The sequence below is a fragment of the Saccopteryx leptura genome, chromosome 1, assembly GCF_036850995.1.
Source record: "Saccopteryx leptura isolate mSacLep1 chromosome 1, mSacLep1_pri_phased_curated, whole genome shotgun sequence".
NCBI lineage: Eukaryota > Metazoa > Chordata > Mammalia > Chiroptera > Emballonuridae > Saccopteryx > Saccopteryx leptura.
Window position 1 is genome coordinate 333,185,433 of NC_089503.1, and position 144,179 is coordinate 333,329,611.

A 144,179-nucleotide genomic window follows, 5' to 3' on the forward strand; every position below is an offset into this window, starting at 1 on the left:
AGATTCCAATCTCTTGTTTTATTTTTCACTGGGTTGAGCTTTTATTTAATGGAATAAAATTATACATTTACATTTCAACACATTTAAACATGATAATCAATAAGATTACCTTAAATTAGAAGTTACTGAATAAAAAACACAAAATTCAAACCTAAAGGTTTGGGTTTTTTTATCAATATCAAATATTCAATAATAAAGGTTGTATATTCTTGTGGCATAACTATTTAAAAAGTTTTGTTCTATTCATGTTAATAACTGTAGTGTTTTAAAAGAATCACTTTTAGTACAAAATATAAACTAATGGAGATTTAATCTAATCTAACAAAATATATAGAATATAGAAAGGAAATATTTAAAATAAATGTAGCAATAATATGTTAAGTAATAAAAACACTACACACAAAGAAAGTGCTATTATTTACTGCAATTTTGCATGGAACTTTAGTCAGGTATACGTAAAAGACACCTTGTTTCACCTTAGCTTATCTTCTTCATATCAATCTTCTAAGGTTTAAAAAAAATCAAGTCATTTTGACATGTATTATTTAAAGTCTTTACTGATGTGCAAAAGAGAAAACTGAGAATTATTTTAAAGCAATAACTAAAATATATTGCACATCAGAAGACATGATAGCACTTGAATTCAGTCACCCTTTGAAGAGATGAGTTATTTCACAGATGGTTTCCATCCAGTAAGACTGTTCTGTTCATAGTGCTGCAGGTGGTAGAAGAGGACACAGAAACAGAGGTGAAAAGGTTAGAGCTATATAATTCTCTCAACAGTACATTCAGTACCATTAGATTAAGGTCTAAGCCTACATTATTTATCAGTACTGCCATCTAGAGAGACATGGAAAGTATCATTTTGATGAGTAGTGGGCTTAGTGTGTAATATCAGTTTACACAATTTAGCATACCAGTCCAAAGAAAATAGTTGTATTATTATTATTTTTTAATGGCCATTTATTTATTTATTTATTTATTTATATTTTTCTTAAGTTGGAAACGAGGAGGCAGTCAGACAGACTCCCGCATGCGCCTGACCCGGGATCCACCTGGCATGCCCACCAGGGGATGATGCTCTGCCCATCTGGGGCATCACTCTGCCGCAATCAGAGCCATTCTAGCGCCTGAGGCAGAGGCCACAGAGCCATCCTCAGCGCTCAGGCAAACTTTGCTCCAATGGAGCCTTGGTTGCAGGAGGGGAAGAGAGAGACAGAGAGGAAGGAGAGGGGGAAGGGTGGAGAAGCAGATGGGCGCCTCTCCTGTGTGCCCTGGCAGGGAATCAAACCCGGGACTCCTGCATGCCAGGCCGACGCTCTACCACTGAGCCAGCTGGCCAGGGAATAGTTGTATTATTCACTGTTAAAATAGAATAGCAAATAAAAGTGATATATGCAATTAATGTACTAATGCAATTAATAAATAACAATGATCTCTAACCTTTCATTTTATAAACAAAACTAATCTAATTAGTTTAATCATTAGGAATAAATTAAAATTAGAATTTAGATTAATCACAAGCAGATAACTAACCTCAAATCAATTTCAGTGACTGATAACAATGAAAATTTATTTCTTGATTAAACTAGATATAAAATGAGGTTTACAGGAGAGATTCCACTTATCAAAGTCATCTAAGAATCAGACAGAAGCAAATAACAATCGTGATTGTCAATAAAGGAGAAGAGAAAGTTTGAGAGCATTGCCTCAGCAAGTAAACTCTTCAGCTCAGAAATGACACACTCCGCACACCTCTTGTGATCATCATTTAACAGCAAATCAGGAACATGTCCATGCTTTACTTCATTGGGGTAGAAAAGTGCAATTGTTTTATGTACCTGGAGGGAGAATATAACCTGAAATATTAGTGATCAGTGTTAGTGAACAGTAACCATGTTACCACAGAGGGGAAAAAAATTCCCCAAGCCATGGCATTATAACCTTGTTTTTTGATATTTTACAATCTTTTCTTAAAGACATTTACAAATTTCTTCATAAAGATATTAACATTCTAGACCACACAGTCTGAATTTGAGAAAACAGTCAAATGGAGGGGAGAATGAATGACAAAATTTCAGAGAAAAGTTGCATGCAATGAGATTTGACATAAGATTTTAGAATCGTGCCATATAAACTTGTTGAAAGTGAAGGAAAAGAAACAGATTATGACATTGCCGTAACTAGACACCTCGACCAAATTATTAAGTGGATTAGGTTAAATTTTGGCTCATATTCTTGTCTTTCCTACTAAATGCCCTTGATGTAAAAGTTTTTGATTGTTTTGTTTTTTGTTTTTGTTTTTTCTTTTGTCAAAGAATGACAAAGTTAATTTTAAATATTTATAACTGTTTGGATCTGAAGTCTAAAAGTATCTATTACAAAAATTCTTGCTATGACCTTAGGACTCTATTCCCTTGTTTGATTAGGTTAGTTAAAAAAATTAAAAATTTTATCAAGAAATATGGATAAGCTTAAAAGAAAAATGTGTACAAAAACTATCAAAGAGGCTGTTAACCATACTGTCATTGACCTATCCTAGCAGAGTTGGCTTTTATTAAATGGCAGCTGTGCCTGATTACAAAATTATGGCTCCCCACAGGAATCATGAAGATCATTAAAAACCAAGTCATAAAATCCTCTGCTCCCTAAAGGCACATTGACAGAGAACACCTCCCATTTCTTGACTGTAGTTTAACTTTACCATAATAGCCATTGTACTTAAAGATTTTTTAAATTGTCACTTTATGCTTTACACACCTACTTCAAATTGTTAAATAATTATATTAAATTAGTATTTGAAAAATACAAATGACATGAATTATAAATATGGTATGATAGTTGGTCATTTTAAATAATTTTTACCATTTTTTAATAAACTTTTAATGGATTTAAAGTGTGTATCCATATATATTTATCTTCATAGTTTAAAAAGAGATTAGATAAGAAAAGACTATCTGTGAGAAAACAATTTATGGAAATGCATAGACTTATCAGATGTTGGAGATAGAAGAACTTGCAAATTACTTTCTTATTTCTAAACTTATGGATAGTGCTTTGCAATTTAAATATATTTGTTCCTTATCAGGGAAGATTCTTCACTTTTCCTTTTCTTATCTTAATCACTTCATCTGACTTATCTCCCAGAGAGTTGGTCTTTTCCAACTATGTACATTTCAGGTTAAGGTTGACAATTTAGCCAGTTACAAAAAGCCAATGTAATTAGTATAATGAACCAGAAAGTCCCTAGTGGCTGTCTTTTTCAATATCACTGCAGACTTTCCACAGGACACTTATTATTGTATAAGTTAAGATTTACAAGTTTTGGTTTCAATCTGTATTGCTAGAAAGAAGTGGGGGAAGCTCTCTGAAGCCTTTTATAACCACACTAAATCTACTCATGTGGGCTCCCTGCTCATGACCTAAGCACTTCCCAAAGGCCCCATATCCAAATGTTAACATGTAAATTTAGAAGAAGGCAACCTGTAGCAACTGGGAGACATAGAATCACTAAGGATGCATGCTAGAATGGCCCAGTGATTTTTTTCAGCTCATCATTTGGCCCTTAACATGTGTATTAGTATGCTGGGGCTGCTGTAACAAAATACCATTAACCTAAACCACAGAAATTTATTTCCTCACAGATATTGAACCTGGGAAGAAGTCCAAGATTAAGGTTACCACTGATTGAGTTTCTAGTGAGAGCTCTCTTTATGGCTTGTAGACAGCTGCCTTTTCGGTATGATCTAACATGGTCTTTCCTCTGTGCCTGCATTCAGAGAGACAGGGAGAGCTCTTGTCTCTCTCTTCTTATAAGGGTACTACTAATTCTATTAGATTAGGACCCTGTCCTTGTGATCTCATTTATATTCTAAAGGCACTACAGTATATCTAAATATAGTCACATTGACGATTATAGCTTCAACATATAATTTTTGGGAGAAAAATACACTTAGTCCATGATACATAGCAACTAGTTATGACTTTTTGGTAGTCTTTGCCTTCCAAAAAATATTAAATGTTTAAGAACATTTCCCCAATTTTTTTTAACCTGGGGAGGATCTATTGCATATTTGTGTATTTAATATTTACTTAAATTTATATTTTCAGCCTGTGTATAATGCTTTGGTATAATAAATTTTATGAAATTATTTTTTTATGTCAAGTAGTATATCTTTGTATTTATTCTATAGTTAAGATTAAGGGAGGACTCCATTGTGTTTGTGTTAGTTGGCTACTTGCTAAGTTTATTTTCATCATAAAACATTAATTATATTTCTTTTTACCTTCATTTTAAGATTTGAGATTGTATTATTTAATTTTTTTATTTAGAGCCTATACCCTTAATAATTTTAATATTAATTTCTAAACATTTCTAATCTTATGTTGACATACCTTTCTTAATTTACAGACATCTTGCTTCAACTGAGAATTCCATATATCGCAAAACTGTATTGCTTATAAGGCTAAGCAGATATTTGCTGATTTTCTTAAGTGTAATTATTATGGTTTAGTATAAGGAATGTCTGGGAAGTTGATAAAAGTTGATGCTATTTTATTCTTACTTGAATTAGTCATGTTTACATAGATAAATCTATTAATATCTTTGATCTTTAGCTTATTAGAAAAATAAACTAAATAAAATCAATAAACCATTTACTGCTAAAAGTTTTTAATGCTACAATTGTTCTTCAGATAATTTTTTTTAATTGTCTACTATAAATTGTAATGGAAAAGAACTTGACTTTGGGTGGTGAATACACCATATAATATACAGTTCATCTGTTATAGAATTGTATACTTGAGACCTATATAATTTTATTAATGAATGTCACCAAAAATTCAATCAAAATTTTAAAAATAAAGATAAGAAAAATGTTGTAATATTGAGCCATAAATTTAGTTGCCATGTATCATGGAGTGGAGACTAAAATAATTCACATATTGCTTTGATGTCTAATTTACTAAATAATTGTGAAGCATTAACACTTTCAAAAGAAAAAGATGCTGGAGATCTTCAAAAAGCCAGTAACATTTGACTATTAAATGTAAAATCATATACAAGTAACACCATAAGAGCATAAATTAGTGAATTAATTCTCATAGCATACTTGGTGTATAATAGTAAACATTTTGAAGTATATACTCTTTGCCAAGCACTGATATAGGTTCTTCTCATGTATTAATTGACTTAATTATGCAAGAAACATTCTGAGATTGGTCTGTACTTATTTCCATCATGGAGATGAGAAAATGAAGACAAAGGATGGTTATGTAACTTATCTTAGGTTATGAGCTATTACATGTCAAATCTAATTTTAATTCAAGAGCTCTCATGCTAAAGTTTATATGCTTAGCATTTAATTAAAACTGCTTTAAACATAAATAATAAAAACAAAAAATTATTTTGATTTTAGAATTCTTTAAGAAAATAAAAAAATGTGTGAACACTAATGTATAAATATGGTGATGTGATATCATTTGAAAGAGCAAGCGATTGAAAACAATCTAGATGAACTACACAATAAAAAATAGTTGAAAAGGAACATACATCCTTGAAATAAAGTACTATAAAAATATTAAATGTTGTATCATAATTAAATAGCTAAAGATATAAAGATAATGTTATAATTAGGTTTTAAGGTAAAATGGCATGTTACCTCACAGTAGGTACAGTGTAAACATAATTTTTTATGTTTCTACACTCAAATATTAACTGTGATAATCTTGAGAAGTGATATTTTTTCCATGTTGCTATAGTTTTGAAATTCTTAGAAAAGACAGTTATTCCTTGATATCAAGATAAAATGTTAATTGAAAATTTTTATAAAGGCAGCTAAAAATCTTCCCATTTCTGCAAGCCCTAAGAACCAGTAATGCTTATTTGTCCATAGTTATGACCTTCTCAATTAATTTTTAAACAGATAATAATTATTGGCAAGATACATTATAACCAAGTTAAAAAAATACTCTGTTTAGTGAAAACTAGGACCACCAAGAGATAAGAGCCACTTGTTTTCTGGTTTATCAATTCTTTAATGATGCTTACCCTATGAGATGAAGAGTTTTTCATATGGGTTTGGGGTACCTAATGTGACAGAATCATTCTGAAAAGAAGCAATGTGAAAAAATGCTTAAGGTGAATAAAGTTAAATATTATTGGTTTCATTTTATCCATATGAAAAAAAATGAAACTTTAGATTTGAGATTTATAAACTATTAATTTTAGTAATAAAGTGGATCAAAAATAGTTTTATGTATATCATTATGTTCAAAACCAGAAGTAAATAGTAAAAATGTTCTTGAAATATTAAGATATGTTACTCTAGCAACCTGTTACTATACCACATATGGGTTAGAAATGGTTTCTGGGGTAAAAACAAAAGTACAATTTTTTTTATCCATTTTAGTATCGCTGAGTTACAGATATTTTATAACGTTAGGATGCTAAAGAGAAAAGAAGGAAAAGCAGCTTGACTAGGCAGTGGCACAGTAAATAGAACATCATCAGCCTGTGATGTTGAGAATCCAGGTTCGAACTCCAAGGTCACAGGCAGGAGCACAGGCTCATCAGCTTGAACGTGGGGTTGCCAGCTTGAGAGTAGGATCATAGACACAATTCCATGGTCTCTGGCTTGAGCAAGGGGTCACTGGCTCAGCTGGAGCCTCCTCTTCCCCCTAATCAGGTACATATGAGAAAGCAATCAATGAACAACTAAGGTGCCGCAACAACAAGTTGATGCTTCTCATCTCTCTCCCTTCCTGTCCGTCCCTTTCTCTCTCAGTAGAAAAAAGAGAGAGAGAGAGAGAAAAGCATTTAACATTTTGTTGTAGTTCTGTAGTTCTACATAAAGTGTTTATTTAACTTAAATTTTTTTCCTATAAGTGCAATGGGGTAGTACCTTGCAAATAAATTATATTGAATGAAAGAATAAATAAGTTAAGCAGAGTGAAATATGAAATGCACTTTAAGTCTAATGAACAATTTACTTTTCCTCTTTATGTTTATTTATAATGAGGGGGAAGGGAACCATTAAAAAGAGTCAATTTCAAGCTCCCCATCACACCTTTACTATGACCAGGGTCTATTTAAATCTCAGTCTCTTCTGGAAATTGCCCACTTCACATAACATGTAATTCAATATTGTGACTTTTATATCTATGAATTTTTTACAATCCTTTAGATACACACTGTGAAAGAAATTATGGCCTTTCTATAGATAATTCAATAAACAGTCATGCACTTATACCTTTGACTACTTTTTGCAATCATTTGTTTACCACAAATTCCTTAAAAAAATGTTAGACCAAAGAGAATGTATGTTTATAAAAATATTTATGGTTGCACAAATTTAACTACAGTAAAAATGAATATTAGTTTCTATTACCTCATTCTGTAATTATCACTGGGAATCACACTTGCTTCTGTTTGCACTGAAAGACAGCAGTCTTCAAAAACCCTGATGTAAAATAGTTATGTTTATATACTCTTTTCATGTTAGAATGCAGGTGCAAAATATTGAGTTAATTATATTTTTAGAATATAGCACTCTTTCTTGGTCCATGCAGATTCCTTCTTTCCTTCTCTCTTTATCTCTCTCTCTCTCTCTCTCTCTCTCTCTCTCTCTTAATCAAATGAGTGGTAGGGAGGCAGAGAGACAGACTCCTGTATGTGCCTTGACCTGGATCCACCCAGCAACCCCCATCTGGGGCAGATGTTTTGCCCATCTGGGGCGCTGCTCCATTGCTCAGCAATCGAGCTATTCTAGGAGATGATATGAGACCAGGGAGTCATTCTTGTTGCCTGGGGCTGACTTACTCATTCAAGCCATGGCTGTGGGAGGAAAAGACATAGAGAGAAAAGAGCTAGGGGGAGGGGTAGAGAAGCAGATGGTTGCTTCTCCTGTGTGCCGTGACCAGAAATTGAACCCAGGACTTCTATACATAAGGCCCACACTCTACTATTGAGTCAACCAGCCAGAGCGTTATTTTTTTTATTAAATTTAAATTAAGCATTTGTTCTTTCTCTTCCCATTCTTTCATCCACTTTCCTAATTTGACACTCTCCTAATGTTTATTTTCTCTACTTTTTTGTACATGCTCTTTTAACATACATTCTATTTCTTTTCCACATAGTATTATGTTAGGGCCTATAAATATTTGTGCAGATTTTTATTATCTAGTCATGTAACTGCTATGCTTCATACTGAAATTCCACCTCCTTCTAGCCACAAAGATTTCTTGCATTGGAACCAAGGTCACATCTACAACCTGGCACTTCAAGTAATGTTTTGATGAATTATCTCCACATAGGCCCTGCTATGAAGTTTTATAGGAATTCCTAGGGCCATATTCCCAGGTGTAGATGTGCTGAGTCCTCAGCTGGGGTTGGTGGCAACGTCCATATTTCCACCAGTGGGTACATGAAGGCATCCAAATCCATAATTCCCACCAGTATAAACTGCCCTTCTCATAGATGTAGGAAGGCAGTACGGTGCACTGTTTCCTCTTATGACTAATCAAGAAAATAATAGTGAGCAAATGAGTTAATAAAAGGAAAATTCTTACCAAAGTACCTAACCTATAGATAAGTGCTCAGAAAATTATATATTACTACTAACATTTTCCTCTCATTGCTGTAAACAATTAAAATGATAAACTGAAAAACTTACAGCATAAATAACAAAATATAAAGCAAGTTTCCTCCCCTTCTTATTCTCAATGACAGTATTTCCTGTTGATCAAGGTTTAACATTCTGAATATTTCATATTACTTATATCCCATTTTAAATAGTTCATTAAGGTCTTTTCTGACATTGTTACCAGACTCAAATAAACTTTACATCTGCATTTTAAACACTGACTCTAATGCCACAGTCTCTTATTTAGACTAATCTTTCTTTCATTTCTTGACATTGAAAAAGGCTAAATTAATGTATTTGGAAAAATGCCCAACTGGATGGAGATTTAGAAATTGATCAATACTTCTGACAAAATTATTAAAATGTCTAAAGTCACCTTTTAAAATAGTAACTCTTATATTATTTTGCTCAAGACTATAGTTTACATAAATATTTAAGTTAATATTGAATTTTGATTGTGTTGCACTTAGTGGAATTGTTCTTCTATAAGTTTAAGTCTAGTATTATAAAAAATATAGAAAATGTTAACATGTTTATCTCATTTTTAAAACTTTGTTTTTCTACCTGTTTTTCATATTATTGCAAATCTCAAATTTTTAGTTTTCAGTTTATATTTCTCTATAAAGTATTAGACAGGAATAAATTTAGTGTAGCAACAAAATAAAAGGTGACAACTGAGGTCTGATTTGAATGATTATGAGAGATAGAGTTTGATGTTTTAAGTAAAATGCCCTTGTTAGAAACAATAGAAAAATTTTTAAATTTATTTATATTCTTTTATATTAATTCCCAGTCACCCACTTATTATTCTTTTTTTTTAAGTGAGATAGTAAGACAGTCTCTTACATGCACCCCAACTGTGATCCACCTGGCAACCCTCATCTGGGGCTGATGCTCACACCAACCAAGCTATCTTCACTGTCCGGGCTGATGTTTGGGCCAACCAGCCACTGGCAGCCTGATGGGAAGAAGCAGAGAATGGGGGGAGGGAGAGGACAAGGAAAAGATGGTCACCTCTCTTGTGTGCCCTGACTGGGATGTCCATATACCAAGCCGACACTCTACCCTCTGAGCCATTGACCAAGGCCCACCTATTATTCTTTTGTGGAATATTTTTACTGCATAAACAGGGCAGAGTGCATCCGATTTGGCCTGCCTCATCATGGAAAGGGAAAAGGAATAGGTTGCTGCTGCAGAATCTATCCAGTGGACAAATATCTACCCTCTTTGGGGCCAATTCTGTGATTTTTATAACCACAAGAAAAAATTTTCAGACACTAAGAAGAGATATTGGTCAGAGAATTAAACAGAAAAGTATTTCTCCCTATAAAATATAAATTTATATAAGGTTATTTTTTTAACTGGTTTTCTTTTTCCAGTTCTATTAGTTTGCAAGGTATTCATTCTATTTCTATTCTAGTTGTTTCCCCTAAAATATCAACTGGCATAGTAAAAGTTCCAGTTTCCTAATAATTACAGAACATCTAATTTAGATTTTATTTCTCTCTATTCTTTGGAGTTGATTTCCTCCCATCTGTTGTGTTTAAAATATCTGAAATTCGCCCTGGCCGTTTGGCTCAGTGGTAGAGCATCGGCCTGGCGTGCAGAAGTCCCGGTTTCGATTCCTGGCCAGGGCACACAGGAGAAGCACCCATCTGCTTCTCCACCCCTCCCCCTCTCCTGCCTCTCTGTCTTTCTCTTCCTCTCCCACAGCCAAGGCTCCATTGGAGCAAAGTTGGCCCGGGTAGTGAGGATGGCTCCATGGCCTCTGCCTCAGGTGCTAGAATGGCTCTGGTCACAACAGAGGAACACCCCAGATTGGCAGAGCATCGCCCCCTGGTGGGCATGCCAGGTGGATCATGGTCAGGCGCATGTGGGAGTCTGTCTGACTGCCTCCCCGTTTCCAACTTCAGAAAAATACAACAAAAAAAAAATCTGAAATTCAATTGCATATTCTCATTTAAAATGTTTTTGAAATCAATATTTATTTGATAAAATGTATTATTTAAAAAAAAAACCAAAATGTATTAATATCTTCTTTCCTTTAGTGATTTTCTTGAAAGATGATTTTAGTGCAGTAAATTTTCTGCATAGTTTTCTGTCTGAGCATTTTTTCCCTTCCACTTTTGAATGGTCTTTGACCAGGTTGAGAATTCTTGGTTCAGCACTTTAAAGATATCATTCCTTTATTTTTTCTTTTTTTTTTAATTTAACATTTTTATTTTTACTTTATTGAGTTGACATGGTTTCACATGTCCCACTCAATGTAACAGCATCTCCACACTGCAATGCCCCCCCCCCCCCCCGCCACGCCCCATGCAAAGCTCCTTTATCTTTCTACATTCAACATAGGTATTAAGTCTGTGGTCAGTGAGTCTTTTTTCTTTGAAGGTGACCTGCTTTACTTTTCTTGGACAGTGGTATCTTCAGAGATTTCTCTTTATATTTTTGCCTTGGAAATTTATTACACATCTATTCAATAGTGCTAAGGTTTTCTATTATTTTCTCAACTGTGACATTCATTTTCTCTCTTCCTCTCCCCATATTCCTATTAAAAATTTAAGGTGCTTTGACCCTTGTCTTCATCTATCTATTTTTCTCTTAAGCTTCCCATCTCTTCATCTTTTGTGCCAGCTATTTGGAAACATTGCTTCAGCCCAGTATGGAAGCTTAAAGTTCATTTTATATGTGAAACTGGCCGTGCATTAGCTTTCTGAAAATTTTTTCTGTTTTTCTCAGCATTTGGTGATAGGGAGAAACTGTCCTGTGTGCCAAATCAACAGTCTTAGATCCACAGTCACTATCTGATTTTTTATATCTTTCTGTTTCTATTGTCAAGATATAACTGGAGTGGAATACAGAAAATAGAAAAAAAATATGTAGTTTTATTGTCAAAATGCAACTTAGTGTGAATTTTGACTGATGTAACAACATTCAACAAATAACTGTCACCTACGATATGTTCTAGGCATTTAGAATATGTTACTGAAAAAACAAAAACAAAAAAAAAGGAAGTCCTGGGTCTCTTAATGGTAATCTAGTATCTTTTCTAGTATTTTTCTAGTACATTTTTTATGACAGGAAACTAGTTTAATAATATGAAAGCTTTTTAATAATGTTAATATAAAAACTACTCATTTTATACTGGAAAGCCACATGCAAAAGAATGAAACTCGACTACAGCCTGTCCCCGTGTACTAAAATTAATTCAAAATGGATCAAAGACCTAAATATAAGACCTGAAACAATAAAGTACATAGAAGAAGACATAGGTACTAAACTCATGGACCTGGGTTTTAAAGAACATTTTATGAACTTGACTCCAATGGCAAGAGAAGTGAAGGCAAAGATAAATGAATGGGACTACATCAGAATAAAAAGTTTTTGCTCAGCAAGAGAAACTGATATAAAAATAAACAGACAGCCAACTAAATGGGAAATGATATTTTCAAACAACAGCTCAGATAAGGGCCTAATTTCCAAAATTTACAAAGAACTCATAAAACTCAACAACAAACAAACAAACAATCCAATAAAAAAATGGGAAGAGGACATGAATAGACACTTCTCCCAGGAAGAGATACAAATGGCCAACAGATATATGAAAAAATGCTCAGCTTCATTAGTTATTAGGGAAATGCAAATCAAAACTACAATGAGATACCACCTCACCCCTGTTAGATTAGCTATGATCAACAAGACGGGTAATAGCAAATGTTGGAGAGGCTGTGGAGAAAAAGGAACCCTCATTCACTGTTGGTGGGACTGTAAAGTAGTACAACCATTATGGAGGAAAGTATGGTGGTTCCTCAAAAAACTGCAAATAGAACTACCTTATGACCCAGCAATCCCTCTACTGGGTATATACCCCAAAACCTCAGAAACATTGATACGTGAAGACACATGTAGCCCCATGTTCATTGCAGCACTGTTCACAGTGGCCAAGACATGGAAACAACCAAAAAGCCCTTCAATAGAAGACTGGATAAAGAAGATGTGGCACATATACACTATGGAATACTACTCAGCCATAAGAAACGATGACATCAGATCATTTACAGCAAAATGGTGGGATCTTGATAACATTATAAGGAGTGAAATAAGTAAATCAGAAAAAAACAAGAACTACATGATTCCATACATTGGTGGAACATAAAAATGAGACTAAGAGACATGGACAAGAGTGTGGTGGTTACCAGGGGTGGGGGGAGGGAGGACAGGGGGAGAGTTAGGGGGAGGGGGAGGGGCACAGAGAACTAGATAGAGGGTGGCGAAGGACAATCTGACTTTGGGCGAGGGGTATGCAACATAATTTAATGACAAAATAACCTAGACATGTTTTCTTTGAATATATGTACCCTGATTTATTAATGTCATCCCATTACCATTAATAAAAATTTATTTAAAAAAAAAAAAAAACTACTCATTTTATATATTTATTGGTTAGCAATGTGTACTGCATATATATGTCATTGTGCAATATTTTTAGGAGGCTACAAAGATCATCAAAGGAATATAAGAGGTCTCATAAAAATACTCAAAAATAGTACATCTTAAATCTGTAGTAAAAAATAGTGGAACATACTGTCAATTATGTGCACATTGATTTGGAAATTTTATTATAATAAAATTCTATGTTAAATCTTAGTTATACAATAATATGCTTAATAAACACATATTATAAATTTTATATGTATAATAAAGGATGTTGAATAAAATATGCTTTTAAAAATTGTTATTGGTATAATATGGCCCCAAACCTTAAAAGTTTCTCATGTTCTTGACTCTTTGATTTTAATAATCTTGCTAACAGTACTTTCAAAAATAACCATTGACTATTTTGAGAATTGTTCCAGGTTTATGACACCCACTACCAAGTCTCAAGATCTCTGTTGCCATGTACCCTTCTAATGGTGTCACCAAAACCCGGTCTTCCCAGTCCAGAGCCCATATGTTGACTTCTATCATCTGGAGTTTGCTGCTTGCATTCTCCAGGTCCACTGAAATGTATACCATGTCCTCTACATTCTTAGTGTCAGCATTCTGGTATCGTAAATTATTAACTATCTAAATGAGTTTATGTGATCAACTCATCTGTGCTGATAGGATAGGGTTACAAGAGCAACTACTGTGGAATACTAAAATAGAGCTTCCAGATAGAGTGTCTCCAACTTTCAGACTCTGTAGTTTAACAGTGAGAATTTCAGGGAATTAGTCAATCTTGCTGTTCTTCCAGTCAATGGAGAAGATATTTTTTAAACATAACAATTTGACATTGTATTTTTTATTATTGTTCTTTAATAACTATTTTCTTCAACATACTTTTCATGCTGCTCAGTTTTTATTTAGTACCTAATGAGACAAGTATTTATTACTTTGTCTAGTTTAAAATTAAAATTTGACAATAATTTACTAAGTATATTAAAATATATTTTCTGGTGAGACACGAAATGAAATGAAATTACTTACATCTATACCATAATATATGATATTAGTCAGGGTTCATTCAGAGAAATAGAAACACTAGGACATCTATCTTTCTATTCTTTCTATCTATCTTTCTATGTATCTATCTATCATCTCTCTATCTCTCTATGTATCTATCATCATCTATCTAAATTTGTTATTTGTAAGAGGTATTTGACCTCACAGAGTTGGAGGAACTGATTAAGCAAATCTGCTGTCTTGTCTGATGGTGGAGGTTGACCTCCCAGGGCAGGTAGAGAGAAGGGAAAACAGGTGAAATGTGGGAACAAGCAGGGAAAAGTTGGAGTCTATAAGAATGCTCTGAAGCCCATTAGGCCAGACTGGTCTCATTTTAATGTTTCCTGCCTCTGACCTTGATGGTTCTGGTGTCCTTTGGAAGGTCAGGCCATTTATCACTGAGCTGAGCACACACCCAGGTGTCAAAGATGCTAACGGGCAAGGTTGAGCAGTTGCAGGCCCAGCCACTGCCCAGGAAGTCAGTCAACAAAACAGCCATAAATGTAATCTACAAAATGACTGCTGCTTCCTTTCTTCTTCACAAATTTCTTACAAGAATCTTTCTCATGCTCCACCCTAATTGGAAATGTATCATAAAGGAAATCCTGGAAAAATTAAATCCACACTAATGCTAAATTCACACATAACAAAGTCACCACACATAGAATTCTTAATTGAATCATATTATGTTAGTTTTACTGCAATTTTCCAATATGTTCAGAAATACTTTAATCTGTGGTCATAAAATCAGGCTACATTACATATCTGAGGCTACTAAAGTAACACTCGCATAATCTGAAAGGTAAGCCAGCAGATGAGAGCAACCATCAAAATGGTTAATTTGAGTTAGTAATCAAATCAGTTCCATTTTTTTACTGAGTTCATTATCAGAATGAATGATTTAATCATGAATATAGGCAAGCTTAACAGAAATTTTAAAAATTTAGTTCTAATTTTAACTATATTATCCTCAGATAAATAATTAGCAGGTGGTTTAAAAATCAGGTTTTGAAGATAATTATTTTTTATAATTTAAGGAAGCACTCAAGGTAAGCACACTGTGAATTTTAACCTTTCACTATTCACAGAAGTAAATTGATTGTCATTTCTGATTGCAGTGCTTTATTTGGTCATTATTTATTGTGACATTTAAAAAATAATATTTGTCATCAGCACCCAAACAACCAGTCATATTTTTTAGAGTAAACTCAAGAAGATTATTTGGAAATAGATTATTTATTCCCATAATAAAATTAGATTTGCAATCCTATCAACCACCTAAGAAAGGTAGCTACCTAATTTAGTGGGACCTTCTTTATCTTAGACATTAAAATTACCCTTATAGTTAAAGACTAATTAAGAAAGAACTTTGGATTCTTATGTTTGATTTCAGAAGAAAATTATAGCAATATAAAGAGCATTGATAAAATAGTATATTTGAATTAAACACTAGAAATAGAAATGTATTAAAACTGTGGAGCTAGTTTTTCAAATGAAAGTCAGGCCTTGGCCAGTTGGCTCAGTAGAAGAGCGTCAGCCCGGCATGTGGATGTCCCAGGTTCGATTCCTAGTCAGAGCACACAGGAAAGGTGACCATCTGCTTTTTCGGCCCCTCCTCTCTCTGTCTCTTATTTCTCTTTCCCCATTCCTCAACCATGGCTCTACTGGTCCAAGAGAGTTGTCTTCGGGTGCTGAGGCTGGTTAGGTGACCTCCACATCAGACGCTAAAAAATGGCTTGGTTGCTGAGCAATGGAGCAATGCTGGAGATGGGAAGAGCATCAATCCTAGTGGGTTTGCTGGCAGGGTAGATCCCGTTGGAACACATGCGGGAGTCTGGGAGTCTGTCTCTGCCTCCCCTCCTCTAACTAAAAAAAAAAAAGTCAAAGGAAGTGAACAATGGGTGCAGTGCTTAAATATTATACATAGCCACTTCTCAGCTATTTTTCAGCTTGAAAATAATTCAAAGACATTAAAAACACAAAGGAAAAAGTAAAATTTATTAATAAGCTATCTAAATAATAAATATTGATTGATAAGTAGGTAGGTAAAAAGAGATTTAGACACATTGATAGGTGATAGATTGATAGGTAGATACATTTGAAGTGGATATTAATCTCCCAGCCTTCTAATTACATCCCTTAGAAGTAACAAAAATTAGAAGCTTATTATACTCCAGAATATTCTTTATCTACCTTTGCCTTTATGGCTGCATGCACAAATGTGTACATACATACCCTAATTAATTAATTAATTAATTAATTAATTAATTAATTAGAGGAGGGGATGCCAAGACACAGACTCCCGCATACGCTCTGACCAAAATCCACTAAGCCCACTAGGTGGTGATGTTCTGCTCATCTGGGGCCGTTGGTCTGTTGCAACCAGAGCCATTTTTTTAACACCTGAGGCAGAGGCCAGAAGCCATCCTCAGTGTTGGAGGCCAACTTGCTTGAACCAATCGAGCCATGGCTGGAGGAGAGGAAAAATTGGGGCAGATAGATTGTCGCTTCTCCTGTGTGCCCTGACCAGGAATCAAACCTGAGACATCCACATGCTGGGCTGATGCTCTACCACTTAGCCAACTGGCCAAGTCTCAATTTTTTTCAACTTAAATAGAGTAGGTTTTATAAAAGTTTTCTTTTTAATATGATGTAGACTTTTTTCCTCATCAGCACAGAAGAAATATTTATTTTTTTTCCTGATGCTTCTATAGTAGTGCATTACATGAGCACAGCATGATTCACTTAACCAGTCTCCTAATTTTAAATATTTAGGTTGTTTCCTTTCTGTTGTTTGTATTACAGTGTAATAATTCGAGCAGTGAATAATCTTGCACAAAAATATGTAAAATAATTGTTTAGTTACTACAGAATAGATTCAGCAAGTGGAATTGCTTCAACCCATGTTTCGCCTATTTTTAAAATCAAAATAGAGTTCTTATCTGCAATTTAAAGAAAACAACTCTGATCCAACATTTTCAACAGCCTGGAAAATAATCCATTTATTGAAATTTATAGTAACTTTTTTAATGCAATAAGCACTGGAACTGATAAGTGAAGTTAAACATCTTATGTTGCTTGCATGTTTAATGGCCAGTTGTATTTATTCTTTTATGAATTAGCTCTATACATGATTGACCTATTAAAAAGAAAACTTTGGCTTTTAATCTTTTCAGTAGTGATCTTTAAATACTCTACATATATTTGGCATTTTGGTCCTTTTTTGTATTTGCTTTAATGATTTTTGACTTTTGATATTAAGAAATAGAACACACATATATTATTATGAAATTTAACAAATAATTATGAGTCATATTTGCATCACATTGTTACTGAGATAAAAACAAAATGAAACAGGGAAACCATTGCTGAAGTTCCTATCCCCTCCCTTTCTGACAACATTCCTCTTTCATCCATAGGGCATACTATCTTGAACTTCTCATCGATTACCTTCATGTCAATTGCCCTTATTTTCTTTATGGTTTAGACCTATTTTTGCTTTCCAGGAGGTCATAGTTTTGTTTTCTTATTCCCTCACTCACACAACACACACATGCAAAGACTCTAAGCCTGTGGTTACTGCTGTTTTCTTTCTCTTCACTATCAACATCTCCCTGTACTTGAGAAACTCCAAGCATGCACTGATTTTTTTCATTTTAAATGAAACAAACTTTCTTTGGCTCCCCATTGTCTTCCAGGCCTTTTTTCACTTCTTCTCTTTTATGACAACTTTCTTTATGTAGTTTCTCATCTACTATTCATTTTACTTTTATTGTGGTAAAAGTGCATAAAAGATATCATCTTAAGCATTTTTTAAGTGTACAATATGGTGGCATTAAGTATGTTCACGTTTTTGTGTAACTATCATGACTAACCTTCTCCATAACTTTATTTTTGTACAATTTAAGTAATTGCTCCCCAACCTCCTTCCTTGTTAGCCCTTGGAAACCACCATTCTATGCTCTGTATCTATGAATTTGATAATTCTAGATAACTTATATAAGTAGAGTCATATATTATTTGTTTTTTTTTATGCCTGACTTATTTCAGTTACAATAACATCTTCAAGGTTTATGCATGTTAAAACATGAATTAAAATTTCATTCCTAATTACTACCCACTGATATTCCATTGTAAGTGTGTAAAATATTTTATTTATTCATTATCCATCAACAAATACTTGTGTTCCTTCTTTATTTTGACTGTTGTAAATAATGGTTCTATAACCATAAATGTACAAATATCTGTTTAAATTTTAGCTATGGATTTTTGTGGGTATATTTTTAAGAGTATAACTATTGAATCACATAGTAATTCTATGTAAAATTTTCTGAGGGACCAGCATACTGTTTTCCATAGTAACTATACCATTTTACAACAAAGTTCTGAGGTTTATATAAATATATTCTGTCTGATAATATAGCATATATAGTATTGGGATTGTAATATTTTGTGTAATGAAACCTTTTACAAAATCTATTTATGGCTCTGGGCTACCTATTATTTTACATAGTGTCAGTATTGTCATTTTTTCAACTATTATACTTTCATTGAGAAGACAGAAGATAAATTGTACAGAAACATTTCTGAAAAATATTTGCCTTCATATGTCATTGTTTATTTTAAGAAGAATGTTCTTAACAATGACATCAGAGAAATGGTGGCATGAGAGACACGCCTGATCTTTTCCCTTGAAAATTTAACAAATTGAACAATTATAATGCAGAGAAGGTACCCCAGCTGGGCTCACAGCTATATCTGAAAGATCCGTGAACTGAAGGGACTGAAGGTGGGATAGGTTGAAAAGGAAGTTGGAAGATAAAAGACATTCGTGGAGGACTCTGGAAAGGATAAAAACCAGAGGACTGAAATTTTCCCTTTTCTTGCTTAGCTGAGGGAGAGAGGCACATTTAGCATGGTTTTGTGGTTTTTTGTTTTTGGAGCCAAGAGAAGTGGAGAGACTGAGGTAAGAGGAGAAGGAGATGAATTAAAGTGGGAGCAACCAAGAGCAAGGACATGGTCCAAGATCCCATGGTCTGCCTGCATGTGGTTGCTGTCACTGGATGTACACACAGCCTGCAACACTCCCTCTATCTGTATCTGCCAGTGATTAGCCCATAAAGATTGGCCTGCATGGCATTGAGGTGTGCTTGATCTGTGTGCTTGGTGCTAACAAAGTTAGGGACACCCGGCTCTTGGGCATAATTGGCTCATGGCATGTCGTGCCTGCTTTGCATGCAGTCATATTTGAGTGCCTTCATTGGAATGAAAGGGTGCAGTCCTCCAGCCTCCTAGGTCTCACATAGCTCCCCTAGTGGTGTGATGAGTGGCAGTGGCGGATCCCCCAAAGCTGACTCTCTGGGGCCTTTCTCTCCTGTGAGAGCCAGAGCAGGCATGCATGCTATCCCCTGGTCTATTGGGAAGTGGAGACACCTGGAGACCTGCGACTGCCATTGCTACAGCTATAAAACTGCAAATCTGTAATGCAATACAGGAAGGTAAATGTGTAAAACCTTAACAAGCCCCACCCACCAATGCACTGAGGCCCTGCCTACCTCATTACAACTGCAATGCCTTAGCAGAGCTCTAATCAAGAATCTCACAGAGCCAAAACAAACAAAAAAGAAGAGTAACCTCTCAAAACTAAAAAAAAAAAATGTTTTTTCTTCTTTCTTTTTCCCATTTTAACTTCATTATCCTTAGTTGTTATATTATTTATTCTTATTTTTTGTGAGGATTTTATTTCTGATGTTTTTTCTCTTACTTTTTTCTTTCTTCCCTTTTATTCTTCTTTCTTTTTCTTTCTCTCACATGAACTTCATTTTTATTCAAATTATTCTATTTTATTCATATTTTTGTGATGTTTTTTATTTAAGATTTTATTTCTTTCTCTTTTTTATTTTTTTTCAGTTCTTGTTCTTTGTTCTTTGTTATTACTACTTACTATTTTTAGAATTTTATTTTTACTGTATTTTTTAATATTATTTTTTGGTTATCTCTTGTTGACATTATTAACAATACCAATTTCAAATGCATCAAAAAACAAGAAGTCAAATATCATGGGTACACAAAGCAGAAATGTAGCTCAGATAGATGATGAAAGATCTCTCGAAAAACGAATCTCAATTACATAAAAACCTTGGCATTAAATGACAGAGAATTCAAAATTGAAGTTCTAAAGATACTCAACAAGATACAAAAAAAAAAAAAAAAAAAAACACACACTAGCAGGCAACTTAGTGACCTCAAAAAACAAATTAAGGAACAAAAAGAGAACTTCATCAAGGAAATTGAAGCTATAAAAAAGAACTAAATAGAGATTTAAAAAAGACTCAGTACATAACCTGAAAAATGAGTAGCAAGCTTAGTTAAAAAACAGGTCAGATAGAAAAGAGAATCAGCAACATCAAAGACAGGCAGCTGAAGATACTACAGAAAGAAGAAGAGAGAGATTCACAAATTAAAAAAATAATGAGAGAGCCCTACAAGAATTGTCTTACTCCATCAGAAAGAGCAATATAAGAATAATGAGTATATTAGAAGAAGAAGAGTGGGAAAAGATAATGGAGAGCTTATTCAAACAGATAACTGAGAACTTCACAAGCCTGTGCAAAGAGAGCTTTGAATCCAAGAAGCAAACAGAACACCAAGTTACCTCAACCCAAACAGACCTACTCCAAGGTACATCATAATAAAATTATCACAAATCAATGACAAAGAAAGAATCCTCAAGGCAGCCAGGGAAAATAATATAACATATAAAGGAAGGCCCATTAGGTTATCATCAGATTTCTCAGCAGAAACTCTACAAGTCAGAAAAGAGTGGACCCAAACATTTAAAGTATTGAAAGAGAGTAATTATTAGCCAAGAATACTATATCCATTAAAGCTATTCTTTAAATATAAAGGAGACATATAAACATTTACAAACATAGAGAAACTGAGCAAATTTATCACCAGAAAATCCACACTACAGGATATAGTAAAGGGACTTATCAACCAAATACAAATAACAAAACAAAACAAAACTACAAGTAAAAGCTCCAACAATGTCACAATAAAAACAAGGATAATCTGTGACAACAATAGCATTAAAAAGGAAAGAACAGCGATCAGCAACAGCAAAGGAGGATGGAGTGCAGAAGCACTTATGAGATAATGTACTCTTATAAATATGATAATTTTTTACTAAACCTAATGGTAACCACACAAAAAATGCCATTACTAAAACACATAGCTTAAAGAAAAGAAGAAATAGTGCAAAGAAGTATGGAATGTTACCAAACAAAAACAAATGACAGAAAAACAAAAGAGAAGAATCAAAGAAGACATAAAACTATCAGAAAGCAATACATAAAATGGCTATAGAAAATTCTCAAATGTCAATAACTACACTAAATATATATGGATTGAAATCACCAATTAAGAGACACAGAGTAACAGATTAGATAAAAAGCAAAACCCAACTGTATGCTGCTTTCAAGAGACATCTAAGCTGCAAGGATAAAAGTAGATTAAAAATGAAAGGTTGGAAAATGATTCTACAAGCAAATAATATTCAAAGAAAAGCAACTATAGTTATACTTATATCTGACAATGCTGACCACAAGACAACAAAGGTAACCAGAGAAAAGATGGCCATTTCATATTGATAAAGGGGACATTGTATCAAGAAGACATCACACGTCTTAATATATATGCACCAAACCAGAAATCACATAAAGATATAAGACATCTACTAACTGATCTAAAAATAGAAACAGACAAAAACAAAATCAATACATCATTGACAGTTCTAGATCATTCATCCAAACAGAAAAGCAATATAGAAGTATTGGCCTTAAATGAAATACTAGAACAAATGGACATAATAGGTATCTACAAGACATTTTATCCCAGAACTTCAGAGTATTCATTTTTCTCTAGTATACATAGAACATTCCTGAGAATAGTCCATATTTTGAGTCACAAAACTAACATCAAGTTCAGAAATATTGAAATTATACCAAGCATATTCTCTGACAATAAAATATTGAAATTAGAATTCAACTGCAAAAAATAAGTAAAGAAACACATGAAAATGTGAAAATTAAACAGCATACTTCTAACAATTGACAGGGTCAAAGAAGAAATAAAAGTAGAAATCAAAAGATATATACAGACAAGCAAAAATGACAACATGATAAATCAAGATTTCTGTGATTCAAGAGAAGCAATAATAAGAAAAAAGTTTATATCATTACAAGCTTATTTCAAACAATCAAAAGAGAGCTTAAATAAACAACTTAACATCACATCTTAAAGAACTAGAGAAGGAAGAACAAAGTAACCCAAAACCAGCAGAAGAAAGAAAATAGTAAATATTAGAGCAGAAATAAATAAAATAGAAAACAGAAAAACTATATAAAAATTAATACAACAAAGAGCTGGTTCTTTGAAAGGATTAATAAAATCAACAAACTCCTGGCATGACTCACTAAGGAAAAAGAAAAAGAAAGGACCCATGTAAACAAACTCCAAAATGAAAGAAGAGCAATTACCACAGATATCAATGATATACAAAGGATCATTGTAGAATACTATGAAAAACTATATGCTACCAAATTCAACAATCTAGAAGAAATGGATAAATTCCCAGAACTATACAACCTACTTAGACTGAATCATGAAGAAGAGAAAAGTCTAAATAGACTCATAAGTAGGGAAGAAATAGAAACAACTATCAAAAACCTCCCCCAAAATAAGAGTCCAAGACCAAACAGCTGCATTAGTAAATTCTACCAAACATTCATAAATATTTAGTTTCTATTCTTCTCAAAGTATTCCAAAAAAATTGAAGAAGAAGCAATACTTCTGAACACATTTTATGAGGCCAACATAACCTTCATAGCAAAACCTAGAAAGGACTATACAAGAAAATAAATCTACAGACCTATATCTCTAATGAATACAGATGCAAAAATTATAAACAAAATACTAGCAAATTGAATACAACAACATATTAAAAAAAAATACATCACAATCAAGTGGGAGTCATCCTAGGAGCACAAGGATGGTTCAACATATGTAAATAAATTAAAATGGTATACCATATCAACAAAACAAAAAACAAAAATTATAATCCTATCAATAGGTGCAGAAACAGCATCCAATGACATACAACATCTTCTGATGTTTAAAATACTCAATAAAATGAGTATAGAAGAAAAACACCTCAACATAATAAAGGCAATATATGACAAACCGTCAGGTAATTTCATATTTAATAGTAAAAAACTGAAAGCTTTTCCTCTAATATCAGGAATAAGACAAGGCTACCCCTTCTCTCCACTCCTATTCAGTGTAGTGCTGAAAATTTTAGTTAGAGCAATCAAACATAAAAGAAAAAAACAAAAGGCACTCATATCAGAAAAGAAGAAGTAAAAGTTTCACTTTTTTTGCAGATGACATGATCTTGTAAATAGAAAAACCAAAGACTCCACAGAAAGACTATTAGAAATAATAAATCAATACAGTAAGGTCACAGGATACAAAATTAATATACAGAATTCTATTGCTTTCATATATGCCAACAATGAAACTTCAGAAAATGAACTAAAAAAATAATCCCTTTAACAGTTGCAACAACAACAAAAAATACCTAGAAATAAACATAACAAAGCATGAAAATGATTTGTATACTGAAAACTACAAAGCATTATTAAAGAAAATTTAAAAAGACACAATAAAATGAAAAAATACCTTATGTTCTTGAATAGGAAGAATAAATATAGTTAAAATGGCCATATTACCCAAAGCAATATACAAATTTAATGCAATTCTCATAAAAATTCCAGTCTTTTTTTTTTTAAAACGGAACAAAAAATCACCAGGTTTGTATGCAGCCATAAAAATACCCTGAATAGCCACACAATCTTGAAAAAAAAAAAAATGAAGCCAGAGGCATTATAATACCTGAATTCAAATTATACTACAGAGCCACGATAATCAAAACAGCATGGTATTGGCAGAAAAATAGACAAACAGACAAATGAAACAGATTTGAGAGCCCAAAAATATGAGCTAATCATCTTTGACAAAGAAACCAAAAACACACAATAAATAAAAGAGTGCCTACTCAATAAATGGTGTTGGGAAAATTTAAAAAGTTTATGTGAAAGAATGAAACTTCATTACCGATTGTTCTCTTGTACAAAAATTAATTCAAAATGGATCAAAGACTTAAATATAAGATCTGCAACAATAAATTACATAGAAGAAGGCCCTGGCCGGTTGGCTCAGCGGTAGAGCGTCGGCCTGGCGTGCGGGGGTCCCGGATTCGATTCCCGGCCAGGGCACATAGGAGAAGCGCCCATTTGCTTCTCCACCCCCCCACCCCCGCCCTCCTCCCTCTCTGCCTCTCTCTTCCCCTCCCGCAGCCAAGGCTACATTGGAGCAAAGGTGGCCCGGGCGCTGGGGATGGCTCCTTGGCCTCTGCCCCAGGTGCTAGAGTGGCTCTGGTAGCGGCAGAGTGACGCCCCAGAGGGGAAGAGCATCACCCCCTGGTGGGCAGAGTGTCGCCCCTGGTGGGCGTGCCAGGTGGATCCCAGTCGGGCGCATGCGAGGGTCTGTCTGACTGTCTCTCCCCGTTTCCAGCTTCAGAAAAAAGAAAAAAAAAATTACATAGAAGAAAACATAGGTACTAAACCAGGGGTAGGAAACCTATGGCTCGTGAGCCAGATGTGGCTCTTTTGATGGCTGTATCTGGCTCCCGACAAATCTTTAATAAAAAAAAAAAATAACGTTAAAAATATAAAACATGGCCTGACCTGTGGTGGCGCAGTGGATAAAGCGTCGACCTAGAAATGCTGAGGTCGCCGGTTCGAAACCCTGGGCTTGCCTGGTCAAGACACATATGGGAGTTGATGCTTCCAGCTCCTCCCCTCTTCTCTCTCTCTGTCTCTTTCTCCTCTTTCTCCCTCTTTATCTCTCTCTCTCCTTCTCTTTCTCCTCTCTAAAAATGAATAAATAAAAAAATATATAAAACATTCTCATGTATTACAATCCATTTATTTCCTACCGCTCATGTTCATGGTTGCGGATGGCTGGAGCCAATCACAGCTGTCCTCTAGGACAACACCAAATTTTTACTGGATAATGTGTAACGTACACGCGTCATTGTGAGGTCAGGAAGTAAACTTCCCTCCTTTTAATCAAGTAGTCAGCTAGCTAATTGCAGAAACCCCTTTGACAAAGAAGATGACAAAAATAAAAAAAAAGATGAGGAGTATCATACTTTTAAGCAGGAATGGACAGAGGAATTTGCCTTTGTGGAGAGAGCAGGTTCTGCAGTGTGTCTAATATGCAATGATAAAATCACATCGATGAAACGGTCAAATACAAAGTGGCACTTTGACACACGCCATACTACATTTGCATCGAAATATCCAGCGGAGGACAGCAGGAAGAAAGCATGTCAAGAGCTACTGTGCAGAGTGCAAGCTAGTCAGCAGCAACTCCATGTTTGGACCCAACAAGGTGACTGGAATTCAGCTAGCTTTGCTGGTGCTTTAGTAGTTGTGAGAAATGGAAAGCCATTCACAGACGGGGAGTAAAGCCAAAACATTCATGCTTGATGTTGCCAATAAACTCTTTGATGACTTTTCGGACAAAGACAAGATAATCAAATGAATAAAAGACATGCCTCTGTCGGCAAGAACTGTTCACAATCGTACCATCATCATAGCAAATCAAATTGAGGCAATACAAGTGAAGGACATAAATGCAGCACCATTCTTTTCTCTTGCTTTGTATGATTCAACAGATGTAAGTCATTTATCCCAGTTCAGCATGATTGCAAGGTATGCTGTCGGTGACACACCACATGAGGAAAGTCTTGCTGTTGTTTTGCCTGTGAAAGAGACAACAAGAGGGGAGGATTTATTCAAGTTTTCACTGAGTTTGCTAAAGAAAAAAATTTACCAATGAATAAACTTATTTCGGTGTGTACTGATGGTGCTCCGTGCGTGGTGGGGAAAAACAGAGGATTCATAGTGCTTCTTCGTGAACATAAAGAGACCTATCCTAAGTTTTCACTGCATCCTACATCAGGAGGGGCTTTGTGCTCAGATGTGTGGTGAGCAGCTTGGTGAGGTGATGTCGCTGGTCATTCAGGTAGTCAACTTTATTGTTGCCCGAGCTTTAAATGATTATCAGTTTAAAACACTGCTGGATGAAGTTGGGAATAATTATCCTGGTCTGCTTCTGCACAGCAATGTGCATTGGTTGTCAAGAGGGAAGGTACTAAACCATTTTACAGCTTGTCTGAGCGAAATCTGGACTTTTCTTGAAATGGAAAACGTCGAACATCCTGAGTTAGCTAACACTGAGTGGCTCCTGAAGTTCTACTATCTCCTGGACATGACTGAACATCTGAACCAGCTCAATGTGAAAATGCATTGGATAAGACTGTATTTCCAAGGCATTGGAAATACAGTCTTATCCCTTCAACAAGCAGTGTTTGCATTTGAAAACAAACTGGAACTCTTCATCACTGACATTGAAACAGGTCGTTTACTACACTTTGAAAAACTGGGAGAGTTTAAAGATGCATGCACAGTAAGTGACCCTGCTCACCATTTTGATCTCCAGCAGTTAGCAGGCTTCACATCTAATCTCCTGTAGTCATTCAAAGTACGCTTTGGAGAATTTCGTGAGTGCACTCATCTTTTTAAGTTCATCACCCATCCACACTAGTGTGCAGTGGACAGCAACGACCTGAGTTACATTCCCGGTGTCTCCGTCAGAGATTTTGAGCTACAAGCTGCTGACCTGAAGGCCTCAGACATGTGGGTGAATAAGTTCAAGTCACTGAATCAAGATCTGGAAAGACTTGCACGACAGCAAGTAGAGTTGATGAGCAAAGACAAGTGGGGAGAAATGAATAAACTTCAACCTGCAGACCAGCTGATTGTCAAAACTTGGAACGTGCTTCCAGTCACATACCACACACTGCAGCGTGTGAGTATTGCTGTACTGACAATATTTGGCTCTATGTATGCATGTGAGCAGTCTTTCTCACATCTAAAAATGTTAAGACCAACCTACAACCATGTTTAACGAATGGAAGTCTCAACGTCTGCATGAAGCTTAACCTCACCATGTATCAACCAGACTACAAAGCCATCAGCAAAACCATGCAGCACCAAAAGTCACATTAATGGTAAGAAGTACTTTATTCATCATTGGTTGGCAGCAGCATAACATCGTTATTAAAAAGAATTCAGAGACTTATTGTACTTTAAAAGTGTCAGTCTTACATAAAATGCACATTTACTTGTATTTAGTGTTAAATATATTGTATTGCTCTCATGGAATTACATTTTAAAATATGTGGCGTTCATGACTCTTTCAGACAAAAAGGTTCCCGACCCCTGTACTAAACTGAAATACTGGCTGTAAAGAAAAATTTATGAATTTGATCCCAAAGGCAAAGGAAGCAAAGGCAAAAATAAACAAATGAGACTGTATCAAATTAAGAAACTTCTGTATACCAAAAGTAACTGACAACAAAACAGACAGCCAACTAAATGGAAGATGATATTTTCAAACAACAGCTCAGATAAGGGGTTAATATCCAAAATATATAAAGAACTCACAAAACTCAGCCACAAAAAGCAAACAATCTAATTTAAAAGTGGGAAGAGGACATGAACAGACACTTCTGCCAAGAAGAAATTCAAATGGCCAACAGATATATAAAAAATGCTCATCTCTACTAGCTATCAGAGAAATGCAAATCAAGTCCACCTCATACCTGCTAGATTAGCTATTATCAACAAGACAGGTAATAATAAGTATTGGAGAGGCTGTAGAGAGAAAGGTATCCTCATTCACTATTGGTGGGAATGTAAACTATTATGAAAGAAAGCATGGTGGTTCCTCAACAAATTAGAATAGAACTACTATATGATCTAACATTCTCTCTACTATATATGTACCCCCAAAACTCGAGGACACATGAGGACACATGAACCCCCAAGCTCATCTCCTTATTATTTACAGTGGTCAAGACATGGAAACAACCAGTTTCCGTTGATAGAAGGTTGAGTAAAGAAAATGTGGCACATATATACAATGGAATACTACTCTGCCATAAGAAATGATGACATAGTATCTTTCACGACAACATGGATGATTCTTGGTAACATTATACTGAGTGACATAAGTAAATCAGAAATAGCTAAAAACTCTATGATTTCACACATAGGTGGGATAGAAAACTGAGACTCAGGGACATAAATAAGAGCGCAGTAGTTACCAAAGGGAGGGTAATATGGGGGAGCAACAGGGGGAAGGGTGTTGGGAGAAGGGTGTAAAGAGAGACAAATATAATGTGAAATAAGATGGTTTGACTTTGGGTGGTGGGTATACAATATAATGACTGTCCAAATGATGTGAAGAAGTTTACCCAAAACCCATTTATTCTTGTTGATTGATTTCACCCTGTTAAATTTAATTTTCTAAATAAAATTAAAAAATTAAGAAATATGTTGTCTGCCCTGGCCAGATAGTTCAGTTGGTCAGAGCATCATCCCAAAAGGCAAAGTTTGTGGGCTCAATCCTCTTTCAGGGAACATACAGGAACAGATCAATGATACTGTCTCTGTCTCTATTCCTTCCTCTATTTAATTTGTCTGATGTTTGAAGAGCAGGATTCTATAATATTATCCAACATTATATGGTGTTGTAAAAGGCAATGTAAGACCCATATGGCTAAACTTTCTTTTATTATTCCCTACATCTTTGGAGCTTAGAATACAATGTTACACAAAGAAGTTGCTCAGTAAATATTTGTTAAATATGAGTTAGTTAATTCTGTATTTTGTGCTTCACTATCTATGGTTTTTCTGTGGGTGCATGAAAATCAAACTAGAGCATTTTAGTTAAGTTTAGTCAAAATATTTTCATTAGTTCTTTTTCCTCTGGGATATAAAAGGAAAGATTAATGCTTCCAAAATGTGGCATGTGTCAAATTATCTCCTATGGTAGATCCCTGTGCTATTTCTCCATGTTCTCATAAAAGTACTTAGAAAAATATGTCAGCATTAAATTGTGTTTCTTTGGGTAGATATTTTGGATGGTTATTATAATACTTAAAGTCTAGTAATACCTAAAAATATATTGTTAAAATATCTTAACAATATCTGTCCTTAAACTGGATCATACCAGCTTTTACAAACTTTAAAATGTGCAACTTACAACCTCAGTAGCATGGTTTTGATGTGGGGAATGAGATTTTTCTTATAAATTTAAATATCAATACTGAAATAATAAACATTATTTTATTATGAGAGTGAGAAAACGACTGTTTAAGAATATTGTAAGTAATAATCTTGAAAATAAATAAATAAATAAATAAATAAATAAATAAATAAATGTAACCTTAATATAAAGATATGTGATTTGTTTTAGTCAATAAAGTGAAAATAGAATATTGAGTTTAACTCTTGGAACACTTTAGAAGGCATTGTGAATTTATAAAATTCTTTGGTCTAGGCTTTGTGGTCATAGAGTACATATATACACAATTAAAAAAATATTATTCTTCTGATCTAGTAATATAGTGCACCTGACATAAAAATACTTCTCCATTGCAGATCATGCATACATTTTTATAAAATGTAATAAAGAAATATACAGACATATGCCAAGAAAAATCTTCAATAATATTCAGAGATGCCAAGATGATAACGGAGTACGTAGACATTCCAACGGCCTCCTCCCAGGACCTAATTAAATTAGAACTTAATTTAAGAACAATCATCTTGAAAAACCAAATTTGGACTAAATGAAGATGAGTCTATAACCAAAGATTACAGACAAAGCCACATTGAGACTGGTAGGAAGGGTGGAGATGTGGACAGGGTTGTCCTACTCCCAGGATCTAGTAGTAGCAGAGGGCACAGAGGGACTTTTACTGTAGGAAGGTTCTCCCTGACAGGTAGGGTCCTAAGCTCCAGGCCCAACACCCAGCCTAGAGTCCCATAGTCTAGAAGAAATGCCCACACAGCATTTGATGGTAAAAAGAGCTGAGGTTTCTATCTGCAAGAAAGAGAGCGGAGCTCTTAAAGATGTAAGCTCCATCTTAAAAGGCCAGCACAGAAAATTTATTGTAATTCATAGCCACTTACCTGGGGCTCTGGCAGGGGAGAGCTGAGAAAACTACAGTTGCATGAAGAGAATGTGAAGGTGATACAGGGAGGGACACTGTGGAGGTCAGCCACCAGAACCCCTGTGCTGAGTCATTCTTCAATACTGCAGTCACCATCTTTCATGGGTGGAGCAGCATCTTCTATGCAGCATCAGCCTGGGGGAAAGCAACTGTCCCACCCTCAGGAATCCTTTTAGACCCACACTAAGGAGACTGGGAAGTTTGGGGAAATCAGCCAGGAAGCAGGGGGTGCATCAGTGACTCAATTTTCTGGCATTGAGGCTGGAGCTTTCACACCAGCACCCCACACATTCCCGAGTCTATGACTGGTGCTTCCGACTCATTGGAGATAAAGTCAAAATTGTTTGGACTATAGGAAGATGAAATCTCTGGGTCTCAGAGGCCAGACCCAGCTGATTTCTCAGAGCCACACCCTATTGAGGTCTGTAAAAACAGTCTGAATAGACTGACACCTGGGGCCCAAGGACAGAGCTACACCTACCACCCTTCCTTTTTTTTTTTTTTTTGTATTTTTCTGAAGTGAGAAGCGAGGAGGCAGAGAGACAGACTCCACATGCACCCAATGGGGATCCATCCAGCATGCCCACTAGAGGATGATGCTCTGCCCGTCTGGGGCATTGATCTATTGCAACTGGAGCCATTCTAGCACCTGAGGCAGAGGCCATGGAGTCATCCTCAGTGCCTGGGCCAACTTTATTCCAATGGAGCTTTGGCTGCAGGAGAGGAAGAGAGAGATTGAAAAGAAAGGGGGAAGGGTGGAGAAGCAGATGGCTGCTTCTCCTGTGCGCCCTGGCCAGGAATCAAACCTGGGATTTCCACACACCTGGCTGACACTCTACCACTGAGCCAAGTGGCCAGGGCCCAGTGTCACCCTTCTGAATCCCTAAATTGCCCCAGTCTCTTGACTCTACCAGAGGTTCTCTACAGTGGCTGAGCCCAACAAGCATGCAGCAGACAGAGGCTGCAGGAGACAGGGTTCAAAAAACCATGGTCTTTTGTGGACCTTCCCCCAGGCCCAGAGTGGGTAAAAGCCAGTTTAGGTGTGTAACTTGGTATTTCCATGTGCACCAGGGGCCAGCAAAGGTGGCCACAAACTGTGAATTCTTTGTAGCTCTGAGAAGATTTCTGAGGCCAGTCATGGCTAGTTTCTGTGCCAAATTTCCTCCAGGGAGGCCCAGTGCTGACATATCCAGTGGACTGCTGCAGAAAGCATCAGTTCAGGATCTAATGACCTTTGCTAGTAGCATATCCTAAGGGAGGGCTCTAGGACACTGGGCCAAGCTGAGGCAAGTTCTCTCTGTGGTCAACACTGGCACAGCTGTTCATGCACATTGGATAAGGTAGAACTTCACAGTCAGCTGGCCTCTGTGATGGATATCCTGCCCCACTAGGCTAAGTTCCACAGGGGGAAGAAAGAAAGGCTTGCAGCATGGACATTCAAAGTATGAGTCCCCACAAGCTTATTGTTGGGTCTGGTTGAGGGGCTTAGCCATTTTGTGGGGGCCACTGTCAGCCCCAGGGGAAGACTTTCAGTTTTTCTCCTTGAGACCAGGGGTTCACCAGCTGAAAGAACTTCTACAGAGGGGACTGTCAGCCTCACTCAATCTAAACCTGCTGCTCACCTTATTGCAGGAATCAAAGGAGAACAAAAATGCCCAGGCAACTTGATGAAGGAAGTAGGATTTATTTAGCTGACAGAGCTGCATGACCCCAAAAGAGGCAACAAAACACATGTTCTTGGAAGTTAGATTTCTTACATTATATACACCTCTACAGCTTTAGCTTTCACATGAAAAATACCTGATTTCTATGACTTCTTTGTTTGCAGGCCTATGTGACTTTTGTGTCTTAAAGAGGGCAAGGGGAGAGAAGCCAGAGTGTCTGTCCTTGATAAGCTTATCACTCATTCATCTTACTATCACTGCAAGTTCATTTCAAGGAATTGATAACCAACAAGGTCCACAGCCATGGTTTGTGGTGTTTAAAACTTCTATCTGCCCTTGTTTCCTCAGTCAAGAGCTCTGAGGTCATAGGCTGGAGTATAAGACCCCAGACATTGCAGGCCCCCCTCTTTTCTACATTCTTCTGGTTTCTCCTCCTTCATTCCCCCTTTGAGACCTCCAGAACTTTTTATTATACTGGAGTTTCAACATTATTGTTTAACTCATAGGGGGATTTTCTGATAAATGTAAAATTATTCCTATTAAAATGTTAAAGCTATTAAAACTATTCCCCTAAAAGGCTAGGAGGGTCCTATCTATGCCAAACTTGTATGGGCACATGTGCTGGTCTTATCTTTTTGACAAGGTCCTTACTGCCTGACTTCAGTCATCTATTTGCAGGCAACAATTGATGAGATTGAATTCCTCACACCTTCTTCTGCTGCTAATAGATAGTGTCGTGCCAACCTGTTTTGGTAGATGGCTTTTCTCATCTGAGTCTGTTGATGTGCAAGAAGGGTCAGTGCTCTTCAAGTCTTCTTGGTAATGATTTCTAAGACTGCCTCTGTAGTCAGATAATCCAGTTTAACATGTAAATGGGGGTACTATTTCCCCAAGGGCCATCTTCTTCCCAGATGGCAGGTTCATAATATTGGATTATCTTTTCTGGGAGCCACTTATTATCTTTTTAGTCTCCTATCTGGAGTTCTTTTTTCACTCATTTTTTTTCCTCTGAACAAACCTTCTACAACCTGCACAAATTTTCCACAACTTACACAAACTTTTCACTTTCATGAACTTTCTTATCTATTCAGAAATAACCAGCTTTCACAACAACTTACTTTTTTCCTTTCAAAAGTACCTCTATACCTTATATCCTTTATCATTAAAACCATACAATTCCTTTCTAATTAATCAGAATTCTTAATTCCCAAAGACCTTAAACTTCAGTGACAACTAAGTTAGTAATAACTAATCCTCTTTTAAAATATACTTCTTTTTGGAAGTGTCTTTTTTCCAAGTAGCTTATTGGATACATGACTAATATTCACAGGCTATTCTACAAGGGTAGCTATGAGCACATATATACTTTTCATTTACCTTGTAGCTTCTTTCCCAGCCAAGGAACCTACAATCCCTTTCTGTATGACTCATAGCGGTACATGCATCAAACCTTAAAATGACTTGTTCTGGCATTCCTTTGACACTAGTTTCCCTCTCTGCCCAGAGGCCAATTATAAGAAGCCCCACAGTAAGGTTCCTCAGGCTTCAGTCATACATGAACCAGCCAGCTTCTAGTTTGGTGCTGGAGCAGGGCATGCTGTCCTTCTCAGGGTCAACTTACAGAGGTTGGTGGGATTTGTCTGCACCATCTCTGAGGGGGTCTCTACAGAAGCTGCCAGCTTCAGTCGACTGTGATGAACCCCAGCAGGTATTCCCTTACTTTGGCAGTCGTTGGAGTTGTTAGGATTACAATGTATGGTTCTTTACTTGGAATGGAGGAGTGCTGGATTACAATCTTTGACCTACACCCGGTTACTTGGGAAAAAAAAGAGTGAACAGGAGCAAACAGACTGATCAGAGCCCTATCTAACACCTACTTAGATATGGTATAGGTTACTTTACCTAGAGCCTCTAATTGTGTAGTTATTTTTCTCCTAGTTCTTGGGGATCCCTCGCATAATATTGGGGGAGAACTACTGTATACTGTCTCATAAGGTGAGTATCCAGTGTTTGTGGATAGAGTACACTAAATTTTAAAAAGAATTAAAGGTAAAGCTTGCACCTATTTAAGATTGGTCTCCTGACATAACTTGCTAAGCCCTAATTTTAGAGTCCTATTCATGCATTCCACCTTCCCGAAACTCTGTGGTCTGTACGCCACATGAAGCTTCCAGGTGATGCCTAAAGCTTGTAAAGTTTCTTGTACCACCTTAGCCACAAAAGCAGGGCCATTGTCAGAGCCTATCCAAAGTGGCAGTCCAAATATTAGAATGACTTCTTTGGCATTTTCAGTCCAGCTGGGATAGACTTCTACCTATCTTGCCTTTTGGTGTCCTTGACACTGGATAACTGCTGTTTTGGCTTCCAGAGAGCTTCCAGCAACTGGAAAATTTTTTCTGGATATTTGAGGTCCTTGCCCCTAGCTGTTAAGAGCCCTCTTTCCTTATATATGGCTCCATGGACTTGCAGAGTAAGAAAGCCAAAGCGGGAATCAGTGAAAACATTCACTTTATTCCTTTACTGAGCTCCAGGGCCTGAGTCAGAGCAATCAGTTCAGCCTGCTGAGCGGAAGTTCTTAGGAGCTTAGGCCACACCTACACAATCTCTGTTAAAGTCACTACTGCACACCCTGCTTGCCTTACCCCAGGTGAGTTGACAGAGCTGCTTCTATCTACATACAGCTCCTAATCTGGATCTCTTATGGGTTGGTCTTACACGCCTGGCTGGCTAGCAGTTGTGCTGCTGCTCTCCCTCCTCTACTGGGAGCAGCATCTTTGGGTTTAAAGTGGTACACATCTCTATTGCCAGCCAAGGGTTTTCACAGAGTAAACTCTGGTATTTGGTGAGATGAGCATTTGTGAGCCAATGATGCCCTCCTGTACTCATCAGAACCACCATTATATGAGGCACCTGCATCTCTAAGCCCTGTCCCAAAGTCAACTTGTCTACTTTGTATGCCAACACTGCTGCAGCTGCCAAGGCCCCCAGGCATGGCTACCAGCCCCCCACAACTCCAACTAACTGTCTAGAGAGTCAAGCCACTGGTCCACAACCTCATGTCTTGGGTTAATACACCCACTGCTGTCTTGTTCCTCTCCGGGATGTACAGCACAAAAGGATTTACTAGGTTAGGAAGACCTAGCACTGGGGCAACTTGTGATTACTTTTTAAGAGCCTGAAAAGCACAATCCTATTCCAGCCCCAGTCTATGAGTTCTTTTTCTCCCCTTTGTGAGTTCATAGAAGGGTTTGGCCAGTACTACAAAAGTAGAGATCCATAAATGGCAGACTCCTAATGTACCCAGGAACTCCTAATCTCCTCTCCTCCTGTTGGAGAATAAATCCCAAATATTACTTGCTTTTGGCAGATATGAGCCTTCTTCTTCAAGACCTTGTGTCCATTCTTCTCTAGATGGCATAGAAGCTCGTCCATTCCTCAAGCACATCCTTGGAGAGTTTTGTGACCCAGCAACAGGTCATCCACGTACTGGAGAAGGACACATCCAATGTCCTGTGCAGGAAACTGCTGGAGGTCAAGAGCAAGGGCTTCCCCAAAGATGGCATTGGAGTTCTTGAACCCTTGAGGGAGCCAAGTCCAAGTGTACTGTCTCTTTGTCCCTGTAGCTGGGTCCTCTCAATGGAAGGCAAATAGCTCCTGGCCTCCAGAAACCAGCCCTATACTAAAAAGGTATCTTTCAAGTCCAAGCAAGGAAACCAGGAGACTCGGGCAGAGAGATTAGGGGTTTGGTACTGTTGGGAGTAGAGTCACTGCTGCCTCATTTATTACTCTCAAGTCCTCTGACTGATAATGATTGGTTTCTGGTTTTATGATGGAGAGTAAAAGAGTATTCCAGGGTGACTGGCATGGGATAATAATGGTATGCTCCTTGATCATCTGTAAATGAACCTGGATTCCTTCCTAGGCTTCCCTAGGAATTGGATGTTGTCTTTGGCTAACAGGCAGTGCTCCAAGCTTTAACTCTACCCATAGTGGCACTTGATTTATTGCCAGTCTGGGGAAGGGGGATTATCTTCTGCCTATACTCCTGGCCATTTCTAGATTAGCCTCTGACTGGGTGGGTTCCCAGGCTTGGTAGCAAAAATTCTCCATTTGTCCTCTCTGGGGATGGTTAGAGTTAAAACAAGCCCAGGTTTTGGCACCTGCAAGACTAGCCAGCACTGTCAGCAGAAGAGATGGTACAGCCCTCAGTTTGCTTAGCAGATCAAGCCCCAGAATGGGCACTGGACAGTCAAGCAAGTTCAAAACTGATGCATAACCTCATAACCTCCTACTGTACATTTACGGGGCAGGCGAAAGCCTGTTCTGCCTGTTTCCCTGAGGCTCCTACAATGCCCACTCTATGGGTGGAGAGTGGCACTCCTGGCCGAGTCATCACTGAGTGTTCAGCCTTTACATCAATCAGGAAGTCCATCTGTTGGCCCCCTACTATCATACAGACCATAGACTCATCAGGGAACCCTGGGTTCAGTTGCCCTCAGTTTAAGAATAATTGCTCAGCTATGTTGAACAGTGTGTTGTCCCCTTCGGAGGTGGCTGCCAAGCACGCCTCCTCCTTGTCCCACCTGGGACAGTTATTTTTCCAATGATCGGTTTCCCAGCAGATTGCACACTGATCACTCCACAAGAGGTCCTGTCTGATGGTCCATTCTTTACCTTGCCTGTCTTCTTCCCATTTTCAAGTGGGGGAGACTTTCCTTTGCCCTTGTACTGAATGAAGGGTGGCAGCTATCAGTTGTCTTTCTTCATTGGGCACTTATCTTCCTGCCTGTTTGCAACCTCTTTGTTGACATAAATCTTATCAGCTACTTCACTGTATTTTTCACTCCTCTCAAAGGCATCTGTATTCTGGGCCCTGTCTTTGAGTGCAGCCTCCCAGCTAGGGAGAAAAGCCTGCACCTGTCCCAGTGGGGCAGTGAGAGGAACCTCTCACCCAGGCAAGCTTATGCTTGGGCTTGATAAACCTGGTGATGATGGGCCTGAGTCAGTAGCAGTCTCTGGAGTAGACAGGAGACCAGGTATAGAGGGTAAAGCCTTGCTGGTATGCTTGGTGGGGGAGCCAAAGTTTCTGCTTCTTCTGATTTACTAAGGGTTAAAATTTCTGGCATCTGCCAGTGACAGTGCCTCTCTGAGATTAGTGGAGTGCTTCCCTGCCTTTTCTATCAATACTTGACCACTAAGCCAAGGGGGTGGGTGCAATACCAGGGTGAGCCAGATATCTATGTATGGAAACTGGCCAGGGTGGCCTGGGTTTCTAGTGACTACCTGCTATACCTTCTGCACAATGGACCTGTCCAAACTTCCCTCTGTTGGCCACCGCAACCTAAAAGCTGGCCATTCTAGTTCATACAAGGTCCTCAATTTTCCTGGGGATATAGTAATTCATAATCTCCTGAGAACACTTTCTTAAACTTCCTGATCATCCAGGCCAGGAGAGTAGATTTTCCTGTGAACCTCCCATGCCTCCCATGACAAACACCAGTCACACCACAAGAAGAAGATTGGAGGAGGGTAAGGGAAACTTGCAGGTGATGCCACTCGCTTCAGTCCATCACCAGCTGCTCCCCTCATGAACATGGTAGGTCCTCTTGGCTTATGGCAGGCTCATATAAGCCATCCACATGCAATTCTGCCTCTATGGAGAGGCCATACAAAGCCCCCTATGGAACCGTTGTTCAGGACCCAAAGCTCACTTCTGCCCTGTGGGAAGGGGTCAGAACTCCTTTCCAGTGTCCGTCTCATTCACTCCTCACTCACTCTTTCACACAACCTCCCACACACTCATAGAGGGTGATGAATCACCACTCCTAACCTGTGGGGCCAGTTCCCCACAACATGTGGAGGGTGATGAGTTACCACTCCTAACCTGAACCCATGAGACCTATTCCCTACAACCTTTGGAGAGTAACAATTCACCACGCTTGTGGGGCCCATTCCCCACAACCTGTATAGGGTGATGCAATCACCACACTTATGGGGACCACTCTCCACATCTGTGGAGAGTACATAGTAATTGCTCCTAACCTATGAAGGGTGATTAGTGACTCCTCGGAGGGTGATCAGGCCTCCCCTCTGCCCAGTGGGACAGGACCCCAGCTAGCTTCCCTTGCCTAGTTTTCCTTACTGTGGCTCTGACACACCCTCATTTCCTCATTTCTTCATTGTCTGATCCTTGCTGGGACTTTCGAAGGACATTCCACCCTCTGTCCTACAGAGGCATCCACATGGGGAAATCTCTGCTGTACACTCAGCAGGCACATCTGCAGGGCAACTCAGGGGCTCCCTAATGGGGTGCCTGAATTCCACCAATGTGAGCATCTTTCCTCCTCTGTTATCAGCAAATGTGCCAACCTCACTGGTGAGAAATAAAATTGGAGTATCCAGCAGTGTTTGAAAGATTAGGCTCTGTATTAGGGGCCACTTTCAAGGTACTGAGCAACTTACCAAAAGACCTCTGAAGTAAGGGGTCCCACTAATGTATTCCTACCTCAGTTGCCCTAACCCATTAAGCTTGCAACCTGTAGAGGGGTTGGTAGGGTGAGCCCAGTCTGAGTTTTTCTATGACCTAATGATTATTAAGATGTTTACAGATCTTAGAGCAACAATGGATAATCACAATGAAAACTTAAACAAAGATATAGCAAGTATCAAAAAGGACATTAAAATTATAAAAAAGAACCAGTCAGATATGACAAATACAGTAACAGACATGAAGACTGCACTAGAAGAAATCAACTACAGGCTGGATGCAGTGGAGGACTGAATCAGCAATTTAGAGGAAAAGAGAAAAGAGGCTCAGAAAGACTGAGGAAACTCTAAGAGACCTCTGAGACAACAAGAAGAGAAACAATATCCACATCATAGGGGTTTCTGAAAGAGAAGAGAATGAACAAGAGATAGAGAACCTGTTTGAAGTAATCATAGCTAAAAATTTTCCTAAAGTGATGAAGGAAAATTTCACACATGTTCAAGAAGAAGAGAGAGTTCCATTAAAGATGAATCCAAGAAACATTACACCAAGACACATCATAATTAAAATGCCAAAGTTAAGAGACAAAGAAAGAATACTAAAAGCTGCAAGAGAAAGGCAGTTAATTACCAACAGAAGAGCCCCCATAAGTATAACATCTGACTTCTCAATAGAAACACTTGAGGCCAGAAGCAATTGGCAAGAAATATTCAAAGTGATGCAAAACAAAAATCTATAACCAAGACTACTTTATCCAGCAAGGCTATAATTTAAAATTAAAGGAGAAATTAAAAGTTTTCCAGAAAAACAAAGACTCAAAGAATTCATTACAACCAAATTAGTACTGCAAGAAATGTTAAGGGATCTACTATAAAAAGAACAAAGAAAAAAGAAATAAAAAGAAAGAGGATTGTAGGTTTAAAGAATTAAATGAAACCCTGGCCAGTTGGCTCAGTGGCAGGATGTTGGCCTGGTGTATGGTTGTCCCAGTCAAGGCACACAGGAGAAGAATGCATATATTTCTCCACACCTCCAGCTCTCTCTTTCTCATTTTTCCCTTCCTGCATCAATGGAACAATTGGAGTGAGTTGACTCAGAATACTGAAGATAGCTCCATAACCTCTTTCTCATGTGCTGAGAAGAGTTTGGCTGCTGAGCAAAAAAGCAACACCCTAGATGGGCAGAGCATCAAACCCTACATGGGCTCACAGGGTGGATCCTGGGCAGAGCACATGCGAGAATCTGTCTCCGCCTCCCCTCTTCTCACAGAATTAAAAAAAATAGAATAAAATAAGAATAAATGAGTACATATCAATAAAAACCTTGAATGTAAATGGATTAAATGCTCCAATCAAAAGATATCAGGTAGCTGTATGGATAAGAAAACAAGACCCATATATATGTTGTCAACAAGAGACCCACCTCAGAACAAAAGATACACATAGGCTGAAAGTGAAGGGATGAAAAAAAGTATTTCATGAAAATGGAAGTGAAAAAAAACTGGGGTAGCAATACTTATATCTAACAAAATAGCTTTTAAAAGAAAAGTTGTAATAAGAGACAAAGAAGGCCATTACATAATGAGAAAGAGAGTGATCCAACAGGAGGATATTACCATTGTAAATATTTATGCATCTAATATGGGAGTATCTAAATCTATAAAACAGATTTTAATGGACATAAAAAGAAAGATCGACAGCAATACTGAATTTTAACATACCACTAACATCAGTGGATAGATCCTCCAGACAGAAAATTAACAAAAAATTAAGGACTTTAAATAACACACTAGATCAACTGGATTTAATTGATATCTTCAGAACCTTTCACCAAAAAAAAAGCACAATATAGTGATCCCTCATCTACTGTAGAGGTTAGGTTACAGAACACTCCCCTCTACCCATGATAGGGGAAAATCTAAGATTTATATTTTTATTATATATATATATATATATATATATATATATATATATATATATATATTTAAGGCTTCATAAACACTTTCACACTCTTATAAACCTTTCCTACACTTATTGCTTATTTTACTAAAAACAATAATTAAAATAATAAATATATAAAAATACCTATATACCATAAAATCACGCAATATCATGAAAAATTTGTGATACAAAATTAGATATATACAAGTTTAAAATCCACGATACAATGAGACTGAGAAAAGTGAACCGTGATATAGCAAAAAAAACATGTATACATTCTTTTCAAGTGCTCATGGTGCATTTTCTAGGATAGACCACATGTTAGGACATAGAACAAATCTTAATAAATTTAAGATTGAAATAATATCAAGCATCTCTGATCACAATGGCATGAAACTAGAAATCAATTACAATAGAAAAACTAAGAAATATTCAAACACTTGCAGGCTAAATATCATGTTATTAAATAACAAATAAGTTAACAATGAGTTCAAGGAAGAAATAAAAAAATTTCCTTGAAACAAATGAAAATGAACATACAACAACCCCAAATCTATGGGACACAGCAAAAGCGGTCCTGAGAGGGAAGTTCATAGCATTATAGACATACCTTAGGAAACAAGAGAAGGCTCAAATAAACAACCTAACTCGGCACCTAAAAGAACTAGAAAAAGAGCAACAAATAAAACGCAGAGGAAGTAGAAGAAAGGAAATAATAAAGATCAGAGTGGAATAAATGACATAGAAACTAAAGAAACATACAAAAGATCAATAAAACCAAGAGTTGGTTATTTGAAAAAGTAAACAAGATTAACAAACCTTTAGCCAGACTCAACAACAATAACAAAACAACAATAACAACAAAAGAGAGAGAGAGAGAAAGAGAGACAGAGAGGACCCAAATAAATAAAATTAGAAATGAAATCAAAGAAGTTACAACTGGTAACAACTGACATCAAAGAAATACAAAGGATTGTAAGAAAATAGAATGAAGATCTATATGCCAAAAAATTAGACAACCTAGGAAAAATGGATAAATGTCTAGAAATATACAATATTTTAAAACTCAATCTGGAAAAATCAGAAAACCTAAACAGACAGATTACAACACATGAAATTGAAACAATTATCAAAAAACTCCAAGAAAACAAAAGTCCTGGATTGAATGGCTTCACAGGTGAATTTTACCAAACATTCAAAGAAGAATTAACACCTATCCTGTTCAAGCTATTCCAAAAAATTCAAGAGGAAGAAACACTAACATCTCAGTAATAAACCTACTAGACATGATAAATGAATTTGACAAGGTGGCAAAATATAAAATTAATATTCCGAAATCAGTGGCATTTTTTGTGTGTGTGACAGAGACAGAGAAGAGAGACATAGAGAGGCAAAGATAGGGGCAGACAAACAGGAAGGGAGAGAGATGAGAAGCATCAGTTCTTTGTTGCAGCTCCTTAGTTTTTCATTGATTGCTGTCTCATATGTGCCTTGACTGGGGGGATATAGCAGAGCAAGTGATCCCTTGCTCAAACCGATGACCTTGGGCTCAAGACAATGACCTTTGGACTCAAGCCAGCGACCATGGGATTATGTCTGTGATTTCACGCTCAAACCAGAAAATTCATGCTCAAGCTGGTGAGCTCGGGGTTTCAAACCTGGCTCCTGTGTGCCCCAGTCTGATGCTCTATCCACTGTGCAACTTCCTGGTCAGGCTAAGTGGCATTTTTATACTCTCACAATAAACTATCAGAAAGAGAAATTAAGGAAAAAATCCCCTTCATTATGGCAAAATAAATAAATAAATAAATAAATAAATAAATAAAGTAACAAGGAATAAATTTAACTACGGACATAACAGATTTGTACTCAAAAAAATGATGACAGCCCTGGTCCGTTGGCTCAGCGGTAGAGCTTCGGCCTGGCGTGCGGGGGACCCGGGTTCGATTCCCGGCCAGGGCACATAGGAGAAGCGTCCATTTGCTTCTCCACCCCCGGCCCCCCTCCTCTCTGTCTCTCTCTTCCCCTCCTGCAGCCAAGGCTCCATTGGAGCAAAGATGGCCCGGGAGCTAGGGATGGCTCCTTGGCCTCTGCCCCAGGCGCTAGAGTGGCTCTGGTCGGGGCAGAGCGATGCCCCCTGGTGGGCAGAGCGTCGCCCCTGGTGGGCGTGCCAGGTGGATCCCGGTCGGGCGCATGCGGGAGTCTGTCTTACTGTCTCTCCCCGTTTCCAGCTTCAGAGAAAGAAAACAAAAAAAAAAAAAAAAAAGAAAAAAAAATGATGACACTAAAAGAAGAAATCAAGGAAGATGTGAACCTGTGGAAGCATATACCGTGTTCACGAATAGGAAGACTGATCATCCATTAAAATGTTTTTACTATTCAAAGCTATCTATACATTCGACGCAATTCCTATTAAAATACCAATGGCATACTTCACAGATCTAGAACAAATATTTTAAAAATTTATATGGAACAAAAACAGAACCCAAATACTATCAGGGATCTTGAAAATGAAAAACAAAGGAGAGGTGTCACATTTCTTGATATGAAGTTACACTACAAGGCCATTGTAATTAAAACAGGTTGGTACTGGCATAAAAACAGGCATACTGACCAGTAGAGCAAAACAGAGAACCTAGAAATAAGCCCTTAGCCTTTATGGTCAATTGGTATTTGGCAAAGAGGCAGGAGTATACAATGAATAAAGACAGTCTTTTTAATTAACGGTGTTGGGAACATTGGACAGGTACATGCAAAAAATAAAACAAGACCATCAACTCATACCATTAACAAAAACAAACTCAAAATGGATAAAAAAACTTAAATATGAGTCTCAAAACCTTAAAAGTCTTGGAAGAAAACCTAGGCAGTAAAGTCTCTCTCATAGCAATATTTTTGCTGATATATCTCCATGAGCAAGTGAAATAAAGTACTAAATAAATGAGACTATATCAAACCAAAAAGCTTTTGCACAGCAAATGACACCATTAACAAAATAAAAGGCAAACCATACAATGGGAGAACATATTCACCAATCCATCTGATAATGGGATAATAACCAAAATTTATAAAGAACTTCCAAAACTCAACACCAGGAAGGTAAACAATTCAACTAAAAAATTGGCAAAAAAAAAAAATAGACATTTCTTCAAAAAGGACATACAGTTGACCAATAGGCATATGAAAAAGTGTTCAAATCACTAATCATCAGAAAAATGCAAATTAAAACCACAATGAGTTACCACCTCACACCTGTCAAAATGGATTTCACTAACAAATCAACACACAGTAAGTGCTGATGAGGGTGTGGAGAAAAGGAAACCCTCCTGCACTGCTGTTGGGGATACAGACTTGTGCAGCCACTGTGGAAAACAGCATGGCATTTTCTCAAAAAATTAAAAATGGTACTGCCTTTTTACTTAGTTATCCCACTTTTAGGACTATATCATAAGAATCCCAGAACACTGATTCAAAAGAGGATATTCACACCAATGTTTATTGCAGCATTGTTTACAATAATCAAGATCTGGAAGCAGCTCAAATATCTGTCAGTGGACAAGTGGATAAAAAAGCTGTGAGACATATATATGCAATACCTACATTGGAATACTGTGTGGCTGTGTAAAAGAAGGAAATATTACCTTTTGTGATGGCATCGATGGACCTGGAGATTATTATGCTAAGTGAAATAAGCCAGGCAGAGAAAGACAAATATCATATGATCTCACATATATGTGGAATCTAATGAACAAAGTGAACTGAGGAATTGAATAGAGGCAGAGGCAGGGTCACAGGGACCAGAGGGACAGCTTTCAGAAAGAAGGAGAATGAGGGGATGTGATCAGAGAAGGTGAAGGTATTCGTGAAATTATATATACATAACACAGAGATATAGATAACAGGACAGCAAGTCCCATAGGGAAGTGGGGAGGTAGTCAAGGTGAGGAGAGCAAAGGGGGTATATAATAAGGGGCACATTGTGGTGGGGGGAAGGTGTTATATTGAGTTGGACACTTGAATCCATATTAACAAAATAAATTTAAAAAATTAAATAAAAGAATTGAATTATAACAAAAGAATATTCACAACAGTATTGTTGGAAGCAACTTAATTTACATCAACAGAATAATATGTATACATATAATATATAAAAATTATACTATAGAATATTATAAAATAATAAAAATAAGTGGCACAGTGTTACACATATCCATTCATCTAAATGGATAAATTAAATATACAAAATATTTAGAAAAATCAAAGAACAAGATGTTGAAAAATAGATAAAATGTACAACTTTAAAACAATAAAACTATGTATACTATATGTACATGTGTATATATCTATGTGTGCATCTATATATAAATATTTATACATTTGTGTATATATATGATATAGTCAATAAAATTGACAAAATATCAAATTCATATTAGTTCATATTGTAAATTAATGAAATTAGTTATTACTGTGGTGTGAGGAATGAAAGAATTGCTACTAAGGAGAAAGAAAACAAAGGTTTAAATTATAATTGTAATATATTTTTATATTTTTATGTTTTATTATTTTCATATTTCTAAAAATGCATCGTATATTTTGCAACAGTTTTAAAAAACAATTATTAAATAATGAATACAATTTTTTACAGCTACAAAATGGTCTTTTTTTCCTTACCTGTAGTCATTAAGATAGGAAATCCAAATTTTGTGGTCCATGCTCTCATCAAATATAATTGATTCCAGGAAGGAAACTATAGTAAAAATGTAATGTTTGACCTCAAGCACACTGTGGTCAATCTTCTCATTAGCTGCAGTTTGGAATCATGTTCTTAATTAAGTATAACTTAGAAGATCCCTCATTTTTTTGCCCTTATCTTACTCTTCAGCCACCTTCTGCATATACACAATGTTGTATAAAATTATCATTGTCATCAAAATTAAAATTACTACATATATTTTGTAATTTTACACATTTATACAGTGTTCTCCTTGGCTAAAATAATTCTACATATTTCAAAAACCACAACCTTTTGGAGAAATAAGTATAGATTTTATTCCCGAGACCCCAAGAATGGCTACTATTTTTTCTGAGCACCTACGCCCTTTGATTTACATCTTTGTTCCAGAGGTCACATACTGCCTAACCCTCACTTTTGTTAATGTCTATTTTTTCTAACTAAAGTGTGAGCACCTAAAGAGCAAGGATGATTCAGATTCTCTAATGCAAGGAATTTGAGAACATAATTATCATTGGATCTAACTGTAGATTTTCACAATTAGCTTTTGTGTTCTGCTGTTCTGAAAATGGACCCCAATATTTTTAAATATTTGATGGCTAGAAGAGTGCTTACTCTAAAGATATAAGTAGTTTTCTGCTTTATTTTAGCAAAAATATATAATTCTTAGATAAATTTTACTGTTTTGCAAAAAATAGAATAGTTTTTTTGATCAAAAACAATCTTTCATTTGGACTAAAAAGTAATAGACTTGTAGCATCATGGTGGGCTGGTGGCCATGTGGAATCAGCTCTATAAACTTCTAGTCTTGGTCATATGTGAGAGCAGGTTGCAGATTGCTTTTCTGAGATGTAACTTTTTATTTTAAGTCAATCAGCAAATTCAAAAATAATACAATCTGACCTTATTTGTACTTGGGGCAATAAATATAATTCATTTGAAACATATCAGTAAACAGAAAATCTGGGAGTCTATCCTAAAACTGAAGGTATCTTTTTATAAATTTTAGAACTATTGCTGAAATATTTTGAAAAATTAAAAACCAACCACCCATCTGAATTTGTGGAAAATGTAAGTGTTCCTTTGGGTTTTCCAAAACTTACATGGCAGAGAGAAACTAGAAGAACAATGCATGTCACCAAGCCAATAAATGGAAAATATGGCAAAGGTGGCCTGATTTTATACTCTTCTATTGTGAGGCTTGAAAAAACATGAGTTTACAATTTTTTTTTTTTTTAAAGGTCTCTTTTTTTGTTTTGTTTTTTTGTTTTTGTTTTTTTTTTTTATTCATTTTAGAAAGAAGAGAGAGAGAGAGAGAAGGCGGGAGGAGCAAGAATCATCAACTCCCATATGTGCCTTGACCAGGCAAGCCCAGGGTTTCGAACCGGCGGCCTCAGCATTTCCAGGTCGACGCTTTATCCACTGCGCCACTACAGGTCAGGCTGAGTTTACAATTTAATAAATAATTTAATGGAGAAAATAATTAAAGATTTTATTACAATGGTACCAAGAAATCTTGGAATAAACTTTGTAAAGATCCTCATAAGGATGTTAATTTGTTATCTCTGTATCAAACTGTGCACATGCCATTCCTTCCTTTTGAATGGTACTTATTTTGTTACTCTTTAATTTCCCTATAGCGGTAGATTCATATACCAGTTTTCTTCAATATATGATATAAAATAAACAAAAGTCAGCACAAATAGAGATAATAACTAGTAACTATATGAGTAACTACAGCTATTTCTTACATACACTTGTAAAAGAGGTATTTTGATTATCTCTATTATTACTTCTGAGGAAAATGAAGTTTAGAGAGATCAAATTACATGCCCCAAAGCATCATGGCCTCTTAGAGAGCAGCTGAGAGTTGATCTCAAGTCTTCCATTCCAGACTCCATCCTCTTTCCTTTGTACCATACTGTGCCCACAATCTAGGTACAAAGAGGAAGGGTTTATATGCAGGCTATTTCCCTCCAGCCACCCAATTCATGCTTATTTCTGGCCCCCTCTTGATGTGTGTAGTTCTCAATTTACCAGCATCCAAGCTGACATTTCTTGAAATCCTTCAGCTACTGAGGAAATAATAGCTTTTATGTATTAAAATTAAGACTTCCTAATCCAAGGCAGGTTGACCTGTATTCTAGGCCCACACTGAAGCCCAAACAGCAGGTAGTTGGCTCCTACAGAACTCTCCAGCTCACAACCTCACTCCCTTGCTGTTTTCTGTTTTCTGCCTCTTAACCTAAACCCTGATCCTTTTTTTAAATCTATTTTTAGAACACAATCTGCTCATATTATCATATTTTTTGCCCAATAAGACACAATTTTTTACCCCAAAAGTGGAGGGGAAAATGCCCATGTGTCTTCTGGAGCGAATGTTCTTTCTTTTTTTTTTTTTTTTAATTTTTATTGATTTAAATTTATTGTGTTTACATAGATTCAAGTGTCCCACCGAATATATCTCTCCCCACACCTGTGTTCCCCTCAACACCCTTCTTGTCCGCTTCGCCCAAGGCCTTCCTCCCTTCCCTCCAGGATTTGCTATCCTGTTCTCTATAATACTGTGTTATGTATATATAATTTCACTAATCTTTCCCTTCTCTGATCCCATCCTCTGATTCCTTTTCTTTCTGACTGCTTTCTTCCTGGTCCCTTTGATGCCACCTCTGTTTCTATTTCATTCATCAGTTCACACTGTTCGTAGGATTCCTCAAATGAGTGAGGTCATATGATATTTTACTTTCTCTGCCTGGCTTATTTTACGTAGCATAATATTCTCCAGGTTCATCCATGTTGTTGCAAAAGGTAAAATTTCCTTCTTTTAAATGGCCACATAGTATTCCATTGTGTATATGTACCACCGCTTTTTAATTCACTCGTCCACTGATGGACACTTGGGCTGTTTCCAGATTTTGGCTATTGTAAACAATGCTGCAATAAACATGGGGATACACTTCATTTTTTGAATTAGTGCTTTGGGATTCTTAGAATATATTCCTAAAAGAGGGATAGCTGGGTCAAAAGACAGTTCCATTTATAATTTTTTGAGGAATCTCCATACTGTTTTCCACAGTGGCTGCACCAGTCTGCATTCCCACCAGCAGTGCAGGAGGGTTCCCTTTTCTCCACATCCTCGCCAGCACTTATTATGTGTTCATTTGTTAATGAGCACTATTCTGAAAGGTGTGAGTTGATATCTTATTCTGGTTTTAATTTGCATTTCTCTAATGATTAGTGATGTTGAACATTTTTTCATACACCTATTGGTCATCTGTATGTATTTTTTGGAGAAGAATCTAATTCATTTCTTTGGCTTATTTTTTGATTGAATTGTTTATCAACCTGGTGTTGAGTTTTACAAGTTCTTTATAAATTTTGGTTTTATTAACCTGTTATCAGACATATTGTCAAATATGTTTTCCCATTGTGTGGTTTTTCTTTTTATTTTGTTCATATTGTCTTTAGCTGTGCAAAAGCTTTTTAGTTTGATATAGTCCCATTTATTCATCCTGTCTTTTATTTCACTTGCCCATGGTGATAAATCAGCAAATATATTGCTGCGAGGGATATTGGAGAGCTTACTGCCTATGTTTTCTTCTAAGATGCTTATGGTTTTACAACTTACATTTAAGTCTTTTATCTATTTTGTGTTTATTTTTGTGAATAGTGTGAGTATGTGGTCTAGTATCATATTTTTGCAGGTAGCTGTCCAATTTTTCCAACACCATTTGTTAAAGGGACTGTCTTTACTCCATTGTATGCTCTTAACTCCTTTGTCAAATATCAATTGTCCATAAAGGTATGGGTTTATTTCTGGGTTCTCTGTTCTGTTACATTGATCTATATCAGGGGTCCCCAAACTACAGCCCCCGGGCCACATGCGGCCCCCTGAGGCCATTTATCCGCCCCCGCCGCACTTCCGGAAGGGGCACCTCTTTCATTGGTGGTCAGGGAGAGAGCACAGGATGCATCCTGTGTGTTGTATGTGGTAGCGCCACAAAGTGCAGCGATGCGGGACGCACGCGTCAGGGCTCCAGAAGCGCATCCTATCACTTGTTACGGCTAGCATTGACAAATATGGAACCAGACACTGACCATCTCATTAGCCAAAAGCAGGCCCATAGTTCCCATCGAAATACTGGTCAGTTTGTTGATTTAAATTTACCTGTTCTTTATTTTAAATATTGTATTTGTTCCTGTTTTGTTTTTTTACTTTAAAATAAGATATGTGCAGTGTGCTTAGGGATTTGTTCATACTTGTTTTTTTATAGTCCTGCCCTCCAACGGTCTGAGGGACAGTGAACTGGCCCCCTGTGTAAAAAGTTTGGGGACCCCTGATCTATATGCTTGTTCTTATGCCAGTACCAAGCTGTTTTGAGTACAATGGCCTTGTAGTATAAGTTGATATCAGGAAGTGTGATACCACCCACTTTATTCTTCTTTTTCAAGATTGCTGAGGCTATTCATGTTTTTTGGTTCCATATACATTTTTGTATTATGTGGTCTATATCTTTGAAGTATGCCATTGGTATTTTAATAAGAATTGCATTGAATTTATAAGTTGCTTTGGGTAATATAGACATTTTAATGATGTTTATTCTTCCTATCCATGAACACAGTATATGCTTCCACTTGTTTATATCTTCCTTGATTTCTTTTATTAATGTTTTATAATTTTTTGAGTACAAGTGTTTAACCTCCTTGGTTAAATTTATTCCTAGGTACTTTATTATTTTTTTGTTGCAATGGTGAAGAGGATTATTTTCTTAAATTCTCTTTCAGAGAGTTCATTGTTAGTGTATAAAAGTGACACTGATTTCTGAACATTACTTTTATATCCTGCCACTTTGATAAATTCATTTATCAGGTCCAGTAGTTTTTTTACTGAGACTTTAGGGTTTTCTATGTACAGTATCATATCATCAGCAAATAATGATAGTTTTACTTCTTCATTTTCATTTTGGATGCCTTTTATTTCTTTTTCCTGTGTGATTGCTTTGATTAAGACTTCCAGAACAAGTTGAATAAGTGTGATGAAAGGGGGCACCCCTGCCTTGTTCCTGCTCTTAAGGGGATTGCTTTTAATTTTTGTCATTGAGTATGATGTTGGCTGTGGGTTTGTCATAGATGGCCTTTATCATGTTGAGATATGTTCCCTGTATACCCACTTAGCTGAGAGTTTTGATTATAAATGGGTGCTGGATTTTATCAAATGCTTTTTCTGCATCTATTGATATTATCATGTAATTTTTCTTCTTTTTTTTAATGTGGTGAATCACATTGATTGATTTACAAATATTGTATCAGTCTTGCCTCCCCAGAATAAATCCCACTTGATCATGATGTATGGTTTTTTTCATGTATTGCTGGATCCGGTTTGCTAATATTTTGTTGAGAATTTTAGCATTTAAGTTCATCAGGGATATTGGCCTATAGTTTTCTTTCTTTGCAGTGTCTTTGCCTGGTTTTAGAATGAGGATTATGCTCGCCTTATAAAAGGAGTTTGGAAGTCTTCCTTCCTCTTGAATTTTTTGAAATAGCTTAAGAAGGATAGGAGTTAATTCTTCTTTAAATATTTGGTAGAACTCACTTCTGAAGCCATCTGACCCAGGACTTTTGTTTGAGAGTTTTTTGATAACTGTTTCAATCTCATTTGTTGTAATCTGTCTGTCTAGGTTTTCAAATTCTTCCAGATTGATATTTAAAAATTATATAAAGTGGTACCTTGAGATATGAACAGACCAATATACAATTTTTTTTTTAAATATGAGTTATGACTTGGTCTGTATTTTTGTTAGAGATCCGAGTAAAATTCTAAGGTATGAGTCATGATACAGGAAGCTGCCGCTAGTTGACGCATTTGTGCATGGGTCCAGTATCAGCAGTTTGATATACAAGTTGACTGACTTACAAACTCGGTTACAGAACAAATTAAATTTGTATCTCAAGATACCACTGTATTTCAAAGAATTTGTCCATTTCACCTAGGTTTTCTAATTTTTTGGCACACAATTCTTCCTATATTTTCTTACACTATTTTGTATTTCTGCTGTCTGTTGTTATATCTTCACTCACATTTCTAATTTTATTTATTTGAATTCTTTCTCTTTTTTTTCTTGGTGATTCTGGTTAAAGGTTCATCAATCTTGTTTACCTTTTCAAAGAACCAGCTCTTGGTTTCATTGATCTTCTGCATTTTTTTAAGCCTCTATTTCATTTATTTCACCTCTGATCTTTATTATTTTCTTCCTTCTACTTCCTCTGGGCTTTACTTGCTAGTCTTTCTAGTTATTTAAATGCAGGGTTAAGTTGCTTATTTGAGCTTTTTCTTGCTTCTTTAGATATGAACTTCCCTCTCAGGACTGCTTTTGCTGTGTCCATTAGATTTTGAGTTGTTGTACATTCATTTTCATTTGTTTCAAGAAAAATTTTGATTTCTTCCTTGATCTCATTGTTAACCTATGCATTATTTAATAACACGCTATTTATTTTCTAAGTGTTTGCATGTTTTCTGGTTTTTCTATTGTAGCTGATTTCCAATTTCATGCCATTATAACTAGAGAAGATGCTTGATATGATTTCAATCTTCTTAAATTTATTAAGACTCGTTTTGTGTCCTAACATGTGGTCTATTCTAGAGAATGTACCATGAGCACTTGAAAAGAATGTATATTCTGCTGCATTAGGGTGAAAGGTTCTGAAGATATCTATTAATTCTAGTTAATCTAGTGCAGGGGTCTCAAACTCGGGTCCGCGGGCCGCATGCGGCCCGCCCACCAATTTTGCGCGGCCCGCAGACTGGCCCACAGACTAATCCACGAAGTTTGATTAGTCTGTGGGCCGCACAAAATTGGTGGGCGGGCCGCGAGTTTGAGACCCCTGATCTAGTGTGTCCTTTAAGTCATCTGTTTCTTTGTTAATTTTCTTTTCTGAAGATATATTCATTGACGTTAGTGGGGTATTAAAATCCCCTACTATTATAGTATTGCTGTTGTTCTCACTCTTTATGTCTATCAAAATCTGCTTTATATATTTAGATGCTCCTATATTAGGTGCATAGATATTTATAATGGTCATATTTTCTGTTGGATCACTCTTTTTATCATTATGTAGTGACTTTCTTTATCCCTTACTATAGCCTTTGTTTTAAAGTCTATTTTGTCAGTTATAAGTATTGTTACCCCAGATATATTTTTCATTTCCATTTGCATGAAATAATTTTTTCCATCCTTTCACTTTCAGTCTATGTGTGTCTTTTGTTTTGAAGTGGGTCTCTTGTAGACAGCATATGTATGGATCTTGTTTTCTTATCCACACAGCTACCTTATGTCTTTTGATTGAAGCATTTAATTCATTCACATTTAAGGTTATTATTGATATGTAGTTGTTTGTTGCCATTTTATTCTTTAAATCTATATTCCTCTTTTTCTAGATTTTCTATGCCTTTTTTTGTTTACAATTTTTTGCAGCATTTTTTTTTAACATTTTGCAGCATTTTGTTAACATTTTTTGCAGCATTGGTTTGGTTGTAATGAATTTCTTGAGTTTTTTTTTTTTTTTTTTGACTTGGAAGCTTTTTATTTCTTCTTCAATTTTAAATTATAGCCTTGCTGAATAAAGAAATCTTGGTTGTAGGCTCTTGTTCTGCATTACTTTGAATATTTCTTGCCATTTTCTTCTGGCCTCAAGTGTTTCTGTTGAAAAGTTAAATGTCATCCTTATGGGGATCTTTTGTAGGTGATTGACTGCTTTTCTCTTGCAGCTTTTAGTATTCTTTCTTTACCTCTTAACTTTGGTATTGTAATTGTGATATGTCTTAGTGTAGGTCTCTTTGGGTTCCTCTTTAGTGGGACTCTCTGTGCTTCTTGAACTTGTGTGATTTTTCCTTCATGAATTTAGGTAATTTTTCAGCTATTATTTCTTCAATCAGGTTTTTTATCCCTTGTTCTTTCTCTTCTCCTTCAGGAACCCTATGGTGTGGATGTTTTTCTCTTCTTGTTGTCACAGAGCTCTCATAGAGTTTCCTCGAACTTTTTGAGCCTCTTTTCTTTTTGCTGCTCTGCTTCTGTGCTTTCATTTATCTTGTCCTCTAAATCCCTGATTTGATCCTCTGCTTCATCCATCTTGTTCTTAATTGCTTCTAGTGTTGTCTTAATTTCTGATATTGTATTTGTCATTTCTGACTGATTCTTTTTTATGATTTCAATGTCCTTTTTGATGCTTGCTATCTCTTTATTTAGATGCTCATTATGTTTGTGTATTGCTGCTCCAGTATCTTGGTTATTTCCATCTCATTCAGTTCTTTTTCTGGGATTTCTCTTGTTGATTCATTTGTATTGCATTTCTCTGTGCTCTCATTTTGTTTGTGTATAGACTTCTCCTTTGGGTGTGCTATTTGTGTAGCTAGCTGGGTATAGGGTTGTCTGCCTCCAGCTTCCAGTTGTGTTGTTTCTAGATCTTCTTTGATTGGCATAAGCTGTTGTTTTTAATCCACTGTGGGCTAATTGTCTGCTGCTACTGCTCTTTTTGCTATTTGTGTCAGTGTTTTGGAAGCCTTAGTTGGGTCAGGTGTGAGGAGACCTTCCTTAAGATACCACTCTAACAAGGGTTGTTAGGTCCTGAGATGATGCTCTCTGTATCTTGCCACTGGATGTACCAGCTGTGGACATCCCTGGCTGGAACCTGGCACAGACCGTTGGGGGTCACTTCCTATGAGTGGCCTTTAGCAACCTTCTTAGAGCTACAGGTGACCCAGAATTTGTCACTGCCCCTGTTGTGCCCATGTGACATTGTACATATCAGCTGCACTCCTAGGCTGGCTTTTATCTACTCTTGGCCAGTGGGTGTGGCCTCTGCATTCCCGAGGTGTGGTCTGTCCTCTGGCCCACCACCACCACTGCTTCCTTAGGTGTTTGGCACAGGCACCACTGGGTGCCACCCCTGCCACTGCCGCAGCTCAGAATGCCTGCCCTTTGGAGTATGGGGAGGCAGTGTAGCCCAGACTTCAGCACTCAAAACCTGTGTCCATGACATGCCCCCTGCTTCTAAGCAATTCTTCACTCTGACTGGAGTAGGAGAGCCTCTGGTGGATGGGGTAATTGCTTCCCTTTGTTGGTGTTGCTTCTCCCAGAAAAAATGGCCACTTTAGATTTAGGGAGTGACTCAGCACAGGGGTTAGGGTGGTTGTCCCCCACAGTGTCTCTCCCTGTGCCTCTGTGATTACACTCTTCTCTTGCAACTCTAGTCCTCTCAGCTCTCTCTGTTCCTGGAGCTCCAGGCAAGTGGCTGTGAACAAGGTTTTCTGCAGGTCCCTTTAAGATGGACCCTGGGTCTGAGAGTTCTTTCTCTCTCTCACAAATAGTAACCTGTCTCTTCTCTCAGCTAAATACTGTCCGTACACCTCTTGTAGTCTCTGGGCCTCTAGGCCAGAGCTCCTGTTCTGGGGCTGAGGACTCACAACTCTCTGGGCAACCCACCCCGCCATGTGAGTCCCTTTGGGCCGCCACTTGTTCCTTGGAGCAGGGCAGCTCTTTCTGCATCTCTGCCCTGCTTACCAGTCTCAGTGTGGTTTCTTTGGTGATCCTTGGTTATAGATTCCTCTTGGTTTAATCCAAAGTTGTTTTTTCAAGATGATTTTTCCAAGTTAAGTTGTAATCCACTTGGTTATGGGAAGTGAGAGTTGGAACGTCCAGCTACTCCATTGCCATCTTCTGGACCCCCAAAGAGTTTTGATATTAGGCTGTCAACTCCCACAATAGAGACCTGCTACTATTAGAGTTACTCAAGGCTCCACTGGAGTTATTTGTATGAGAGCCAAGTGTCTCAGGCATCCTCAGTCTTCAGTGGTCAATCCTAAAAGGCTGAGCATGCTGAGGACAATGGATCTCTCAAGCTCTTTAAAGGGGGGTGAGATGTTGCAATTGGCCTGACCTGTACTGTGCAGTGGATAAAACATCCACCTGGAATTCTGAAGTCACAGATTTGAAACCCTTGGCTTACTCACTGGATTAAGAAACATATGGGAACTGACTGCTATGAATAGAGGCTTCACACTCTTCTTTCCTCTCCTCTCTATGGTGATTAGAGACATAGGCCCCACTGAGAGTCCGGGCTTACCTCTCTCCACCTCACGACCGAATTGCGAGTGTTAATTTTTTTAGCAGCTGTGGGGCACTGTGCCAGTAAACATATGTAGAATAAGCACCAGTGGGAGCACAATCATACCTACCACAATGGCAAGTGAAACCCCAGTATCCGCTAAGTGATCTCCTGTTTCCGGTTTCCATGGTTGCATGCAGTGCAGGAGGGAAGGCGAGTGATGTTGTGTGAGCGCATTCATCTGGCATCATCAAGGGCAGACATGAGAGGCACACTGCAGTGGTGGAGGGCTGCACTTTAGCTGCTGGAGCTCTGTATGAAGTGCTGACATCATTTGCTGCCCTATTAGTGCTTGACAGTTTAGAGCACATATCAGCTAAACCACACACACACACACACACACACACACACAAATAAACTTAAAAGAAGTGAAGACTCATCTAGCTGTAATTCCTGGGGGTCTTACCAGCCAGTTGCAACCTTTCAACATTTCTTTTTTTTATGACAGAGACAGAGAGAGTTAGAGAGAGGAACAGATAGGGACAGACAGACAGGAAGAAAGAGAGATGAGAAGCATCAATTCTTTGTTGTGGCTCCTTAGTTGTTCATTGACTGATTTCTCATATGTGCCGCTACTGGAGGGCTACAGCTGACTGAGTAACCCCTTGCTCGAGCCAGCGACCTTGGGCTCAAGCTGGTGAGCCTTGCTCAAACCAGATGAACCCATGCTCAAGCTGGTCACCTCGGGGTCTCAAACCGGGGTCCTCCACATCCCACTCTGACACTCTATCCACTGCACCACCGCCTGGTCAGGCACCTCTCAACATTTCCATCAACAAACTCTATAAAGTCTTTATGCAAGAAGAGTGGAACAAATGGATGACTGCTGATAATCATGATCTGACACCACTGGACAAATGAAGAGACCCACTATCATTCAAGTTTGTGAATGGGTGAAAACATCATGGCAATCAGTGAAGAATGAAACCATGGTATGGTCATTCAAAAAATGTGGCATTAGCAATGCCTTAGATGGCACTGAATATGGTATCATATATGAAAATAGTTAAGAAAGTAATACCAGTGATTGTGAGCCACTGAGCTTCTTAAATTCTGACACTAGTGATGAGTTCCTGGATTCCCAGACAACTAGAAGAGTATTTGAAAATTAAAGTCTCTTCTCATTTGTTAATAAAAGTGCTAATGATTGTTAAATTTGCTGTTGAGATAACATTGTTGAAATATTATTGTGGTATATTTTATTAAATATTTTAACACACCATTTGGAATATTTTTTTAAATTTTTCTCCTTAAAACCCTAGGTTTGTCTTATGGTCAGGTGCATCTTATGGAGCAAAAAATATAGTAACTCTTAATTCTTTGACATAGAATGGTATAAAATATATTTATTTGTAAAAATGTCTTGAGACAAGCTCAAAGTTTTGTTTTCTTTTTCTTATCCATCCTTTACCATGACTTTTATTTATTTATTTTTTAATTAATTTTAATGGAGTGACATTGATAACTCAGGGTACAGATGTTCAGAGAACATATGACTTTTAAAATGAGAGACACTAAATTGCACTAAAATAAGCCTATTATGCTAGAATCTGTTGCAGGACAGAATCATATGAGTAGATGAGATGAATGTTTTTATTTTGCTTTTCTTATAGTACATATACAAAACAAACTAAGTGAAATAAACCCTCAAAGAAAGTAGATTTCTCAAAGACTAACTGCAGGTAATAATATTTCCCCCTCTTCCACAACTTGCTTGTGAAGAAGGGCTTTGATAAGTTATGTCTCCCAATAAAGAAGATAGCTCTAAAAATGTTCTTTGAAATCTGGGATTTTTTTTAATGGCCTGGAAGGGAATTAACTTCTTGCTTGGAATACCTGAATGGCTGGATTATAAAGAAGTGTCTCATAGTGTGTTGTGCTGTGATTATGTTTGTTCAAGGCTCAAAGCAGACAACAAAAGTAAGTTCTAGGATGTTCACATTATGCAATGCAGTAGTCATAGAGTTTAGTAGATGGAAACACTGAAAGAAATACACCAGAAATGTCAAAATTAAAGGTACTCAAAAGATGACCCAGACTGGTAGAAGCCAAGGAATAAACAGCCCTTCTTTAGAACTGAAGCAGAGGAAAGGACTCCTGCACTGAGAGCACTATAACAAGAGAAACTCATTTTTGTATCACCTATGAGCACACAGGTCATGAAGACCTAAGATATTGTAACAGTCAGGTAGAAAAGATGTTTGGTGACTAAAAGGCAGCCTTTAATCTAGTAGTGGGATTCAGCCGGTTCACACTGGTTCAGTAGAACGAATACTTAACTTTTTGTTGATTTTGGCTAACTGGTTGTTAAAATGGCACTTCTAATCAGGGTTCTCTCGAAAGTGGGCATCTGGGCAGCCTCCCCATGTGGGAATCTTAAATTTATATGCCTTACTATTTTTTTAACATTCATCTGCACAAAAGCATATTCTAAGTGCTCATAGTAATATTCATTCTGTCCATAGGTGAGAAAAATTGCAAGTGAGGACGTCAGTCAAGAAGCAACATGGAAATATCTTAAATAACAGTTTTATTGTTTTTTGTCTGGTATTATTCAATATTTTTTCATTAACATTTTAAAACTCTTTCTTAGAACATAATCTAGTTTTGTGTACCTCTTTTATTTTTCTTATTTAAGTATTAAATGCATGAAATAATAAATTAGCTTTTGGTATATTGTTTTTTATACTTAAAATGGTCTTTAGGGCAGAGAACCAGTTGTTAAATTATTTAAATCCCATCACTGCTTTAAGCCTGTTTTAGGTAGTTCTGTCAGCTGATTATCACACATTCTTTTTCAGCACTTTGGGGTACTCCATTCAAATGAAGGTCCAAGAGAGAGAAAGCCTACCAAAGGCTTCTTCACTCTCTCAGTGATTCTCTTTGATTGCCATAGAGCCCTACCTAAATTGGGATAGAACAGTTTCAGCCACACAGCAACAATTAGTATTTATTTACCAAAGACAGATCCAATTTAAGCTGGTGACATATGGTAGAAAAAATAATTGGACTTTTCATTTCAATCGGATTCATTTTTTATAGTGGAGGAGGAATAAGAAATTGTTAAATGACAATACAACTTTTGGAGTTATATATATAAGGCATATTTAACATATAGATTTTAACATAAGCCCGTTAGACTATGAGTGTCATATGAATGGAAGTTTTTTCTGATTTTTGGGTTATTGAATTCTGAATATCTAGACTAATGATGGGTCAAGATTAAGTTTTCAATAAGTATTCTTTGAACAAATTATTCAATTTTCCCATATCTCATAATGACTAACTGATATCATGTATGACAAAGCATATCACCACAAATCTATAAGATATTAAGAAGCTAACCACCTTGAATAACTTTATTCTGAAAATTCTGATAATCTAAACAAAATAAACAAATTGTTTGAAAACACAAATTTCCATGTTTAGCACAAGATATATTATCTCTGAATTCTCTAGATTCTGGTAAAAAAAAATTAAATCTGTAGTAAAAATCTTTACACACACACAAAAAACCAGCCTTATGTGGTACTACTGTAAATTTTTTCAAACATTTAAAGAAGAAAAACTGTTACATCAATCATAAATAACTTCTTTCAGAAAACAGAGAAAAATAAAATAATTTTCAATTAATTTTATTAAACTATTGTAACCTAGAAACTAAAGTCTGATAACAGCAAAGAGATTTGATTAGTCAATATCACATGAACATAAAAACAAGTCCTAAATATAATATTTGCAAGTTGAATCTGCAATACATAAATAAGAATAACTCATCTTGAATAAATGAATAAATGACATTTATTCCATTAATTGAAATTTTGTATAACATTCAAAATTAATTAATATAATTTATACTCTCAATAGAATAAAAACAATAATGGTTATATGAACAGATAAATAATATATATTAGATAAAATTTAACCTTCATTTTTTAATTTGAAAACTTCAATAAATTGAGGGTAAAAGGAAATTTTGTTTTCTTAACATTTTATAGAGTAACTACTAAAAACTAATAACTAGCATCATATTTAATAGTAATATGTTGAGTATTTCTCCTCTAGCCAATAACAACAGGAATATCTACAATAATATTTGGGTTATAACTGTACTGGTAATATGAGGTAGTACAATAAGCAATAAAAAGTTAAAACAAAAGTTAAAGCATAAGTAAAATTTTAATTTGCAGGTGGCAAGATTATGTACTGAGAAAAACTAAAACCGATAAATAATTAGAAATAATAAGTTAGTTTAAAAGGGTTACTGAATGTTATGTCAATAGAGAAAATATTGTATTTTGATATATTCATAACAATTTAGAAATAAATATAAGAAATAACATGATTTAAAATAATATTGAATATTAACAAATACTTAAGAATAAACCTAATGAAAATGTAGAAAATGAAGAAATCATCTTCATTAAAACTATAAAATATCACTAATGAAAATTATAGTATCTTTAAAAAATTATAATATATTTCTTGTTTATATATTTGTGAAGTGTCAATTTTCTCCTGATTAGTCTATAAATTTAACATAATTCTCCTTAAACTTTGTTTTTTGAGTGTGCAAATGGAAATTAAGTTAAATTTAATTGAAATTAGAGACCTTTTTATAGCTAAAACCCCCTTGAGAACCAAATAAGATTTCAGTTCTTACCATAAAGCTGTAGAATACAAGAGAATGTGCTATGGATATATGAATTGGAAAATCCTCTAACTGAATGGTATCAATCCTTTACTACTGCTTGTCAATCTCATAATTTTATAAAATGTTTTTCTAACCAAGTTTTCTGTATGGGCTACAGTAATTTAGAAAACTCATCATACTTTATCTCTACCAATATAAATAGTCTACCTATAGAATTTATCTACAGAGAAAAAAAACAAAACAACAAAAATTGGGCAAAATTTAGAGATAGACAATTCATAAATGGATAAATGCAAGTGGTTAACAGGATGTGGAGTTGTAGTAAAACATTGAGAATCAAAGATGTGGAAATTAAAACAGCAGTGAGATTGTTAAAATTTATAAACTAGATTATAACAGATCTTTAGGAAAACATGAATCCTTTTGCATTATTGGTCAGACTATATAGTATAGTAGTATAGCCACCATTCTCATTCTGAAGATCAATGTGTAAAGATTAAATAAATCAAGTATTACAAGGTTCTACAACCCTCAAGTGCTATTCCTGAGTACATTCCTAGAGAAATTCTTCCATAGGAACTTAAATGTTTATCTATAAGATAGTTTGAATTAATGAAAACTGGTAGTAAGCATTCTAGATATCCATCAGTGAGGAAACAGAAAGAAAACTGATATAAGTATATCATGTTCTCTGATATTAGAAACAATAAAATAAATGCTACTACAGCAATATAAAACAGTAAAAAAAATATAATGCTGATAAGAGAGGAAAAGTTAGATTGATACCTCAATAGCACTTACAAAAATTCAAATACATGTAGATAAACAAGAGAAATATAATCTAACAAAGTAGATACACATTGAACTCATTTAAATGGTTGCTTATTGGTGGGGGGAGCACCTGAGTGAGAATTATGGCTAAAAGAAAGTAACCAAATAAATATAAAAGAAAGAGATCTTTGAACCAATGATTTATAGCATTTCACAAAATAGAGAGTTTTGTTAATTTAATTTTATGCCTTCCCTAAAGGTTCAAAGAGACGTAAATCAATAAATAATGACATAGTTATGCAATGATACACTACATGTATTAAGGCCATTGCTCTGTGTGTGTTGTGTGTGTATGTGTGTGTCCAGAAAACAACAACTGAACAAATGAAACAAGCAAATAGACATGACAGTATGACAGTTACCAGAGGGAAAGGGGGATGGGAAGGAGAATGAAAAGGATAAAAGGGGTCAAATATATGGTGACAGAAAGAGAATAAACTTTGAGTGGTAAGCAATACACAGATGATGTATTACAGAATTGTACATTTGAAACATACACAATTTTATTCACTAATGCTACCTCAATAAATTTAATTTAAAAAATTAAGCCAATTTAATAGCTTAAAACAATGTACATTTATTATCTCACAGTTTCCAAGAGTTAGAGGTCCAGGCATGGTTTTTGCTCAATTTGCTGCTCAGAATTTCACAAAGCTGCAATCAAAGTGTCAGCCGAACTGTGTTCTTATATGAAGGCTTGATGAAGAAGAAATCCACTTCCAAGTACATTTGGGTCATAGACTGGAGTTATTTTCTTGCAACTGCAAGGAAGAGTCCCTCTTTTTCTTGCCATCTGTTGGCAGGGACTCTTTTCAGCTCCGAGGACTGACCTGAGGTCCTTATCACATCATCTTTCCATAAGCCTCTCACAACATCACAACTTCAAAGCCAGGATTGTCGCTCTCCAGTGTACCAAGATAGAGTCTCATACTAAGAAAATTAATCATGCAATTGAAAAGCCTTTACCTCTGCCATAAAATGCAACCTAATTAAGGCAGTAATATCCTATCACTTTTTCATATTCTATTGGTTAAAAGTGCGTTCTGCCTACATAAAAACATAATTGATCACATGAGGACATAATTTATCCAGGGTTACCCTAAGAATATCACAATGTGCAAACTTTGAGATGAATGAAGTACTTATAACCTACTTTAACTTATGGGCAAATTTCCACATTACATTCTGTGCAAAAGCAAGGTGCAGAACCATGTATATACCATATTATCAACTAGGTTTAATAATTATATGTGTATGTGTTTAAAATCATAGATGGTTTCTAAAAGGATGAACAAGAAATGGATCCTTTCTACAGAGTTGGGAGGGTAAAGAAGATAATGAAACAGTAACTATCCTTTTCAACATTTTCATTTTGTACAATATGCCTTCAGTAGCTTTCCAAAGTGCATACATAGATTTTCAAGTGATAAATAAGAACTCCAATAGGTAACTAATATTTAAAAAATTTCAAAATAAAAGATTGCATAATATATAAGCTAAAATAAATCAGAAATATCTCTGAATCAAAGGTGTTTCTCTTATCTAAAACTATATATGACATGGAAGTAAAGATATGTTTGTAATCATGGTCTTTTAAAAATCAAAGCTTTAAGTATAAAAAAAGTAAGTTTGCTATTCATTGCATGAAATAGGAAACTAATGAAAATGTAAATTAACTGATAATTGTTAACTTCTATGAATAAAACTTCTATGAATAAACTGATAATTGTTAGCTCCTCTGAACAAAAATATGACAACTTATTTTACCATCAGTATCTTGTTAAGCATCATACATTCTAAAGAGTCAATTATTAAGAATGATGCTAATTTAAAAGGTATACAGGTCTAACTGGTGGTGCCACAATGGATAAAGCATCAACTTGAAATGCTGAGGTTACTTGTTTGAAATACTGGGATTGCCCAGACAAGGCACATAACAAGAGGCAACTACTGCAAGTTGATGCATCCTGCTCCTCTCCCCTGACTCCTTTCTATAAAGTCAATAAATAAAATCTAAGCAAACAAACAAAAACAGTATGCAGTAGAGTAGACCAACATTCCACTTGAATACATTCTATTATGTTATCTAATGTGAAGATGAGACTTTTATTTCAGGCATCATGAAATTGGTATTCTAAAAAACCCAGTAGCACACTTGAGGTATCACCCTACTATTTTATTACTATATTTACATCTCCAAGAAGGTAAGGACCAAGTTTTCATTTGTGTCCTTTTATTACCTACTAGAGTGACTGAACTTTAATTGGTCTTCAATAAATATTTGTTGAGCATTTGAAAAAGTATGGCGAGATTGGTTTTCACAAAAATCTATGAACACAAGAAAATGATCAATATTTGTATAATAAAATACCATCTTCTCTGTCTCTGAATGCCTAAAGATTCTGAAAGTGACACATAAAATGACAAAATTGCATCCATCATCTGAAATGCTGCCTATACTTCTTCAATTAGTATCCAGGTAAAGGGATACATTAGTTAGTCCTAAGGAACAAAGCTGCTTTGGACAATTTCAACCTGGGATGATAATAGCCTGGCTCTTCTTGAAACTAGATTAGTGTAGCAGTAACTAAGGGCAAAGAAGGGGAAATGTTACTAACATATACATATTCTATATTTTTTAGCTATTCTCACAAAGAACATATTTTCTGTTAGGCCACTTTTTCAGGTTTCAGATATATGAAAAGCCTTCTATGGATCCAGAAGCTTCTCCACTAGGATCAACACACTAACTCACAGACCTACATGTATGTGTGTGTATGTGCACATGTATGTGTATATATGTGTGTACAAGTGTATAAATACTATCCTAAGTGTTACTCAGGATTTCAAGTACTTCAGATATATTATAATTTATTCCTAATAACATCATTACAAGGTATATTTCATTGTTACCCTCAGTTGAAGAAACTGAGTCATAGAAAGCTTATGTGTTTTTTTTGTTTTGTTTTGTTTTTTGGTGGGACTAATAAATATGACAGCCATATTCAAACCCGAGCAGTCTGACATCAGAATCCAGGCTCACAAACACTGGCCATAGAGTCTCTTGAAATGTATTAAAACATTCTGGCTGGTATTTGACTCTCTAAGAAACTTTAGCTTAAAGTTAGGTGGGGAAGAAATAGTCCAATGATGAAGCACATTTTTGTTCTAGTTTCTCAAGTAATGAAGTTTTTGATAACAATGTATCAATTGAAACACCCTTTTTTAAAGCAGTAGTATTATTTTGGAAATTGGTGTGTTTTGTCCTATGAATATGCCTCGGCATCAGGTGTCTTGCGTTTCTTAACAAGCTTTCTGATTTTTTAGTATGACTTGCTCCAATCTTTTAAGGGGGACAAAAACAGCCTGGAACTTATGTAGTGCTTGCGTTTCAAAGTACTCCTTATTACCCCTCTGCTCTAGATTTGCTCTCAAGGAAATTTGGAAACAGGAAGTAAATGTTAGTGTATGTATCTGTGCAATGTTTATATTTTATGCTCTTTGTGGATTTAAGCTTAAACTTACAAAGCAGGCAAGAAAACTAATTTTGGACTAAGAAATAAATACAAGATTCATAAATATTAGAATTTAAGTTTAAGAGATATAATATTTAAATTACTCCATTACAAACTGTTAGTGTAGTGTAAATTTCTTCCTCATTTCTTTCCAGCATAGAAAATCTTACTTTTTTGTATTAGTATATCATTTTATTTTACAAAAGTAAAAGAGTAATTTGAACAAGAGTCTCATTTACTGGAAAGTCTTAAACCCTCTTTCATTCATTTACACTTCTGTGCTTTTTTAACCTCCACCCAATGTGGATTTAATGAAGTACACCTGCCTTTGTTTCAAAATTTGGATTCTTGACAGCACCAATCTCAGTCTATATGTAACTTATTATAATTACTATCAGTAACTTTCTAGTGCTATGCTCAATTCTCCCAGGAACATAGAAAAGGGTTATGGATGGTTGGATGCTTTTAGGCACATAAAACTGCCATAAGAGGGCATATACATTAGTTCTAGTGTGTGGCCACAAACTCCAGAAGAACACATACTTTTACAATGAACAGACACTGCACACCCACTTACCGATGCAGAATCTCATGAGAATATTCAGAAGCTTACATTGGACCTTGCAATAACAAGGATTGAAACTTGAATACGTTTATGGCCAATATTTTGAAGAGAAAGAAGCTGGCTGACAATTCCATAATACCAAAGTTATCTGTGTATCTTGCAGTTTGGTTGGGAAGCCACTATCTTTTTAAATTTAATTTATATTTTTTTACTCAAGTGAGAGCAGGGGAGGCAGAGAAACAGACACCCACATCTGCCCCCACCAGGGCAAGCCCCCTATGGGGCAATGCTGTGCACACATGGGGCGTTTCTCTGTTGCTGGACAACCAAACTGTTTCTAACCCCTGAGGCAGAGACCACTGAGCCATCCACAGCACATGGGGCCAACTCTCTTCACTCAATCAAGCTATAGCTGCAGGAGAGGTAGAGAAATAGAGAGAGAGAGAGAGAGAGAGAGAGAGAGAGAGAGAGAGGAGGGAGAAGGGTGGAGAAAAAGATGGTCGCTTCTCTTGTGTGCCCTGACTAGAATCAAACCCAGGACATCCACACACTCGGAAGAGCTCTACCACTGAGCTAACTGGCCAGGGCCAGGAAGACACTATCTTCACTGGGAGTTAGGACTTCCTGGATAAAAACAAAACTGGTTTGAAGGAGACAGAATAATGATGTTGAGAATATTTGCAATATCTCTTGGTTATGTGAGAGAATAAAAGTTTAAAGAGTGACTAGGGGTTTCTTAGAGCAGGGGAAATGAGCATTTCCATTGTTATGTGTCTATTTGTATGGTAAGAGGAAACAAGGGTTTAGACTTATGCACAGATTTACTACTTTTGTGGATAGCCTCTGCATAATTCAGTAAAAGTCATCTGATTTTCTTAACTTTCTTCTTCAAGGGATCACGACTACTTTATTTTTAAAGAATGGAAATACACTTTGGAGTCAGCATATATTTCATGATTCTGAGACTGTTCAAGATTTGGTCAAATCTTGCTATTTTGCCCTTAGCATTCCTGGGCCCGTGTGGTTGCTTTCACTTCATTTTTTTTCTCCTGGGTGTGCAAATGAGCCACAGGCCTGCTGTGTGTCCATCAGGCGGCAAAGGCTGTCAAATGCCTTCCAGACAGAAATCTATTTGACTTTCACAGAAAAGGAAGAAACAGGCTCCTTAATGTAACTCTAAAATTTCCTTTAAAATAAAGCATAACCATAAATTAATTTTAAAATCTTCATGAAATGCTCAGAAAACCAGTGGTATATGAGGTCATGCTAAAGAGAAAGCTGGTTTTAATATCAACATACCAGAGGAATACATGCCAATGAGTTTAACCCTCTTCAAAATCATTACCTGTAGAGGCTCTCCTCTATTTTAACAGGGCTGCAATAGTGCAAAACTGTGTTGAACCTCTTGGAATTGCCTGCAGAATTAGTTTACGAACCACATAAGAAAATCATTACTTTATGATTATACCTCCTAAAATTCCATGAAGGGAATAGGAAAAAACGAAGTAAGACAAATGGAGTGTTGCTTTACCCATCAACAAAATCATCTAAAAATATAAGTTTTGTATCCCAACTGGAATATTGACAGCTAAATGTTCTTTGGATATATAAGAGAAAGAAAGATAGGTGAATCTTAAAGAAAAGTATATGTCCCTAATTGTGCAGGTTTCCACAACATCTGGCAAAATAAGAAATATGTTTTTATAGGTTGTAGATGCATTTAGTATTACATATATTCACCTGTGTTTCATGACTAGGTGGATGGATGCCTTTGTAAAAGCATTAGAGGGAGTGGAAATAATTCTATAATGAACGTGATCTATTCTCACGTAGGCAACTCCAATGCATTACTTTTCATTACCCAGGCGGGTTACTGCCATACTTTAGGCCATTATCAGTTCTTGATTTCTTTACTGATACTCCCTCTCACCAGTTCTCCATGTCTACAATCCATTGCCTAAAAGTATACATCTGAATATGGTACTTCCTATTAAAATTTTGCAATAATTACCCTTTACCTCCAAGATGAAGCTCTCTACTTAGTATATTTCAATCTATCATAGTCGGTCTCCTTATAAACTTTAGATTGATTAATCTAGTGTTGTCATGTTTTCATTTTCCCAATTTCCCTGTAAACTGATGGACTTGCTTTCAGGAAAGCACTGTTTTCTGCTTCATTTCTAGAACTTCATGCATGCCTCTCAATACATGTTGCCTGAAATGTCCATTCATTATTTTAATGTACAGAATAACCATTATTCCCCAGTAGTTGTCTTTTAGTCTAGAGAAAGACATATAAATGTATCTTTCTAGTAGTGATTTTTATTATAGATTCCTAGTGTACATTATTTAAAATGTTGGTTTCCTGGACAATCTTATAGGCCATTACTCATTAGGTCACACTGGGCCCAAGAATTCATATTATTTAAAAAGCATTTCAGGGAACTCAAATGTAAGTTTTAATATCACATTTTGATAAATCCTTTTGGGGTACTTCCCCATTTCCCTTAATTATAAGAAGAGAGAATTTTGATCCTATTCTAAAATTTCTACTATGATTAAATAATTAAATATAACATTAATCAAATAGCAGAACCTTGAGGAAGAATTGTTGAATAATTAATTCTTAGGAAATAGCAACAAGTCTTATCTTATTTTGATAGCTAGAGCACAGAGATGGTTACAAATAATTACAACCCTCTTTATGCATGCATGCTGCATCTATCACCAAGAGGAGAAGCATTACATTTTTCTGTATAAATCTAGGACGGTCGTGTGTCTGTTTTGAACAATGCAATGCTTCAAAGGAAGTAACATTTAAAGACTTCTGAGTGGAAGCGAACATTATTATGTTTTTAAGTAAGCATCATGAAACTGACCACTTCAATGTGTCTTCTGTCTTAGGGTACTCTTGAAACCCAGATGATATGCAATGAGAAGTTCAAGCCACAGGGAGGCGCTATGAATGTGCACTCTGGTCAATGGTTCTAAATGAATTTCCAACTGACAGCCAACGTCAACTGCCTGCCAAATGAGAAAGCCATCTTGAACCAATGAAGCTGGATCAAGCCTTCAGAAGAATGCAGCCCTAGCAAACCTCAGGAAGCACAGAAGACCGTCTAGCTCATTGGTCCCCAGCCCCCAGGCCATGGACCGGTACCGGTCCATGGGCCATTTGGTACCGGTCCACAGAGAAAGAATAAATAACTTACATTATTTCCGTTTTATTTATATTTAAGTCTGAACGATGTTTTATTTTTTAAAAAATGACCATATTCCCTCTGTTACATCCGTCTAAGACTCACTCTTGACGCTTGTCTCGGTCACATGATACATTTATCCGTCCCACCCCAAAGGCCGGTCTGTGAAAATATTTTCTGACATTAAACCGGTCTATGGCCCAAAAATAGGTTGGGGACCACTGGTCTAGCTGAGTCTATTCGTGCAGAGTCATGAGAAATAATAAAGAATCTGTTTTTTTAAACCAATGTGCAGTAATAGGAAACCAGAACAACTATCCATTCTTTTCTATACTACTATCACCTCACATGGGAAACCATCCTCCAATTTTAAAGAGCAATATGATTATTAGCCATACTTTTTAAGTGAAACTAATGTCTAACTTTTTACAAACCAATTTATTTTGTTTGTTTGTGTTTATTTATTTATTTTTTTCAGAGACAGAGAGAGGGACAGACAGGGACAGACAGACACACAGAAACAGAGATGAGAAGCATCAATCATTAGCCCTTTGCTGGGGCACCCTAGCTGTTCACCGACCACCCCCTCATATGTGCCCTGAACGGGGGCCCTCAGCAGACCAAGCAACTCCCCGCTCGAGCCAGATATCCTGGGTCAAGCCGGTGAGATCCCCGCTCAAGCCAAATGAGCCCGCACTCAAGCTGGCGACCTCGGGGTCTCGAACCCAGGTCCTCCGCATCCCAGTCCGACGCTCCATCCACTGCGCCACCGCCTGGTCAGGATGTTTGTTTGTGTTTAAACAAAGATTAATATTATATGGATTACTCTAGTGCTTGTCTCACAGTTCTATGGGCCCACTTCTGACATTAACTGCAGCACCGGTGGCAGCTCCAGCTTACCTGGTGCTGGCTGTCAGCATTTTATCCTAAACTCAGATTGGATGTCTTCCTTCATTGTGTGCCTAATCCGTCTCTATTAGAGAGAACTCGCTTGAGCAATGCGTAAGTGCATTTTTAATTCCCCTGTGTTGATTCTTCTATTAATGGGGCAGCTGAGAGTGGACAAATATTCCAGTCTCCCATTTTTCAGATTGAAAATTCTGGATTATTCCATAAGGCGTTTATACATCTTGCTAGAAAAAAAAAAAAAAGATTCTTGCCCACAGTACCATCCTAGGAAACTCTTTCACTGACCTTCTTGTTTTACTCTCCCTGTTCTCTCACTCTTACTTCCTGAGCTCATCTCACAGATCCTTGTCTCAAAAGGCAATCACTCAAGTCCTTGTCTCAGACAGTACTTTCAACAGAGGCCGAATGAATATATATAGTTACTTGGAAGCTAAAGTTATGGACTGAATGTTTGTGTTTACCCCAAATTTATGTGAAAGCCATAACTTCCAGTATGGCTATATTTGAAGACGGGGTCTCTAATGAGGTCAATTAATGTTAAATGAAGTCAACACAGTGGGGCCTCAATCTAATAGAATTAGTGGTCTTATAAGAAAAGAGGCAAACAGCAAAGGTTTTTCTCTCTCCATGCTAATACACCAAGGAACGTGAGATCATGTGAGGATGGAGTGTTCTATTTTTTTCTTCCTTGGTCCCTATAGATTTGTCTTGATGGTTCTGACCAGTCTTTCTCTTTTCCCTTGGGTCACTGTTAAGCAGAAAGGTACCTCATAAACCTCTCTCTGTTCTCTTACACCTGTGGAAAGCACACAACCCTCACAAGGCTATCTGAGTGATTTTGCTGCTAGCAACACTCATAATATAACTTTAAGATATTGTAATATTCATTTTACGAAATTTTTTTCTTTATAACCAGTAGTGTGTTTATGGTATTTTCAAGGTTGTCCTGGTTCATTTTTATTCTTTCATCAGTTTTGTACTCATTGTTTTTCTTCTCTTCCAAAAAGATGGAAGTTGTTACATTAGTTTTTTATTTCCATGGAAGATGTTTTCATACTCAATGTTATAGTTATTAAGAAAACTCAGATCATTTTGCATGGTAAGATTTAAGTCAAATAGGACATTAGAAAGTCTTGATCTTTCACCTTTATTTTGTCCCATCTCCAGCATTTTGTTTCTTGTAAACTCAACATGCCTGAATCAGCCCCTTAGTATTTCTCCATTTGTGAATGTCATCAGATCTAAATTGAATGACAAATGTTTTCTTTTACTACTTCTAACATCATTCTCCACATCCAAGGTTAAAGTTTACTTATCTTATAATTTCAGCTCCTTTAGATTAGATAAAAGCCTTTGCATGTATAATTTCTTAGACACATTCAGATGAAGAAGTACATAATATTTATTTTTTAACATCATACAGTTGACTTTTGCATTTTAACATGTAAACTTATAATAATAATAATGCAACATACAGAGAAATGAAACTGTTAAAATGCGAGTTAAATATTTAATTATTTTAACAAAATATGTTGTCCTACTTATACCAAAATAATATATAGGTTGATATTTTAGGCAAGCCCATGCTAAAAATATTTTAGTCAAGAAATCATGTGATGTTCTCCATTCACGGAAGTTGTTGATTCTGTGAGTAGAACATAAGCTTCTGCCGAAGGGAAGACGGTGGAACTTCATCCTGTAGTTGAAAGGCAAGTATGTGTCTTAAGGAGAGCAAGTCTCCAGGAGTTGACATCAGACTCCTTATCTGTAAAATAAATTTTATTTTTTATGATTTCAAAGTAAAATGAGACATTTATGAAACCAGTGAAATACTATCCATTCATTGTGATTTTATTTTCATTGTATAAATTTTGAAAATGAGACTTCTATATGGTGTATGATTACAAATTTCAGGGGTTCTTAACTTGAACATTCTTAGTTTACTTATAAATGATTGACTGTGATCATAGACACCTCTTTTTGTCCATTGTTGGAAGTTAAATTTTTCCTTCCTTCTTTTTTCTCTAACTGACTTTGGTCTTTTTCAGATTTAATCACACATCATTAACACTGCAGGACTTTGTCTCATTATAATTTCTTTTTCTCCTAAAAGGTTTCTGGTGAAAGAAGAATAGTGTCAGGGAGGAGCCAGACTTCTTGTGTCATAGAGCATATTGGTGGCTGGAGGGAGTAAAGATGTTCCTAGATGAGTAACCAAAAAATGGCTTTCCTTTTTCTAAACAGAGCATCTTCCTCAGAATACATCTAAGGTCCGGACACACAAAGAGGCAATACAAGTACTTATCCAGACAACTAGAGAAACCACATAAACTTGTCAATAAGTGGAATGACAAATATCACAAACTTTTGGCACACTCTGGAGAAGAACACCATGGCACTAAATCTTGGTAATAAAAACTTCTCAGAGGAACTAGGTTAGGGCCTCAGTAAAAGTTTCTTTAAAAAAAAAATAACAAACAGTCAATACGTAGTTTATTCATATTTCAATGAATGGAATTATGGGCTTGAAATAACTTTTTAATATTATATGGTAAAATCTTTTTTGAAATTACATGCTTAAATAAATACTATGCCCAAAGTCATAAAACAAATTAGAAGAGCAGAGACCACTTTTGCAGAGTTAGATATCTTAACAGTTTTAAACTTTCTCTTTGCATTTAATGTTTCTCTTGCTTGTTTTTGCTAGCAGCAAAATCTCTTAGAAAACCTCATGAGAATTGTGTGCTTTCCTCAGGTACAAGAGGACAGAGGTAGGTTATAAAAAACTTTCTGAGTAGCAGTGGCCCAAGGACAAGTGAAGCCCTGTACAAAGTCATCAAGAAAAATCTTTAGAAAATCAGGAAGAAAAAAATGGTTTCTTGTGTTTAAATTATTGGTATATAAGATATGCTTACAACTAACATGCCAGTTGTGAAAGGTTAAAAGCTTTTCTTCTAACATCAAGAATAAGAAAAGGCTGCCCGCTCTCATCTCTTTTATTCAACATGATATTGGAAGTCCTAGACATAGTAATCAGAGAGAAATAAATAAATAAAAGGCATCCAAATTGGAAAGAAACAAAACTATAACTATTTGTAAATGACATGATACTATATAGAGAAAACCTAAAGATGCCAAACTATTAAAACTAATAAATGGATTCCAAAAGTTATGATATAAAATTAATATACAGTTATAGGTTGCATTTTATACACTAATAACAAACCATCATAAAAGAAATCAATAAAACTATTTTATTTACCTGTACTAAAAATAAGAAAATTCCTGGAAATAATTTTAACCAAGGGAGTGAAAGATCAGTACTCTGAGAATTAGAAAACATTGATGAAAAAATTGAAGATGACACAAATAAATGGAAAGATATACTGTGTTCATAGACTGAAAGGATTAATATCTTTTATATGTCTATTCTACCAAAGCAACCTGCAGATTTAATTTATTCCCAATCAAAATTCCAAAAACAATTTTCACAGAAATAAAACAAGCAATTCTAAAAATTTTTTATGGAACCAAAATAGACCAAAAGAACCAGAGCAATCTTGAAAAAGAAGAACAAAGCTGGAGGTGTCATGCTCCCTGATTTCAAAGTATACCACATAGTCTTATTAATCAAAATAGTATGATACTGGCACAAACCAGACACATAGATAAGTGAAAAAAATAAGAGCCCAGAAATAAATCTATGCTTAGATGATCAATTAATATATAACAAAAGATGCAAGAATGGGGAAATGGCAGTGCCTTCAATAAATGGTTTTGAAAAAACTGGATACATACACGCAAAAAATAAAACTAGACCACTTTTCTACACAAAATTCAAGTGGATTAAAGATTTAAATGTAAGACCTGAAATTTTACAGTCTTTTAATCAGCCTACTTTATACACGTATTTCTTTTTATTAAGTACTTTAATCATGTTACCTATTTTGTATGATAAAAGCTATTACATATAAAATATTATAAATGGGCAAGCAATAAATAGACATGTATTTATACTTTACTTTTTATTTTACTTGTAACTATAGCTATAATTTTGATTTGAGAAAAAATTGAAAAACAACTCCATGTGGATTTTTAGTGATCACTTGCATATAGTTAAATATCATTTTATTGATTAGAGGAAGTATGATTTGAGATATCTCTAAGTTCTAGTAAAATGCCAGTGATTTGGGTCCACTAATTCATTAGTCCAGCTCTCACTGAGTCTTCAAAAATATTTATAGTGAAAATTTGTGAAATTAGCACAATCCTTTATGTTTAGTAAATACTTGAAAAGTAATCTTTTAAAAAAATAACAAATATTTATTAAAATAAATTAATTAATGCAACTATGGAATATGACTATTGTAATATGAAGAAGTGTTGTCCTGTTTTATAAGATATGAAGTATTCTCTAAGGTTATTTTTTAGTGCTTCACTGTCATTAGCTTGAGTGTCATTGCCCTACACTGGGACTCTTTCACTAGCTTAGATACCAGCATTTATGAGAGGGTTCTAACCAGATGCAGTGAGTAGCAAAGATGTCACATGGCATGTGTGACTGTAACACAGTACACTGACTGACAACTAGGGGAGCCCTTGGAAATGAGGCTTAATGGTTAAATGAAGTGCAATTAAGTGAGTTGTTACATCTTTGCTGTCTCAGAGTATGAGAATGCTTAATGTGACTCATCAGCTTCATCCCAAGTTACCAGACAGAAACTGAATGAGCATAAATAGCAAAAGCTGCAGTAATTCAGTTGCACAAAAGAATTTATAAATATAAAAATGATAAAGCAATTTTGCTCTGCTGGTTCCAGTAATGCCGCTTAGCATTATACAGTGCAGTGATGCCAGAATCATTTCCAATTTAACACATTTAACAAGTTCATAAAGACGTTATTTTCCTTTCCTAGAACAAACTAACCATTTGTAAACCATACCTTCTCAGGGAGGACAAGGATGTCTTTCAATTCCACTGCCAAACTCAAAACAAGATTGCTAAATTCAGGTTAAGAAATAGTTCTACATTGACCTATGTTGCAACTCCTATCCAACAGTCATTTTGAAACAATCAATAGTAAAGAGAACCAAAAGTCCAAGATTATAGAAATTGCCTCTTTGGACAATCAGGTCAAGAAAGTTAGCAAACTATTTTGTGCCTCTCTGATCAGTTGTTGTCCTCAGGGGGGAAATAGAGAAAAATATAAACTTCCTCAAGTTACCAACTATAATTTCAACATTTGCAGAAAAAAACAATCTGGTAAACAGAAAGAAAGATTTCAGACAGAAGACCATGTAAACAACCTTGACATGATTTAAAGAGAATATTTAATATAACCTGTGCTAAAGATAGTAAGTGCAGACAAAAATAAAAATAAAAGTGATTAACCAGCATGAGTTCAAGCCTTTCCATTAAGGAACATAGGAAGTATTCTTTCGTTCCAAATTTTTTTTGCACACCAGAAATTTACTTCTTTACTGGAAAACAGTAAAGGGAAAAATGAGTGTCTATTATGATTTTTAGTTTTAACAAAATTTAAGACCCAAAATATGCTATAAAAATGGAATAATATGAATGGGCCAAAGCAACATTGCTAAGATTGGCACAGATATTTTAGATTTGCACTTAACCTGAAAGCTTATTTGACTATAAAATTGTACTTATAATTAAAGAAACAAAAAAAACACACTAAAATTTAAAGGTAAGAAATTATTATTTATTAGCTAGAAATATGCTATGTTTAATTACAGTAAGATTTTTATATATTTTCCATTGAGATTTTTATGGTATTCTACAGTTTTTCAAACAAGGAAAATTAGCAATAAGCAAAAACTAAGAGAATATAGTTTTATGTATGTCTGGCATGTGAAAGTGGAAACAAAGCCTATTCAATGAGCTCGATCAGATGCAAACATGTATGTGTCTGCTGGAGCAGATGGCCCAGCTGATGAGAATTTCAGACACTTTACACCCAGACTTTAAGCTCACTGTCAGCTCATTGAGAGAAGAAAAAACCAACAAAAAAAAACCCCATAAAACACTGACCTGAGAAAGCTCAACTAAAAGAAAAAAAATATATATCAAATTCTAGCCGTTGGCTTATTTGGTTCAGAAAGGGCCATTTGTTTTTTTGTTTTTTTTCTATTAAGACTTGAGCTTTCATGTTTTTATTTCTGAAAATAGCATGAAATGTAAGATCCTGAGAAAGATTATGATAATTTAAAGATTTAGGTTTAGTATAATGGAAACCATACTTGAAATTATAATAATTAATTTGGTCACTTAACAAATATAACACTGAAAAAATTTCATACCCATATTACTGGGTGAGAGAGGTGACTTTTTTTCTCGATACACATTAACTAATGAAATAGTTAACAGTCGCACACGGCATATGGTGCACCTCTCACGCCACTGTAAGCCATGCCACAGAATGCCACCTCACCCTTCTAAGACTGTTTTCTTCCCCTTCTTTCCCATATGGCATTCAATTCAAAAATAGATTTTTCTGCACACACTCAGTATCTCTGTTCAATATTCCATAGTTGAGAATCAAGTGTGTCTGAAAGAGAAGATTACGTTCCAGTAAAGCCTTCAATTCCCATTTGGGTCTATAGGGATCTCATGTATAGGTATGCATTTTCACAGAATCTGTGATGTCCAGAGAAATGAACTGAAAGTTAAACTACCCCATATGACTTAATACCTAACTTTCCATGACAGTAGGACTTCATGATTAAATTAGGTAGGTCTAACCTACCTACTTAGAAATTTGACCTTAGAAATACCTCTGCTGAAGAGAGGCAGATCAAAGTTTGACGTCAGGGATTTTGCCATGCCCTCTTTTTTTTTAAATTCTATTTAAAAAATTAAATTTAACAGGCTGACATTGATCAATAAGTTTACACAGGTTTCAAGTAAACATTTCTATAGCATTTGAACAGTTGATTGTTATGCACCCATCACCCAAAGTCAAATCATTTTTCACCACCACATATTTGTCCTTCTTTACTCTCTTCCCCCACCTCCTCCCCTCCCTGAAATCCCCTACCCCTGGGAATCACTTCACTTTTATCTATGTCCATGAGCCTCAGTTTATATACCACCTATGTGTGAAATGATACAGTTTTTAGCTTTTTCTGTTTTACTTATTTCACTCAGTATACTGTTCTCAAGGTTCATCCATGTTGTGGCAAATGAAACTATGTCATCATTTCTTATGGCTGAGTAGTATTCCATTGTATATATGTACCACATCTTCTTTATCCAATCCTCTATCAAGAGACATTTTGGTTGTTTCCATGTCTTGTCCTTGGTGGATAATGCTGTGATGAACATGGGGGTGCATGTGTCATTACATACCATTGTTTTTGAGTTTGGGGGGTAGATATCTAGTAGGGGGATTGCTGAGTCATATGGTAGTTCTATTCTTAATTTTTTGAGGAACTACGATACTTTCTTCCATAATTGTTGTATTAATTTGCATTCCCACCAACAGTGAATGTGGGTTCCTTTTTCTCCACAGCCTCTCCAACACTTGTTATTACCTGTCATGTTGATAATAGCCGATATAACAGGTTGTGAGGTGGTAGCTCATTGTAAGTTTGTTGTTGTTTTTTATGTATGTGACAGGGACAAAGAGAGAGAGACAAAAAGAGAGACAGATAAGCACATAGAGACAAGAAAGAGAGATGAGAAGCAACAATTCTTTGTTATGGTACCTTAGTTGTTCATTAATTGCTTTCTGTCTTGACTGGGAGTGGGGAGGCTACAGCAGAGTGAGTGACTCCTTGCTCAAGCCAGTGACTATAGGTTGAAGCCACTGACCTTGGGCTTCAAGCCAGCAACCTTTGGGCTCAAGCCAGCAACCATGGGGTCATGTCTATGACCCCATGCTCAGGCCAGTAACCTTGCACTCAACCTGCTGAGCCTGTGCTCAAGCCGGATGAGCCAGTGCTCAAGCCAGTGACCTCAGGGTTTCAAACCTGGGTCCTCAGCATCTCAGTCCTATGCTCTATCCACTGTGCCATGGCTTGGTCAGGCTTATTGTGGTTTTGATTTGCATTTTTCAAATATCTAGTGAAGATGAACATCTATCTCTTCATATATCTGTTGTCCATATTTATGCCCTATTAGGAGAAGTGTCTGTTCAGGTCCTCTACCCATTTTTTTTTATTAGGTGAGAAGTGAGAAGGCAGACAGACACCTGCATGCACCCCAACCAGGATCCACTTGGCAAGCCTTCTACCTGGCGATGCTCTGCCCATCTGGGTTATTGCTCCTTTGCTTAGCAACCAAGCTATTTTAGCACCTGAAGCAAGGCCATGGAACCAACCTCAGCATCCATGGCCAACTTGCTCAAACCCGTTAAGACACAGCTGTGGGAAACGAAGAGAGAGAGAGAGAGAGAGAGAGAGAGAGAGAGAGAAGAAAGAGGGGGAGGGGTGGAAAAGCAGATGGTCATTTCTTCTGTGTGCTCTGACCAGGAATCAAACCTGGAACTTCCACATACCAGGCTGATGCTCTACCACTAAGCCAACTGCCCAAGGCCCTCTCCCCATGTTTTAATTAAATTGTTAGCTTGTTTGTTGCTGAACTTTGTGGATTTTTATGTATTTTGCATATTAGTCCCTTATCAGAGCTGTTGTTTGCAAATATCTCATATTTAGTTGGTTGCCTATTTGTTTTGTTTTCAGTTTCTTTTGTCGTGCAGAAGTTTTTTAGTTTGAGATAGTTCCATTCATTTATTTCTGGCCTTACTTTTCTTGCCTTTGGAGTCATATTCATAAATTGTTCTCTATCGACAAGGTCCATGAGTTAAGTACCTATGTTTTCTTCTATGTAATTTATTGTTTCAGATCTTATATTTAAGTCTTCGATCTATTTTGAATTAATTTTTGTGCAGGGGGACAAACTGTAGTCAAGTTCCATTCTTTTGCATGTGGTTTTCTAGTTCTCCCAAAACCACTTTTATAGAGGCTTTCTTATCTGCATTGTGTGTTTTTGGCTCCTTTGTTGAAGACAATTTGTCCATATATATGTCGTTTTACTTCTGGGCTCTTGATTTTATTCCATTGGTCTATATGTCTGTTTTTCTGTCAATACCATGCTGTTCTGATTATTGTGACTCTATAGTATAATTTAAAGTCAGGTAGTGTGATACCTCTGGCTTCATTCTTTTTTTCTGAGGATTGCTTTGGCTATTTGGGTTTTTTTGGTGCCATAAAAACTGGTGATCTTTTGTTCTATTTCTTTAAACAAATGACATTCGGATTTTGATGGGAATTGCATTAAATTTGTAAATTATTTTGGCTAATATGGCCATTTTGATTATGTTTATTCTTCTAATCCATAAACATGGAATATTTTTATTGTGATGAAACTTTAAAAAATAAAGTAAAAAAAATTCCTTTTATAACTGCAACAACAACAACAAATAAATAAAAATACCTGGGCCATGATTTCTAATATATACTTAAGTTGCAAACTCCAAGCCCACAATGTAGATCTATGAAGTAAATTAAATCATAGCATCATTAATTCTGACTTGCAGCCTCATACTACTCAGACATACTTTTATGGAAAACATGTTGTTTGGTTAAAGACACTTGCTTAATTTATACAGTAAAATATGTTTTATCTATAAACATTAAGACAAAAACTTTAGTAGTTATTTATTGTTACTCTTGGTTCTGAAGTTTGGAGAAGAGATTTTGCCTGAAAATTCCCATTTCTGAGGACCTCATACTGACACTCATTCATTGCTAATGAATATTGAGCAGCTGGTTATTGAGGTTGTGGTACCCTCATTCAGTGAACTGTTTTATAAACATCCTTTGCCCCTGTTTAAAAATATAACAACAAACTTGATTTTTAATTAACAAAATAATTATAAAACATTTATTTTTAATAGATCATTTAAATAGAAGTTTTAGATCCCCAGCAAAATTGAGCAGAAAGTAAAAAGAGTTCTCATATACTCCTTTCCCCTATATATGTGTAGTCTCCCCTACCATCAACATCCCTGACCAGAGTGGTACATTTGTTACAATTGACATACCTACAACAATATATCATCACCCAAAGTCCATAGTTTATATTGGGGTTCACTCTTGGTGTTGTATATGCCATTGGTTTGAACTAATGTATAATGACATTTTTCTAGCAATATATTTTCATAAAGAGGAGTAGTTGGCCCTGGCTGGTGGCTCAGTGAATAGAGCATGGGCATGGCATATGGACTTCCCAGGTTTGATTCCTGGTCAGGGCACATAGGAAAAGTGACCATCTGTTTCTCCCTCCGTCACTCTCTCTCTTCTCTCCCTCTTCCCCTCCTGCAGCCAGTGGCTCTCGGTCCAAGTGTGACCTCAGGAACTAAGGATATGTTCGTTAGAATATATCTGCCTCAGTCACTAAAAATAGCTCAGTACTCAAGTATTAGCCCCGATGGGGTTGATGGATGGACCCTGGTCAGGGATCATGTGGGAGCCTGCCTCACTATCTCTCTTCCTCTCACCAAAAAAAAAAAAAAAAAAAAAAGATGTGGTAACAATGCCCTAAAAATTTCCTATAATACAACTTTTCATCCATCCCTTCTTTCTAACTACTGGCAATCACTGATCTTTTTATTGTCTCCATAGTTTTACTTTTTTCAGAATGCCATATTGCTGGAATCATACGGTAAGTAGTCTTTTCAGATTGGATTCTTTCACTTAGAAATATTCACTGAAGTTTCCTCCATGTGTTTTCAAGGCTTGAAAGCTCCTTTTTTCTTAGTGTTGAATAATATTCCATTGTTTAGATGTACAAGATTATTAATTCTTTCACTTATCGAATAATATTTTGGTAGCTTTCAAGTTTTGCTAAATATGAATGAGCTACTATAAACATCAGTGGGAAGGTTTTTGTGTGGATATACATACTCATTCCTTTCAGCAAATCCCAAGAAGCACAATGGCTTGATGTTATGGTCAGAGCCAATTTAATTTTGTAAGAAACCACCAAACTCTCTTCCAAAGTGGTTGTGCCATTTTACATTTATCTGTAATGAGTGAGAAAGTGAGAGTGTCTGTTGCTCACATTCTTGCCAGCATTTGGTGTCAATCAGTCTTCTGTTCTTTGGAGGTTTTCATCGGTATGCAGTGGTACCTCACTGTTATTTTAATTTTCTTTCTGGATAACATATGGTGGAGCATCTCTGTAGGCCATTCCTTAACAGTGGATTGAGTATTCCTTATTTATGCATTCAGTAAACATCTATTACTCAATTGGGAAAAATATTTTTCTGATTCTTCAGCTGTAAGAATAATTTATCTCCAACTCATTTATGCCTACAAAACAATTTTTACATAATTCTTCTCCCCATAATATTAAATTAAGAAAATTTATTTGTAATAAGTCTACTATTTTTACTCGCAGATTATGCACTCTAACAGGTCAGAAAATTATATCATATTTACTTTGTATCTTCACTGTGAATTATACAATCAATGTTTAATAGACACTTATGAATGAATAAACATACATTATAGATGTACATATTAGTAATAATAAAGGAAATATCATAAATATAAATAGCATTATTATAATAGAAAAAATGGTTTAAACTAAATATTTCTTACTTTTTTATTATATATTTTATTATGACTACACATTAAAACTTATAAAAAAGAAAGCACTCAATAAGATGCAAAATAAATTAACTGGCAGTTCTATATTATGTTAAGAATTATTAAATACATTTTTGGATGCTAAGTTATTTTAATATATGCACTAGCTATGAAATTATAACAAACCTCAAATTGAAATTCTTTTAGAAAGATAGACTATTGTTATGAATTAGTACAGCTTTACAAAGAAAGACATTGTTTATTCATTGATGTATTCATTTATTCATTGTGAAAAGAATATGTGAAGAATAAAAGATGAAATAAAATACAGCCATTGTTCTTATGCTTAAAATTTAGCAGTAGAACTAAAAATTGAAGATACTAAAAGAAGATTCAAGAAGAAAGATAACTTTCATCTAGTTAGAGCATGGAAGCCATCATAGAAAGTAGCAAAAGGATTTTGTGTCGTTACTGGTCTCTTTGCTTCTGGCAAAAAGAGAAATTGTTTGATAGTAGGCTTTTTGTTTGTTTGTTTTTGCTATGTTACTATGCTATTCCTTGAAATGACATTCTAAAAATAAAATTAAAGTACCAAGTGTTTAAAATAACTTTAATTAGAAAACAGGCTTGGCAACTCAGCTTCTTTTAGGAAAAATTTAAACAGCCCTTACAGAAAGTGATTAATAGCATATGTTAAATCAGTGAACCTACATCAAGGAGAATGAACTCTGTCCTAGAGAGCTAAAGGGGGAGATGTGTGTCAAATTTTTCTTACTTTGATAAAATGCAATAATGGAAATTGAATTTAAAAAGAAACTCATTTGAGCATCTAGTGATTATATATTTGGTGAATGAATTTGGATTTGATCAGCAAATACTTTCAGGACCCAAATTGTGCATATGATAATAATCATATAACCTTGTAAAAATATTCAAGGTGTTTAATAACCTCAAAGCACTGGGTAGAAAGTTTGATTTAATTCAATGATTCTGTTCAATGATTTATTCCACTATCATTTGAAGCCCTCTAAATCCATCCTTGACCCAATTTTTAAGCATTATCCTAAATTGTATTTGTTTCTGCTTCACTTTCCTTCATATTTATTTAAGGTAATGGAAACAAACACAAAACAAAAGTATTTATAATCGGAAGATGAGAGAATCTATGAGAGAGACAATTAAAGTAGAAAAAGTATATAAAGAAGTAGGATTAAGAAAATATACCAAATTCATGCCATACAGTCTTATGAAATAGCAGAACGTGGTCTATGAATTTGCTTTTGAGCTTCAGAGCAGCCAACCCAAAAGAGAAATGTGAATTATTTACATGATTCACAGTGTTCATAAAGTAAACATTTATAATTTAAAAGAATCATTGGTAATCTTGATAATGAGACCAGAGACTTATTTATTTCCTATATTCTGATCTCTGCGTGATATGATAGTCTGTTGAAACATTTCTATAATAGACACAATATTGTGTTTTATAAAGTTATTATGCTTCTTTCAATGTGTACTAATTATACAATGCTAAAGGTTCAGGCAAATATTGAGATTTGAAAGCAGTAGAAAATTTTCCAATGAATTAGTTTAATCCAAGAATAAAGTTAGATTACTTACAAAAAAAATTTTTTTAACTGTGCATCCTTCTGGTATATTCCATGTTTGTTAGTTTTTACACTTGCACTTTTGAGAACTACTGAACATTAAAGAGTTACACTCACTGGAAAATTCTAAAGCAATTAAAAATGATTTGAAAGCCAGCTGGGTGGCAAACAGATGTAAAGTTATGTTGTGTAAATTGAGAAGACTAATCTGGATTGTACACCTCTATTAAAAAGTAGTTAAAAGAAATGTCCATGGTCATGGTCAATATTTTCATTCTGAATGTAGGATTTTCTCCATCACAGAGAAAAATAGTTAAGTATCTAAAAGTCTATACCTGTAAGTATAAACAATATGTTTTAATTTGAAAATAATTCTAAATGAGTATTACAAAGATTACTTATAACCACATTAAAATCTTAATAAACATATCAAGTAATTTATTGGTGAACATAACAAGAGTTTGCAGGTAACAAGTATTTTCAGACCATGACCCTGTTTAAGGAGTTGACTTGCTTAATAACTTCAACTGTAAAGTATTTATCAAAGAGATAACTTTGGTTTTGTTCACTTATTTACTAAAATATTTTATTTATATCAATAAAGCCATGACTTCTGTATACAAAATGCTTAATACATATAAATTCATCATTCAATTAATGAATATTTGTAGAATAATAATAGTAATATTAATAGCTATCATTGTGCTAATAGTTTTATAGTGTGCCAGACAGGTACTATTCTAAGCACTGTGCAAGTGTTAAATAATTTAATCTTCAAAACTATTCTTTGAAGAAGCTACTATTTTAAACCTCAATTTAAAGATGAGGAAACTAAGGCACAGACTGGCTAAGCCACTTGGTCAAGGTCATAAAACTGCTAAGTAGCTTATCCAGGACTTAAACTCAGGCAGTTTAAATCCAGAGCATATGTTTAGAACCAATTCAAATCACAGCAGCAGGTGCTAAAGATATCATAATGAGCAGGACAGATATGACCTTTACCTTCACAGAGTTAACAGGAAAGAAATTATATTTAAAAACCAACTGTAATGAAGATGTGTTTGATGAGGTAACTCACAGTAGAGGAACTAAGTTAATCTTTAAAATAAAGAAGAGAAGCAGGAAAGTGTGGGGTAGGAAAGAACCTTCCAGGAAGAGAAAATTGAATTCACAAAACCCTATGATTGTATACATTTGTATTCGATTATATAGTGTTATATTTGTCAATCCTGTACATATCAGATAGTTATCTTCATACTGACAGAATTAAGAGATTTATCAATTTATCTTTCACTTAGAACTTCTTCCAGATATGAGTTTAAGTCTGCAGAGGTTTTGAATTACAGTATATAACTTTTGATTAAAAATATTATAGATCATACAGCAACATAAATTATCTCATAGCATATTTGGTTATTGCTGATATTAACATCATTAACACTCTAATGCTTAAATGATAAAGCATGAACTGCTAAATGTCTGGCATATTTATTTCAATATGAAATATGTAAGATAAGTTTTCACCTCAAAATATAAACTTGTATACCACCAAATGCAGTTACAAGACCCAGACGCAAAGATATGCAATAATATTTTCATCCAAAGTTTAATACAAAGAATGAGAATTAGTCTCAAAAGTAAGTGACCTTGTCCACTGACAGAACATTTTATGCAACACAGTTCAAGCTGCATAGTTATAAAGCTAGGGGTGTCATTTTTACAATGTGAATTTTGAAAGTAAAGGGCATTTTGAAAACATACCCCCAGCCTCTTTGTATGCCATAGTCTAGATAGCTCAGCAGTATAAAATCAATAATCACACTAATACCTCAAATCATTGGTATAGGAAGAAAAATAGAATTCAGGGACCTTGAGGCTTTGCAGTTGTAAATAATAGCATTGATAAAGGAGAAAAACAACAAGAAAAAGTATTGACTTTAAAGGTAACTTTTTTTCTTTACAAAACGAGTATCTACATTTTAGGATTCCTAGTTAATATGTAGGTCAAATAAATGACTCAATCTTATCTCATGTTAGCATTTAGAAATGTCAACCAGTAAATGTTTTGCATATTTTTTAGAAATACATTCTTTAAAAATAAAAATTAGAAATTCATCCTGTTTTTATGTGTCCTCCACCTGAAAATGAGATAGATATAATTTGATTTATAATATAAATCAAAAACATTACACAATATAATTCCAAATAAAAACTTAACCTTTATCACTGGATGAAATTTTAGATTTCATTTGCTGCATTTTAAAGTCTTTTAAAAATCAATTATTTTTTAAAGCAAAATATTTTTTTATAGTTCTCTCCTTTCATTCTTATAAAACACTAAAATGTAGTCTCTTTATAACTATGGGCACATATGTCTTACAAGAGGCATTGAGATATTATGATTTCATGAAACATGCTTTAGTTTTTCAATGTGTAAAGGGTGGAAGTCTTTTGTCTTTCCTACTCAATCCTATGCTTAACTTCACATTACACCTTGATGATTGGTTAATAAACAATATTAATACTAAAATCTAATTGAGAAAGAAATGGAAAGAAACCGGCAACATCGTTCTCCTGAAAATTCTGCAGCTTAAATTTTGCTCATGAGATCCATAATGATCAACTCTGTCCCTTCAATCGGTACGACCTCTGTTTAGTTACAATAGAAATGGACAAAACTACCATGTATTTGTTTGCTACCTATGGAGGAATTATTTGCAGTCAGAAAATATTATTACTAGACACAATTATTATAAAAAATATATTTTAAGGAATAAATTTGTGAGTAATGAGAGGAAACAACACATAAGTTATCATCTGGCCAAGCTCAATTTGACGATTTACAATGCTAATGCATCAATTCCTCCAATGAAGAGAGTGATCATCGGAAGTGTCACACGGATAGAAATGTGTGCTGATCGATAGGTGCTGTGATAGATGAAAGTGATAAAGTTGAAGATTATGAAGTAACTTTTTTGAATGGTAATTTATCAATACATTGTAAAAATCATAAATTATTCTAACTCTTATTCTGAGAAATCTTTCATCTTGTCATCAAGGAAAAATTCAAAAGAAGAAATTAAGTAATTTGTGTAAAAGGTTCTTTTTCACTGTCTTATAAAAAAAATGGACACATTAAGTCATTGTTATATAATAGATTGAGCACTCATCAATAAGATAAATACTGAGACTAAAAAATAATAAGACCTTTTATGAAAAAATTAAGTAAAATAATTAAAAATTACAATTTTATAGCCACTATAATTGAAACTGTGTAAAAGACATATTTTCATATGATATAAAAAGGAGAGAGAAATCAAAATAAGGCACAAATAAATGTAAATGATTGGATGAATAATTTTATTTGTTGTTAAATATTTATAAAATATTGATTTAATATTTCATTGAGAACTATAAAAATACAAGTTATATTCAGAATTTTAAAATATTAAAGGAATACTCTGATCAGAGTTTCTGAATACTCTTAATTTAGCAGATGATCAACAGGAAATATTTTTCTTTTAGTTTAAATTAATAATTTATATATAAACATATAAATATATATTTATAGATTAACATAAACTTTCATTCTTTCCTCATTATAATATATATTCCTAGAGAAAGAATTCTTATTTGTTTTGCTAACTTATCTATCTAAAGCATGCAGAACAGTGTCTGGTACCTAGTAAATTTCAGTAAATATGTCTGATGAATGAATGGATCCCTTTAAGTAGTTATCGACAGTTTTGTCAGGATTCTTATGTTCATGTGTTCATAAGAAAATTTGTTAGTCTTAGAGTAATAATCCAACCCCCCCCTCTTTTAATAAATAGGTTGGATTTGATTATATTGTGTAAAAAAGAAAAACACATGGGTGTAGATGGATTCTCTAGCAACACAGATATTAAATATTGTACTGATAAAGTTTATATAGAAAGTAGAACATTTAAAACTGTAGACTATGTATACAGAACATTACCCAATATATTTCCAACTACTTAGTATGTACAGAACTGATATCAAATATTAAGAAAGAAACTACCAAAAAAAAAATGTGTGAAACCAGAGAGGATTCTTTGTTCTCTGTAGGATTCCAAGAGAGGACAGATAAACAGAATAACTCCTAAACAGAATAACTCCTAAACAGAATAACAAATGAGTATTTTACTTATTACCCCTGCTCATTTAAAAATATGATGCATATATTAATATTATAATATTATAAGGGAAATTACATATACAACAATCAATATTATAAGGGGAGTATCTTAACAGAAAAAAAAGAGGAATGAAGGTAGTACTGTGATTAATGATATTCTATCTAAAGTTCTACCAGAAATCCCATTAACTACATGTCTTGGGTCATTTATTCATAGGTAATAAAGAATCAGTCCTGTAGATGCCAGAAACACTTGCAACCAAGCTTATCATAAGACAATTTCTTTGCCACAATGTATACAGATGCTTCTCTAGGCCATTAATTTTATGCTGTCTTTCATACATATTTGCCTAATGCTAAAAATATGATTCTAGGTTTTAATCTTTATAATGTATTATGGATTGAATTGTGCCCTCAAAAAGATATTTAGAAGCCCTAACCCTCCTGCTGGGCGATGGCGCAATGGGTGGAGTGTCAAGCTGGGATGCAGAGGACCCAGGTTCGAGACCCCAGGGTCGCCAGCTTGAGAGCGTGCTCATCTGGTTTGAGCCGGGCTCACCAGCTTGGACCCAAGGTCACTGGCTGGAGCAAGGGGTTGCTCGGTCTGCTGAAGGCCCACAGTCAGGGCACATATGAGAGGGCGGTCGGTGAATGGCTGGGGTGTCGCAGCGAGAGGCTGATGATTGATGCTTCTCATCTCTCTCTGTTCCTGTCTATTCGTCCCCTGTCTCTCTCTCTCTGGCTCTCTCTTTGTTTCTGTAAAAAGGGAAGAAAAAAAAAAAAAAGAAGCCCTAGCCCTCCTGGCATTTTTGAAGCAATAAAGTCATTACAAATGTAATTAATTAAGAGGTGGTCATATTGGAGAGTGTTGGTCTCTTAATCCAATATAATGTGCACCCTTTTAAGAAAATGATATGAAGACATGAGAAAAGATGGAGGTTGAGATTGGCATTATACTGCTACTGATCAGGAAGTGATTGGGACTACCAGAGCTGAAAGGGGACTAGGAACTATGTTCTTTCTTTCTGTGTGTCTTTTTTTTTTTTAGAAAATTAAATTTAACAGGATAACATTGATCAATAAGAATATATAGGTTTCAGGTAAACATTTCTATAGCATTTGAACTGTTGATTATGTTGTATATCCATCCTCCAAATTCAAATCATCATACAAGGTAGGATGTTTCCTAGAGCGTATAGAGGGAACATAGTCCTACTGGCACCTCGATTTCAGACTCTGAGTCTCCAGAACTGTGAGAAAATACATTTTTATATTTTTAAGTCATCAATTTGCATTACTTTCTTATGGCAGGAGCTTAATATGGCCTTAGGAAACCATGAAATTAGATGACATATAAACAACATTTAAGTTAAAAAAATTAGTTCCAATCATGGTGCTACTATATACTTCATATGAGTAATCTTAGTGGGATACTGAACCAAAAAAATCTGACAGTGACAATGTTATCTACATCATAGTAACATTTGCCTCTCTTCTTTCCTCTTTGCTGTATTGAGATATTGTTGTATTAAGAGTGCTATCATAAGAGGTAAAGAATACATACAACCTTTTCTTGAGCTCCCATTATATGTATAAAATCACACCAAGTACTACAGTGATTTGTATTCGATACAAACAATATGTAAACTGATCTCAGAGAATTAAAGAGCTCTGAAAGAAGGATGAGTTTCTACTTTTTAATGCTAACTAAATTTTCCTGTTTATGCTAGTTCAAAAAATATCAACAGTATATTTTGAATGCAGAAGTGTGTGAAGAGCAAACATGATACACACAGATAAGAGTAGCAGGGGAAATCCAAGAAGGAATACTGGAAAACATATCAGGCATTTCCTTAGTAACATAGCATATGCAGTCCACGGAAATGAGAATATTAACTGAACAAGAAACACAAGCAGTCCATAGGGAATTATAATCACTGACCCAAGACTTATCAGCTCCCCTCAAAGATACTGCTAGCCAGACCAGGCAGTGGCACAGTGGATAGAGCATTGGACTGGGGTGTGAAGGACCCAGGCTGAAGATTCCGGGGTCGCCAGCTTGAGTGTGAGCTCATCTGATTTGAGCAAGGCTCACCAGCTTGAGCCCAGCTGGGTCTGCTGTAGCCTCCTGGTCAGGGCACATACGAGATATCAATCAATGAACAATTGAGGAACCACAACAAAGAACTGATGTTTCTCGTGTTTCTGTCCCTCTCTCTGACTCTCTCTGTCTCTCCCACAAGGGGAAAAAAAAAGTTACTGCCAGTTAGTTTTTAAAAGTTAATAAGATAAATGATTCTCCTTTTGCACCCCATGCCCCAGAATTTCCAACAGATTTGACACCATGGGAATCTTTCTGACAACCTTTACTGTTTTGGTGCAAGTGTATTGACAAGCCCATATTAATTTTTTGGATAGCACAGAAGAAAAATATATGGACTAACCACAGTAAAAGCAAAAGTATTTTGACAAATTCAACCCAGGATCTAAAGATAGAAATTAAGATAACTATGTTAAACTTTCTCCTGGAGGTTCTGGAAAGAAATGAGATCTTTAGAAAATCTATATTAACCTATCTAAAATACAATTTAAAAAAATCTCTAAAATTTTTGTCAACCTGAAAATTTCACATAGCTTCTCCAATATCTCTAGAATTATGACAGTGGTATATCCAGATATGTGTATTTTTAAAACTGCATCTCTACCTTTATTCATTATTTATAATTTTAGTTTCTTTCAAATACTTTCTTACTGAGTTTATTTTAACTAGCAGGTTTAATAGCATGCTAACTATTATGATTAAGTTAAGAGAGAGATTTTATGTGCTTGTGTGTGTGTATATTATACTTTCATATGATATTCTAGGGACTCTTCTGATCTTATAAACACTAAATATGGTTTTCACAAAATTGCAAAAAATATGGTGAATAGTAACTGCTCTGGTTACTTTCCATAAGGAGAGGATATAAAAGTATTTATGAGGACACCAAACATTATTAAACTCTTTCTTCATTTACATTGAAACAATCCTTAATCAGTATTTTCTTTAGACATGTTTACTTTTTATGTCACTGCCAAAATACCCCAAATTAGTCATATTTTGAGGAATAAGTTAAAGATGTTTAGGAAAATAAAATTTTGAATAAAGACTTTGCACCTAATTTTGAATTGAAATAATAGCTACCTTTTTTTTATGCTTCCTGTCTGAAGCATTTATTTAATCAACTGTCTGTGTCTTTATAGTAATACAATGCTTCTGCAAGAGACAAATGAAGGCTAACAAATAACTTGACAATAGTAGTAACAAAGATTAATAATGCTCCACTAAGCTTGTCTCTCAAAAATATTCATAGGGTTTTCTAAGAATGAATATCCAACCACACACGTGGCAATTAACATGTGGATTGATTATTCTATCATCTCTTTAAAGTTTTCTCTTTGAAATTAATAAAGATTAGATTTGGAAATGAAAATTACGATCATAATTTATATGTTCAAATGGTAAACCTCTATAAGGCCTCCAACACAGTGCTGTTTATATGAAATTGATTTGATACCTAAACTTTGAATCCAATGACTTCTCATAGAATATCTTTTGTATTTTAAAATATTTACAAATAACAGCCCTGGCTGGGTGATTCAATGGATGGAGTGTTGTCCTAGAACACAGAGGTCACAGGTTTGATCCCCAGTTAGGGCACTATGAGAAGTGATTGATGAATGCACAACTAAGTGGAATGACAAGTTAATGCTTCTCTCTCTATCTATCTCTCTCTTCCTCCCCTCTTGAATCAATGAAACTTTTTAAAAATATTTGCAAGTTATATTGTATCACACATACATACACACACATGACTTCTTTTATGAAATCTACTTCTCAAGAGATTTACTAGAAACCAAAACTGAAATTTACTAGAGACCTAAAGATTCAAGAGATTTGCCAGAATCCAAGTCCCTGAAATGACTAAAGTTCCAACAGCATTGTTCATTTTGTAAATTCAGATTAAGAAAGGCCACTACAAAATTAGAAATTTTTTTGATTATTTATTATTAATAATTTTTCTGGGGAACAAAGATGCTTAGTAGGGACAAAGAACATGTTAGAAGAAAATAAACAAATTTGAGAGAGAAGAATACAATATGTGGGAATAAAAGAGAAACATACTTACCTTACATCATTTTATATTTATATATTCTATATTTCATATATTTTGCATTAAAAAACAAATCTCATGTTGCCATCAAATATCCTTTCTAGTCCCTATCATATGATTACTCACTTCCAGCTCTGTCCACTGAGACTGGGCCACTGTGAAACAAATTTATGTATGCTCTCATGAGTTAACTTGAATCAGGGCATCAGGAAAAATACTTAATACCATTTTCTTCAGAGCACAAAATAAAGCTAAGTTCTCTCTTTCTCCATAGATAGATTGATAGATAAGTAGATAGATGAATGATAGATGAATAGAGAAAGCAATTTGCTAGGGTTCTTTTATGCTGTTAATCAATCACATTGCTATTAAAACCTATCTCCTTTATGAGGTCTAACCAGACCTACTTTACAGATAGCACTGACATGCAATACTTTCTCTATGCACAGATTTTCTTAATGCCATTGTAGATCTAGATGCCTTATTAGTCTTCTGAATACTTTAACTTTTTTTGTGGGTGTGATCTTCAAGTTTTTGACTTTGTGTAAAGACATTGAGGACTGGTGATGCTACTTTGTCTTCTTTTCTGTAGGGCTCAGACACAGGGCTGTTGGTGTAACTCTTCTCTCTACAGAATGCAGCTCCTTCTGCAATTATTTTTATCACCATCCTTGAGAAATATCATTAGCTCTGACTGTTCACACGAATGAGGTGGGAGAAAAACACCTTTATTTACTGGTAGTATCTGTTTCTTTTTAGGGTTTCCCAGATCAGGATAATGTATTTTTTTTATCTTCTCTGAACTTTTGGTCTTGCCCGCTTCACTGTTCTCATTTATAACTATTCTGTGTCCGAGTCTCTCTTTTCAATTAGAATCTTTATTTCATAATTATGTTTTATTTTCCACATCTCGTATCTCAGAATTAGAGATTCCAGTTGTGGACACTTCATTTGTCCTTCTACTTCTCAGGCTTCACTGGATGATTAAATTTTGATGATTTCAAAGTATTTTAAAACCAGTATACCTGTTTTCATACTACACATATTTCATACCCAAGATCCTCAGCTCTTATGATTATATGCTATAATTTAAGAGTGCATGAGGTGTAAAGCTTTTGCAGAGGCTCAAATTTAGACATGGCTCTTTCTTCTAAGAAAATGAATGGTAATTACTATCTCTCAGAGAACTAAAATTTGTAACTAAAAAAGGAGGTTTAGTTCACATGAGTAACTTCCCAAGAAACATTTAATTTTAACAGTTTATAGAAAAGGACCAAATCCACCCAAAGTCAGTGTCTGTTACATGTATGTAAAGATAAACATGTAGTCTTTGCAAAAACTCAGTGTTTTCTGGTATAAGACATTGCTATCAACTGGAGCATGTTTTCTGTTTATGTCTCCCACCCAAAAATCAAATGCCTTTTCCATCTTAACTAAGGACTTACATGTACTGTGGTTGTAACTTTTATAGTTTAAAGGGCAGCAGAAATCTCTTTTTTTTTTCTTCATAATTTCATGGATAGAAGAGTCATTCTTACTGTGGATTTTAGCAACCTCTGCATGCTATTTTTTCCTTATTAAATTGCAAACTTTTACCTTTTTGCTTAAAAAAGTGCTTTACAGCTTCTCTTTGACATCTTTGAATGCCTGGTATTACTACTCTTGCACTTTGAGGACCATTATTGGTAAAATAAGGGTTACTTGAATACAACCCCTATAATTTTCTGGCAGTTGATCTGATAAAAACTACACCTATTAGGCCCTGGCCGGTTGGCTTAGTGGTAGAGCGTCGCCTGGCGTGAAGTCCCGGGTTCGATTCCCGGCCAGGGCACACAGGAGAAGCGCCCATCTGCTTCTCCACCCCTCCCCCTCTCCTTCCTCTCTGTCTCTCTCTTCCCCTCCTGCATCGAGGTTCCATTGGAGCAAGGATGGCCCAGGCGCTGGGGATGGCTCCTTGGCCTCTGCCCCAGGCGCTGGAGTGGCTCTGGTCTCAGCATCGCCCCCTGGTAGGCGTGCCGGGTGGATCCCGGGTCGGGCGCATGCAGGAGTCTGTCTGACTGTCTCTCCCCATTTCCAGCTTCAGAAAAATACAAAAAAAAAAAAAAGCGTAATATAAAACTACACCTATTAAGTGACCACTGGGAAGGTAGCAGGTAGTGGACAGCATGGAAATGCAGACAAAGTGATGGGTTCATGTCTTAGGTATGAGAAAGCAGGACAGTACAACACTTCATTGCAACTCCCAGAATAGTTTGCAAATTAAAGCTCATAAATTGTTTATTTCTGGAATTTTCCATTTAGTGTTTCAGATCGATCGTGATTGACTGTGGGTGACTGACACCATGGATAAGGAGACTATGAATAAAAGGGACAAGGGGACTACTGTGAGTGTACATGTGTGTTCAACTTTGAGAGAAGATACAAAATTTTTGAGTAAAGAAAAAAAATACAGATGTGGAAAGAAAAACATAACGCTTACAAACCATTTTAGCTTTCTTTTATAATTTTTATTTAACTTTCGCATTGAATATTTTTCATCTAAATTTATAGACATGACTACACTAATACAAACTCTTATAATCATTATTAGCAAATATGCTATACAAGATGTTTTCAGCAAATGAAATATAAAAGTTATGAAGTAAAATCCAGGTTCTGATAAGATGAAGTAATTTCCATTAAATAACATTCATTCATTATGAGTAGTAAGTACATCTTGCAGGATTGCAGTGGGTCAAATTTTAGACACATGTGTCTAGATGTTTGAGAACAGATGTACTGCTTGTTGATTGTGGATTATTTGGGTTGATAAGTGTTTATACATACTTTCTATATTTAAATAAAAAGTAATTTCTTGTATTTATTTTTCTGTGTAGTTAATTGTTCACTACTTTGAGCTACTCCAGGTCTAATAATAAATATAATGTCTTATATTCTCCGACTGTTCTAATGCATATTTTTTCACATTTTAAAATCTCCAAAAAATTAGAATCTATTTTTATTGCTACCATGAATGCCAATTTATTTAACATTTATATTATTTTTATAAGTTTATAAAAGAGTGACTTTAAAAGTCTACTACATAAAACATATCTTAATAAATATAAAAAAATTAAACATATGGAAACCTTGTTTTATTAGAAATGACAGAGGAGTGGGAAACATCAATTCATAGTAGTTGCTTCTGGTATTTGCCTTAATCGGGCAAGCCCCAGGTTTCAAACCTGTGACCTCAGCATTTCAAGTGGATGCTTTATCCACTACTTCACAACACGTTAGCTTTACCATATTCCTTTAACCATTGAAGCCTATTTTTAAATTTCTTAGAGGTACATATAATAGTACAACTTCCAATGGTGTTTTGAACTAAATAAGAAGTGGCAGTTTCTATCTTATATAGAACAATATATTACTCCTAACATGTAATAGTTTGAATATATTCAATCTCTTAGAATTTATTTTGGAAGCATAAATTACTTGATTTTAAATGAACATAAACTTTAAAAAATTTGTTACTTCCACAATAAATATTTACTTAAAATATGACATTCATGATTACTATGTAAGTTGTGATTTTCATTTTTGTGAATTAAAACATATAGTTCCCCCACACACACACAAATAGCCATTTAGGTAATTCAGACAAAAAGTGGGATATTTTCTCTGAATTTGAAGGTCACATAAGGCTATAAATAGTTCAACTGACTTGCTATTTGTTGTGAGATTTTTTTTTTTTAATTTTTTTTTTTGTATTTTTCCGAAGCTGGAAACAGGGAGAGACAGACAGATTCCCGCATGCGCCCGACCGGGATCCACCCGGCACGCCCACCAGGGGGCGACGTTCTGCCCACCAGGGGGCGATGCTCTGCCCCTCCGGGGTGTCGCTCTGCCGCGACCATAGCCACTCTAGCGCCAGGGGCAGAGGCCAAGAAGCCATCCCCAGCGCCCGGGCCATCCCTGCTCTAATGGAGCCTTGGCTGTGGGAGAGGAAGAGAGAGACAGAGGAAGGAGAGGGGGAGGGGTGGAGGAGCAGATGGGCGCTTCTCCTGTGTGCCCTGGCCGGGAATCGAACCCGGGACCCCTTGCATGCCAGACCGATGCTCTACCACTGAGCCAACCGGCCAGGGCCTGTTGTGAGATTTTAAAAGTAGAGTTGCCTTATAGCACAAAGTTATTATGTGAGCCAGTTTCCCTTGTGTGTGTATGCGTATGTGTGTGTATTAAGTCATTATGCTTTAACATCAGTTTAAAATCCTTTAATCAACATATTTGACCAAAAATTTTATTTTTTAGTTTGTATTTTAACAGGTATGATTTTAAATAATAAATGAAACAGACATCCTTTCAATGAGAAAACCAGGGAAAAATATTTTCATATCTAAAATATCAGTTTTTATTTTTTTGACTGTTTAAATTTTCATTGCTCTGAAAATTGCAAATTAAAAAAATAACAAAGGAGACTTTTCATACAGTAAGACATTTCTTCAATAAAATCCACTCATAGCTCCATCTTTTTATAACAGCTAATTTGGAAGAATAATAAATGAATACCAATATGAATTTTATTCATACGAGAAAGGAGTTGGCCATAGTTCACTCTGGACAGATGGCTAATGAATGCCTTTATTTTAGGACTCCATGGTTAGTCTCAATCAAAGTGATGGCTGCTTCTTATTTTTGTGTATGACTATCAGTTACCATGGGACAGTAACAATTAGAAGCAGCAGGGCCTCCAGGTGTTTCTCTATAATTAACCAATTGTGGAGTGTTTATATGAACAATACATGAAAGTATCTTTTTAGTGAGTAATAAATATTTATGACATATTACTTCTAAGTAAATAAACATAATAGTAAACGAAAAACATTTTTCAATTAAACAGTCTTCAAAAGAATCATCAGAAAAATTATCTGTTAAAAACCATGAAATCTGTAAAGCTCATAAACCATGAAATCTGTAAAGCTCAAAATCTGTTTACTCGTAAACACCAAAAGGCCTTAATGGAATAATGAACTTGTTATTTGGAGAAAGTTCATTCCTCAACTCTGGGGCCAGCATGTAAAAATGGATACCAAATGGGATTTGGCTTTAGATAAATCTAATATATATTTGCAATCTTTCTTTTTTTTTTTTTTTTTTTTTTATTTGTGACAGAGACAGAGTCAGAGTCAGAGAAAGGGACAGATAGGGACGAACAGATAGGAAGGGAGAAAGATGAGAAGCATCACTTCTTCACTGTGGCATCTTAGTTGTTCATTGATTGCTTCCTCATATGTGCCTTGAGCAGGGAGCTACAGTGGACCGAGTGATCCCTTGCTCAAGCCAGCAACCTTGGGCTCAAGCTGGCAAGCCTTGCTCAAACCAGATGAGCCCACGCTCAAGCTGGTGACCTCCGGTTCTTGAACCCGGGTCCTCCGCATCCCAGTTCGATGCTCTATGCACTGCACCACCACCTGGTCAGGCTATATTTGCAATCTTTCAATGTAATGTTTAACTACATCAAAAGAGAAGGTATAAACATTACCTCAAGTGATCCAACTCTAAACCCTAATCATATCTGGGTACTTTAATGACGGTTTAAGTTTAATTGGTGGTATTTAAAGATATAAACATTAACAGCACAGAAGATTTGATATTATAACTTTTTAGAATTTTTAGATAAATAATTTCAAGACATTAAATGGGGGTGCAAAGGAGGCCTCACTTTGAGGAGCACTAGCTGTAACCAGGAATTGTCAACATAGCTATTTTAGAAAAATACAGGCCCTGGCCGGTTGGCTCAGTGGTAGAGCATCGGCCTGGCGTGCAGGGGTCCCGGGTTCGATTCCCGGCCAGGGCACACAGGAGAAGTGCCCATCTGCTTCTCCACCCCTCCCCCTCTCTTTCCTCTCTGTCTCTCTCTTCCCCTCCCGCAGCCGAGGCTCCATTGGAGCAAAGATGGTCCGGGCACTGGGGATGGCTCCTTGGCCTCTGCCCCAGGCGCTAGAGTGGCTTTGGTCGCGACAGAGCGACCCCCCGGAGGGGCAGAGCATCGTCCCCTGGTGGGCAGAGCGTCGCCCCCTGGTGGGCATGCCGGGTGGATCCCGGTGAGGCGCATGCGGGAGTCTATCTGACTGTCTTCCCCGTTTCTCGCTCCAGAAAAATACAAAAAAAAAAAAAAAAAGAAAGAAAAATACAGTGTGTCTTTAAAGTCATGGTGCACTTTTGACCAGTAACAGGAAAGTGACAAAAGACAATAGAAATGTGAAATCTGCACCAAATAAAAGGAAAACTCTCCCAGTTTCATACCTATTCAGTGCAGTTCAATGTGGACTCACGCACAGATTTTTTAGGGCTCCTTAGGTAGCTATCCCGTATGGCCTCTACAGACTCGTCACTGACTGATGGCCTACCAGAACGGGGTTTCTCCATCAAACTGCCGGTTTCCTTCAACTGCTTATCCGAGTAATGTTATTCCTATGTGGTGGCGCTTCCTTATAAACGTGCCGATATTCACGTTGCACTTTGGTCACAGATTCAAATTTAGCAAGCCACAGAACACACTGAACTTTCCTCTGTACCATCCACATCTCGACTGGCATGGCCATGGGCTGCTCCGCTGTATACACGGTGTTACATCATCATCTGCACATGCGCACATGCTGCCACATCATCCTCCAGAAACTGGGAGGGTTTTCCTTTTATTTAGTGCAGATTTCACATTTCTATTGTCTTTTGTTGCTTTCCTGTGACCGGTCAAAAGTGCACCATGACTTTATGGACAACACTGTAGATACCAATTTTATTTTATTTATTTTTATTTATTTTTATTTTTTTATTATTATTTTTTTTTTTGTATTTTTCTGAAGCTGGAAATGGGGAGAGATAGTCAGACAGACTCCTGCATGCACCCGACCGGGATCCACCCGGCACGCCCACGAGGGGCGATGCTCTGCCCACCAGGGGGCGACGCTCTGCCCCTCCGGGGCGTCGCTCTGCCGCGACCAGAGCCACTCCAGCGCCTGGGGCAGAGGCCAAGGAGCCATCCCCAGCGCCCGGGCCATCTTTGCTCCAATGGAGCCTTGGCTGCGGGAGGGGAAGAGAGAGACAGAGAGGAAGGAGGGGAGGAAGGTGGAGAAGCAAATGGGCGCTTCCCCCACGTGCCCTGGCCAGGAATCGAACCCGGGTCCCCCGCACGCCAGGCCGACGCTCCACTGCTGAGCCAACCAGCCAGGGCCTGTAGATAACAAGTTTAAAGATGAAGAAACAAACACATTCAAGTTAAATAAATTTTGAGACTATCTCCTAAGAAATTCAAAATACTAATTCAAAAGAATGTGTGCACTTCTGTATTGCTGCATTATTTACAATAGCCAAGATCTGGAAACAGCATAAGTGCCCATCAGTAGATGAGTGGATCAAACAGATGTGATATATTCACAGAAAGTAGTACTATTTGTAATAATAATAAAAAAAGTCAATGAAATCTTACCTTTTGCAACAACTTGGTTAGACCTAGATATTATTATGCTAAGTGAAATAAGCCAGTCAAAGAAAGACAAATAACATATGATCTTACCTATATGTGGAAACTAGTGAACAAAACAAACCAATGCACAAAATAGAAACAAAGGCGTGGATACATGGAATAAACTGACAGCTGTCGGGGGAGCATGGGGTTGGGGCTGGATGAAAGGAGGTAAAGGGATTAAGCAAAAAAATGTGTATACACACACAACAGAGTGTGATGGTAGCTAGAGGGAAAGAGGGTTGAGGAGGTAGGTGGAGATGAGCAAAGGGAAGAAAATAAGGATAGAACGAGACTTTGCTGGGGGCAATGGATGCACAGTGAAATTTGCTGCTGATGTTTTATTGAGTTGTACACTTAAATACTGTATAGTTTTATGAACCAATGTTGCCCCAATACACTAAAAAAATTAAATTAAATTAAAAAAAATATGCCCATAAATAATAAATAAATATTTCTCATTTACATAGCCAAGAGTTTTCATTTTCATGGTGAACAAATAAGAAACAGTAATAATAGAGCTGGGTTAGCGCCTGGATGGAAGATAATAATATGTTAATTTTTTTGTGTTGTAAGTCCCACCCCTTCAACTTGCAGCAAGTACTGAAAAATAACCCTAAATAAAGCAGTTATATAGAAAATGTGTAACTACATTTCCTACTTACTCTCTTTAGTAAACCGTCTGAACTTTCTGTACTCCATTATTTGTATCATATATGTGATTGTAGTTGGCAATCATAATACTTTCAGTGTCATAGTTAAAACACTTAACTACTATTCACATTTTTATTCCTTAAACTCTAAGTTATTCTAAGAATTTATACTTTTAATGGAAATGAAAACAATTTTTAAAATATTTGTTGTGTTTAATAAAGTTTAATGCCTTTTTAATAGAACTAACTGAAGGAGATTAAACACATGTGAAGTGAAATGAATATTAAACACTTAGGAAAAAATAAATAGCTTTGTCACTGGAGAGCATGGGAAATCCAATGTCAACCCATTAAAAATGTCCAAAAAAAGAAAATGGCATTTTGTATGTTATTTCCAATTCAACCTTAGATACACACAATAAATTTTTAATGTAATTTTGAGGAAAAAAATGTTGTAGATTAAAAAAGGAAATTAATTTAAGTAAAGGATGTTTTGAATACTTCTGAGAAAAAAAATCAACTTTCTCATGTAATTTAACTCAATTAACAGGGGAAGTTACATGCCAAATTCTATCTGTGGTTGAATTTACTGGTTGACTAACTTTATTACCCAAATTTGACAAAAGAACAGGTATAATTTCCTTGTATTGATAGTTATTTCTGTAGTAAATTAAGAAAGTCACAAGATAAAACTATTAGTATTACTGCTGTTATTACCACTATCATTAACATGTCTACAGTTTTTACCTTGTGATAGAGCTTGTGAAGAATTTTATATAGATTATTTGTTTTGATATTTTTATTATATACAAATAATAATTACTACTATTATCCCTTCTTAAATATAAGAAACCTGAAGCTAAAAGTAATTTGAAATCTAGATGATGCAAGCTTTCTGGATGCCAATAACCTTGCTCAACCAAGACAGCATATTAATAATATTTTACTATATTACATATTTAACTATTCTTATAATATTGGGAATAGAGTGATATAGTTATCTCTTCTTTTAGAAGTGACACATAGTGTACACTCCATTAGCTTTGCTATCAGAAAAATTCAGGTTTAGTCCCTAGGTTTGTCATCTACTATCTGAGTCCAACAAAAAATTAATCTTTCTGAGCATCATCAATAACATGGTACAGTGAGCACTACCATCTTTAGTACATGGAAGAAGTTTTTTTTTGTTGTTTTTTTTTGTATTCTTCTGAAGCTGGAAACGGGGAGGCAGTCAGACAGACTCCCGCATGCGCCCGACCGGGATCCACCTGGCATGCCCACCAGGGGGCAATGCTCTGCCCATCTGGGGCATCACTCTGCCGCAACCAGAGCCATTCTAGCGCCTGAGGCAGAGGCCACAGAGCCATCCTCAGAGCCCGGGCCAACTTTGCTCCAATGGAGCCCTGGCTGCAGGAGGGGAAGAAAGAGAGAGGAAGGAGAGGGGGAGGGGTGAAGAAGCAGATGGGCACCTCTCCTGTGTGCCCAGGCCAGGAATTGAACCCAGGACTCCCGCACGCCAGGTCGACACTCTACCACTGAGCCAACCGGCCAGGGCCTGAAAGACGTTTTATAAAATTTACAGAATGGCTCTGGTTGCAACAGAGCAACGCCCCAGATGGGCAGAGCATCGCCCCCTGGTGGCCGTGCTGGGTGGGTCCCGGTCGGGCGCATGCGGGAGTCTGTCTGACTGCCTCCCGGTTTCCAACTTCAGAAAAATACAAAAAAAGAAAAAGAAATAAAAAATATCACTAAAGTTTCTTATATTTACTTAGGGAGGTAAGAATAAAATCTATCAACTCTGTACCTAATAACTCTATAATCATTTCAGTTTTTACAAGTATTAACTAATAGTGACTAAAATAAGGATAAAACTGACATTTAGTGTTTATATGTATTATTTATTGCTATCGAGGTAGGTACTATTATTAACTAACAATTGGAGAACTATTTTTTTCCCAATTTTGGCATCAAAGACAAGCAGTCTTTGAATTCTTGTGAATTCACTCACATCATTAGATCCCTCTTCTCTCCTTTTCCCCAACAATACAATGGACAAATTAGATAACCAAGGTAAAAAGAAATAACATCACTGCTGTTTTTTATACTCTTTTCCTTCTAGTCAATAATGCTGAGTCCTCCACAAGAAGTTTCTTTACTCTCCACTCTCTCATATATGACTCAGCACGTAATCTCTTTTCAATTCCTACATTTTCACAAAAGTTGCTGTTTTCAAGGGAAAACCACCTTGGTTCCAAAGCCATGGCATGTTTTTCACTTATTATATTACTTATATTCTTTTGATGTTTGACTCTCTTGTCACTTTAATTTTTGAGCCCCATTGAATAAGAAGAAAACTCAAGAAGCATCCTTGAATCTCTCCTTCAGTATCTAGATCCAAGTCAACAAAATGTACCATTCGCTCGGTATAGTTATTAACCTTTTTTATATTTATTTACTAATTTCTTAAATTTATTGTGTTTACATGAATTCAAGTGTCCTACTCAATATAACACACTCACTTCACAACAACATTCCCCTCATTATTCTCCCTTCCCATCCCTGCCCCTGAATCTATCCCCACTTCTTTCTGGGATTTACTGTCCTGTTATCTGTATCTATCTTTTACATATATACAATTTCACTAATCCCTTCACCTCCTCTGATCCCCTCATCCTCCTTCCCTCTGATGGTTGTCTCTCTGATCCCTGTGACCTCACCTCTGCCACTATTCTGTTCTTCAGTTCACTGTGTTCATTAGATTCCACATATAAGTGAGATCATATGATACCTGTCTTTCTCTGCCTGGCTTACTTCACTTAACATAATAATCACCAGGTCTATCCATGTTGTTGCAAAAGTTAAGATGTCCTTCTTTTACACAGCCACATAGTATTCCACTGTATATCTGCACCACAGCTTTTTTATCCACTTGTCCAGTTACTGACATGTAGGCTGTTTCCAGATCTTGGCTGTTGTAAACAATGATACAATAAACATGGGGAAGGGTGTGTATCTTCTTTTGAATCAGTGCTTTGGGATTCTTATGAGATAGTTCTAAAAGTTGGATAACTGGGTCAAAAGGTAGTTGCATTTTCAATTTTTTTAGGTAACAACATACTGTTTTTGACAAGTCTGCACTCCTACCAGCAATGCAAGAGGGTTCCCTTTTCTCCACACCCTCACCAGCACTTATTGTGTGTTGATTTGTTAATGAAATCCATTCTGACAGGTGTGAGGTGGTAACTCATTGTGGTTTTAATTTCAATTTTTCTGATGATTAGTGATGTTGAACATTTTTTCATATGCCTATTGGCTCTCTGTATTTCCTCTTTGGAGAAGTGTCTATTCAGTTCTTTAGCCCATTTTTTAATTGGATTGTTTACCTTCCTGGTGTTAAGTTTTAGAAGTTCTTTATAAATTTTGGTTATTAACCCTTTATCAGATGTACTGGTGAATATGTTCTCCCATTGGGTGTTGCCTTTTTATTTTGTTAGAGGTGTATTTTGCTGTGCAAAAGGCATTTAGTTTGATATAGTCCCATTTGTTTATTTTGCCCTTTATTTCACTTGCCCGTGGAGATATATTGGCAATATATTGCTATGAGAGATATCGGAGACTTTACCTCCTAGGTTTTCTTCCAAGACATTTATGGTTTCGTGACTTAAATTTAAGTTTTCTTTTTTATCAATTTTGAGTTTATTTTTGTGAATGCTGTGAGTTGGTGTTCTAGTTTCATTTTTTTGCATGTACCAGTCCAATTTTCCCAACACCATTAATTAAAGAGACTCTATTTACTCCATTATATGCCAACTGACCATAAAGGCCGTGGGTTTATTTCTGAGTTCTATGTTCTGTTCTACTGAGCTGTATGCCTGTTCTTATGCCAGTACCAAGCTGTTTTGAGTACAATGGCCTTGTAGTATAACTCAATATCAAGAAGTGTGATGCGTCCTACTTTGCCCTTCATTTTCAATATTGCTGGGCTATTCGTGTTTTTTTTAATTCCATACAAATTTTTGAAATATTTATTCTAGATCTGTGAAGTATGCCATTGGTATTTTAATAGGAATGACATTGAATCTATAGATTGTTTTGGGTAGTACTGACATTTTAATGATGATTATTCTTCCTATTTATGAACACAATATATGATTCCACTTGTTTGTATCTTCCATTATTCCTTTTTGCAATGTCTTATAATTTTCCAAGTATAAGACTTTTAGGTCCTTGGTTAAATTTATTCCTAGGTACTTTATTTACTTGTATGTTTATTTTGCAATAGTGAAGTGGATTGTTTCCTTAATTTTTCTCTGACAGTTTATTGTTGGTGTATAAAATTGCCACTGATTCTGAATACTAATTTCATACCCTGCCACCTTGCTGAATTCATTTATCAGGTCTAGTAGTTTTTTGACTGACACTTTAGGGTTTTCTATGTACAGTATCATGTCAACAGCAAATAATGAGAGTTTTACTTCTTCTTTTCCAATTTGGATGCCTTTTATTTCTTCTTGTTGTCTGATTGCTATAGCTATTACTTCCAGAACTATGTTGAATAAGAGTGGTGAAAGAGGGTACCCTTGTCTTGTTCCTGATCTTAAGGGGATTGCTTTTAATTTTTGCTCATTGAATATGAAGTTAGCTGTCTGTTTGTCATATATGGTCTTTATTATGTTGAGGTATGTTCACTGTATTTCCACTTTGCTCAGAGTTTTGATCATAAATGAGTGCTTGATTTTATCATATGGTATTTCTGCACCTATTGATTTAATCTTATGATTTTTATCCTTTTTGTTTATGTAATGAATCACATTTATTAATTTGTGAATATTGTACCAGCCCTGATCCCCAGAATAAAACCCACTTGATCATGATGTATGATCTTTCTACTGTGTTGCTGGATCTGGTTTGCGAATATTTTGTTGAGTATTTTAGAATCTATTTCTATCAGGGATATTGACCTATAGTTCTCTTTCTTTTTTAATGTCTTTACCTGGTTTTGGAATGAGGATAATGCTTGTCTCATAAAAAATGAACTTGTAAGTCTTTCCTTCTCTTGAATTTTTTAGAATAGGTTAAGAAGTATAGGTATTAGTTCTTCTATAAATAGAAGATAAAATTCACCCGTGAGGTCATCTGTTCCCGGACTTGATTCTTCCAGATTGAGTTTTAGAAGATTGTATGTGTCTAGGAATTTATCCATTTTGCCTGGGTTGTCCAACTTTTTGGCAGATAGATCTTCATTCTGTTTTCTTAAAATCTTTTGTATTTCTGTGGTATCAGTTGTTACTACTCTGCTTTCATTTCTAATTTGATTTATTGGGGTCCTCTCATTTTATTTATTTTTTTGATGAGTCTGGTGATAGGTTTGTCAATCTTGTTTATCTTTTCAAAGAACCAGCTCTTGGTCTCATTGATCTTTTGTATTATTTTTGGGGGTTTTTTTTTTGTTTGTTTTTTTAAGGATTATTTATTTATTTATTTTAAAGAAAAGAGAGAGAGAGAGAGAGAAGGTAAGGAAGAGCAGGAATCATCCACTCCCATATGTACGTTGACTAAGCAAACCTAGGGTTTCAAACTGGTGACCTTGGTGCTCCAGGTCAACAATTTATCCACTGCGCCACCACAGGTCAGGCCTGTATTATTTTTTTAGACTCTATGTCATTTAATTTTGCTTGAACTTTATAATTTTCCTCCTTTAACTTCCTCAGGGCTTTATTTGTTACTGTTTTTCTAGTTCTTTTAGATGCAGGGTTAGGTTGTTTATTTTAGCTGTCTCTGACTTCTTAAGGTATGTCTGTAATGTTATGAACTTCTCTCTCAGGATTGCTTTTGCTGTGTCCCATAGATTTTGGGTTGTTGTGTGTTCATTTTCATTTGTTTCAGGAAAAAAATTTTATTTCTTCTTTGATCTCATTTTTCACCCATTTTTTATTTAATAGCATGCTATTTAGCCTCCAAGTGTTTGAATGTTTTTTAGTTTTTATATTATAGTTGATTTCTGCCTGACAAGGCAGTGGTGCAGTGAATAGAGTGTCGGACTGGGATGTGGAGGACCCAGGTTTCAGAACCCAAGGTCGCTAGCTAGAGCATGGTTCATCTGGTTTGAGCAAAGCTCACCAGCTTGAACCCAAGGTCACTGGCTTTAGCAAGGGGTTACTCAATCTGCTGTAGCCCCACGGTCAAGGCACATATGAGAAAGCAATCAATAAACCACTAAAGTGCCACAACAAAAATTGATGATTCGCATCTTTCTCCCTTCCTGTCTATCTGTCCCTATCTATCCTTTTCTCTGATTCTCTGTCTCTGTCAATATATATATATATATATATATATATATATATATATATATATGGCACATAAATACTAACACTGGTTATATATATTTTCCTGTTGGACTGTTCTCTCTATCATTATGTAATAACCTTTGTCCCTTATCATAATCTCATAATCTTTGTTTTAAAGGCTATTCTCTCAGATATAAGTATTGCTTTCCCAGCTTTTATTTTTCCATTGCCTTTGCATAAAATACCTTTTTCCATTCTTTCACTTTCAGTCTATGTGTATCTTGTGTTTTGAGATGGGTCTTTTGTAAACAGCATATAATGAGTCCTGTTTTTTTTTTGTTTTTTTTGTTTTTTTTTTTTAATAATTTTATTTTTTTAATGGGGTGACATCAATAAATCAGGATACATATATTCAAAGATAACAAGTCCAGGTTATCTTGTCGTTCAATTATGTTGCATACGCACCACCCAAAGTCAGATTGTCCTCTGTCACCTTCTATCTTGTTTTCTTTGTGCCCCTCCCCACCCCCTTTCCCTCTCCCATTCCCCCCTCCCCCCCCCGTAACCACCACACTATTATCAATGTCTCTTAGTTTCACTATTATGTCCCACCTACGTATGGAATAATACAGTTCCTGTTTTTTCTGATTTACTTATTTCGCTTCGTATCATGTTATCAAGATCCCACCATTTTGCTGTAAATGTTCCGATGTCATCATTTCTTATGGCTGAGTAGTATTCCATAGTGTATATGTGCCACATCTTCTTTATCCAGTCATCTATTGATGGGCTTTTTGGTTGTTTCCATGTCCTGGCCACTGTGAACAATGCTGCAATAAACATGGGGCTGCATGTGTCTTTACGTATCAATGTTTCTGAGTTTTGGGGATATATACCCAGTAGAGGGATTGCTGGGTCATAAGGTATTTCTATTTTCAGTTTTTTGAGGAACCACCATACTTTCTTCCATAATGGTTGTACTACTTTACATTCCCACCAACAGTGTATGAGGGTTCCTTTTTCTCCACAGCCTCTCCAACACTTGCTATTACCTGACTTGCTAATGACAGCTAATCGAACAGGTGTGAGGTGGTATCTCATTGCCGTTTTGATTTGCATTTCTCTAAGAGCTAAAGAAGATGAGCATCTTTTCATATATCTGTTGGCCATTTGTATTTCTTCTTGGGAGAAGTGTCTATTCATATCCTCTTCCCATTTTTTTATTGGATTGTTTGTTTGTTTGTTGTTGAGTTTTATGAGTTCTTTGTATATTTTGGATATTAGGCCCTTATCTGAGCTGTTGTTTGAAAATATCATTTCCCATTTAGTTGGCTTTCTGTTTATTTTGTTATCAGTTTCTCTTGCTGAGCAAAAACTTCTTAGTCTGATGTAGTCCCATTCATTAATTTTTGCCTTCACTTCTCTTGCCTGTGGAGTCAAATTCATAAAATGCTCTTTAAAACCCAGGTCCATGAGTTGAGTACCTATGTCTTCTTTTATGTATTTAATTGTTTCAGGTCTTATGTTTAGATCTTTGATCCATTTTGAGTTAATTTTTGTACAGGGGAAGAGACTGTAGTCCAGTTTCATTCTTTTGCATGTGGCTTTCCAGTTTTCCCAGCACCATTTATTGAAGAGGCTTTCTTTTCTCCATTGTGTGTTGTTGGCCCCTTTATCAAAAATTATTTGACTATATATATGTGGTTTTATTTCTGGACTTTCTATTCTGTTCCATTGGTCTGAGTGTCTATTTTTCTGCCAATACCATGCTGTTTTGATTGTCGTGGCCCTATAATATAGTTTGAAGTCAGGTATTGTAATGCCCCCAGCTTCATTCTTTTTCTTTAGGATTGCTTTGGCTATTCAGTGTTTTTTATAGTTTCATATAAATCTAATGATTTTTTGCTCTATTTCTTTAAAAAACATCATTGGAAGTTTGATGGGAATTGCATTAAATTTGTATATTGCTTTGGGTAATATAGCCATCTTGATTATATTTATTCTTCCTAGCCAAGAACAAGGTATATTCTTCCATCTCATTATATCTTTTTCGATTTCCCTTAACAATGGTTTATAGTTTTCATTATATAAGTCCTTTACATTCTTTGTTATGTTTATTCCTAAGTATTTTATTTTTTTTGTTGCAATCGTGAAGGGGATTATTCTTTTGAGATCCTTCTCAGTTGTTTCATTGTTGGCATATAGAAAGGCTATTGACTTCTGTATGTTAATTTTGTATCCTGCGACCTTACTGTATTGGCTTATTGTTTCTAGTAGTCTTTTTGTGGATTCTTTGGGGTTTTAATGTATAGGATCATATCATCTGCAAAAAGTGATACCTTTACTTCTTCTTTTCCTATATGGATGCCTTTTATTTCTTTGTCTTGTCTGATTGCGCTGGCTAGAACCTCTAGTACCACATTAAATAAGAGTGGAGAGAGTGGACAACCCTGTCTTGTTCCTGATTTAAGGGGGAAAGCCTTCAGTTTAGTGCCATTTAATATGATGTTAGCTGATGGTTTATCATATATGGCCTTTATAATGTTGAGATATTTTCCTTCTATACCCATTTTGTTGAGAGTCTTAAACATAATATTGTGTTGTATTTTATTGAAAGCCTTTTCTGCATCTATTGATAAGATCATGTGGTTTTTGTTCTTTGTTTTGTTGATATGGTGTATTACGTTAACCATTTTACGTATGTTGAACCATCCTTGAGATTCTGGGATGAATCCCACTTGATCATGATGTATTATTTTTTTAATATGTTGTTGTATTCGATTTGCTAGTATTTTGTTTAGTATTTTAGCATCTGTATTCATTAGAGATATTGATCTGTAGTTTTCTTTTTTGTGCCATCCTTGCTGGTTTTGGTATGAGGGTTATGTTGGCCTCATAAAATGTGTTTGGAAGTATTGCTTCTTCTTCAATTTTTTGGAAGACTTTGAGTAGAATAGGAACCAAGTCTTCTTTCAATGTTTGATAAAATTTGCTGGTATAGCCATCAGGACATGGACTTTTAATTTTGGGGAGGTTTTTAATGGTTTTTTCTATTTCTTCTCTACTGATAGGTCTGTTTAGGCTTTCTGCTTCTTCTTGACTCAGTCTAGCAAGGTTGTATTGTTCTAGGAATTTATCCATTTCTTCTAGGTTGTTGAATTTAGTGGCATAAAGTTTTTCATAGTATTCTACAATAATTCTTTGTATATCTACAGTGTCCGTGGTGATTTCTCCTCTTTCATTTTGGATTTTGTTTATATGAGTTCTTTCTCTTTTTCCTTGGTAAGTCTTGCCAAGGGTTTGTCAATTTTGTTGATCTTTTCAAAGAACCAGCTCCTTGTTCTATTAATTTTTTCTATAGTTTTTCTGTTCTCTAATTCATTTATTTCTGCTCTGATTTTTATTACCTCCTTTCTTCGGCTGGTTTTGGGTTGTCTTTGTTCTTCTTTTTCTAGTTCCTTAAGGTGGGAAGTTAAGTGGTTCACTTGGGCTTTCTCTTGTTTGTTCATATATGCCTGAAGTGATATGAACTTCCCTCTTATCACTGCTTTTGCTGCATCCCATAGGTTCTGATATGTCATATTGTCATTTTCATTAGTCTGTATATATCTTTTGATCTCTGCACTTATTTCTTCTTTGACCCATTCATTTTTTAAAAGTATGTTGTTTAGTTTCCACATTTTTGTGGGATTTTTTTTCCTCTTTTTTGCAGTTGAATTCTAGTTTCAAGGCTTTACGATCAGAAAATATGCTTGGTACAACTTCGATTTTTCTGAATTTGCTGATGTTGTTTTTGTGGCCCAACATATGGTCAATTCTTGAGAATGATCCATGTACACTGGAGAAAAATGTATACTCAATCACTTTGGGATGAAATGTCCTGTAGATGTCTATCATATCCAGGTGCTCTAGTGTTTTGTTTAAGGCCACTATGTCTTTGTTGATTCTCTGTTTGGATGACCGATCTAGAGCCGTCAGCGGTGTATTGAGGTCTCCAAGTATGATTGTGTTTTTGTCAGTTTTTGTTTTAAGATCAATAAGTAGCTGTCTTATATATTTTGGTGCTCCTTGGTTTGGTGCGTATATATTAAGAATTGTTATGTCTTCTTGATTCAGTGTCCCCTTAGCCATTATGAAATGGCCATTTTTGTCTCTGAGTACTTTTGCTGTCTTGTAGTCAGCATTATCCGATATGAGTATTGCTACACCTGCTTTTTTTTGGATGTTATTTGCTTGGAGTATTGTTTTCCAGCCTTTCACTTTGAATTTGTTTTTATCCTTGTTACTTAGATGAGTTTCCTGTAGGCAGCATACAGTTGGATTTTCTTTTTTAATCCATTCTGCTACTCTGTGCCTTTTTATTGGTGAGTTTAATTTGTTTACATTTAGTGTAATTATTGATACTTTTGAGTTCCCTATTGCCATTTTATATCTTGCTTTCTGTTAGTTTTGTGTCTTGTTTGATCCTTCTCTTTCGTTTTTCTATCTTTTGTTTTTATTTGGTTGTATTCCATACATCTTTCCTCTGTTGCTATCTTTTTTATCTCATGTGCTTCTGTGGTGGTTTTTTCAATAGTGGTTACCTTTGAATAATGAAAAGCGTCCCTACCCGGTTCATTGTAGTGAACTATTTTGTGAGTACTTTTGCACTCCATCGTCCTTTGCTACTGTTAATCTCCATCTTCTCCCCCTCTTTCTTTTTGTTGTTGTCACAGTTTAAATTTGGTTTTATTGTGTTCTTGATGGAGCTTTTACTTGTGGCTCTGTTTTTTTTTTTTTTGTTCTTTGTATCTGATTGGAAAACCCCCTTTAGTAATTCCTGGAGTGGGGGTTTTCTGATGATAAATTCCCTCATCTTTACTGTATCTGTGAATGTTTTTATTTCTCCTTCATATTTGAAGGATAGCTTTGATGGGTATAGTATTCATGGCTGAAAGTTCCTCTCTTTCAGGACTTTAAATATTGGGGTCCACTCTCTTCTAGCTTATAGAGTTTCTGCTGAGAAATCTGATGATAATCTAATGGGCCTTCCTTTATATGTTGTATTCTTCTTTTCCCTGGCTGCCCTGAGAATTTTTTCTTTGCTGTTGGTTTGTGTCAATTTCATTATGATATGCCTTGGAGTAGGTATATTGGGGTTAAGAAAACTCGGAGTTCTGTTTGCTTCTTGAACTTGAGGCTTTAGTTCTTTCCACAGGCTTGGGAAGTTCTCATCTATTATTTGTTTGTATATGTTCTCCATTCCATTTTCTCTCTCTTCTCCCTCTGATATACCTATTATTCTTATGTTATTCTTTTTGATGGAGTCAGATAATTCTTGTACGGCTATCTCATTTTTTTTTTAAATATTTGAGTCTCTTTCTTCTTCTCTCTGTTGTGCCTCAAGTTGCTTGTCTTCTATTTCACTAATCCTCTCTTCTATCTGACCTGTTCTATTAGCTAAGCTTGTTACTTCGTTTTTCAGCTCGTGAATTGAGTTTTTCATCTCTTTTTGATTTGTTTTTATAGTTTCAATTTCCTTGGACATATATTCTTTGTGTTCATTGAGTTGTTTTCTGAGCTCCCTAAATTGCCTTTCTGTGTTTTCTTGTATAACTCGGAGGATTTTTAGGATTTCTATCTTGAATTCTCTGTCATTTAGCTCCAAGGTTTCCAATATATTAAATTTTTTCTCCATAGATTTTTCCTCATCTAGCTGTGTTACCTCTCTTTCTTTTGTATCCGTGATATTCGATTTTCTCTTCCTTAATGGCATCTGAGGGTGGTTTTGTTGATAGTATTAATGAGATTTAATAAAGAATAAAAAGTTTAAAAAAATAAAAAAATAATAAAAAATATAAAAAATCGAAGTTTTTTTTTAAAAAAATTAATAATGAAATAAAGAAAAATAAAATAGAATAAAAATTATAAAAAAAGGAAATTATTCCCCCCCTCCTTTTTTTCCTCTCCTCTCCTCTCCCCTTTTTCTTGAGAAAATCTTGTGGTGAACTGTGAATTATAACAAACAATGCCTGTGATGGAGGGCCTGAATTGGGGAAAAGTAATAAAGGGGCAAAAAAAAAAAAAAGAAAAAAGAAAAAAGAAAAAAGAAAAAAAAAGAGCGTATGGACCCACAAAAAGCAAATAAGGAAAAAATTTGGGTCAAGAATAAAATGATTTGCTTTTAGGTGCTGGTTGTCTAAGAGTTATGATGAGAGGATTAAGAGGAAAACGGAAAAATGGGGGGACAAATTAAAAAATTACTATTGTATTTAGTGGAACAAGAACTAGATAAAATGGAGAGCCAGGGATGGGAGCACTGCTAGTGAGTTAAAAAGGTGAAGTAAAAACCCCCCAAAATGCCACAAACATAAGTTTGAGTCCCAGATAAGATAATTTGTTTGTTATTGAGGTTTGAATGAGAGGAGATGTAAAGGAGAAAGGAAGAAACTAATATAGAGGGAGAAAAGAAAGAGAGAGAGAGAAAAAAAGAGGGAACCACTAAAAGAAGAAAAAAGAAAGGAGAGAGAGAGAGAGAGAGTTAAGGGTTTTGGAGTGCAACCCTCATAGAGAGAAAGGAAGAGAAGAGAAAAGATAATGGGAGATGTAACACTTAGTTCAAGGAGAGGAGAGAGTAAGACCGGCAGAGAGTTAATCGGCCAAATTGGAGGAGGAAAAAAGTATCAAGAATGAAGATAAGAGAAACAAACGAACAAATATAATAAAATGGGATAGGTTATAAAGTCTGCAGATTATTCTTGATTTTGAGAGGTTATCTTCTTGCTTTTTCTTTTCTCTCCCTCTTCCTGGTCGGTGACTCTGTACCCCGGGTTCTGTCCCTTTGGCACGCTCAGGTAGAGGTTTGCAGTTGATAAGTCTCTATGGCGATGTCATGTATTGTGCTTTAGTCTCGTTGGCAGTCGAGGCTCATTACCATTTATAGGCTCCGACAGTGAGAGAGTTCGTGTTCCTGGAGCCTTTCTCCTAGTCTTTCCTTCCTCTATTAGTAGCCTGATAATCCAGCTATGGGGTTGCTGCTGCCTCTGCCTGGATAGTAAGAGGCTCAAAGAGCTGGCAACTCCCCACTCTATTTCCACTCAGCACAGGGCTCTGGGTAAGGCTCAGTCAGTCAGAGCTGTTAGCATAATCAGGCGGGCTTTCCGCCCACTCAAAGACCTCTGGCTCTGCCACTCTGTCCTGTAACACAGGCGGGCACCCACTTCCGGGGCGCTTGGAGGAAACTCTCACTCACTGTCTGTGTGCGCAGACCAGAATATCCGGCCAGCAGTCTCACGCTCTGAGTGAAACCCCCAACCGCAGGGAAAAGTTGCAGCGTTGGAATTGAGTCTCGCTCCGTCCCCGTGCGCGGCTTTTGCAAGGCGCTGGGGTGGCCCGAGATTCCGCTTTGGCCCACAGAAAGGCCCCTGACTCTGCCCCTCTGTGCGATAACACGGGCGCGCACTGCCGAGACACTCGGAGGAATCTCTCATTCACTATCTGCGCGCACATACCAGGATATGAGGCTGGCCGCGTTTCCCTCTGAGTAAAACCCCCTCCAGCATGTAAAATCTCCACCGTTGGAATTAGTTCTCACTCCCTCCCGTGCGTGGCTTTCCCAGGGCGCTGGGGCTGCCCAGAGACTCTGCCCTCGGCCCACAGAAAGGCCTCTGACCCTGCCTTTCCGTGGGGCAACACGGGCACCCACCCTCGGGGCCTAGGAAGAAATCTCTCGCCCACTAACTGCGCGCACGCCGACCAGGAGACCGGGTAAAATGGCCGCCCCGCTTGTCTTTCTTTGTTTGGGTTTGGCGCGAGTGTTAGCTTATATTGCCCGGGTTGCCATAGGATCAGTTTTTCCTCGGCTTGGATCTCCATGCCACAGCCTGGTTCGGCCGTTTGTGCTGCGGCCTGGATCTATTCACCCCCTTTGTCAGCCTCAGTTTCTATATTCACAGTTACCAGAGAAAGCCGCCCTGTTTAGGTTAGTGAGGAAGGCGGAGCATTTCTTACTCCCTATTTCCTTCGGGGTTTGGTTATATATTTAGCCAATTTTTCACTCGACCATACCTTTGGGTGTATTGCGAAGCATCTGGAGGCTCCAAGTATAGGTTTTTCTGTTTCTGGTTGAAGATCTTGTTGAGTTTTGGGGGAGATTTATCGGTATCGCTTCCTACCCCGCCATTACTCTGACGTCATCTCCGGTCCTGTTTTTTTTATCCATGAAGCTACCCAATGTTTTTTGATAGGATCATTTAATTCATTTACATTTAAGGTTATTATTGATATGTACTTATTTATTGTTATTTTATTCCTTTTTTTATTTGGTGAGAGGAGGGGAGGCAGAGACAGACTTCTGCATGTGCTCCACCCAGGGATCCACTTGGCAATTCCACTAGGAGCCAACGCTCTGCCCATTTAGGGTGTTCTTTTCAGCACCTGAGGCAGAAGCCATGAAGCCATCCTCAGAACCTGGGGATAACTCATTCCAACTGAACCATGGCTGCAGGAGGGAGAGAGAAAGAAGCAAGAAGAGGAAGAGTAGAGAAAGAGATGTGTGTTTTTCCTGTGTGTCCTAAATGGGAATTGAACCCAGGACATCCACACACCAGGCTGATGCTCTACCACTTCATTTTATTCTTTAAATCTACAATCCTCCATCTCTTGATTTTTTTTTTTTTTTATAGTAGGCCTCTTATCATTTCTTGTAATACTGGTTTGGTTTGATTGTAATGAATTCCTTGAGTCTTTGTTTGTCTGGGAAGCTTTTTATTACGCCTTCAATTTGAAATGATAGGCTTGCTGAATAAAGTAATCTTGGTTATAAGTTCTTGTTTTCCATCACTTTGAATATTTCCTGCCAATCCTTTCTGTCCTTAAATGTTCCTGTTAAAAAGTCAAATGTCATTCTTTTGGGGGTTCTTGTATAAGTAATTAACTGCTTTTTTCTTGCAGTTTTTAATGTTCTTTCTTTGTCTCTGAACTTTGGCATTTTAATTATGCTGTGTCTTGGTGTAAGCTTCCTTAGGTTCATCTTTAATGGGACTCTTTGTGCTTCTTGAACTTGTGTGACATTTTTCTTCATTGCTTTAGGAAAATTTTTAGCTATGATTACTTCAAACAAGTTCTCTATCCCTTGTTCATTCTCTTTTCCTTTAGGAATTCCTATGATGTGTATGTTATTTCTCTTCATGCTGTCTCAGTGGTCTCTTAGAGTTTCCTGAGTCTTTTTGAGCCCCTTTTCTCTTGTCTTCTAAATTATTGATTCAGTCTTTCACTTCATCCAACCTGTTATTGATTTTTTCTAGTGCAATCTTCACTTCTGATATTATATTTGTCATTTCTGACTGGTTCTTTTTTATTATTTAAATATCTTTTTTGATACTTCCTATTACTTTTTTAAGGTTCTCATTTTAATGATCCATTGTTGCTCTAAGATCCTTAAGCATCCTAATAATCATTAGGTCATAGAAAAAATGTGGCATGGGCTCAGACTGGCCCTACCCCACCAACTCCTCTACAGGTTGCAAGCTTAATGGGTTAGGGCAGCTGAGGTTGGGAATACAATGTTAGTGGGACCTGATACTTCAAAGGTCTCTTGGTCAGAAGCTCAGTATGGTAAACGTGACCCCTATTCCAGAACCTAATCTCTCAAACACTGCTGGATACTCCAATTCTATTTCTTTCCAATGAGGCAAGCAGAAGGTTCAGATTGGGTAAGGCTGACAGTCACCTCTACAGAAGTTTTTTCAGCTTGAGAGCCCTTGTCTCAGGGAAGAAGAGTGAGAGAGTCCTCCCCTGGGGCTGACTCTGTTCCCCCAGAAAGTGACTAAGCCCCTCAACCAGACCCAACAATAAAGTTGTAGGTACCCACACTTTAAATGTCTGTGATTCAAGCCTCTTTTCCTTCCTTCTGTAGAACCTAGCCCAGTACAGCAGAATGTCCAGCACCCAGTCTGGCTGACTGTGAAGCTCCACCCTATTCAATGTGTACAATGTGCACAGAGAGCAGAATTCACCTCAGCTTGACCCAGTGTCCTATAAGCCTTTACTTAAGATATGCTGCCAACAGGGTCATTAGGTTATAAACAGATGCTTTCTGCAGCTGGCCACTGGATATGTCAGCCCTCAGCCTCCCTGGAGAAAATCAGCATAGACAATGCCTGTGACTGGCCATCAGAATTCTTCTTGAAGCTACAAGCAATCAACAGTTCATGGTTGCCTTTGCTGACCCCTGGTGCACATGAAAATACCAAGCTGCACACCTAAGCTGGCTTTTACACACTCTGGGCCTGGTAAAAGGTCCAAAAAATGCCAAGGTTCCCTGAGGCCCGGTTTCTGTACCCTTTGTCTGTTGGCTACTTGTTGGACTTGGCCACAGAAAAGAACCTCTGGTGGAGTCTGGAGCCTGGGGCAATTTTGGGATTAGAAAGGGTGATAGGTTTGTCTCTGCCTCTTGGAACCATGTGTCAGTCTGTCCAGATTTTTTCACCATCCACAGTAGAGTGTGGCTACCAGGAGTCCAATGGGTGTGGCCATCAGGAGTCCAGTGCATGTGGCTTCTAAAACTCAGAGATATGGTCTACCGACAGTCTGGACATTTTCCACTGAATCTTCTATGAGGTAGAAGCACCAGTTATAGACTTGAGAGAGTGCAGGGGGCGAGGGAAAACTCTGGCCTCAATGCCAGAAAATTGAGCCACTGACGTGACCTCTCCTCCTTGGCTTACTTCTTAGAAAGGCCCAGTCTCCATAGGGTAGGGCAGGAGAGACTCCCGAGGGCAGAAAAAGTTGCTTTTCTGCAGGCTGATGCCACACAGAGGGGACTTTTCCACCCGAAAAAGATGACGACTTCTGTATTGGAGAATGACTCACCACAGGGGTTCTGGTCACTGTCTCCCACGTCTCTCTCTCTGGGCTACCAACTTCACACTCTCCCCATGCAACTCTAGTCTTCTCAGCCCCCCTTCCACCAGAGCCCCAGGTGATTGGCTGTGAAAGAGATTTTCTTTACCATCTCTTTAAGATGTAGCCGGTCTCTCTCAGAGCTCTTGTCTCTTTCTTGCAGACAGAAACCTTGGCTCTTTTCACCACCAAATGTTGTGTGGGCTCCTCTTCTAGGCTCTGGAGCTCTAGGCTGTGGTGCAGAACCTGGAGCTTAGGATAGGACCCTTACTTCTCAAGGCAACCCTTCCTGCAGTGAGTCTTTCCAGATCCTCCACCTGACTGGCTCCTGGGAGTCAGGCAGCCCTTTCCACATCTCCGCCCTTTCTACCAGTCTTAATGTGGCTTCTTCTGTGATTCTCGGTTATGTACTTTTTTGTTTAGTTCAGAGTTGATTTTTCAAGTTGATTGATTTTAATTTTAGTTGTAATCCAATTAGGTCCTGGGTGGTAGCCATTGGAATGTCCGCCTACTCCATTCCCATCTTGGAATCTCTTTTATTAACACTTAAATATAATTATTCTGGCCCTGGCCAGTTGGCTCAGTGGTAGAGTGTCGGCCTGGCGTGTGGAAATCTCAAGTTTGATTCCGAGTCAAGGCACACAGAAGAGGTGGCCATTTGCTTCTCCACACCTCTTTCCCCCCTTTTCTTCCTACCTTTCTCTTCCCTCCCAGCAGACATGGCTTGGTTAAAGCAAGTTGGCCTAAGGAACTGAGTATATGTCCATGATGTTGCCTCAGATGCTAAAACAGCTCAATTACCAAGCAACAGAACAACGGCTCCTGATGAGCAGAGCATTGCCTGGTAGGTGGCTTTGCTGGGTGGATATTGGTAGGGGCACATGCGGGAGTCTGTCTCTTTGCCTCCCTGCTTCTCATTTAAGAAAAAAAATCTAATTATTCTGATGTTTTTGATAATCTAAGTTCAAGCCCCATATTTTTTTTTTCTGAAAAACTCTTTAGGAAACTCTTCTTTCTTATCCCAGGCTTGCTCTCTTCAAAGCTTTCTTCATTTTGTAGTCATTTAATCTTCTAAAACAAAAATTTGACATAATCCCAATTTTGTATAGTCAAATTGGCTGACATAGTTTTTTTTTTTTTTTTTTTTTTTTTGTATTTTTCTGAAGCTGGAAACGGGGAGAGACAGTCAGACAGACTCCCGCATGCGCCCGACCGGGATCCACCCGGCACGCCCACCAGGGGCGACGCTCTGCCCACCAGGGGCGATGCTCTGCCCCTCCGGGGCGTCGCTCTGCCGCGACCAGAGCCACTCCAGCGCCTGGGGCAGAGGCCAAGGAGCCATCCCCAGCGCCCGGGCCATCTTTGCTCCAATGGAGCCTTGGCTGCGGGAGGGGAAGAGAGAGACAGAGAGGAAGGAGGGGGTGGGGGTGGAGAAGCAAATGGGCGCTTCTCCTATGTGTCCTGGCCGGGAATTGAACCCGGGTCCCCCGCACGCCAGGCCGACACTCTACCGCTGAGCCAACCGGCCAGGGCCGGCTGACATAGTTTTTAAGATGAATTCCTAACTCATTAGAAAGCTGGTTGTTCTTGTGTTATTTTTTATTTTAATTTGAATTAAAAAAGAAAAATACATTGTCTTTACTTCCTTAACTGGAACTATTGCCACTCATTACATTAATATATTTTCTGCTCCCCTGTCACCTAGAATGACTTGTTCCACAAATTATGCATAGGTCCTCTCCAGGTATAGTCTCTCTTTTCACCCAACAATAATTGCTTCTTAACTAACTTTCTTCCTTGACTGAGCTTACCTTATTGTTTTTCTCTAAAGGCTTCTCTGAATCCTCACTCCATAACCAGGAGTAGTTCTGTTCTGCTGTGCCCTAAGCCACTACCCCACACTGTACTCATCACAAGATGTTGGAATTATCTATTCATGTTTCTACCTCTAGCCTATAAGCTCAAGAACAGGACAGACATGTTGTGGTTCTTGTGTCCCCAGCATTGAGTAGAGCATTTGGCATAGAACTGGACTCAATAAATATTTGTGTAATGAATGAAAGAATGAATTTGCCAGAGAGATTGCCAAGTGGCATCTGAATAAGCACAACCTGTTCAAAGATCTATAAATGGCAATGTTTAAGGTATTGAACTGACTGAATAACAAATTTAGAATAGTTTTTTGGAAGAGGTATATACTATTCAACAGAGTAAAAGGGAAAAGAACAGATAACAAGAAAAAAATGGCTTCAATATTGGCACAGGGAGGAAAGGGAGGACCTGGCTTAGCTGTAGTGTTCAAGATGCTCACAATTAAAAAGACATCAAATAGCAGAAATATATTTATTCCAGATTAATTCCTATGAAAAATTATTCCTTTCACCATGCTTTCCAATATACACTATCAACTTTGCAAAAGAGATTTTTAATAAATAGTAACCTTTGAATCTTTTCAAGATCTCTAGCCACACATTCCTGCTGTGAAAGCCGTTAGCATGCAGTATTTCCTAAAGATGACATGTTGAATATTATACACTAACCTGATGGGATGAATAATGTAGATATTTAAAACAGAGTATGCTATTTTTACCTGATACCCAGCTTATAGTCTTTAACATCCAAAGAGAAAAAGCACAAAACCTATTCTATGACTCTTCATTATAAGAAAGTATGTCAACCGGTCTTTATAAGTGAATGCATCTTCTGTTACTACAAAAGAGTTCTCCTTTCTCCATCATCACTTTGTAATCTTAGAAACACTTCCCAACTTGATGTGAGAGGTACTCAAATAAAGTTGTAAAAACAGCTTCTCCTCAATGTCTCCATTCTATTTGATTATTTTAGGAAAAAGAAAGTCCATGTAATGCCCCCTTCTCTTAATTTCTTTGGCTGACCTCCAAAGTGTAGCTGTCAGCTAGTGTTAGCTAAGTAAGTGTGATCCATGGCCCATGGCCCATTTACTGTCAGTCACTTGGATGAGAATATGCACCCTGTATTAGCATTGCTGAACATTAGGAGTAGGGACCATCAGTATAATTCTCTTCAGTCTGATGCCCAAAGACTGAAGAAGGACATCAAGAACTGTTATATAAATGGACACAAAAACAAATCATGATATATTCTCTAAGTTTAAGAAGTATTTTATTTAAACACAATAAATCTCACCTTATCAAGAAAATATTTTATGATTAACCTCATCTGCCATTTCATGACAACCTCAACCTATATAACTCACATTTAATATTTGAATTGACATTGTTTAATATGTTGCTCTGTAAATGTAGTCTTCATTTGTGTGTGTGTTTGTGAGTCTGCATATGTGTGTTCTATCTCCTCATTTATACTGTCGGATGATTAGTGATGAGATTTCTTTCTTATATTTTTATACATTTTGTTCAATTCTTTCTAGAATAACTCATCTACACTTATCTGGATATAAGCTGAATAAAACTGGAAAAACAATCCTACTTGCAATTCTCAGACACAATTAGTTTTATTAATTATTATAACATTGTTTTCTTTAATTTGTCAAATAAAAAGAGCCTAAGGAAAAAAATTCACATAAAATTTCCCAACTTATATATTATCTCGGTAAAATACTCTGAATCTATCATCTTTACTTGTAGTTATAAATGCATGGATGTAAGTATAGATGTATTTTTAGCAAAAACAAGATCATGTTAATGTTTAGTTTTATAAAAAAAATTTGTAATTTAATGTACAATAGTTTATTATTAAAAATTAAATCTTTGATGATAAAAATATAATTAAATGTTTATAGGCAGAAACTTATATGCCTTTCTGGAGGTTTTTTTCTCCTTCAAATAAATGTACAAGGTACTGTGTCACACAGAAGTCAATTTGCATTAACAAGGCAAGTTGCAAAGTCAAAAGAAAATAATACATTTAAAAAAAATCTATCAATCTCTAAGAGTAAAAAAACTAATAGTTTTATCTCAGATATATTAGAATGTGAGGGAAAGTATGTCTCCCTAAGCCTCTTAAAAATAACCAGAAAAGCCTGACCTGTGGTGGTGCAGTGGATGAAGTGTCAACCTGGAATGCTGAGGTCTCCAGTTCGAAACCCTGGGCTTGCCTGGTCAAAAAGCACATATGGGAGTTGATGTTTTCTGCTCTTCCCTGCTTCTCTCTCTCCCTCTTTCTCTCTCTCCTTTCTCAAATGAATAAACAAAATCTTTTAAAAATGTCACTTTAAGAAAATTTTTTTTTAAATTACATAAAGGAAGAAAACGGTTTTGATTTAATCTTTTTAATCTAGAAAGACACAGAAACATCTAGATTTTTTTGTTTTTCACATAAGTATTGTTTTTATTGTTGTTTTGTTAATTGTTACATGAAAATAGACCTCTTAATACAAAATCGGACATAGCAATGTGTGAAATACATATGCGGTGAACAGAGAACTTATTTTAATATCTCTTCTCTTTTACTCTTCTCTGATGTAACATGGTGATGCCAGCTGCTTGGACATAAAATATATTTATCTATTAAAGTGTGTTGGGGACACTTCATTTTTTCTGATTTCTGTGGTAGTGGGAGGGATAAGTGTCATTGAAGCCCATGTTGACCACTGGATGAACCAGCCAGTTGTACCTTGGTTTGTGTCACTGGTAGGAAAGGACAAAAGGGCTGCCAGGTGGCCACTCAGCCTGGTCAGAGGGAAATGTGAAAAATAATAGGTTTAGGTACATGTGGTGTGTATGGGGGGAAATAGGCTGAGAAGTAGAAGTACTATTTTAACTCTTACAAAGAGCAATTTCTTATCACTTATTGTATATTTCAAAATCTATATTCATTTATTTATTTTATTAGTAGTTATAAGTTTATTTTTTATCATTTCACAAACATCTTAGACTCTGAATCTCCATTTTCAAAGAAATGTGATCAATAAAATGCTTGTCTTGCCTGACCAGGCGGTGGTGCAGTGGATAGAGCATCGGACTGGGATGCAGAGGACCCAGGTTTGAGACCCCGAGGTTGCCGGCTTGAGCGCAGGCTCATCTGGTTTGAGCAAAAACCCCACCAACTTGAACCCAAGGTCGCTGGCTCCAGCAAGGGGTTACTCGGTCTGCTGAAGGCCTGCGGTCAAGGCACGTATAAGAAAGCAATCAATGAACAACTAAGGTGTTGCAACGCGCAATGAAAAACTAATGATTGATGCTTCTCATCTTTCTTCATTCCTGTCTGTCTGTCCCTGTCTATCTCTCTCTCTAATTCACTCTCTGTCTCTGTAAAAAAAAAAAAAAATGCTTGTCTTATCAAATTAGAAAAAAATTTGGGCCCTGGCCCATTGGCTTAGTGGGTAAAGCATCAGCCTGGTGTATGTACATCCCAGTTAGATTCCCAGCCAGGACACACAGGAGAAGTGATCATCTGCTTCTTTCCCTCTCTCTCTCCCATTTCTCCCCCTCATTTCCTCCTGCAGCCAGTAGCTCCACTGATTGCAGCCTCCACCTGATGCTGAGAATAGCTCAGTTGGTCAGAAAAGGTCAACCTCAGGCACTAAAAATAGTTCAATTGATTGGAGCATCAGCCCCTCTGAAGCTGCCAAGTGGATCCTGGTTAGGGTGCATGTGGGAATCTGTCTCACTATCTCTCCTCCTCTCATTTAAAAAGAAAAAAGAAAAATATTGGATTACTAATTCTTTAACTATTTTTTTGTCAGCTCTCTGTCCTTAAGGTATTCTAATTACATGTATATTAGGCCACTTGAAATTGTGTGATATCACTTACAAGTAGGATCTGACAGAGATAAACTTATAGAAACAGGCACTAAATGATAGTTACTAGGAGCTGAGGGCTACTGAAGGAGAATGAAGAGATGTTGGTCAAAGGGCTCAAACTTCAAGTTAAAAGATGAGTAAGTTTTAGGGATCAAATATACAGCATGATGACTAGAGTAAATAATACTGTATTATATACTTAAAAGCTGTTAGAAGAGTAGACATTAAATATTTTCAGCACAAAAATAATATTAAAATTATGTGACATGATAGAGGTGTCAACTAATGCTGTGATAGTAATCATTTTGCAATATATGAATGTATCATATCAACATATTTTTAACTTAAATTTATAAACTATTATGTTAATTATATCTTAATAAAACTGGAAAAAATAAAGACAGATAAGCAAATGATAAATTAAATAATAGGTGTTTCAATTTTTAAATTTTACAATTGTATTTGAAAATTCTAACTTTTAAGAAAAATTTTGTAATGAAAATCCTTCCTATGTTTAATTGGATAAGTTTAGACTCAACACTGAAACAGGATAGAATTGACAAGGTCTAGAATTTTAAAGCAACTGGGTTTGCTGAAGTTTTCAAAAGAGACAGTTCATTTGATAAATTTTGTCATGTAAAAATATTTGTCGAGGATAAGAATTTTTTTATTTAGTGAGAGGAGGGGAGACAGAGACAGACTCCCACTTGTACCCTGACCAGGATCCAAATGGCAAGCCCACTACGGGTGATGCTTTGTCCATGTGGAGCCCTTGCTCTGTTGCAACCAGAGCCACTTTTTAACATCTGAGGTGGAGGCCATGAAGCCATCCTCAGTGCCCAGGGCAAACTTGCTCCAATCAAGCCATGGCTTCAGGAGAAGAGAGAGAGAAAGAGAGAGAGAGGTGAGAGGGGGTGGGATAGAGAAGCATATGGGTGCTTCTCCTGTGTGCCCAGACAAGGAATCAAACCAGGGACATCCATATGCTGGGCCAGTGCTCTACAGAAGAGTCAACTGACCAGGGCCAAAAAAAAATTTTAAAGAAAATCAGGCCCTGGCTGTTTGGCTCAGTGGTAGAGCATCAGCCTGGTGTGCAGGAGTCCTGGGTTCGATTCTCAGCCAGGGCACACAAGAGAGGCACCCATCTGCTTCTCCACCCTTCCCCCTCTCCTTCCTCTCTGTCTCTCTCTTCCCCTCCCGCAGCCAAGGCTCCATTGGAGCAAAGTTGGCCCGGGAGCTGAGGATGGCTCTGTGGCCTCTGCCTCAGGCACTAGAATGGCTCTGGTTGCAACAGAGCAATACCCCAGATGTGCAGAGCATCGCCCTCTGGTGGGCATGCCGGGTGGATCCCGGTCGGGCACATGCAGGAGTCTGTCTGACTGCCTCCCCGTTTCCAACTTCAGAAAAATACAAAAAAATATTTTAAAGAAAATCAAAAAGAGAGTACATATGAAAATATTTGGTGTAAAATAGTCACACATTTCTGAATGAAAATAAGAGAATTAAGATGTACTCTATTTAGTAGTATTTTCTCTGAGCAAGTGAAACATTTTAACATATATAGAATATTTCTTATTTTAAAAATATTATTATCTACAAAGAAAAGTCAATTAGAGATGTCTAGAATTTTAAATTATTTTTAGTAAAGGCAACTTGGAAAAAAATTCAAAAAACTTGAAAAATACTTAGTTGCTGATATATAACAATGACATGTATGACAGATATGGTTAACAAATCTGGTTAGAGTGTATAGAATAATTACTAAAATTATATTGTTTACCTAAATTATTGATATTCAGTCGTTTATATATTTAAAAATTATTATACTCAAATATATGTTTTCAGAAAGAATTTTAGTTTTGAAATAGTTTATTTAAACTATTTTATAGGATATTTAATAAATATTTTAAAATTACATAGTTTTAATTATTTTAAACATTCTCTCTTATTCATCTTATTGCATAATTTGAGCAATAAAGTACTGTACATGCACATTTTCACTCTGGGACCTACATTTGAAGCTTCAGGGGATCCTGCCTCCCCCAGGGAATACTCTCTGATGCCTCTTTCTGTACCCGCCCACGTTACTACTACTCCCAGGACACAGCCTGAGAATAAATCACAGAGCACTACAGACTTCTGTGTTGAACTGTATCAGAGCTGAGCCCTCTGAGAACCTGCAGATTTACCTGTTGAATTTAGACTCCCTTTAAAAGAAATTACAAAAATTTTGGTGAAAATAGCTAATACCTTATGACGAGCAAATTAAGCAATGGGGCAAGACACCATCCTGAAGATATACACTAGAAAAATGTTTACTAGACATTGTAACTTTGAGAGGTATAAATATAAATTTATTTTTTGTTTGTTTAATATTTGAAACACTATAAATATCCAGGAAAATGGGGATATGCAGAATCTGTGAGAACACATCCAATTTTTTATTTTTTTATTTTTCTGAAGTGAGAAGCATGGAGGCAGAAAGACAAACTCCCGCAACCAAAGCCACTCTAGCGCCTGAGGCAGAAGCCATGGAGCCATCCTTAGTGTCCGAGCCAGCTTTCCTCCAATGGAGCCTTGCCTGCAGGGAAGGGGTGGGGGGTATAGAGAAAAAGGAGAAGGGGAACGGTGGAGAAGTAGATGGGCACTTCTTCTGTGTGCCCTGGCCGGGAATCGAACCTGAGACTTCCACACGCCCAGCCGACACCCTACCACTAAGCCAATCAGCCTGGGCCCTTATAAAAATTTAAATATAGTTTATTTAAGATTGTTTTCCCCTTCATTCTTTGAATCCATCACTCTTTTTCCACCATCTAAATATCAGCCTTAGCTTTTCATGCATAATGCCTCATTCTGAAAGTCAATTGAATTGTTGGAAAAAATTTCTAAGTTTGTCCATTTCTTCTTCAACAGTCTTAAAGTAAGTGTTTTGTTTGTTTGTTCTTTCCAGGATAACTTTGGAAATTTTTGAGCCAAAGTCAGAAGGAACAGAATGTGAAGTTTATAAAATCAAACATAAAGCATTAGAAAAAAGCAGGGTAAACATACTAGAGCATACTAGAGTATTTCTCTTCACTGGGAAATACACTAAATGTTCAACCAGATGGTAAGAGAAGGGAAAAATTCTGGGGTTCTGTGCTCAAAGTTTAGATACTATTTGAGCCTCTGAGTTAGGGTTCTGAGCTCTGTCTCAGGAGTCTTTAGAAGGTGATACAAGCATTATAAAAGATGTCCTGATAGAACCCTTAAGTGATTTTAGAAATATTTGAAAATAGTATGTACTTTGTTGCCCAGAAAATAGCTTGCAGTGGGCTTCTAGCCTCCAACAGTAGATTTTTAACTTGTATGACTTTGAGTCATGTCTAAGGGAGTAAGTATTTGAGCAGATGTGCTGTGGGCAGCCCAGAGAACCCTGCTTTTTGTATGTGGTTCTGAAATTTCTTAAACAACCAAAGACTCTAAGAGGAAGAGGTGAGTTTAAATTAATGTACTGACAGAAACCAGCGGTTAAGACATAGAAGAAGGTAGAGATTCAAAGGGTCTAGATTTACTGATCATGTGGCTAGAGGCAGTGTAAAGAATCCAGACATCTGACACAAAACAGTCTACACCTCAGAAGAGACTCCAGGGAACTGAAGAGCTGTTTTGTTCAAACAACCATCTGCTGATATCAGCGAGGCTTATATCTCTCCCAAAAAACTTAAGTTGTCTTCAAGGAGAAGAAGAAGCAAGAAATCTAAATATAAATCAATATTTATTTAAAAAAAAAAAAAAAAGACCATATTTTTAAACTAGAAATAAGTGACTTGCCTAGAATTATATGATTGTTTTTTTCCCCCCTATCAGTGTAAAAAGGGTTTTGTGAGTTCCATTGATTTCAGGTATAAAAAAATTGTAAAACTTTCACTTGGTTAAATTCAAAACCTGCATGCTTGAGATTTATGAGCCTTATAGATTTTAAAGACATACTCACCAAAGAGCATGTATTTATGAGGCACTGTGATGGTCTATAAAGTATTAAAACTTTTAGAATTTTGCTTCATGAAATGTTAAAAAGAAAAATTTAAAGAATTATGTACAAGGACATTCACTGCAGAATTTATTATAAGAGAAAAACATTGCTAACAACTTAAATATCCATAACTGAGGAATGAGTAATATTTTAGTGCAGTTACTCAAAGTTAAAAAATATGTAATGCAACAAAAATTCTGACAATACAAATTCAGTATATAAGCAGAACATAAAAATGTTGGCTGGAGAAAACATTTTTTTATATTTTTCATATGTTTAAAATATTTTAATATTTAAAAATTAGATATACTGTATAATCACATTTTTTTAAAATCTTAGATATATATATATATAAGGTATGTATTCCAAAAGAATGTTATCCATTTTGTGATTAAAAAAAATCTGGCATAATGTGTAGTTTCTGTAACCTCAGATTTTGTAAAACAAACATATTTCCAAAGTTGCTTTTTTAAAGAAAATTATTTAATATAAATTTACTGCATCCAAGAAAAAGTTCCAGATATACACAAGCAAAGTCCCTTTATCTGAGTTCACTCAGTATACCTTGTTTATTTCACTCAGTCTGGCACTGAAACATATTCAGTGGATTGCCCACTACCTAACTTGCTCTAGTATAGAGAGATTTTCTCTTCTCAACTGCAGGCTGCTGGAGAGAAGACTAGAGCAAATCTTGGAACACAACTTTATAATTTTTGAGCTTTCTTTTATTTCTGGCAATAAAAATTTAATGCTAAATGTTTGCATTTAAAATATACATTTTTTTTCGAATGTATTCTACCTGCCTTTATTGCCACAAAATTTAGATTCACGTATCCTAAAACTTTTTTCATTAACTTACAGCATAATCAACATTTCAAATGCTATGGAAATATTTACCTGAAACCTATGTACTCTTATTGAACAGTGTAATCCCATTAAATTTAACTTTCTAGATAAAATTTTAAAAAAATAAAATAAATACACATTTTTTTCAATTGTTTTCTACCTGCCTCTGTTTCCACAAAATTTAGTTAGATATCCTAAAACTTCTTTCATTGACTTAAAAGTGAAATGTCATAAATAATTAATGGTACTTTTTAGTAAAGCAATACATGCTCCCCATGACAGCATAAAGTCCCTTATTCCAGAACATTGTGAGGTCCTCCAATTAAGTGATTATAGAGCTGAAATAAAAGGGGCATATTTTGGTGAACACAGAATACAGTGTATCTATGATGCATTATAAAATTTGCACCTGAGACCTTTATAATTTTGTTAACCAATGCCACCCAATAAATTCAATAAAAAGGGAAGAAAAAATATATTTTTAAATTAGTTTGATTCAACACTTTTCATTATTTTGGGGCATACAGCCCAGCAGATAGACATTCATATACATTACAGAGTACTCCCTTCAATAATTCGAGTGCCCACCTGGACCATAGATAATTATTATAATATTGTTCACTATATATCTTATGCTTTATTTTATATCTCCATGCTAGCTGTGTAGCTATTAATTGTTTTTAATCCCATTACCTTGTTTTTTTTACCTCATCCTTCAAAACTCCTTTTTTTTTTAGCCTCCATCAGTTTTTTTTCTGTATCTATGAGTCTGTTTCTATTTTGTTTATTTGTTTATTTTGTTCTGTAGATTTCACATGTAAGTGATATTATATGATATTTGTTTTTCTCTGTCTGGCTTATTTCATTTATAATATACTCTTGATTCAACCATGTTGTCACAAATAATAAGATTTTATTACTTTTAATTCCATTGTATCAATATACCATAACTCTTTTATCCACTTTTCTGTTGATGGGCACTTAGGTTCTTTTCATATACAGTGGTACCTTGACACATGAGCACTTTAAATCACAAGCAATTTGATAGACGAGCAATCACTTGCGGGATTTTTTGCTTTAAGTCACTAGCGGATATTTGAATCACGAGTGTTGGGCAAATGAATTTGTAAAATTTGTGTTCGTTTTTTTTTTAAAAATATATTTTTTTTAATTTTTTTTTAATTTATTTATTCATTTTTAGAGAGGAGAGAGACAGAGAGGGAGAGAGAGAGGAGAGAGAGAAGGGGGAGGGGCTGGAAGCATCAACTCCCATACGTGCCTTGACCAGGCAAGCCCAGGGTTTCGAACCGGCGACCTCAGCATTTCCAGGTCGACGCTTTATCCACTGCACCACCATAGGTCAGGCTAAAATTTGTGTTTTTTATGTTTGCTTACTTTTATTGTTAAAAATGGTGCTGGGCAGCCACCTGTGTGCTTGCTCTCAGAGCAGGGCAGTTGATTGCAAATTGAGGAATACCTTCCTACTTGTGAAGGGCCATTGTTATGCTAATGTTTCCTCCCTCTCCACCAGCATCTTTCCCTGACCTTGAAGATAAATACACTTCATAAACCAGTTTATTCTTTACATTCTCTCTTATTATGTATATATATAAATATATATATGTATTTGTTATTGATAAAGTAGATTTTCTTATTTAAAGCATATAAAACAAAAAATACATGTAATTTTGGGAGGCCAGAATGGATTAATTGCATGCCCATTAATTTAAATGAGGAAATTCAATTTGACGCATGAGCAAATTGAGTCACGAACTCGGTGATGAAATAAATTAAACTCATGTGCTTATATTCTCTTAAATTAGTATTTTGGGGGTTTTTTGGATATATTCCCAGAAGGAGAATTGCTGAGACAGAGGCAGTTCCATTTAAAGATTTTTGAGAAATCTCCACACTGTTTTCCATAGTAGCCTCACCAATTCACATTCCCATCAATAGTGTACTAAGGCTTGAAGGGGGAATTTTTTAGCTGCCTTTCTGTATGAGCTTGTAGTTACTCTAGACAACAATGTACAACCAATTTTTATAAATATTGTCCAGTGATCAAGAACTCCACCATTGAAATCACCTGTCCATTTCCAGGAGTGTGTGCTGTTGAGATAAAAGGGAATGTCTCCTTTCAGACCATGTGATGGCATGTCCCTTTAGAAAAAGAACATTATTTTGGAAGTATAGAATCATTCTTTTTATCTATCTATCTAGCTATCTATTATTATCTCCCATCCTATGAACAATTTGAGAGAAAGTTGAAAATGTTTCTCCTTTACCCTCTAAATACTTAGTGGGGGTTTTTGGGGTTTTTTTAAGAATAAGAGAATTTTTTCCCTGGCTGGTTTGCTCAGCGGATACAGCATCAGCCCGGCATATAATCTTTCTGGGTTCAATTCTCAGTCAGGATTCCTCCCCCACACTCCCCCTTTTCTTCCTCTTCCCCTCCTGCTGACAGAGGTTTAATTGGTTCAAGCATGGCACCAGGCACTGAGGATGGCTCGGTTGGTCTGAGCATGTCACCCTCACGTGCTAAAAATAGCTCAGTTGACTTGAGAATCAGACCCAGGCAGGGGTTGCTGGGTAGATCTGGTCAGGGCGCATATGGAAGTCTATTTCACAATCCCCCTCCTCTCACCTAAAAAAATAAAAAATAAACCAAAAAATAAAAGCATTCACTTGCATCTCTTATGTAACAAAATGACAAATATAATAATTGGAAAATTAACATTGATTTAAAAATTATCATATTATCTACACGATATATATTCAAATTTAACCAGTTTTCCAAATCATACCATTAAGAGTATATATTTGTGTATTTATTGGTCCAGAGTTCAATCTAAGACATTGCATTTAGTGTCATATACTATAGTCATCCTTAATGTGGAATACTTCTATGTCTTTGAAGATATTGATATTTTTGTGAAGAAAAAAAAGTCACTTTTTTAAAAGAAGTATTTACTTCAGAAATACACATTATCTTTGTGAACAATTCCTGCCGAGGGTGAGGACGACAGAGATGCAAAGACCCGACTCTGGGAACCAGGTTCAGTGACACAGATCCACTTTATTCAGGAAGTAAGCTAGATTATATATGTGGGTTCAGCCTATAGGGTGTTACAGCATGTCCTTCATAGCCAATGGCTGAAAAGATCAGGGAGCTGCATGGTTTGTGCTGAGTCACTTCCTTACAGTGAGCAAGATCCCTTCCTGGGTGTGCCCAGGAGGCTTCTGGGAGCTGGAGTATTCTCACAGCATTGCATCAGCCGCAGCTGCTAGGAATGTGCTCTGTGCTCCACCCACAATCTTTAATAAAATATACTATGTTACTAATGTGAATTTGATGAAGAGGCCTCAGTTATAACTTCAGAACGTAAGAAATCATGGACTCGACTTTAAAATTTTTTTGTATGATCTTCTGGAATCAGTATAATCTGCCCTTCAGAGAGTAGGACCAATTTGAACTTCCATGTGAACACATAATGTTTACAGTCAATACTTTTGATAGCTTAAGGGTGGTGGTACATTGAAAAAGTAGGGCAAGAAGAGAAAAAAAAGGACCAACAGAAGGAGGAGGGTGTTAAGAGGAGAAAAAGAATGAATGTAAGGGGGAGAAATAGAGTTGATTTCTTAATGCCTGAGGAAGAGTTGTCATACTTACCTATCTGAGAATTATCCTGAAGGCCTTTCCACTGTTAAAGATATATTCAGCAAACATATTATAAGTTCTTCCTTCCAAATAAATAAGTTATTCCCTCCAAATAAATAAGTCAATAAATTATGTTCCTTCAGGTCTTCCCAAAATATGGCAGGAAATAACATTTCTCTTGGATATATAATTTAATTACTTTGAGAGTGATTATTGTTACAATATTTCATGGCAAATGCAAGTGTCCTAGAGACTTACAAACCTATTGGGGAAAATATTAGTGAGGTTGCTTTGGTTACTTCTTATAAGTTTTATGGAATACTAATGATACTACATTTCTGCTTTGAAAAATGTAAATTCCCCATGCAACAATGCCAGGTAAAATGGTTTTAAGAAACACTGGGAATTATAAAGATCCAGTGCCATATTAGAAAAATGCTGTATATATTATTAAAATACAAATATTAAAAAATAATGTTGGCATTTCGCAAGTCACTTGAAATTATGATAAAACATCTCAACAAACCAAAATTGGTTAAATTTATTTCAGTGGCACAATTCTTTATTTTTTACAAAAGATAATTAGGCCCTGGCCAGTTGGCTCAGTGGTAGAGTGTCGGCCTGGCATGCAGAAGTCCCGAGTTCGATTTCCGGCCAGGGCACACAGGAGAAGCGCCCATCTGCTTCTCCACCTCTCCCCCCCTCCTTCCTCTCTGTCTCTCTCTTCCCCTCCCGCAGCTAAGGCTCCATTGGAGCAAAGATGGCCCGAGTGCTGGAGTGGCTCTTGTCGCAACAGAGAGACGCCCCGGAGGGGCAGAGCATTGTCCCCTGGTGAGCAGAGCATCGCCCCTGGTGGGCGTGCCGGGTGGATCCCGGTCGGGCGCATGCGGGAGTCTGTCTGACTGTCTCTCCCCATTTCCAGCTTCAGAAAAATACACACACACACACACACACAAAAGATAATTAGAACATTTTTTAAACTATTAGAACAACAGAGAACAAACTATCTTTCAAAATTTAAAAATGAGTTATAAAAATAATTTTAATTTTGCTTGATCTCTTTTGCTTTCTATCATTATACTATGAATCTCTTAGGGTCATATAAATTAGTAAAACACATATTTAGTGTTACCAACATAGTGCTCTGGGCAATTAAAAAGACAAACATTGTTAATAGCTATATTTTGAAAACATTTCTTTTAAATTCTGCACTGTTTACAATGTTTCTCTGTGTTCACAGTCTCCCTGATGCTTAACTGTAAAAATATTGTCTCAAACTCCTTAAGAATTGCTTTGCAGATCCCACTGGTGAATATAATGCCCTCTTTTACCTTGTCAAAAGGGCAAACTTGTCAAGCTCACAGTAGTCAATCCTCTGAAGAGCATCCCTTCAGCCCAGAAACATGGACCAAGCAGGACTCTGGAATGCAGGTGCTGAGATGTGCAGACCTGACAGAGACAAATAGTTCTACAACTCACCAGCTGATCAAGGACGAAGGGACACTCTGCCTCTGAAGCTGAAGCCCACTTAGATTTCTCCTGTATCACTTAATGATGTGAACAGAGACTTAATTCTTTGAAGTGCCTGATTTAAGGAGCTGAAAAGCAAAGGAAGCCTTTTGCTTGATCTGATCCTTGTTATTAAAAGAAGCAGATGAGATTAAACACTTTCTATTTATATCTATTGATGTATTTTGAATTCAGTATTTTATTCTGTTCAGCTATAGTTTACCCTCTGCCCTCATTTCATAGCTCTGTTTTGCTTCCGATTAAAAAGTGTCAATTAATTTGTTGATACATCCTTTAGCTGATTACGGATAACTTTTTCAAATTTGAAAAATAGTTTGTCTTATTTCATTTGACTTATTAATTTTGCACTCCAATTTAATTAAGAACCCCAACTGAAATTTAAAGAAAGTTTACAGAAATAAATAAATCTTTTTTGATAGCCTTTCCAAAGTAAATAAATAAGAAATCCAGATCTTATTCTTCTCCAAACATAGCTTATCCACTAATGTCTCTACTAAAACCTTTTTAAGAGATAAAGTTCTTTTATTGTCCCCTAGATTCATTTTGTGCCACCAAAGTTCTAGATAGTATTGATTATAATGCTACTCTACATTAAAGAATGTGAGTGACATTCTTTTTTTTTATATGACCTTTTTAAAGTTGAATTTATTGAGGTGACACTGGTTAACATAATTATACAGGTTTCAGGAGCGTGGGTTGGTGACTTGAGTGTGGGATCATAGACATGATCCCATGATCACTGGCTTGAGCCCAAGGTTGCTGGCTTAAGCAAGGGGTCACTTGCTCCACTATAGCTCTCCAGTCAAGGCACATATGAGAAAATAATCAATGAACAAGAAAAGTACTGCAACAAAGAATTGATGCTTCTCATCTCTCTCTCTTCCTGTCTGTCCCTATCTGTCCCTCTCTCTGACTCTCTCTGTCTCTGTCACAGTAAATAAATAAATAAGTAAATAAATAAATATTTAGTACATTTTACCACCTATGTCAGAGACCCTGATTACCAATATTAATGTGATTATAAATCTGTTTATCGCCTGACCTGTGGTGGAGCAGTGGGATAAAGCGTTGACCTGGAACACTGAGGTCACCGGTTCAAAACCCTGGGCTTGCCTGGTCAAGGCACATATGGGAGTTGATGCTTCCTGCTCCTCCCCCTTCTCTCTCTCTCTCTCTCTCTCTCTCTCTCTCTGTCTCTCTTCTCTAAAATGAATAAATAAATAAAAATAATTTAAATCTGTTTATCTTTCACTTTAGACTTTATATTTAGGTTTGCTATGATTAAAATTGAGCCTTAAAAAAATGTAATAGCCTGTATTTTTTTTCTTTTTTTCTTTTTTTACATTCAACCTGAAAGACAGTGACAACTTTCATTCTCAGCACTGTGACTGAGCTCATATTCAGTTGTTGTGACAATACCACTGCCAACATCAGTATCGATGTCCTATCCTCCCTGGCAGTACAGCAAAACTGGACTCTGAATTTTGGGAGACCTCAGTGACTGTCACGTATTTCAAATTTCAGCTAAATGTTATGAGATAAGCTACAGACTCTGAAAGCAAACCTGTCTCCCTGAGATGAAGGCAATCAACACAAATTGACTTTTAAATGATACCTGGTTTCCCTTTATCCCTCTTCATGTTTTAATTCTGCCTTTGTATCCCAGAATATCTTTTCTATGAGCACCTGACTGTTGTTACTTTAACTGACACTATTCACATTTTAGATAGGATATTATGAAGCAGTGACTACTGGTAAACCACTTGTGTTGTATAGATTATTTTTATAAAACCATTCTTATTAATTTTTTCCCATAAAGCTTAAGCATATAACTAACCATATACCCATATGTTGATATTGGTCATGGTTTCCCATAGCCATGTCTTAAGATATTGGAGCTCATAGCTCAAATGTAACTCTGTGTGTCAACCAACAAATATAAAATTTATTATTATAATAGCTTCCATTTCTCTACTTACTCTTCAACTTTTAGTTCAAACTTTCTGAAATTAGTGATTTTATTTTAAAAATTAAACTCTACTGGATAGATTAATAAGCCATAGTTAGGAAATTACTTAGCCTGTAGGAGTCTCAGTTTCTTCCTCTATAAAACCGGACTAGTAAAGAAGGTTTCAAAAGACTGCTATATTTGTGAAGTCACAGCATTTATGAAGTCATATCAGGGGTCACTAATTCAATTGTCCCCAGAATCCGGGTTGGTCACATAAATTAGTAAATCTAGACAGATGTAAGAGAGTAAGAACTTTAAGAGTTTTTGAGATCTGCAAGAGGCAGTTATTCAAAAACAAACTCCATCGGTCACACAAAATATTAAAGAAGAAAATCCGGCCATGATTTACTTGTGACTTAGAAGAATATTTAGGATGCAGGAGGTTCAAAATGTTAGTTCTCTCTTTCACTTCCATTTTCCTTCTGCCTACTATCCTTACATATTTGTAACCCCAGGCTTATGAGTGGTAACCAGAGAGAAAAATAAAGATGACTGAAGCTTTTTTTATGCTTTTTAAAAATCACTGAAACTCTCAGGGAGACATGCAGCAAATAAAATATAACCAGGCAAGAGCAATAAAAGAAATTGAAGTGTAGCAGAATATGCCACTCCAAAATATGACTGTAGGAGTTTAAGATATGCCATCCAAAAATATGTTGCTTTGGTATGTTGATTGCTTTGAGCTGTAGGTTCTTGGAAAACAGCAGATACAGGGAGACGATTTTTCAAAACTCTTATCTGCCTAAAGGCAGATACTCCAAAAAGAACTCAGATGTTATAAATACCTTTTTTGGGAGTTTCATGAACCAGAGAAGATTGACTCTTACAGCAGAAGAGGAGACTGAAAGTCAACATCACACCCTGACAAAATTTGTCACAAACTATTATGCATCCCACCTATTCTAAGAGTCCATTCATCTTTCCTAAAAATCATTTACTCTCCCCTAAGAGACCATATCCATTTTCCCCTTTCCCTATTAAGGCGGTATTTAATCCTGAATTCTAAAGCCATGACTTTGAGAGACTCATTTTTCCCTGGGTGTCATCCGTGTATGTATAAGGTATATATATATGAAGTTAATAACCTTTTGAGCAAATATATTTGTTTTGCTTTTGTTAATCTGTCTTTTATTACAGAAGTCTCAGCTAAGAACTCAGAAGGGTAGGGGAAAATTAATTTTTCTCACCTACAAAATATGAGCCGATATCCTATATATAATGAAATCACCAAAGTAGTGACTTATTGAGGTCTTCAGGGAGGATTTTATTTAAGTTGGCATTTGAGTTTGCTCTAACATTAAAATAAGGTAGCTAATAAAAGGGTGTCAGGGGCATTTAAAATAGCCAGAACTATTTATGAAAAAATGTGAAGAATTGAATATACATGCAACAATTCACCATCTTAGTGTCTTATATTCAACTGACTACAATCTGCAAGGCCACAAGTAAACTCAATAAATGTTTACTTGGAATCTCTAATTATTCAGCAATGCTTTAAACTCCTTATTTCTTTACCAAAGATTTTTTTCCCTATAGCTAATATGATTTAAATAGATGTTTCATTATATTATGTCTTAAATTTAAAAAAAACACCTTAAACTCACCATATTTTAATAGTTTTTAAACTATTTAAATATAATAATTTTGAGACAATTATTTAAGGATATCCTATAATTACTATTGGCATTGCTTATCTTCTTACTCATGAAAGAGGGCACCAATATTCAATGTCAGTTTCTTTATTTTTTTGACTCTGTAATGATTTACTACTTTGTGTCAGGGCCTTATTACCCCTAATCTGGACTATTATAGTGAGGGCTTGGTGGTATAGTGGTGAATACAGCTGGCTTCCCTATAATACCCCACTACACTCAGCCTCTCCTCCCCCTCAATCCACTATGAGTTCATCTTTCTAGGACACAGTTTTGATCTTAATATTTTTTCTGCTCAACAGTCTTTAGTAATACTCCATTAACTACCAAATAATATAAATAATTACAAAATAAATACTGGTTACTCTGGTTGGTTCAAACTGTGTTGGCAGATGAACCAGAATGGGGTTGAATAAGATATGGGGAAACAGACCAAGCAAAGTGTTGATTTGGAATAACTGGCATCTTCTCTTTTTAAATCACAGTTCAAAGTCACTTTTATATGACTTTATGTTAGCTACCTTCCATTTTCCAATTTTGTTTATTACAACTGGTCAATTAATATATATTTAAAAGATGCTATAAAAGTTTGTTTTGACAATTAGAGATAATGTTAATGTATATTCCAGTATTTGTAGAAAGAAACAGAATGTTACCTGGCTGAGTTGGTAAGTACAGGTAGCATAAATATAAGAATTTCAGACAAATATTCCAGACGAGACAAGGAGACACAGAGCATACCAGAAGAAAGCATCCATGAAGTAAATGGAGCATCAGGAGAGATTGACAGCAGGTAATAGGAGGAAAATAAGAAAGACAGAGAATTGGTACCATGTCTAGGGAGTCCATGAGCAGGAAAAAAATGAGGTAACAAAGTAATAAATTGAGAAGTTTCATATAGCAGATAGATGGACCCAGTTTCAGCAAATGGAATTGTCAAGGCAGAACTCAAGTACCATAAAGATTCACACTGTAACAATGAGCTCTAAGTAGAGTCAATAAGACACATGCATTCTCAAATAGGACCCTATAAAGAAATGGTTTAGGATTGGGAAAAAGATATCTAAGCTTCTAAACTTGAGATCAGTGGTGTAAATAAAGAAACATGCATACCCCAATTAAGAAGATTTGGAGCAAATTTGTTCTAAAAAATCCTTACTATGTTCTAGGCACTTTTATTAACTCCATTTCAGAAATGTGGAAATGGAGCAAAATAAGTTTAAATAACTCACCTAAGGTGATAGTGATAGAAAGTGGTATAGTTAGAATTTGAAATCAGTAAGTTTGGGCCTATGCCTCTATGTTTTAATCATCATTGTTTCATAGCTGATTATATGCTAATAAATTATTGAGTAGTGTCCATCAAAAAAAAAAAAAAAAAAGAAAGAAAGATACTAATGAAAGCTAAATAAAAATTAACTCCAAATCTATGTAATTTACATTTGCAGCACAATAAACTACCTCAGAACTTAGAGACCTAAAGCATCATTTGCTTATTTAGCTCATTATTCTATGGGCCAGCTAAGTGGTTCTCCATGTTGAGATCACTCAACTGGTCTCTGGAGTACACTCAGGTGGATGGTTTAAAATATTGCCACTCATACACCTTATTCTCTTTCACATGGTCTGATCTTTTAACAGGTTAGGCAAGGTTTACTTACATGATAAATTCAGGAGTCAAAAAAAAAAATCAGGAGTCCAGCATGCATATAAGATTTCACAACATGAATGTGCAAACCCCAATATGAAACCTGTTTTCAAGCTTTACATCACTAGCTGTCAACCTGGGACAGTGTTTCCTATAACCAAGAGATGTTTGACAATGTCTAGAGATATATTTTTGATTGGCATAGTTGAAGGGTTGTTAGTGGTATGTGTAGGTGTAGACCAGAGATGATGCTAAATATCCTACAATGATCAGTACACCCCCTTCAACAAAGAATTATCCAATCCAAAATGTTCACAGTCTAGGAATGTGTGATGTTTAGAAATCCTGATTACGATTGAAAATGTTGCATTAGGCCCTGGCCATTTGGCTCAGCGGTAGAGCGTCGGCCTGGTGTGCAGGAGTCCCAGGTTCGATTCCCGGCCAGGGCACACAGGAGAAGTGCCCATCTGCTTCTCCACCCTTCCCCCTCTCCTTCCTCTCTGTCTCTCTCTTCCCCTCCTGCAGCCAATGCTCTATTGGAGCAAAGATGGCCCGGGTGCTGGGGATGGCTCTGTGGCCTCTGCCTCAGGCGCTAGAATGGCTCTGGATGCAACAGAGTGATGTCCCAGAGGGGCAGAACATCGCCCCCTGGTGGGCATGCCGAGTGGATCCCGGTCGGGTGCATGCGGGAGTCTGTCTGACTGCCTCCCCGTTTCCAGCTTCGGAAAAATGAAAAAAAAAAAAAAAAAAAGAAAATGTTGCATTAACCAAAGAAACTAATATGGCCTACCTTATTTCAAGGGGGGAAAAAATCCATTCTTGATGAAAAAAAAAAAGTCTGTGATCATTTTTGCAAACTGCCATAGCAAGAATAATGGAAGTTATTGAAAAAGATGACAGTGCAGCTATAGAAGCAGTAAGAGCAGAAGTTCAAGGGACAGACTGAAATGGGTTAAATATAGCAACAAAGAAAACAGGGAGGTTTTCTTTAATCTTAATCTTTTGCTTTCATTTAATCATAATTTATGTATTTTTATGTAATTAAGTATGATCATTGCAGAGCCTTTAAGAGATATCTGTCTTCTAAATGGGCTTTTATATATTTTAAATACTAAAACAATCTACACTAATAGGACATTAGCTTATATATACAAAGTACTTTAACATGTGGTATGTAAAACAACTCTGATTGACCAATAAACCTGTCTATAGTAATTACTGAGGCATTCATATTGTCCATTACCGAGAAATCCATTTTATATTTTTTCTTTAAATAAATGTAATTATTCATAAAGTATAAATTAAAATCAATGTGTCTTACTGAAATATCAATAATTACTGACCATATCATAAATAGATACTTTCCTGAGGGAACTAGTTTGTTATGTCCATTGTTTATTAAAGGAGTTTCTTTTTTTTTTTTTTTTTGTATTTTTCTGAAGCTGGAAACGGGGAGGCAGTCAGACAGACTCCCGCATGCGCCCGACCGGGATCCACCCAGTATGCCCACCATGGGGCAATGATCTGCCATCTGAGGCGTCGCTCTGTTGCAGCGAGAGCCATTCTAGTGCCTGAGGCAGAGGCCATGGAGCCATCCTCAGCACCCGGGCCATCTTTGCTCTAATGGAGCCTCAGCTGTGGGAGGGGAAGAGAGAGACAGAGAGGAAGGAGAGGGGGAGGGGTGGAGAAGCAGATGGGCGCTTCTCCTGTGTGCCCTGTCCGGGAATCGAACCCAGGACTCCTGCACACCAGGCCGACGGTCTACCACTGAGCCAACTGGCCAGGGTCTTGAAGGAGTTTTTTTTTTAATTATTTTTATTTATTTATTCAATTTAGAGATGAGAGAGAGAGAGAGAGAGAAGAGGGGGAGGAGCAGGAAGCATCAACTCCCATATGTGCCTTGACCAGGCAAGCCCAGAGCTCTGAACCAGCGACGTCAGCGTTCCAGGTCGATGCTTGATCCACTGCGCCACCACCAGTCAGACTTGAAGGAGTTTCTTAAATCGTATGCTTTTTTAGATAGAAAGAAAAAAATAGAAAAATGTAGCAAGATTTTAGCTATTTAAACTATCTACTATTTAAGAAACCACCAGCACAAAACTTAGAGTATTTTTATTTTTATATTTAATGTGTCATTATTCCTTATGATGTAAGTAAGATATTTCATAATACTGACAATATTTCTGTCAATTTTTTTATGTTTTTAAATATGTGTGATTTAGTGTCAATTGTGTAAAAATTATATAATATTTGATTATTGTTATCACCGTCTTTATAACTTATAGAGTTAACCTATAAGCAACTAAAATTACATACAAAATATTATATAAGTGAAGTATATAAAATTGCTGATAACTTAACCATTTTATGCCTGTAAAAATTATAATAATAAATGGTTCAAGCTAATATCATTAGCTAACTCAAATTAAGACAATTTTTATAATTTTTAAAAGGTTTGATAAGTCTAAATGTATTGCCTAAAACTTCTTGCTGTATGATGTGAAGATCCTAAAAGAACAACTTTTAAGATCTTTATCATGCCAAACATATATAATCATGACCTGTGCAAAATTAAGTTTTTAAAAAAGATTTTAGACAGATGTAACCAGAAATTGAAAATTAAAATGCTGTAGGGCACATTCCTATCTTTTTAGCCCATAAATCTAACCCCCCAAATTATAAGTATATATACATACATTTGTCAACCTCCAGCTACATGTGCACATAGAAGTGTAAATGTTATTTTGCTAAAAGAGATACAAGTTTCACTTATGAATCTTTGCTTCAAAACTTTAATGAGAAGCAATGCAATGCAGTGAGAAGGGGATAGCATCTGGGGTCACACAGACCCTACTCATTTTTCTCTTAGCTCTGTTGTCTCTTAGCACTAGTCTAGATCTTTGTTTTTGTTACATATATTATCAGAGGCTTAGCTTACTAAAGCATAAAATGAGATATTAATCCTCCCCTACATGTTTGTTATAAAGGATAAAGAAGACAGTGTAAATAAATAACTTTCTGTGTTAACTTATAGCATATGATCAATTAATACATTAGTTTATTAGTTTCTATTATTTTTGCAAACATTTTTTGTATTAGAAGTCACTATATATCAAATTCTCATTAAGTTGTCTACTTTGTGCTTCAGCTTAGCTGCTTTCTAGCTCCCAAGATTCCTAAATGTTTACAGGAGGAGAAAGTGAGAAAAGTCTCTGGATGTCACCAATGTTTATTTACTTAATTATTCCCACTCCTTTCATTTCTCTCATCCCATTTTTTTCCACTCTAAAATTTTCTTCCTCGTTTATATCTATACATAACATAACCTTTGATTAAAAATCTTTTAAGTATTAGACAAGAATTTAATATCTTTAATTTCTACCACTAAATGTTCTATAATGAAGAATAAATTTAGGAAAAGTTATTAGATGGTCAAATGGTCTGAGTTCCTTACTGTAGCATTTTGTAGGTTTCAGTATTTATGTCTAAAAATAATGTAGCTTTTTTGGCTTGCACTTAGAAAATACTCCTGTTTTCACAATGTCAAAGTAATTTTCAATTTATCTCAAATATGACAGATAGACAAAATGATCTTAAATAAAACGCCATGTTCATTAATTCTATTTCTAATGAAAATAGGATGCATAACACATATTTTTAATTGATTACCTAAAGTGTGTTAACAGTCACATTATAAAACTTGAGGAACAGAATCGTAGATATTTTCAGACTCTAAATTACCCCCCAAATAAAATATTTCTTCACAAATCTTTCATGACTGGCTATGGCAAGAAGGCAATATAAATTGATGGGCTCATTTATCTCCACCTCTTCAGAGACCAGTTTATATTTTTCACCAAGTACATTAATACATTCTGCATGTTAGACTATGAATAGTCACTGCTATGAGATACTTTTCAACAGCCCAGAACAGTTTAATATTATCAAGGTTACAGCTGTACTTGTTCATAAATAATTCATTTTAAATGCATTTTTTAATTAAAAAATAGGCTATATGATTCATTTTGAAGTCCTAAGGGCCTTTGGAAGATCATCGGGGGATGATTCATTAATAGCTTCTCTAGAATCTGTGCTTTGCAACCCCACATTTGTTCATAAATGAACTGGGTAATACCACCTACAACTCCCAGGCTTTCATTGTAAACTGCACAGAGGCACCTTTGTTTAGCACCTCTATGGATTTAAAAACAATATGGGTTCATCATACTCCAATACACAGATAACAGCCCTGTGGTGCTTGGAAACCTTTTCCCATTTGTCAAGCTATACTGTGGTTCAGACTTGGCAGCAAAGAAAATAGGGCATTGTATTTTTACTTGCATATAACATTACTGGCAACTGCAAACTGATACAATAAAATAAAAAAAATAGTTTATCTGTGGTTACACATATCTATTGCAGCACTTGAGGTCTTTAGGGAACATGTTTTTTAAAATGGAGGAGCTATTGCAAAGCCTATTTTCAGCTCTGTTTTGAGAGATTACTGAATAATGGTCAGTAACCTGACTGGTGAATAAGATTTTCCTAAGATTTGGCAATAGAGAACTCACCTTAACTCTTTAGGAATCACTGTAGCTCCATAAAGTCCGTTGCAGAGCTTGTGGCACACTAGTGGCATCAGTGGTTAATAAGTAACACAAGTCACTTGAGCATTTAGTTCACCTGCCAGGGATGCTGAAAACACAGGTTTGATTCCTATAAAAGACCTTTTATTTGCAAAGAAAAAAAAAAAAGCTTAGTTCAATCCTAGAGACAGACATAAATTTATCTCACAAGATAACCTGGTAGATAATATGGCTTGTGTCACCTCACATGTATTTTCAAACTCCTCATTTACTGCATTTTTTTCATCCCAACACATGAATACCTCTGAGATTTGTTCATCTTGAACATGTTAATTATAAAAAGACAATCTTCCATTGACTTTCCATTTCTTTCTGTATACTATATATATATATATGATTATGTTTATGCTTTCTTTTTAAAACAAGATTAATCTCCACTTCCTTGCTTATTCTCTAGAAAAAGAGCAGTTGATACTTTATCACTCCAAAAAGATTGCATACTCTTCAATGAGAGATTTAGAAGACTTCCTCTTATCCAAGTGCTCTTGTACTGGACACTCTGAGCTTATATCTTCTTTTGCTTGTATGATGTTACTTTCTCCTACCACTTTGGTAGCTCTTTTTTAGTCTACCAATGAAATATTCTATACTCTTTAGACATCTGTATTCTTTTTTCTCTATTTTTCTCCTCTATTCACTGAACAGATATCCATATACAAATTTCTTAAGAAACAACTAAAGAGAGTTATTAGATTCCCAAATACACATCTCCAAACCATAGATTGTATTAAAGATTTCAATTCATTCATCCAATGGCTTATTGTAGAGCTCCACTTGGCTGTTCCAGAGACAACCCAAATCAATGCTTAAAATAGACATCATATTTATTTCTTCAACTTACTCTTTCTCTTTTGTAAGTAAGTGACATTATCACTTATGCTCACCCAGGCCACAGAGAAAATGGAGTTGTGTTAGCCATTGTCTGAGTACAGGCTGCTTTCAGCCCTCTCTCAATATAGCCATGTCACCTCCTCCTTCCAGCAATCCTCCCAGGGACCAGAGATAAAGTCCTTTTCTTGAGGTTTATGGATGCCTTATGCTATTATGGTTGTGGGAAAATTCCACAAGAGATAAACTAGACAGGGACAAAATAAACTTCATTTAATGAAGAGGTATAGATGGGACTCACTCCTGCTGAGTGGACATTAATCTGAGTGCAGCTCCTAAACAAAGGAGGATTTCATCAGACACCTAGGACAAGAGCGGCTAATATGGGCTTGGTCACAGTAGCAAATGATATATATTTCAATTTCCACAGGTCTCTGACAACCGAAACAAGGCTCTTCAAATAGATCATTTACCAAAATGTTGTCTGTATGACTCATCACCTCTAGGCCTATTTCTAAGGACTCTTAAACACACTCACCCTTTTTCACTCTTTCTTCTCTCCTTCTAACAGTGTAAAACCAAACCCAGACAAAAGTCTGGGCTTCCTTCTGTTATCCTTTACACCATTTCTCTGATAAATAAAATACAGAACTATCCACTAGAATCGCAGAAAAGGAAATAACTGGAGGGAGAGAATCGGATAATATTTTGAAATAATATTCTGCCACACTAACAACAAGAATTATCCCAACCTGTCTTCTCTCTTCATACACAATTGCTATTCCCCCCTTTTCTTTGCTCAGTATTAACAGTGTAACAACTTCCAGATCCCTCTGTGATCACTAACACCATTAGCACCCAGATAGATGGCTGTGTTCATCACCAGTAACTTTTACCATAATCCCAGGCAATTTCTTTGCACACATAAGTAGCTAACCCTTAGGGCGTTAGGACACTTTTGAGTCCAAGGCACAATGACAACTAAGAGAACATCTAGCACAAGGAGTGGTCAGAAACATCTCTAAGAGTAGAACACCTCAAGAGGCACAGATTTATCAATGTTCTGCTACTCAAACTGGAAACTGTAAAACCAGGCCAAAATTTTTTTCTGTATTAACAGGTTGTCCTACATACCACTGCCACTCATTCAGACTGTCTCACAAAATAGCAGAGTCCTTTGTTGATGTTGCATTAATAGGACAGCATTTAGTAAGGCTCAAAATGAGAGAATTATCTATTGCTATTATCCATATCTGGGAAATGTTGTTGTGGGTGACCACAAGCTAACAGAGTCCTTGCAGTTTAGATTTGTAGGGGACAGAGGTGTAGGGGACTGGCAGTAGGCTGACCGAGTCCTTGCTGCCCACATCCCCCACCTCATTTGCTTGATTAGATTGTTAAAAGCTAAGCCCTTCCCTCCCTTAAACAACCTCTGATTGTTTAAGTTGGGAAAGGCAATTTCATGCCCTTCCCCACACCTCAATGTTAGCTATAACGCTGATGGTTTCTATCTGTTACATCCCCCAAATCCCTCAAAGAGACAAAGGCAGTTTTCTTTTTACCCTTTGTTTGGTGAAGTTAAGATGTTATGCATAGTGGGGGGTTTTCTGCACTTGGGAGAATTCTTGGTTTGCTTCAGAAATGTGACTTTGTATCTTTGTTTTGCAAATGACTTTGCTTTACACTATAAAAATAAAGCTTTTGGGAGTGTAAGCTCTTTTGGTAGGTCATCAACCACGAGGAGAC